The sequence below is a fragment of the Nansenia antarctica genome (assembly GCF_963989245.1).
Source record: "Nansenia antarctica genome assembly, chromosome: 9".
Classification (NCBI taxonomy): Eukaryota; Metazoa; Chordata; class Actinopteri; order Argentiniformes; family Microstomatidae; genus Nansenia; species Nansenia antarctica.
The window spans coordinates 11,487,828-11,617,477 of NC_137679.1; the positions used below are offsets into that span (position 1 = coordinate 11,487,828).

The window sequence follows — 129,650 nt, forward strand, 5'->3', positions numbered from 1 at the left end:
CAACCTTTTTGGACTCACGGCCCACTTTCCCAATCTCTACAGTATTTGCGGCCCACTGCAAAGCGCGCACGAGCGCTCAAAACAATGACGTAATTCCACCAAAAACTAGAGGGAGCGTGGCTAAAAAATAAATAGCGGTTGAACCATTAAAGCCGAGCGGCGATGTTTTATATAGCAGGTGATCAAATACCAAGATCGTAAATGTTGTATGTGTTCAATATTTATGTGTGTGGGCAACTCCCGACTCCCGACTAGGGTTGCCAGATGGGCTCTGGTTTTTTTGGGAGGAATTAGCGGTTTTAGACTGTGGTTAGGGTGGAAAATGTCGATCCCATCTGGCAACCCTGTTCGCGAGTCCGATTGGGATGGAATGGAATGTAGCCAATCAAGAAGCGAGCTGACTTCTTCTTTTCGGATGGAAATATCGGCGCACACCACACACAATACGATCAAGGCTGTTCAATCCAAGATTTTTTATCTTTTTAAAATTAAAACGTTTTTGTAACAAACAAAAAACATTTGTTTGCCCATGATTTGGCGGCCCACTCGCAGTACTCTCGCAGCCCACCAGTGGGCCGCGGCCCATAGGTTGGGAACCGCTGATCTAGCCTATATGTGTACAGTACACATCTTAACTGCTGGGTGCAATACTGTTATGTTGTTGATCATGATGCACAACCAACCAGCCCTCCTCTATCTCAATAGCCCCTGGGGCTGTAGCTAGTAGGACTGAAATAGAGCTACAGTTGTGGTGGACAGCAAACAGGCCAAAGGACCTTGCAGGCTACAGCACCAACATGTTCATGTGATCGCTGGTCATAGACCCATGCCTGAAACATGGTGTATTGATTATACACTGGTTCTCTGGTAATAAGTCCACCCCATGATCATATGCAGCTAACGGCTATTAACACACACACCATGGAGTCATCTAATGGTTTTTCTTGTACTCCATTCACCAATGATCTGGTTAGACCTTGTGATGTAATATAAGGCAACAGAGTAGGCCCGTGGTCACAAAAACTGTATTAAATGTCTTCCTCTTTAGAGGTTTGTTCCAACCAACCATACCAGCCAGGGCTTCCAGTCAGTGTGGTCAAGAAACATTATCTGTTTGTTAGGGTTGGGCAGGTGGAAGGTATTACCGGTAGCATACGATTTTCTGGAAGATTTACCAGTCACTTGTAAATGCTATACAATTCAATAAAAAATACAGACTACATCAAACAAACAAAAATGGCCATGTCTAACAGATTAGACATGGCATCAACCACTTCAAATTCAACCAAAATAAAGAACTTGCTCCGTGTGTTAAATGATGGCACTTATTTTCACTGAACACTGGCATTTCTCAAACATATGCAAAAAGGTCAACACAGTATTCAAATCCAGAGCATTTCACCCAGGATGTGTGCCTTTACTCTCCTCTTAGCATCTCTCTCAAGGTTCTCAGAAATGTCTTTACAATATTCTAAAGAACCAAATTCAACAGATTTGTAGGTCATGTACTCTCAACGATAAACTACAATAAACTGGAGCTTTTTTGGCAAGTGATATGGTCAAGTTGTTTCAATTCTTCACACAATTCTAAAATAATTTCTGTTTGGCCTCAAACCTCATGATCCAGACATGGAGCAATTAAGGCCCAATCTTACTATGCACCTTGGGTAGTAATTCAACATAAAGTGTTGCTTTGAAATTAAGTTCATTGAGGGGTACAATTCTTTGGATGGTCTGATGGCTCTTGTGCATTTCTAATTCTTACAGAAGTTTTTGTTTAGCGTACCAACACTGCTGAAACACACACACACACACACACACACACACACACACACACACACACACAATCGCAAATGAAGGGCTGTAAAAGTTCAGCTGTGTCCACCATTGCTCTAGCGTTACACCGGCAGTGTGCATGGACGAAGCTTTTCCACTCCCTCAGCCATGCATCATGATGGTCTTACATAAAGAGCTCAGTGGAGAGCAGCAGGACTCAACTGTTACAAAACTATGGAAAGTGAACAGGCTTTACCTGAGTCATACTCCCTGGTATCTCTTGTTACATAATATACATTAAAAAAAAACAGTGAAAGGTTATAGATCTACATAATCATGTCACCATTTTAAGGAATTGATTAATGTAGCCTATGGAGAATGAAAACATTCCTGGCAGCGGGACTATTTCCTCCTACTCTACTTTATGTAGATTTAATCCTCCTCGAGTGTTCCTCTACTGACTGACACACACACACACACACACACACACACACACACACACACACACACACGCACACACACACACACACACACACGTGGAGGTGCTGGAACTTTCGTCTCTGTATCTCTTAACAACCTGTTCTCCCACTGGATTACGATGAGAGTCGTGACGCATTTATTGTAGTGAGTGAGACACTTGGGGAGTCGTGACACAAATGTTTACTTGTGTCACCGTTGGCGAGGTAAGGGAGTGTGTTAGTGTGTTAGGTACGGTGGGAGGGAGGGAGGGATGGAGGGATGAACAGGAGAAGTAGGCAACCATTAAACTTCAGAAAGCCACAGATTGTGGCCTGGGATGGTCCAGTGGTCTAGCACCACGGTGCACACTACAGTGCACACATATGCCCATGTCGGCATGGGTTCGAATCCAGCCCATGCCCTGCTGACATTCCCTCTCTCCCTTCTTCTCCTTACTTTCCTGTCTGTCTTCACTGTATCTGTCCAATAGAAAATAGTGAAAAATATGAGTGGGACTGCCCAAAAAATACTTTTTAATAATAAATAATAATAAATAAACAACACTGATTCTCTTTCCACCTTCAAATCCTGCCTGAAAACCCACCTTTTTATTTTTAATGGATGGTTGTTTTGTTTTGTCTTTTGTTTTGTTTGTTTGAATCACTGTTTGAATCTGTTGCTTGTTTTTAAATTATGCTCTGTAAGGTGTCCTTGAGTGCTCTGAAAGGCACCTATAAATAAAATGCATTATTATTATTATTATTATTATTAAAGCCACAGAATCAAACCACAGGTCACGTGACCTTCAGAGGATGTTCCCTCTGGGTATTTGGAATACTCGTCTCATGGGATTCCGTTCAGGTTCAATGCAAAAAAAAAAAAAAAACACTGAATGTTTTCCCTATCCCTACTACTGCCATCCTGGCAGCCCTACTTTCAACTCCCTCGAGAACTGGGAGTCTGTGAATATACAGAATACTGTCATTTAAAATGTTATCTCCTGAGTCACACAGCCTTATTGATACATTCAGTCATCAATGTCCTATCAACATAACAATAGCATTAACACAAGCTGAAACCCTAACAACTTTTTTTGGGGTGACCAAATGTTTTTTTATTGTTTTCTTTATGGAGAGCAGGTTATTCACAAAGTACACAAATATGATATTTGTTAATATTTATAAGCATCCCCCCCCCCCCCCCTATTCTCCCCCCAACCCCCCTCCCGTGGTGACCACCACCCCCACGACTGAAACCCTAACAACTTAATAAGTCAATGTCTTCCTTCATACGACGATAGCACTTTAACTATGTGCAGGTGACCATCACCTATCAAGCCAGGTCATTCCATCCTGGACCAGTATTATTCCTCAGATAATGCATTACTAAAAACCCTGATATTTGAAAGCAACAACCCAGCGTGGTGTCTGCCACCACAGAGAGCAGATTTCCTTTTACACATTCCCTTTAATGTCTGCATCAGAGCCACCCCTTTGAGGATTATCCCTGCTGAACCTGAGGCTGGTCTCTGGTCTCTGTCTGATAAATTAAAGTAATTTCAGGGGCGATAGTTTGATGTGCCGGCCCAGGTGTCTGGCCACCCTCTCTCAGCAAAACACACACCTTTGACGCTAACCCTGTTTGAGTGACACGCAGGGAAGGCTGACTGATTCGATTTAGGACCTCAGTCTACCTGTTGTAGCTGGCATTGCATTTGCATCTAAGGCTCTGCCAAGCAAGGTCTCCCGAGTCACGACTGCCCTTTAGGATTCAGTGTCGCCATTAAAGGAGTTAAAGGAGAATTCTCTCTGGAATAGGCCTTAGGGTTATGGGCGGTAGACATTTCTTCACACCTTTATATCAGTGCCAACATTTAACAGGCTATTACCACGAAAAATATGTTTTAAATAAAGTCACAGGGGGGACTGGCAGAAGCCGTCTTTCCTCCATAGATTCAATCTACATGGAAAAACTTCATTATTTATGTGGCGACTGCTACCCTGTATGACTCATAGCTTAAACAATCATTTAAACTACTTCACATCCAGATCACAGCTTGACAAACTAAACTAAAACAGTTGGATAGCACGATATGATAGCTGAATAAGAAGCATCACACGCGGCATTCGTAATAATATAACTTACATCTAATGTCCTATGTAGCCTTTTTTAGTTAGTTACCGTTATTAGACTATGCTCTAATTCTGCATGCTTAGCCTATATTTTGAGCTCTCTCTTTCGGGGGCCAGCTGTGAGACAAGGCCTTGGTAATGGGGGAGCCACTCTGAGGGCCCACTCGTTTGTTACCGCCAGATTGATGTTGTGGCGAAAACAGTTGAGCCATGGCCAATTCTGCAGTAGGCATTCTGACTGTAGTTTCCAGTCGGGTGTGACTAAACGGACGGTTAAGGACATCTATGGCGTCATGTAAACTGATGACCACATATCCGTTGTCAGCGGAATACCTGTCTGAACCAGACAGCAGCATGATACAGGCTGATATTCCATCCGTGCAGCTGTTAATGGGTGTTTTTTTATTTATTTACTTTTTTATATATATATATATATATATATATGTTACGGTACATGTGGGAATACGGTACATGTGGGAAAAATAGGGTTAGGGTTAGGTGCTAGGGTGCTACGGTTAAGGTTAAGGTTAGGGTTAGGATTAGACATGCCAGCATGTACCAAGTCACCCTAGCACCTAACCCTAACCCTAGTTTTCCCACATGTACCATATTCCCACATGTACCGTAACATATATATGTTTTAGGGCATTTGTGCATCATTGGGATAGAGAGATTGACAGGAAGGATGGTTGAGAGAGGAGGGATGACAAGCAGGCTAGGTCGATGGCTGGATTTTGTTTTAGGGACCAAGTCATTAGTGCTACTAGTCATCTTTTTTTCCTCGTTGTCTAACCTTAGATGGAAGAGGTCAAGTGCAACACCCTAAGAGTTACACTCCTCCTGAAGGTGATATATTCTAGTTCTTTCTCCGACCACATTTTTTTTTTTTTTCAATAACAATGTCATAACATTTCTGCTCAATTATCTATCAAACTGTCAAATGAACCGTTGTTTGTCAATTCACAATGTGTAACAGTGCTAATAATGGAGCAGAAATGTTATGACATTGTTATTGATTTAACAATACACAGAGCACCATGGCCCATGGGATAGCGTATTACCATTATGTCTCGCAACCCTAATGGGCCTAGGCTAATAGAAGTCAGCAACTAGGGAATGTGAGCCTACAGAAAGTATTTTTGTATAACCTCATAATGTTTGATTTCAAATCCAAACTTCTGCAGTGTAGAGCAGAGAGAATAAATAATGCTTCACTGTGATGTCAAGGCTATACAGTAGACCAACATTATTCCTTTTTTTAAATCCAAATGACCTGAAATGTCAAATGACTCTGCACTGTTTAAGTGGAAATTAATTCTCATCTGGGTAATTTCAAATGTCTCGGGGGCGCAGGAGCGAAACAATGTTTCATCTTTTCATCCTTTTGTGCATCTCAGGGCAAGCCGGTTCCCTCACCACCTAAATGACCCCCCTAACCATCGCTTGGTTCCCAGAAAACCAGATTAGATGTGAAAGAGAGAGATGTCCTCGTGCAGGGACAGTGGTCTTCAGTAGCCAGAGATATCAGTGAGCCTGGGGTTCTCTTCTGCTCACTGAGACACAACACCAGGCTCCCCTCACAAAGCCCCACCCCCAGAGAACATTTCCTTTGAAATTCAATATAGTTGTTGTGCCGTCTCAGGGTCCTCAGTTGTACTGTAGCGTAGCCAAGAACGACCATTATAACCATGTTACATCATAATGTGTGTGAACCTGGCACCAGGTGTGTTCTAATCTAAACCATGTATACCAGACATCCTGTTCCCCCAAACACACTCACCCAGCCAACACAGGAAGTTGCACCCAGATGGCATCATGAAAGCAGTAAGTATGCACGCACGCACGCACAGTCTGCTTAAGTAATGTAAATGTAGGTCTGATAATCAGATCAGAGAAGAAGACACAGCACTGAAACCCTTAAACATAGAAATAGATGAGTCATAATCCTATAAAAGGAGCATATTGGTTTTAATGTCATTAAGTTGAGTAATGAGCCATGTGAAGGACTTTCAAAGGGGTATTATTGTTTAAGTGGGGGAAATGATGGATATGGTTTTGTTCTCAGGTGACAATTATGGAGCAGAAGCCCTAGACAGATGTCTGCTAAAAGGGGTTAATGTGTGAACAAGAACAGTGGCTTTATACCTGTGGCTACCAAGATCAAAGAGGGCAACTCCAGAAAGAAACATGTGTGTCAGCTAAACATCTAGCTGCAGTCAATCTTGTCAAGCAAGTCAAGCAAATAAATAACCTCATACAGTCCTATATAACCAACCCCTTCTCCCTGGATGAGGAAGTCCATTGGAAACAAGGAAGCACCACACTGTCTGGCTCCAGGAAAATACAAAATAATTCTCAGAAATGTGCAGGTTAGATCTGGCACGATTTACTCAATTTGTTATCAATACTTCCTTCCTGGTCATTTTTTTCCCGGAACAATTATTTACACGGGGGGTGTTGTTGTTTAAACATTTTTGAATTGACAGATATTCCAGCAGAAAAGTTAAAGAAATAGTGTATCAATTCAGACGCTCATTTTCCAGGATACTTATTGGAAACCTCGAGACAGAGAACATTGTAGCCTATGACATTCATCCTAAGTAGACCGAAAGGCGTAGTTAAGCAAGGCGTCGTTCGTTAGACTAATAATGGTTCTCGAAACTCACCTGTAGGAGAGCTGTGTTCTGGGCGTCAGGTGCACTAAGTCCTTCTCCTCCATCAGATTTTCCGTCGTTTTGAAGGCTCCCCTCCGTACGATCCCGGAATCCTTTCCCACCGAACTATCCGTACGGAAGACCCGAAGGGTTTTTTTGTCCATCGGGAAAACATCCTCCTCTTCGATAATCTCTTCTAACCTCGTGGTGGCCATCTGTTCAGAGCGTGTGTGTTGGCTAGACGCCGCACTTCCATGAAACAAACAAACGATTCCCAAAGTGGCACGGCGGCACACACACTGCCGCTCTCCAGCCTATGGCTGTGTTCGAAATGGCATACTAGCATACTGCATACTAGCATACTCAATTAGTATATACTGCATACTGCTTACTAAATTCATAATAAGTATGCCAATACCAGCCGACCGAACATCTAGTATACATTTCTTGCATACTCCAATTTCACATACTCTACTACAGTGTGAACGCACTGCATACTCAAAATCTACGTCATATCTAGTACGAGTAGTATGCTAGTATGCCATTGCGAACACAGCCTATGGACGCACACAGAGTGAGCGGCGCATCCAATTGGACTCGCTCATTTCAAACATAAAACAATGTTTGTGTTGAAAATATTATGTTTGATGTTATTTAAGAATACTATTAATACACCAAAGTGTTTAAGTAAACAGATGATGGGCTTTTACGTAGGCTACCTACGATAGGCCTAACATGTCTCCTTATGTTCTATTAAGGCAGTAGCCTACAGTAATAGGACCTAGGTCCAAAATTTGAAATTCATCGGAGCATATCAAATTGAGTCTATATTTCTAGCAAAGGAAGTGAGAAATACATTTCTCAAACATCTTCCATCATAAGAATGTGGATAATTAATTGTTATAGTTGTTTTCTTAGACACTTTTACAAACATATGGAAAAGTGTCTAAGAAAATATCTACCAGTAAAAGTATTTTAAGGTGTTTAGAAAAACATCCAAACTTAATAATGTTCAAGTAGGCCCAGGTCAACTAACATAACAACACTTATATTTAAATTTTAGCAATTGGTTTGGCTTCTGTAAGTTTAAGAACCATTGCCCAGTTTCTGGGTCATTCTGTTACCAAAAACCCACATAAGTGTAAGATATTTTCAAACGTCTCTACCTCAGGGAGACCGAAGGTAATAAAAGCTAACAGAAGTAAGAGCTTTAGGTAGATCTACCAAATACTTGACCAAATCAGATTGATACAGATTACTAAAATTCAATTGGCTACATTCACTTATTGTACAGGTTGAAGAGAACCTAAAGGGGTTCTTCGGCTGGCCCTGTGGGAGAACCCTTTAAGGAACCCTTTGAGTTCTATGTAGAACGCTTTTGGGTTGCATGTAGAACCATTTTCTTTGTTTGTTAAACTTTACTATCAAGGGTTTTTGTTTGGCATACGTTTGAAAGTGACCATTTTCTTTGTTTGTTAAACTTTACTATCAAGGGTTTTTGTTTGGCATACGTTTGAAAGTGAAAAATCAAGTGTGGCAAGCATAAAAGTACCGTACACAGGCTAATGCTATAGATTGGGGGAGAAGATACAAGTTACTGCAAGGATTATTTTAAGGATTAGGATTGTCTATATGATCCCTTTGCCCAAAAATGTTCCTCTGAGCAGTGTTGGGCACACTAGTAAACTCTTTCTCCTCACTTTTGTGCTTATGCCACATAACATGTGTGTCATACAATCATTCTAACATTGACAGTAATTTCACTGTTCAGAAGAGAAATCATTGCCTTCATGCTGCATCAGTTTTCAATCAAAGAGGGACCTCTTGTGGTTTGTCTGAGTGTAACACCGTTTCAAACAAGATTTTCCTCAGATGTCAGAGACAATACACCTGTGAAATATTGACTGGCTAAATCAACTAAAGAAAAGCCATGAATTCCCTTGGACAGGAGTAGACATGTTATTCACAGTGGGCAGGTGTGACAGAGTACAGGCTTTTGTTTCAAACCAGCACTAACACAATAAACAACAATAAACAACACAATTTGAAGCAGGTGGTTGGAACAAAAGCCTGCACTCGTCCTCTCTCAATAAGACCAGTCCTGCCAGAGTATTTGCTTCCCAAATATCTTGGATAGGCAGTTTCAGTGACATGATTGGATGCTCTTCAAGTTTGACCTAGCTTTTTTGTGTCATCACAGAAATAGTCAAATCGATAATAAAACTGCATGTACTGTAATTAACATTGCATGTACTGTAATTAACATTGTAATCAATGTAACAACATGTAACAACATGTACTCGGTAAAATGGTTAGGTAATGTTCCTATCACATAAATAACTTTAGTAAAGTGAACTCATATGATTTTAACATAATCTGTAGCCAAAGATTGTTATAGTTGAACAGAGAAATCATCCTGTAACATTTGTTGATATCAGTCATCAATTTCAGTTTGTTGGTGAATAGGTTTGTTATGTACACAATATGCGCAGTTCTAATGTGCTTAACAAATGCAGGGCTTTTGCATGATTAACTATTATTGATGGACGTAGGCCTAATGTAACACTTGTAACACAGATGTGTTTCCTGAAGAAAGTCTGTTTACTGTGATTGGAAAAGGTCATGACCTGCTCTAGAAATCTTAAGGGAGTGTTTAAAAAGGCAATTAGCAATGGTGAGACATTATTTGCCCTATCCAAACAAATCAATATCACACAGTATAGGCCTCCATCTTGACACTGTTCTTTCCAGTTCTCATCAATACAGCAACTCACCTCATGAACCTCACTATTTTTTCCTCACAACATGAGAAATTCCTACATTGCATCATGAATTTACTTTAGTCTCATACATTCACTTCTTTTTTTATTTGCAGAACAATATACGACTGATCTAATCTAGTATTCTTTAATACTCTCCATGACACTCCAGGAACAAAGAGTTCCTCAATCAAAACTTGAAATGGCCAGAGCGGCACCAAAGGAACCAACTGAAATGTTCTCTGCAGAGTGTTCCACTGAGTAACAATAAGAATTTAAATAATTTATCCAATTCAGTGGAGACCCGAGGAACCTCGATAGTTAACCAACTCTGAGAACGAGTTATGTAATTGATGATGTTATTGAATTTCAATAATGAGGTTTGGTAAACCAGGAGTGCAGTAGGCCTTTATACACAAAAGGGGAGTATTGATGAGATCTACTGAACTTTGATGACGTCCAGCCAACCTTTTGATAAAGTATGCAATGATGAGTATTAAACTAACACCTGTGATAAAGTGAAGGGTGCTATGGTAGATGGCATCCAAAGGTTTAGGAGTAGTGGCTGCTGCACTTCAGTAGATGACATCACCATAATTAAGTACTGGGATGAAGGTTAATTGCACAATCCGCTGTCTGCTCAGGGAAAGACAAGATCTATTTTTATAAAGCCCACCTTAAATCTTCGTTTTTTTAACAAGCTCCTCCGTATGTTTTCTGAATGTCTTTGTCAACCCAAATGCCCAGGTATTTATAAGCAGGGACACACTCAATGGGGGCACCACCCAAAGTACATATGCATAAATCAGACATTTTTCTGTGATTTGGTAAATAACAATCGTTTTTCCAGCATTAAGCACCAACCTCAGCCCAACAAATGCTCTCTGCAGGACAGCAAATGCAGACTGTAGCTCAGAAAGAGCCTGGACTATTGTGGGGGCAATAGCATATACAACAGTGTCATCGTCATATAGATGCAGGTTACAATTATTTACACATAATCCAATATTGTTGATGTAAAAAGAATCGGACCAAGAATCGATCCTTGTGGAACACCCTTTGTTATGTCCAAAAAACCTGATTTAACAGCATCAGTTAAGACACACTGCGTTAAATACTTTTCAAACCAGCTACATGAAGCCTGATCTAGGCCTATTTCAGACAACCTCTGAATGAGTAGGTAATGGTATCGAATGCCTTGGAGATCTATAAATAAGGCAGCACAATGTTTTTTCTGATCCAGGCAATTTAACACATCATCTAAGACAAGTTTGGCAGCTGAGACGGTGCTATGACCAGGTTTAAAGCCAGATTGGTGCACATTTAGAATTTAATGGGAAGATAAAAAGGTTCTTAGCTGGGAGTTGACCTGGGACTCTAATACTTTGGAAAGGCCAGATAGCTTGGATATTGGGTGGTGGTTATCTAGGTCGAGATGCTTTATAGTAATAGTGACCAGTGTCAAGAGGCCTTTAGTTATTTGTTATATGTTATTTTTTTAAATGTTTCAAGATATGTGTTCACATAATGTGTTTCATTCAGTAACCTTAGTCATTAATTTCAGTCAAACAAAAATATGTCTGCAAACAAAATAGAATAGGCCATTATGTTTTCTGATTTTCAGGTAGGCTACATTTGAACATTGTCCCTGTACTCAATCTGTAATAATTTTTTGTAACATTAACGCTACTTATTTGAAAATGTGATTGTCATTTCTGTCTGTAAACCATTTTGCGTGTACTTAGTTTAATCTTGTCTAGATCGACAGCTAGTATTCTTTATAACAACAGAACATGGCGCGGTGGATAAAAGGCCGCTTGCCCACGCCTTAATAACCAGCCACGAGCCACCTCCCTGATATCACCAGAGAAATGTGCAGCGGTTCTGTTGTATGAATGTTTCATCCAGAAACAGCACACGTTGCATAGTTGGCCTGTGTCGAGTCGCCCTTTCAACACTGAAATCAATACAGGGCTATTTTAATAGAAGGATGAAAGTGAGCGAAGGGGTCGGGAAGATGGAAGGAAAGGCGCAGGATGGGACCAGGGCAAGTGGAGGCAGCAACAAATTGCTCCGCTCCGTATTTCTTTGCACCGAGTTGCACTGAGTGCCACTTCCCTCCAGATGAGTTTCACCGAGTTTACATCCGGGTTTTTTTCCCTAGGCAATGGAAGGCGCAGTACCCCTGTTCCTTAGGCAAAGTGAAATAAATTCGCCGCACCGTCACAAAATGTAGTCCGCTTTTCGAACACATTTTCTTTTCATCTTGCGATAACCACAGACTCCAATGTGCTTACTTTATCTATACAATAATTACTAATCAGTCAATGACAAGTACAGAGATGACAAATGTCCCCTTTTTAAATAGTTTTCCTACCCCCTTCTTCTCCCTCCTCTCGAGCGCATTGATCGCGGCGGTGCTCAGGCTGTGGTGAATGAGATTGAAGAAGAGTTCTTGTTTTGTATCTCAGTTTCTCTCTTTATTGACAAATTGAATTTAAACAAATGGGAAAATAATACGGAGATCTCCGACTCTTACGGATGAAGGGTATTTTAATATTTACATGATAAAATTGTATCGGGGATTCGGCTGAGAGGTATTGGGTTGTTTGTAAATATTTATTTAATTAATTTCTGAGGAGAGGAGGACTGCTGCTGCTCAAGTGAGTAGAGAGGAGGGTAAGTGCACATTGGGATCTTTTGATTATTATTATAGCTAACTTTCATTTTTATTGTTGCGAAACTTTGATTGTTTCCCCGTGTGTTTAGCTCTTATGCCCATAATTAGTCGTGTGTTATTACGGGTAAAGCGACTTGAGGGGGACATTTTCATAGCTATTTTTTTATTATAGGAGTTGGGTGATATTCTCACTGCTATTGGAGGACAGCGGACGGTGAAAGGGGCCGATTCTAACTTGTAACCAGCAGTGCCTTTCTCAGTGATAAATGTCAAATTACATCTTTGCACAAATTTCCAATCCAGATATGTTGTAGCTCCTATTGATGTGTCATTATATAATTATTTATCTTTACCGCAAGTTACAGTTAGCCGCCGTGAGTTTTCAGTGTGGCTTATGTAGCCACTGTAGTCAAACAGCTAGCTGTCGCTAGTTTAGCCCCCTGTGCTGCTAGCCGGGGCTGCTAGGGGTGCGTTCGTCAATGCGCTCTGGACATCCGATCAGCACTCATGGAATGCCTCTGGTCCAATCAAATTACTCGGTCCCCTTTATGACGTTGAACCCAGTGTGCGCTCCGGCGCTCTGTGAGCGAATTGACAAACTATGTCTCAGCTAAGCGGCTAGTAACGTTATCGCATTAGGTACCATTAGTTATCATTGAAGAGGGATGTCTGAGTGCGAGTTATTTGACTATAAAAGTTAATCAAGTCCTCATCACATAACATGTTCTATCAATTCCCATGAAGTATGTAGTATTGTAGATAAACAAGCTTGGCTCCAGCAGGATGAGACGGGGTTAGACGTGTGGAGGCGAGCGGCTGCATAGCGCAAGACGGCCATTCTTTCTATTAGGACTCAAGCCTGGCCATGAACGTTAGAAAACATTTGTTTGACTAAATTGTTACGAATTGACCTACAAATAAACAGTAGACATTTGTAAACACTCCACCCGAAAAGCCTTTGTGCATTTCAATTAGAAACCCACCATTTTATATGTCTTTATTTCTCTCCATGCAGGGCCCATAAAGTGATGGTGTTTGAAGTTTACCTGCCTAAACTTATTCAGATTCAGTGTCTGTGCGCATTTATAATGTATCCTAATGACAACGTATCAAACACATAAATGTACTTTATGTTACTTTTTTTGTATGCATTATTATCTACAGCTCCTTTTCCCCATTTTGAATATAAAATGATCACAAGTGTCTCAACTATTGCATATGGTCATAGTCAAGGCTGTTGGAGATTGCCATAATAATATTAATACAGCTTACATTTTTCAGACAGAACAATGCATCGTGTAGGCTAGTAGAATGTCATTTTACTGGGAAGGGGATTTCAGGCTTCAGGCGTATGAAAACCATCCATTGTGTGTGGATGCTTATTGCTGGATGTTTATTATAGCAATTAGTTTGATGACATCATGACATACCTACCAACAAGATTCATTGTTTATTTCTTGAAGTTATATACATGACACATCTGGATTTGATACTAGGCCTAAGCCTGTGTCTTAAGATGGACAGTGTATGATGACAGCCTTTTGGGGTTCAGTCTTCGATGTTGTTTTGTTGTAACCTAGGCCCAGGCCTACTAGTTTTGAGAATAGTGATGGCCCTTATCAGAGCACTATGATGAAGACGGATGAAGGGGCGAGCTTATCCAAATCCCTTTTCATGACTGAATTGTGAACTGTGAAAAACAAAAGTGGATTGTTGCTTTGTGTGTGGGTGTAGGCCTATGTGTGTGTCTTCATACAGCAGGCATATTTAAGCTTGATCTTCAGTACTGGCTTTAAGAATAAGCTCGAATCGAGAAAACAATACCGAGAAATTAGTTCTTTCGTTCTTTTTCTTTAGTTTCGGCCAAATGACATTTTGAATGAGAGAAACCCAGTGACTGAGTCTGTTGACATGATGAGAGTTGAAGGGGCTGTCGTTTTGTGTGTGTGTTGCCTCAGCAGGTTAATTAGTAGGAGCTGCATGCTGCTACTCATAGCCATAGGCCCATACCTGCACATATGGTTTGGTCTCTGTTTATCGATGTTTGCCAAGATGATGTTTAGAATACCTCCTATATGAGATTTGATATGAGAAATCATGCCTCCCAATTATAAGCCAAGTAATTGGGTCTTAACCGATGTCACTCTTCTACTGCTGGCCTGTCTCTAAGCCTCAATACTGGTGAATGTCCACTAGAATTTTAATGAAGTGACTCAAGCTTTAAATTACACATTTACACTCTTACTTACTTACTCAGCTCTTCTCTGACTTCTCTGTCAGTAGCGGTAGCGGAATAGCATCAGCCTCTACAGAAAAAAAAGGGTTGAAAGGTACGTGAAAGCTATGTGGTAGTAGTGCTGTTATTATTACTATTTATCATTTTCATTCAGCAGTTATTAAAAGTATACACTGTGTAACATCATGTTAATACAGTGTTGTTACTAGAGTAAATGCAGAGTTACTACACAGGTATAGAGGTAACTTAATGTAGGCTAGAATGTTAGAATGTGATTGTAAAAGTAAAGGTAAAGGTACTAGGTAGGTGGTACAGGTGTTTTATACCGAGGCAGGGTAGGGAAACCCCAAAAAAATCCAGGATTTGTTGGGATTTACCAACTTCTGTTAGGGGAGCAACAATAGTTATATATAGCATACAACTATGTTCGCAAACCAGATTCAGTTGTGAATTGGGCTGAAGGCTACTTTGCCCACCCACGGTTTACTGAACACACCTCACAATCCTACCCCTGTAGTCTTGTCACCTTACATGTGACCTTGGCTGTGTTGCTCAGATGGTTTTCCAACGTCGGAGAAGGTTAGCCGTTCTGAAAGCCCCAATTGTGGTGGCTGTGGTGTAATGGACTGTGTTTTTTTCCCCCCCTGTCTCGCAGGGAGTCGGAGAGAGAGAGAGAGAGTGGGGACCAGTCACACTGCCAGGTGGTGAGTCCTGCTACAGCTCCTGTTGTAATTGTTCTCTTGGCTTGCAGCCTTGGCCCGGAAATCAATCGGACTGGACTGGCTGTAACATCGCCTCGGGCAGACTCGCTGGTTTCCCGGTCCTCGCTGTTTATTAATTGTTGTGCCATGAAACCAGCCAAATGGGTGCTTTTGTTAACTTGGCTTTAGTCAAGTCAGTGGTCTGCTCTCAAATACAATTTCCCAGTTCTTTATTCACTCACTTCCATGCTGAGAGTGAATCCCAATTGAAATTATTGACTTGTTGGACATTGCACACTGATCCATAAACAGCGACAGTTTTGCTGGATTCAATGTGCTGTCCTATGGCATATAGTAGCACCTGGAGCTTTTGACTCATTAAACTTTACGCAGATGCATATCATAACTAGCTATATCATAACTATAGTCACTTAGATCTGTCAGATGCATATCATAACTATATCATAACTATAGTCTCTTTAGATCTGTCAGAAGCATATCATAACTAGCTATATCATAACTATAGTCTCTTTAGATCTGTCAGATGCATATCATAACTATATCATAACTATAGACTCTTAGATCTGTCAGATGCATATCATAACTACAGTCACTTTAGATCTGTCAGGAGGGCTGCCGTCATCTCCAACAATGGGCTTTTTTCTCAAGTTATTTCTTTTGAGTCAAGTTTCAGTTTCAGTAACCTTGTTCTCTGTTGTGTCCAGCGGCTCTTTAATGCTTCAATTGGATGGTATTCAACCTGGAGACGGTGTGAAGGTGGGCTTCATTTTCACATTCAGCCACAATGTTATCATTCACTTCCACAAAGAAGTGAACATTTCTTGTTCCAGGCAATTTGACCTTGCTTTGTGCCAGGACACGCACCATTCATAACCGATGTAAAGCACTGTACGCAACGAATAAGAGTTTATTTTACAGTCCTACAATACCACTCATGAACTATGACAAGCGTCCTTGAGTGTCTAGAAAAGCGCTACATAAGTCTAATGTATTATTATTATTATTATTGTTGTTATTATTATGACTCACCTTACTTGATAACTACTGGTTACTAGTAATTGGTTGAAATGATTAACATCATATAATTAAACTGTGCCTTATCGGTAACAACGGCTAGTTTGTGGTAAATACTACAGTGAATCCCAGAATAATCATAACAATTTAATAATATTGTAATGGCACTGTTACCATGTTGTTTTTTGGTAACTACCAGGAAATTAGGGGGCCGTAAAAAATAAAGCAGTGCCCGAGATCCTCCAAGACTCCCAACATGTACATACAGAATGGGTCAGTGTCAGGTGGGGACAGGCACATTTTTGTAAACCCCCCCCACATATTGACACACTACTATGGACTGTGACAGAGCATAATCAGTGTTGAACCCTTTGTTAGTCTGCAAAGCAGCAGTCATCCGTTTGGTTGCAAGTTCGTGACGTTAGAATTATAAGGTTCTATCTCCATTTGAGTTTTTTACATAATCTGATCCATTAGTTGTTTATTAATGCCTGTGTGGTGTTATTTTTTAAATGTTGACATTTTTTGCTCAATATCTCTGAACTACCCTAATCGGAGATAGAACCTTATAATTCTAAGCTCACGAGTTGTTGGAGCCTTCGGTTCGGAGGCCTTAGAGAGAATCATTGTGTGAAGCTGTTTTGTTTGATGCGTTTCCTCCCTGTGTTGGCAGGCTGGACGTTTCCCTGCACTGACTGGCAGACTGACCGGATCAATGATGGATTTACAAACATTACAGGAGGCCCTGAAGGTGGAAATACAAGTCCATCAGGTAGGGAAAAGAACGTCCCGAGAGGTTTTTTTCGTAAACGAGGGAAACGCTTGAAATTGTTACCGGCTCCTTCCATACTGACCTTCGTCACTTAAAAGAGAGGAAGTAGAGTATCACGCAAATACGAGATTCATCGAAAATGCAGACTAGTGTTCCTTGAGAAAATGACAAAAAATCCCCCCCCCCCGCCGCCTTCTTCAAGAAATGTATTACGCGTCAAAACATTCGATATCCACTTTGATGTTCAATGCACAGAGGCGAGTAAGCATCAGTGAAAGGATGTTTCCTCTGCCTGGCTCAATGTGCTTGATGTGCTCCTCACACAGATCAGCATCTCCTACTGATCTGTCTCTAACGTCCCATAAACACACTCAGCACATTGGCCAGGCCTCTCCCCAGCCACACACACACACACACACACACACACACACACACACACACACACACACACACACACACACACACCAGACCTGGCATCAGCTCATTGATAGGCCAGCCTCGTAATGTCCCCAGACTGAGTCCACTCACTTGGATAGAAAGCGTAGTGTAGCACTGAATCGAATTGAGTGGGTCCACATTTATTTGGAAAAAAAGTATTTTTCCAAGTGGAGAACTGTTGTACGGCTGTGTTATTTCTGTGGTATTATTTGGATCTCATAGCGCTGTGTGTTATTTATGCTTTTCATTGTGTCCTCTGGAGGAGGATTTTAGATTGAGCCAAGGATGTTTAAATACTACTGAATTAAGGAAAAGTCAACTTTTGACAAATGACTTTGGCTACTGCTACAGGAATGGGACAGGTGCATTTACCGCAGTTCCAGTGTTGGCCTGAAGGTGTCACTGTGTCCACAGGCTGCAGAGTCCTGTAGAACGCCAATGAACAGTTGTGTATAATGTTACCAGCATTTCTCCTTTTCTCTTCCTTCTGCAGAAACTGGTCACCCAAATGAAACAGGATCCACAGGTAAAACTGTTTTAAATATTGTTTTAAAACGGCTTTCACCTCAGGGCTTTTCTCTTACTCTCACGTTGTTATTGTGGTCAGTAAAATAGATTTAGAAATGGCCTAAATTGAAATGGCAATTGTTCCTGCTGATTGCCCCCCTGCCCCCCCCCCCACACACACACACACACACATACACCCCCCCCCCCCCCCCCCTCTCTTTTCACACATAGGTTAGTTGACTTTTTAGTTGACTTTTTAGTTGACTGTTTTTATTTCTTTTATCTTCACTGTCTTTGCTGTTCTCATGTATTGTTTTGTGTTGACCCAGAGGTGTATTTCTGTTTATATGTTTGTTTTTATTCTTGCCGGGGGCCTCTTGGCCAGATCATCATTGTAAATGAGAATTTGTTCTCAATTGGTTTGATCTGGTTAAATAAAGGTCAACAACAACAAGAGCCTGACTTGCTTTGCTCTCTTTCGCAGAACGCCGATCTTAAGAAGCAACTCCACGAACTCCAGGCTAAGATCACAGCGCTCAGCGAGAAGCAGGTATTTCAGGATGCATTGCTGACACAAGGGTATTCCAAGCTGCCCTACATACTGTGTCTGAACGCAGATGCACACAAATACTATTTGATACACAGGACATTGAAACAATGTTAATGTGTGTAACTAAACGGTCGTTTTTTTAATGTAACATAGTATATGCACACAATCTAGCTATGTCGATTTCAACAATGGTACTCTTTTTCTTTACACATTTTTAAACAGCAATATGTCATTTCTCAAGTTCATCAGGAAATGAACAGTAGTTGTTGATAGTGGGTTCAGACGCACCTCTTCCACAGAGCTAGAGGGGAGTTCATGGGCATGATAACACACACGCACGCACGCACACACACACACACACACACACACACACACACACACACACACACACACACACACACACACACACACACACACACACACACACACACACACACACAAGCATGCATGCATATGCACACACTTGCTGTTTTTACCAAAGTCTTGTGTGTGATGGATGCTTTGAGGCAGAGATGAAAGATTATTTTGAATGTGAATCAACATGCTCTGTCTCTGTCAACATGTTTCTGTTTTATCTGATATTCACCCAGTATGACCTCACAGACATATTCTGATAGTCACCCAGTATGACCTCACAGACATATTCTGATACTCACCCAGTATGACCTCACAGACATATTCTGATACTCACCCAGTATGACCTCACAGACCCAATCCTATTTCACCTCTACCCCTCCGTTTTGCGTGTTCACATGAAGGGTAGGGGTGTCCCAATTCTTGTTTTCATGTAGGGGTAGGGCCAAGTGGTAGGGCTACATAGCCTTCCAAACGGAGGTTTTTAAGATGCACACTCCGAATGGAGTTACAAACGGAGGGTTATGCGAAATCCCAGAATGCCTTTCGAATCATCGGCAGGAAAGTGGATCGCACTATTATTAACAAAAGAAAGCCACAAATGTAATTATCTTCTTCGATAATAAAGATTAGAAAAATTATGATATGTCATGTCATTTCAATGTATTATAGAGCTAAAATATAACAACAAAAAACAAAACAACAAACAAAAAACCCGGCATTATGCTGTGTCTAGCTGTGTTGTAAGATATTTGTAATGTTTTAAGGCTGATTTGTGCATGACAGTCCTGCATTTTTACATATTTCCATGTTGCATTTCCCCTCTTTGATGGCATATGATGCCTGAAATGTAAGTCCAGCCGCGAAGTTGTTTACTTGTTATCGTTCCACTAATATCAGTGCAGACCGGCATGGTTGCACGGGTTGCTAGCCTACAGAGCACCGCTATTCTGTCATGAAGTGGCCTGATAATGAAGCGTTGTTCTTTTTTATTTGATGACTTGTTTGAATGATTGATAGCATGAAACTCAAGTTGTGAACGAATTGCGAGCGTCGATGTTTTTCTATGATACTACTGATGACGTATCAGGGTCTTGAAGGGTTTTCTCATTTCATAGGGGAAGATTTCAACCACTACTCCTTGTAACTGTTCCGAGGGGCAAGCCGAAAAGCGAGTGGCACTCCAAAATGAGGGGTAGGGGTAAAAAAGGGAAATGGGATTGGGCCTTATTCTGATACTCACCCAGTATGACCTCACAGACGTCGTATTCTCAGGCTTCTACGCTCCATCCAGTCCAGGGATGACTCATCAATGTTGTTTGTGATGATTTTCTCCGCAACGTATCATAGATCAAAAGGTGGCACTTCGTAGTTAGCAACAGGCTAACTGCATGTCCCATGTCCCTTGACCCTTGTTGAGATAGAGGGCCTGTGAATGTGTATGTAATATTAATGTCATATGATGATATGCCTACATTATGTTTGAGTTTCTGGGTTTTATCTGTAAGTTATAACCCACAATGTAGTCTGTTATTTTTCCTAACTTACTTTTGCTTGATTGGTCAACTGTTCCCTTAAAACTACAAGAACTATGAAATGGGGGAAACATTTCTACTTGTTTGCTGTAATTTTTAAAATGCCACTGTAATTGTGTACTGGTCAGTTGTTTTGATATAACCATGTGGCTGGTTGGTTTGTAGGCCTAAATGTTCTTCAATCATTTTGGACAGACCAGAACACACATGTGTGTGAAGTGTTTCGAAAGGATTGTTTTTTTTAGTTTTTTTAGTTTTGGTTCCTGTTGGTTCAGTTAAGAGAGAATTCCCCCCCCCTTCTGCATGTCTACTGGTGACACTGATAGTTCGTTGGGTGAATTGTAGATTATTTGGGAGTTAACAAAAAGATTGCCTGAATTGTCAAGTTTGTGTTTCTGCAACAAATTCATAATCGTGTAAGGGATAAGCCGTGTCTTTTCCCAGCCATATGTTTCTCTGATCTTGACTTCGACCTCCGAGGATTTGCTGAAGTGGTTGTCTGTGTTATTGACCTCAACTCACATTCATTTGTATCCTAGATGCTCTCTAGTCTGCTCTGCTCTCCTCTGGCTCACTGAGAATACTTTACAGACTGTACTGCACTGGGCTGGTTACTAAGCAACAGACACAGATTCTGCTCCAAAAGTGTAGTGTGTGTAATGTGTGTGTGTGTGTGTGTGTGCGTGTGCGTGTGTGTGTGTGTGCGTGTGCATGCCTGCCTCCTGCTCTGGCTGACATTGTTGTGTTGTTACAACAGTGCTTGGTACTGGTGGAGTCTCACTGTTATTCCTTTCTTCTCTCAGAGAGACAGTGAGCCTAGGGCACACACACACCCTCCTGACACACTGGAGGCACTGCGGCGAGTTCATATCAGGGACTCTGATCTCAGTTCGACAAACAAACGCAAGACCTGCCCCACCTGTGACCCGCTAGCTTTCAGAGCCTTCTAGTTTAGGACACCCTGACTAGCATGTAGTCACTCCACTCCTAAGTGGAGCATATTGTCCAAACACACTGTGAGACACTCCTGATCTATTCCCAGTAGAAGGAGATGGAACAGAGGTTTGTGTGAAGACGAAGGGCTGTACCATGTGGTGCGTTTATCCCCTGCTTCCCAGGGCCAGATAAGCCTCCAGCTGAGCCCCCGTCCTGCTTCCCTCAGCTGGGGGAAGTCTGACAAAAGGAGGGAAGAGCAGGCAGGTCGAGTGGTTAGCTCTCAAGCGTTCCACAGGAGCCTGTTTCAATCACATCTGCGAACGTCGCATCTTTGATGGACCCACATATTTATGGCCCACCACCTACCTCCCTCTGGAATGGAAGCTTACGGCCCTCCCTTTTCCAAGATCCTCCTAGAAGAAGCCGCCCTGTTTGCGGATTAAGAGGTAACAGGGCACAACTGTGCATGGATGTTCGACTCGGGGTCTATAGCCTATTTGATTAACAGTATTCAGAGCTGCCCCCCTGCCAGGTCCCATAAAAAGGACAAACACACAGAAAATTGTCTCTCTTTTTTTTCTCCCTCTCCCGCTGTTTAAATAACTCTTGATTAACATGGAAATTGGCTTCTTGGCAAGAGAGCAGCCGGGGCCGATTTCCCCTCCCCTACTACGTCTCTTAGAAAACAAGTCTCTTATGAAACGAGTCTCTTCTAAAAAAAACTGCCAGCAGGCTGAAGCATGAAAAGCAAAGCGGAGGGATTTGCTGTTTGTAGGGAGCTCTGAGACCCCGCATTAAAGAGAGTCACACTTTGTCTTTTTCTCCCCCTCTTCAAGTGAAACGGCTACAAAATGAAAGGCTTTATGCACACTGCAGATAATATGATGAGCAAAGCAAAGAGAAGCAGCTGGAAATACACGTCGTCCCCCCACCCCCGGTCCCCCTCCCCCCTCCAGGGCGGTGTACGGTGTAGTATCCTCGGGCCCGAAGAACACACACTTGGTTTCACACAAGTAAATGCGTGTTCAATGGCCAAACGCTGCTACCATCGGTAAATATTTACAGGAAGAAAGAGTGTAGGCACAGTATGTGTTTAATACTTATCTGATCCTCTGCTCCCCCTCCACTCCCTCCCTCCCTCTCTCTCTCTCTTCTGAGTAATTCCTTGTGTCAGGACGGCGTTCCGTGTCTGAAGTGTTGGAGTTATCCAGTGAAAAAGATTTGGCAGTGTTGTGTGAATGCTAATTTGCTCTTTTGGCTCTCATGAGGACCGCGGATGTTGTCAAGGCGAAAGGTCAGACGGCCCTTCAGATGGAAGCACGCTGAAGTGGAGTTTGATCTTCACGCAGAGGAAACGCCTCATCTTATTGTTCTCAGCGTGGGCATGGAGCCTGGTGGACATTCAGTAGGGTTAGGGTTAAAAGGTTCATACTGCTTGGCAACGATGGTCTACCTCGGTGGTCTACCTCGGTGGTCTACCTCACTGGTCTACCTCACTGGTCTACCTCACTGGTCTACCTCACTGGTCTACCTCACTGGTCTACCTCACTGGACTACCTCACTGGTCTACCTCACTGGTCTACCTCACTGGACTACCTCACTGGTCTACCTCACTGGTCTACCTCACTGGACTACCTCACTGGTCTACCCCACTGGTCTACCTCACTGGTCTACCCCACTGGTCTACCTCACTGGTCTACCTCACTGGTCTACCTCACTGGTCTACCTCACTGGTCTAACTCGGTGGTCTACCTCACTGGTCTAACTCGGTGGTCTACCTCCCTAGTCTAACTCGGTGGTCTACCCCACTGGTCTACCTCACTGGTCTACCTCACTGGTCTACCTCACTGGTCTACCCCACTGGTCTACCTCACTGGTCTACCCCACTGGTCTACCTCACTGGTCTACCCCACTGGTCTACCTCCCTAGTCTAACTCCCTAGTCTACCTCCCTGGTCTACCTCACTGGTCTAACTCGGTGGTCTACCTCTGCCTCAGCAGACACGAGTTGTGAAGAGTTTTGCTGCGTTATCAGTTATTGATCACAAGTTCACCTGGCCTGGACACAAATAGAAGTGCCGATAACGCTTAGTTAGTGCAAATAAGCACACAATAATGGGAAGAGACAAGAATAGATGCGTAAATACATAGGCTACCAGATACAAGTTATTTGTAGATAATGTTGGACATTACTGCACCCTCAGGCTATGCACCGTCACACAATGGCATCAACGTTTGTTTATCCATGCTAATCCTCCTCCTGTTCCTTTTGCTCCAATACTTCAACAACAAGTTATGTTTGGGTCGGCTCAAGTTTCTGAGACAGAATACGGGCCAGGTCGGTTCCGGGGTATTGTGCGTGCGTTACAGTAGGCCAGAATTTTGGTGTGAGGCATGGCCGAAGGTGGGAGTATCCAGAGTGTCTGTTTCTTCGACCAGACAATCATTTGTCCTTTTTCAAATTGAAACTCATAGGCTACTCCTCACATAATCCATTTAGATTTAGCCATTATTGTTCATTAAGACTGAAAAAAATAAATGAATAACTATAATCTATATTGAATTAAATATATCAGCTCACAAATTCACAGTAAGTGAAGACGTTTATGAGCTACTGTTTCACAACACGCCTATCCCTTTTTTTTTTAAGAATTGCTCAACGATGTCCCCAGGTATTTGTTAGAGGTGAAATACCTCAAGTAAAAACGTGTGTGGAAAAGGACACATGACCCTCGGTACCTCCTGTGATGCGGTCACCGAACCATTAACCTTTCAAACACCTACTGTAGTTGACCTACTGTTGCCATAAAACATTTCTCAGGACACTGGGCGGGGGTCATGTCTTAAAGAGTGCCGACCGATACAACTGGGACGTCGTAAATTGAAGTAGAAGCACTAATAACGTCCAGCTTCCCAACATCTGACACATGCTGCCGCGGTAAGGAACCTTGTCATCACGACAGTGATGGACTCATACCATAACTCATAACCCTCTCTCCCTCTTTGCCTTTCTCCCTCCCCTTATCCCCTATTCTCTCTCTCTCCCTTTCCTCTCCTGTCCCTCCCCCTCTTGTTGCCCTTTCTTCTTCTCTTACCTCCCCCTTCTCCTCTCCCCTGGTTCCCCCCCCCCTCTCTACCTCCCTCCCTCCCTCCAGAAAAAGGTGGTGGAGCAGCTGAGGAAGGACCTGCTGGTGAAGCAGGAGCCGGAGCCCAAGCAGCTGCTGCTGCAGCCGGCCGACAAGCACCACATCCTCCAGATCCCCTCGGCCCAGCCGGCCCTGCAGGCCCTGCCCACACACCCCCAGGCCCTGCAGGCCCTCCCCACACACCCCCAGGGCCTTCAGCAGGTACGCCCACACACACACACACACACACACACACACACACACACACACACACACACACACCCCCAGGGCCTTCAGCAGGTACGCCCACATACATACACACACACACACACACACACCCCCAGGGCCTTCGGCAGGTACACACACACACACACACCCCCAGGGCCTTCGGCAGGTACGCCCACACACACACACCCGGGGGCTTCAGCAGGTACGCCCACACACACACACCCTGGGGCTTCAGCAGGTATGCACACACACACACACACACACACACACCCACACACACACAGGGTCATCAGGATGTCACTATTGTCTCACGTCAGATAGCTCGACTCAACCTGAGTCTTGAACTTGAACTTGATTCAACCTGAGAGTCTCCGAGCGCAGTAGGGTGGTTCAATGAACGTGTCGCGACTTTTTCCTCATACAGTATCGTAAGTAAAAAGTACACCTAAAGTGTAAATAAACAGAAAATAAACAACCCTTCAGAAACAACAGAGGAACAGAACAACAGGTCAAAACAAACAAGGCAAGAGTCAGGGAACGCTAAAGAATACAAGTAGGTTTTGAGTTTAGATTTAAAGGACTCGATAGAAGGGGCAAATCTGATGGACATGGGGATGCCGTTCCAGAGGTCAGGGGCTGCGACAGCAAAAGCACGCCCCCCCCCCCCCCCCCCCAGACTTGAGGTTGAATTTACGGGTGGTTTACGGGGTGGTCAACCATTATCAACTGCCACTTTGGTTTAGTCTTACATCAGCTGCCTTCATGCACTCCACTAATTAATTGAAGTTTTTTTTTTGCGTCCTCTCTGTAAACTGCGTCATGACCGGTTATTAGAATCGGCGGCGTACTTAGGGTCCCTGGCAATAGTAGACGATACATAATGCCGCACCCAAAAAAAAAAAAAAAAAGAACCATCACATTATCAGAAGTCCTTTCATTGCTAGTTTTTTTCTTTTTTTTCCGTCTTCCTCACTACGGTTTTAGACGTTACGTTTTTACAGGCTGCAGATGGACACGGACATGGTCGTGGAAACCGGCCATCGCTGCTGCTGTGAGATTTATCTCCTGCTCTTAGCGGAGATGGGAAGTGCTCGGCTGGCAGGTTTCCTGTGGCCGTTTGATAATCATCAGAGCCGGGGTTACGTCCTGCGCTGCGCTTCTCTGGCCCGGTCCTGGATGGACGGCGGGAAACCACTTGGCCAGCAGAACCGCTGACGCGAGCGACCCTGTTCCTCTGACCTACTTGCTGAATGAGGGTGGGGGTGGGGGTGGCGGTGGTGGCGGTGGTGGTGGGGGGGGTTAGTGAGGGAGGCGATCAATGGGGGTGGCAGTACCTCTCTGAGGGCATCCTATACCTGTCTAGGACAGGCAGAGGAAGCTACCTTCTCTTGTGAGAGGTGTGGTGAAGTTTGTGCCCTGGCGGTGAATCGTTAGGCTCATTTAGAGGAACACTTAGAGGTACACACAGTGGTTATGTAGGTAGTATCTTCCCATCTTCTCTCTCGTTCTTTCTTTCGACCGCGTTCACGATGCTCTGACTCACATGTTTTTTTCTTCTATTTAATCGCTTCCGCTTCCTTTTAAATGTGTCAACTCTTCCTCTCTGTTATTTTCCTCTCTTTGACATCCTCTCTCTCCCTCGCTCTCTGTCTCCCTCTCTCTCTGTCTCTCTCTGTCAATTCAATTTCAATTTCAAAGGCCTTTATTGGCATGGGAAACATACATTTACATTGCCAAAGCATGTGAAGTGTGAAGATAAAAAAACTAAAACAAAAAGAATCCTCCTTAAAATATTAATGGTAGCTAGCAAAAAAGCAATAACCAAGAAATGGTTGAATAAGAATCCTCCAACAAAAGGAGAATGGATAACAATAATACAGGGAATGTTTGAGATGGAGAGTCTCACCGTCTCCTTGAGATTATGTGTTGATAAAATGTATAGGTATTTGTCGAAATGGATATTATACAGAGGGGTGGATGCTGCCTCCTCTTCCCCAACTTAGCTCTATATGGGGGGTTTGTGTGTTATCAAACGCAAATGGTCTCTCTGTATGTTTTTTCTTTTTATAATTTATCACAACCTGTTTAATTTTACTTTTTAAAATTCTATTGTCTCAATTATTCCTTCTGTGACTGAGAGATTGGATAAGGGCACACAAAGTTCCTGTACAACCTTACTGATTCCCTCTGAGGACAAGATGGACTGAGAGTGATACTGATATTCCCTGAATCTATTATGACTAATGGACAAAGTAACCTGTGACACAAAGCAAACTATTGAAGACATATGTAAGAATGCGATACCCACAATGACCTGTCTGTTTTTTTGTTCTTTGTTATTCATGTAAAAAAAGAAAAGAAAAATAAAGTATAAAAAAAACAAAAAGAATGTAATGTACATGTACATACTAGAATAAATAAATAGATTATATACTCTGTCTCTCTCTCTCTCCCTCTCTCTCTCTCCCTTTCCTAAATTTCGTTGTTTGGTACCTGTACTATAGCAATGACAATAAAGACCATTCATTTCTCTCTCTGTCTCTCTCTCTATCTGCCTCTCTCTCTCTCCCTCTCTCTCTCTGTCTCTCTCTACCTCTCTCTCTCTCTCTCTCTCCCTCTCTGACAGAAGACGCTGACGGTCACTCCGGTCATCACCACTAAGACTCTACCTCTAGTGCTGAAAGCTGCCACCCTGCCCCCCCTGCCTGCCTCTGTCCTGTCCCAGCGCCCCACCGTCGCCATGGTCACCGCCATCAGCAACACCACCAAGCCCAGCGTGATCTCCGACTCCCAGAATGCACCAATCAACCTGCAGATGGCCACCAAGTTGACCAACTCAGAGCCCGTGCGACTTGTCTCCAAGAACACAGTTGTCGTAAGTGTGATTTTACTACCTGTGGTTCGCTACCAACGTTTTTCTATTCCTTTTTTTTCCTAAGAAGTCAGTTTCTTTCCAACTTTATCACTCTGTCACTCGCAACGTTATCAGTGCAATGCAGGTTACAATGATTTTGTGTTCCTCTGTACGTTATGTTCGGTATGGTAATAGCACGTGGTGAAAGTTGGAACCGTGTTTTCGTAAGAATGTCATGCTGTAAGAAGTGCTTTGGAGTGCGTGGTGGCCACTGGCACTGAGTCCTATTCCTCAGTTAAAACTATCGAAGGATTTTAATTTTTGTTAAGACTTTCAGAATTCGATGTTCTCTGCAGCGCCAGTAGAGAGATATTTGCTGTGGTTTTGTCTCAGGTGCAGGCCACCACTACCACCTCTGCTCAGCCTATCAAAGTTCCTCAGTTTGTCCCTCCTCCTAGACTGACGCCTCGACCCACTTTTCAACCACAGGTGCGTGCGTCCCCGAGTAAGACCTGCCCCCCCCCCCCTCCCCCTTAACCCTGATCCCTCACCGAACAATGTGTGAATGGAATACAAGACCTTGTGACGTAAACTCAAGACGACACTAGAGGGCGACGTTGTACAACGAGGACACGACGTGTACAAGTTCTGTCACCGCCACGCTGCTACCACGGCAAAAATATATGATTTCGTGTTGTGTTGCTTTATTTATCACAACCCTTTCCCTCTTGTTGTCTCTCGCTTTTCCAGTCGATGTGTGTTGATGCTTCTTTCTGTCGGTCGGTGTGGAGACCTTTCCTCGCTGGTGGTGTTTGTGTTTGTGTTTATTTAGCAGGCTTCTTTGTTGTGAATCCTCTGGGTTTTTTCCTGCAGCTTATCAATGTGTTTATGTTTTGGCTGTCTGTGTGGAAACGTGTTTTTTTTTTCTTCTTCTTTTTTAAACCCTCAGTGTTGAAAATGTGATGTAATGTTGCCTAATTACACTTATGCCACTGGGAGCTCAGGCAGGGTCCAACACAGTTTAGTCTCTCACTATGGCATCGTTTAGCAGATGTTCTGTCATCCGGTGCGACTACTATTCCATACAAATGGCTGAACAAAACGAAGAGAAAGGAATATAGTAACTGTTTTTTTGCCAATCACTGACCGAGATTGAAACTTCTGAGGATCTGAACCATGGAGTGAACAACAACCAACATGTCTGTTACCTCACACTTATTCCAATCAGCATAGGAAAATATATTCACGTTAGTCGTTGGCATTGTTTAGTTTAAGCTCTGTGTTTAAAGGAAGCATAGATTAAACATTCTGAGATGATGATATCCCAAAAAAACCATGTAAACAATTGCAAACGAGAGCATTCAGAGTTGCACATACTGTATATTAAAAAAAGACCAAGAAAGAGCTTCACACGTTTCCTCTATGGGGTGGAGGACAACGGTGGGCTGCTGTCATGGAGAAGCATGAGGAGGCTGTAAGCCTAAAACCTGTGACCTTAACGGAGCAGGCCGTAAGTCTGACAGACATCTGCCACTCCTGGCCATCGCCGCAAAATTCAGTTAGGGTTCATTCCAGACAGACAGAAAGCTGGAAATCAGTGAGCCCACTCCCCTAGAATTACCATTGGGCAGTAACAACATGTTTAAATGCAAATCGAGTGTCGGGTAGGACACTAGAAAGCTTTTTTTTTCCTTTCGTACCAAAAACATATATCAAATATTTAATTCCCCAAACGCTACAGATTAAACGTAGGCATGACAACCACTTTTTTCCTAAAGCTGCATGTTACATACTGGACCTTGAATGATGGCTTGCTGGTTTTCCTTTTTTTAGAAATCATTTATTTATACTGCCCACATTTCACCGAGTTTTCCAGGACAGAAGCAGTGTGCTGGCCATGTTCACTCGTGCTTACAACTTACAACGAAAGTGTTTATGTGACGTCTGCGTCCTCCTTCAGTCGTACCCCAGAGCTACCCAGAGGTCTCTAACAGAAGCCTCCAAGGTTACCAGGAGCCACTGCTTTGACAGCTATGAACTCATCGACCCCCCCTCCCACCCCCTCTCTCACCCAGGTCCGGCCGAAGCCCATCCCGACGCCCAACAACACCAACAACGTGCCCATAGCCCCCGCGCCCCCTCCGCCTATGATGGCGGCCCCCCAGCTGCTGCAGCGGCCGGTGATGTTGACCACCAAGCTAAGCGCCTCCTCCCTGCCCTCCAGCGCCGGGCCCATCCACCAGGTCCGCATCATCAACGGCCAGCCCTGCGCCGCCGCCGCCGCCAAGAGCCAGCCCACGGCCGGCCCCGTGACGGGCATCGTCATCACCGCCACCCCGGCCTCCGCGCTGCGCCTGGCCACCCCGGCCGCCACACAGACGCTGCAGATCAGCGGCCTTGCCTCGGACACCAAGGTCAGGACGATGGTGAGTTTTTAGTTTTTTATTATAATTATTATTATTATTATTATTATTTTTAGTTATTTTTTAAAAATGTTAAGGACTTGTGATCAAGATAAACTGGCCTTAGCAATGGGAGGTGAAAGTAGCTGGAAGCTGCCTCATCCCCCTCAAAAGATTGTGGGGGGGAGGGGGCATGGTGGCAGCTTTCAGCACTAGAGGTAGAGTCTTAAGAGAATGTCAAAGAGTGGAAAATAACGGAGAGAAGTTTTTTTTTTCTCCACACTTTCTGTGTTTTGTCTCCTTGATCTTCCTAACGCTGAGTGCTTTGTTGTTCATCCTCTCACTCTCCTCGTCTAGACTGTTAAAGCTCAGGGGGGATCAGAGAAGAAGGTGTTAATCCCCATCTCCGCCACCCCTCCTCTGTCTCCGGCACCCAAGCCCAAGAGAGAAGATAATCCTCAGGTATCCTGGGGGAAACACATGTTTTGTGATTTGGGATGTTACCAACCAGAGATTATTCCGATAAGAATTTTTGTTTTACTGTATAGTGGATTCAGAAAGTCGGGTTATGCTAACTATACAGTAGAAAGCATACGGTGATGCTAACCCTTTTTATTGTTTCCGTTTATGGTCTCCGTTCCAGAAACTTGCCTTCATGGTGTCCCTGGGCCTGGTCACCCATGACCATTTGGAAGGTAAAGGCCTGCCGCCGTTTTCTGCTTGAAGTGAAGTCCAGAAAAGGCGACCTCCTCCTGGCTTTATTTAGCAGGTTATATTGAGATGCCCGTATTGAGATGATATATATATTTTTTTTTTTACAGAAATCCAGAGCAGGAGGCAAGAGCGTAAACGAAGAACAACTGCAAACCCAGTGTACAGCGGAGCGGTGTTTGAGCCCGAGGTATCACTCGCTAGTCTTCAACCTCTTTTTTTATTTTTTATTTAACCTTTATTTAACCAGGCAGGCCAATAACAACTAATTCTTATTTACATTGGAAACAGCCTGGAAAAAGACAAAAGCCTCTTGTTTGGGGGGGGGGGGGGGGGGGGCGGTAGGGGCTGAAAATAAATCAGGTTACATGTTAAAAACAAACAACACACACGACAGACAGCGGCACACATCCAACAAGCATTTCCAGCACAGTTCAAAGATAGAAACATACAGACATCTCCAAACCTCCTCCACTTACAGTCACAGCATCAGTTATAACCTTGGTACACAATGTGCAAAACATGAAGTGTGGCTACTACTACTAAGTTAGTCTTTGGATGACACTTTCAGATTTTTGACACATTTTAACTATACATTACTGTTCACGGACATGAATTAACATGTGGCTGTTTGAAGTATATCATAGCCAACGCTTGGGCCACCATTTTGTAGTGAAATTGTGGACATGCACAATTTGTAGCATAGGGAAAGTGAATGGGGTATACTTTTGCATGCACCTGGACTGCCTGCATATTGACTTGCAGTCAGATCACAGCTAGGTTCGTTCACCCAATGTCTCCGTCCTATTCCACTTTCGCAGAGGAAAAAGAGTGCAGTGACCTACCTGAACACCCCCCTCCACCAGGGGACCAGGAAGAGAGGTCAGTATGAACTCAACACGCTGTCAGCGCTGGATACTTTAAACACCTGCACATACACCTGTTCTAATGTCCAGGGACATTGCACTGTTGCCATACATGTAAAGACTGTTGAGCGGGCCTGTATTATATACCTTTTTTGTGTACTACTCATTGGAAATGGTCCAAAATGCTGTGAAAGTCAGGCACATTCTTTCTTAACTTTTCTACTGACCCCTCTTTGCTTGCTGCCGTAACCTTGTGTGTTGCCGGGACACTAATTCAAAGATATTATAATTCTGCCCTTGGTTTGAAGAGATTATTTCAGCTTCTGCCTTGAAATGCTTTCATGCTTTGGTAAATTCGACACATTGTAAATGGATACAACAGTTCGCCTCAGAATGACTCAGATGTTTGTCAGATGTTTGGTGGTGTCAAGTCCTGTATTTAATCCTGTTAAATACATGGAGAAATCTGCACACTCCAGTCTCAGAAAGATGGGCAGGTTTTGATTCTGTCAACCATCCCAAAGAGCTTTATTGTAGCATGGAATCAGTATCAGAATTAGATTTACATCCAATGTACAAGTACACAAGAGTAAAGCATGTTTGGCTTCCGTTCTTCACCATTGGCATTGCAGCAAGACACAAAATCGCAATAATAGAGTAAAGTAAAATAAGTAAAGTAAGTAATAATAAAGTGATAGTGACGGTAGTCGTACTACAGCGGAACCAGTCATACTACAGTGGAATCAATAGGGCAAAAATGCTGTGCATAGTACAATAAGATGAAAAGCAGTATGATACAGTCAAGTAGTCAGGTAGTGTTCATGTAATCAGGTAGTATGCAGGTAGTCATATCATGTATATTATTTGTGTAGTGTGAGTGTGGTTGGTTTGGGGGACGACGACAGTCTTTAGTTTGCTAGCATGGAGACTTGCTAAGTAATGAGGGAAATATCGATCCTTCTTCTTCTCTTGGTGGTCGGCTTTCTCTCACCCCCTCTGACCTCTGACCTCTCTTGCAGCTGCTTCTTCTTCTCTTGAATCCCGCTCGCATGTAGCTCATGTAGTCTCTTAGTGCACTAACTCCGCTCTCTGTGCTTCTCCTACTCCTCCTCCTCCTCCTCCTCCTCCTCCTCCTCTCCACCCTCAACCTCACCCTTTTCACACGCTAGCCAACGAGGACCCCCTGTCGCAGGTATGTCAGACAGACGGTTTGTTTGGTTGTTTTTTTTCCCCCCTTCTCCATCTTTCTTTTTTGTTTTCTTTTCCCGTCTGTCTCATTTCACCTAGGTCGCCCACCCAAACACAGCAGCCTTCCGGAGCTGGGCAGCCACACCCCGACCTCCCCCTCCAGCTGCCACACTGGCTCCCCGGCCCCTGAGCGACTCAACGCGGGGGGCTTCCCCTTCCCTGTCCATCCCCACACTCTCCCTCTGCCCAGCCCCAGTTCTGGGGATGTAAGTAGTAGTCGGAGAGAGTACAACAGCAGCCTGGAACTTCTCGGGGGGGGGGGGGCTACACCCCCCCCCTACTTTACTGACCCCCCCGCTGCTGAACCCTTTCCTCTTCCCTAGCCTGTTACACCGAGAGTACAGTCCACAGGCTGTAACCCCCCCCCTCCCCCCCCCATCATCACACAACAAACTTCAATGTGGAGTCGAATCGGCACATACATATCCCACAACCACAAGACCTAGACGTGTTCACATGCTTGTTTATTTATTTATTTACTTCCCACTGTACAACCCATCATCCATCCTTTATTTCCATTTTGGTGCAGTCTTACAAAGTGAACAGTGCCCCCCTACCCCTGAACCCTCAGAGTAAATAGGACCAGTTCCTTCCCTTTGACTTGCCAGGAGTAGTAACACACTGCAGTATTACAGCAGTTGCGATATTGAAACTAAACACAGTCCATCCATGATGGCTTTACCCGTTTAATTTGGGTAAAATGTCAAACTTTATATACTTTTAACAGTGTACCAATAATGTGTTACCACTGAAAGAAGAACGTTAGAGGCCATAATACGATTGGATAATCCTCAAATCAGCACGCCTCCTCCCCCCCTGCCCCTCCTCTCCACAACCTGATTGGTCAGGTCTAAGATGGCCATCGAAACTGATTGGTGCAATTCTTCCTGACAGGGAGACATCCATGAGGATTTCTGCACTGTGTGCAGGCGCAGTGGCCAGTTGCTCATGTGTGACACATGTTCGCGTGTCTATCACCTGGACTGCCTGGATCCAGCACTGAAAACCATTCCTAGAGGCATGTGGATCTGTCCCAAATGTCAAGACCAGGTAAACGCAGCACCCGTCCTACTGATCCTCAATCGTGGGGGGGGAGGAGGGGGCACAGCCCAGCGATCCAGCCAGATCAGCATTGGCCGAGACCTGAGAAGTCAGTCACTCATTCTAAAGAGAGAATTGGCCATTACCTATTTAAAATGTACTCTTATGTTGCTATTGAGGATATCCACAAGATTACGTTTGTTTTTCCCCCCCCCTCCCTTGCTCTAGACTTTCATCAATTAGCCCTTATCCCTAAATGCCAACATGAGTATAGGACTGGTTCTTTCCTTTGTAAGCTTCAACATGATTCAGTATTATTTTATGTGCTTCTCTTTCATTCATTATGTAAGTGGAAGATGGCATCTTGATCTTACACTCCCATCTGATTCATTTGTCTGTCTGTCCTGACATCACAATGGTGATGGTGACCACAGGGATGTTCTCTTCGACGTCTAGTTCACATTGTGACATCACTTTTAACTAAAGTGCGATTTTTTTTTCCTCTCCAGATATTGAAAAAAGAAGAAGCCATTCCATGGCCAGGAACCCTGGCTATTGTTCATTCCTACATTGCTTACAAAGAAGGTATGAAGCAGGGTACACCAAAGATCTCTTAGCCTGTGGAAGGGTTGACGCTGCGGTTCTGTCACTAGTACCTCCAACAACACAACAGGCTGTGACAAGACTCACTGTGTTTATGTGCGTATGTGTGTTATTTCTGCTTCTTATTAGCGAAAGAAGAGGAGAAACAAAAGCTAATGAAGTGGAGTGCTGAGCTAAAACTGGAGCGGGAGCAACTGGAACAAAGGGTCAAACAGCTCAGCAACTCCATAACGGTAAGAAGGAACAGCACAACGCCTTCAGAAGAGAGTTGTCATCCCGTTTTAAATGAATAATACATTTTTACCAGATCATTGTGCATTGATGTACTGCTAAAATAGGAAAGGTCATTGTCTAAAGATAGAAGAGCCCTATGGGACCTCACAACACTCTGATTTAGAGATTGTATTGTCATCGTACCAAACTGTTAACATGACAGTTAACCCTGATTCACACAGAGAAGAACCACGATGAGCTGTGCTGTAACTGGGCTGCCGTGGTTACACACCCACCACCGTAGTTGCAACGGTATCGGAAAGTGAAATCAGAGCTAGCTCAGTATGTTGTGGTGGTGTTATCTGTGCTAGTCGCACACATGTAAGCGTATAAGTCCAGTGTTACTGAAATATCCAACCCTGCTCCTTCCTCCCCCACCAATTAGAAATGCGTGGAGACAAAAAACACCATTCTGGCTCGGCAGAAAGAAATGCAAGTGTCATTGGGGAAGGTCAAACACCTGGTTCGCCTCATTCAGGCTTTCAATCAAAGCCAAACCCTGGAGACCGAGAGTACAGCTGCCATCACAGGGGACATTTCTCGGCTCAAGGACGAGCTACTCCCTACCGAAAGAGCTGTGGACAGGGTCAACTCTAAAGCCGCTGAGGAGGTCATCAACACAGAGTCTGCGGACGAGGTCAAGGCTGAGGTCACAGTGCAGACAGACGGCGCCGACGACGTCGAAGGAGAGCTGAAAATAGACGAGGAGAAGGTTGAAGAAGCTGACGTCGTTACCACGGAGACAGTCGCAGCAGGAGTGAGCACCGAGGCGGCTGTTAGCGGCGTAGATGTTAGCGCTGAACTTGTCAAGGAGGTCGGCGCTACGGCTGCAGTGCAGGAAGGCGCCGCGGAACCCGTGGCTGAGGTCAACGCTGAGGCCGTGGCGGAGGAAGAGACTGAAGCCACGGCAGAGGTGAACGCCCAGGGCTCTACCGCGGCCACCACCAACGGCACCACCAACGGCACCTCCGACAGCACGTGCACCGACGTAAGCAAAGACGAGAGCTGTACTAACGACACTAACAACAACAACAACAACAACAACTCTGAGAACAACGACGTGACCGCCGCTTACAGCACAGAGGAGGTGGTAGAAAAGGACCAGGAAGAGAACACAAACAATGACAGCACCACCATCATCAACAACAACAACAACAACAACAGCAAAACCTCAGAACCTTCCCAGCATTCTTTGCCAGCTCTTCTCGACAGTTCGGACAATAAAGAGTAATGCATCTCCATCTCTTGAATTGAGGGCGGGGGGGGGGGGAAAATACTTTTGCTTGCACCTTGGAAAGGTGCCTGAAGTTGCCAATCTATATAAATGTTACTTGTTTGCAACGTGTTGTCAGACTGTGTCAATGGTAGATCTACAGCCCAAGTCAGATTGCTCTTGGATGTTGTAGGCTATTATACCCCAAACATGGGTGAAAGGGTGGCTTATGTAACAGTGTCATGCCAATTAGGGATAGAAAAAGAGTAGTAATAATGGTAAAAGGGAGATATTGATGATATCACACCAGTGTGTGCCTGCAACAGTTGCCCTCAAAAACGCTCATGTGGGCTTCTTAGGTTGTCTTCTGTTCCTGGGGGAGGCAAGTTAGAGATGTCCAAAGACCACGTGCCGAACCCACGACATGTTCCTCCCGCATTCACCAAGAAGGAACATCAAACCAAAACGTTGGCAGAACAGCTGAGGACAGGGCTTGTAGAATTCTAAAGCATCAGTATTTGTGGGAAACTAACATCCGAGCGCTATAGAAAATCAAACGAGAAAACAAGAGAGCCTTCAATTATCCTATACCCTCCTCCCTATTCTCCTTACATACAGTAAATATGACCAATAAACTATGGGCCCATTTACATACCACCTCAGGCAAAAAAAAAAAGAGAAAAGTTGAGTAATGTCGACCTGCTTTGGGAAGCACGTCAAACAGATAGTTTAGCTTACAGAGGAAGACCCAGGTACAGAGGAAGTAATCTCAAGAAAGAGTGGAATTACACCACACAGTAGCTTAAAATGTTTAAACAATTGGTCCAGTGTAGTGATTGAGTTTCATTTGTGAGTCAACTGTGAGCACTAAATGTGAAATTGCAATATTGCAATGTCAAAACACACAAAAATATCTATATCTGATGTGTGTTTCTTTTTTATAGGAAAAGATATTCAGGTCTTCCTTGTCTTCAAAAATAAGTGCATTTCTGTTTCATAAAACAGTTGTTTGTTATTAAATGTGTTAAACTGGCATAGTTTATGCAAGTAATTCTCTTTTTAAGAGGTGACCTTTGCATATGAAACGTACATTTTTAGTTTAATTCTGAACTGCCAAAATGCTATTGTATCCAAATATAGCAGGGACATGTCCACTTACTGTATGGAAAGATCAAGGAAATTATGAAATATGTAATACCATTTTGGAAATTGGAAATCCTCAGTTGATAAGTGCTTATTATTTAACAATAACATCAAAAATGTTTATGGTTTCTGGAAGCTTGAAGGGTTTGTTGTATTATCAGCCCATTCTGGTGGTAAAAAGAAATACCACAGTACCACTGAGATTAAAGCACAAGCTTGCTGCATAACAAATAATAAGTGCTGAAGAGCTTTTTTGTATGTTAAATATAGAACAAAACAGAGTATGCATCACTTTATTGTTATGTAATCTATCCCCAACTTGCCAATATTTTTGTATGACCCAACTTGTCTTTGCTATTGAGGCTAAGGTCTTGTGAAAGCTGTACTTGAGGAAAAAACGCTCAAACCACTCTCTATCCTACCCTTGGAACATGCTGGATGACAGGTCTGTCTAACCCTAACCTAACCCTCACCCTCCCTAACATTCAATAGATGCTTCCTCTGGTATTTATTTTCTAACACTTCATCAACATATCTGGAAAATGTTTTATTGATTTGGTCTTTTGGCTATTGGTAAGTTTGTGGAGTTAGCAGCCAGTTGATAATGAATGAACAAGATTATTTCTACATTTTCTGGGTTTAAACCGTTCACAACACCTGTGATACATCCCATTAGAGGTCTGCCACAGGTCTTTTCAATTTCAATTTCAATGTGTTTTTCATGTTTTCTGTATTTTTATGTTTTACTGTTGCATTAGAGTGTGCACATCTGGCTACATACTGTATACATATCGTGTTTATTTAAATCCATGACCAATCGGCATATCTTTAGAATGTTTGCTATTTTGATGGCATTAGAAGTACTGTACATTCAGTGATGGCCACCTGGGCAGATAACAGGGACTTCAAACTTTTCATAACCTTTCCACTTTTTATTCTTACCTATGTAAGATTTCTTTTTTAAATCAATCAATACTATTTTCTGTCCAAGTGATTTAAATGCTGAACTCTTATTTAGTAGTTAGTGTTAATCCATCTAAATGTGTAAGGGAAATGGACAGTTTGACCAAGAGATGCAAACTAAAACTGGCTGCTGTTATGTCTTGTACGTTCTCATGGCTATTATCTGATCTTTTGTTTCTGACATCCTCATCCAGGAGAAACAGCATTGATTCCAGGGTGTCCCAATTGTTTTTTTGTTTTTTTTAAACTGTCCCTTGAACAGAACAAAGTGTTCGTGTGTCTATTTCACCTTGAGATGTTGATTTGCAAAGCCTGGACATTTGTTACATAGCAAATGGACCGTTCCCTTGTAGGTACCTAGAGTGCCTTTCTTCCAACAGCATATTTTGTCTCTTGACTTGCACTGTGACTTGTATTACCTTAATAACCCTACACAAACACACTGGTCTATCCTGCCCTATCTCCAGTGGTTATACTGAACTGTATGACCACCTTCATAACTCAACAGTCTTTAGCAAATACATGTATCTGATCTATAGAGCACAATTGGGCTTCAAGTTGTCGATGTACGCTTTTGTGTTTCACTTTGTTTAATTTGACTGGATTTTTAAAAAGGAGAAAAAAAAAAAAAAAAAAATCATAAATAGTCTGTCTGTAGCAGCTGCCTTAAATGTATTTGTGTTAATTCAAGTTAATCTGTCTACATTGAGGATCACTTGTAAAACATGGATCATAGATATTCACCACTTAGTAGTTTGTTCAAGTGTCATTGGAATTGGAATGATATTTGTGAGGGATTATTCACAAGATCTTGAATAGTAAATTGATCAGGTGTGACTGCTAGATTTGATGTTTGTTTGCGATGCACTTTTGGTTAAATCCCCACCCAGTATTATTTTATACAGTCCTCCCTCAAAAGATGTGATGTGTATATAATATGAAATAGAATCGGATTATATCTTCTAACCCTGAATTTACATCCCTATTCTTGATATTCTACAGAGGCATTTTATGGTCGTCTAGTCAGCATTTAAACTCAGTTAAGTGGTCATTTAAACTCAGTTAAGTGGTCATTTAAACTCAGTTAAGTGGTCCTTTCTTGTCCTTTGAATTTGTCATCTTCACCTTGCGCACCTTTTTTTGTTGTAATAGTTTTTCATTCTTGTCTGCCTGGGAGTAGGAACAGGTCTGATGAATCAGGTCGTGTTAATTGAGCCATGGCCTGTGTGCATTTGGAATGAGCAAACAGAACTGCACCCTGGTTGGATAGACTTCTGAAACCTCCTTAGCACCATCTGTCCAGTCAGACCAACAGAAAGCATGCCTTCTTATGCAAGTTTTTATACAATATTTATCAAACCTTTTTTCAATATGCATTTACTTTAGATTTCTTTTCTAAAAGTTTTAAATGTGAAGCCACTCTTTTTTTCCTTTTACATTCTGGCAACATGATGCCAAAACTATTGTTTCATTAAATAGACATCTCAATTTGAATACATTTAAGATTTTTGTACAAACACAATTTTATGGCATCTTTGGAACAGTGTGCTATATATTGGAATGATCTGGCAGAGGGTTTTAATGCCATGAACTGTGAAGTGTCTGTGTAATTGAGAAAGGTGTAATGAAAGTCGAGGTGTCCTTTGGCTTATTCTGTTCAAGGACCATCATTTTCATTCAATTTTGCCTTGGCTAATGCACCATGCTGAATGTTATTGTTACTTTGGGACATGCGGTGGGGGTTGTAGGAAGTGGTCTGAAATGGTCTTGTGTCTACAATCGTTGAGTGCTTTGTCCTGTTTTTAAAAAGAATAATACATTCAATTTAAAGTACTCAAGCTCTAAAACCAATACCCAAAGAACATTGCAAATGTGCATTTCTATTTGGAAGCCTTTATGCATTTGATACATATCAGTTGAATATTTTTTGAGGCTACGTTAATTTCTGCTTCAGCGTAGTGTGTACATGTATAGATGTGAAGGAAAGTGTTTGGCAGCTGAGCCACTCTCAGATTGTACGTTATTGGGCTAGAGGGTTGAAAGTGAAAGTATAGTTTCCTTATGCATAAATATGGCATTTCCCGTTCATTCCAGAGTGGATCCTCACAGAAAGACCTCCTAGAGTAGCTCACTTCACTTCTCACCAGTGCATTATATTCTGTCAATGGCTATTCAATATAGTCTGGGTTTTTAGTTCTTCTGATATACCAAGTCATGATTGTGGCCTTCTAGTATTGTTGATACATTTCATCATCCATAAAACTCATAATTCATGTTGTGACTTCCCTGTTGTACATCTAGAGCTTCTTACCTCATCCACTGTAAATTCAATTGGAGGAGTTTCTTCTTAAGAGTGCAAAAAAAATAAAAATAAAAGAATAACAAAAAAAAAAAATCTTCCGTTCCGTGAAAGATGCATTGTAGCGATATGAATAAAGACAAGGTTCACCTGGTGTGCTGAATTATGTGTAAATTGTTAATTACACAATCTGAATATTTGTACAATTGTTTGTATTTTTCATAATAATTTTAAAAGGAGTGTGTTTATTTTTTGGACTTCTCTTCTGTTACAGAGCTCTTTTTTTGTTTGTTCGTTCACCTGACATTGTGAGTGGTCCGGTGGCTTTCTTACCTCTCTCCTGTATTGAGCCTCTTCTGTACTGAATTACTTGTATGCAGTGTTTAGAAAATACTGTAGGGGAACATGGGGAAGAAGTTGATATTAGGAGCATTTGATCAATTTGTATTTATTTATTTTATCATTTTGTTAATAAATTGTTAAAAGCAAATCTGACTTTTTGTTGTCCCAATTTATCTGTGTGTATACTTTTCTGTTCTGCAGCAAGCAACAACTATTCAGAAAACAAGTTGTGGAATTGATTACAGCTATATAGATACTAGTTGTGATGAGGCTATATTAGCACAATGGCCAACTTGTCCAACATCATCTGTCACAGGCTTGGTGATTGTCTTCCATCCTAGACTGGTAAAGCAACATTCTAGAGCCTTTGACATCTGTCAATCAGCCTGCTGAAATGTCATTTTCTTAGATCTTCCAACTTTTTCAAATCGGGTTCTAATTCTATAAGTGAGTTTCTTGGACCCTGGCCATTCGAGGTGGGCTCTCTCAAGCCTACACATTTGCAGGACAGGCAGGACATGTGGTGAGTACTTTTTTTTTTTTTTTTACCTCAGATATTAATATTTCTGTACTACGTCTTTCATCTCTTTTGCACTCAAGTCGCTTTCTTCCGTTTTTCCATGTCATTTCCTGTAATAAAAAAGATGGTGGTCAAAGCCCGAGCGTCTGACTCGTTGCAATAATTTCCTAATATACAAACTTTTGCATCGCCCTGGACTAGTGAAATCACAGAGTGGCCGTGCGTCCGTGGGTAAGGATCACGGAGGCTCGAGCAGGGGTCGGGAGACAACAGGCTTGGCTGCAGACCCCGTGAAGCCCCCTGCACACTCTGGAGAAGGTGAGTGTCTTACTAGCCAATGTGGCCAATGAAAATGGCTTCCGAAAGCGTTAGCTAGGCAAATTGCCAATCTGCCTGCAGACAGTGATCGAGGAAATATTGGGCTGTATGTAGCGCTCGTCACGACAAAAAACTGGTGTCTCTTGAAATAATAGCTGTACTGCTGTGATTCCCCCCTCATTCTTGTGGAGGAACGACAAACTTTGTTGACGCAAGTTTTTTTTTTTTACAAGTATCATTGTAACCCTGCTCTGTTCCGTGTAGTCTTTACAAAGCTCGAGCCCCCAACTGAGCGACAGTCCTGCCGACCAATCAGCACTCTCTCTCTGCTGACGAAGTAGTGGCTTCGAAGCTCATGGTGCGTTCGGCTGCTGTAGGAAAACTCTGGGGATACGAGGTCCTGAGTGGGGCAGTAGCCACGAGAACGACCCTGAAGAGTCAGTCCCCAAGTGGGAAACTCTGACCAGTATGATGGTACCCGAGTTGATAAATTGTGACGTAGCCTTTCACCTCCATGTCCGTAATGGTTAAAATTCAACAGTATTGTTGCTCTACACTACAGTTTCAACATATGTCAGTGTTAACAGTCACATGTATGTTTGTAGTATGTTAACGTTCATTATGTTCTGCAAACAAAATGTAATTGGTTGAAGAGTTATGACTGAATAACTCTTGTATGTAATTGTATGTAAATGTAATTGGTTATTCCGAGTTATGACTGAATAACCAACTGGGAGCTACAAAAAAAGTGCATACAATGAATCATCAACGTTTCTGAAAAGGGGATTATGGCGACATGGTCTGACTGTGGCAGGTGTCCAAGGGCATTCGTTGAACACCCCTGACTGCCAAGGAACAACTCTTTATTTATTGTTATTGGATCTGTGAGTAATAAGGAAATGAACAAGATCAAATCAATCAACCGGAGGTATCAGGAACTTACTTAAAATAATATTATTCCTTGATCATGAAAAGAAAAGTTATACTATAGTGACTTGCACCAGCTGCAGGGGTGAAGGAAGACAAGACGCTGGATATCAGTCTCTTGATTAGTCTACGCTAGTCAGTCTGTAGTTTATATACAATACTGCAGAGCACATGCACCTGCATTTAAATGCTAACCCCTTATCATTTCCTCAACAAGCGTAGGCACAATCATCACAACATAAATAGGCACCAATCATAGTCAGAAACACTAACAATAAGGCTCCATAATCATAACCTAACAAAGCTGGTCCGCATGTCGGCAACACGCGGAGCGGTGAGGACCGCTGGGCAAACAAAGTGAAAATCAAGCTTTTTCTAACGGAAATACAGCAAAAAGACGCAAAAGAATTTCATAATGGCATCTAAAAAGGATATTGCGGAGATACGCGAGAGCTTAGCCGCGATCCATAAGGAACTGGCTACCGTCTCAGCGCAACAAACTGTGATAAGAGAACTTGTGCAGGACATCAAAGCCCTCAAGCTTCAGATGAAAGATACCCCAAACAGTTATAACAACAAGTTATAACATCACCACGGTCACGTCACCAAGGGCCAGTTTCAAAGACAGGGGACGATTCTGTGGTGATTTAGTCCAGGACTGGGCTTAAGCCTTGTCTGTGAAACCGGCCCAACATGTACAGTAGGGGTGCAACGGTTCAGTTGGCCCACGGTTCGGTACGGTTCGGTATTTTGGGTCACGGTTTTCGGTACGGTTCGGTTCAGAAACAAATGCTACTATTTATTTACAAACTGTTACTTTACTTTATTTTGCTTATACATAATATGGAACTTTAACATACACATGTATATGTTATGTATATAATGTATATATAATTGTATATAAACAAAAAACACTTTCAAATGTCCAAAAATAAATAAACACTTTCGAAAGTAAAAGTGCACTTTAGCCTTGACAGCTGGTAGCCCGTATACAAACAGGAGGAAAACAAATTCACACTACAAAAGTAACACTTTCCACATAGCGTTCCAACATGTCATGTGTTGTATTCCAACGAGTTGCGACATCGTGGATTAATTTGTGTTTTGGTAAGTCTAACATATCTTGTTTAATTGTCAGAATATGGTGGGCTGTGGTGCTTTTGTTGAAGAAAGTGACTGCATGTCTGATCTTACCCAGGAGGCGGGACACCGGGGTTATTGCCACTGCCTTCTTGGCGGCGAGATTTACGACGTGCGCAAAGCAGCCGATCTGTGGCCCCAGTCCACCAGCTTCATGGATCGCATTTACGATATTTGCTGCGTTGTCTGTTGTTACGGGAATTGTTATGTTTGGCCTCTCCAACTTCCACTCAGTCACTGCATTTGTTAGTTCCTCTGCCAGGTGCGCGCTGGTATGGCTTTCGTATAGTGGACGAGTTTGCAGTACTGCGCTCTGCATCTCCCAATCCGGTGACATGTAGTGGACCGTGACAGTGAGGTAACTCTCCGTTGCCCGGGAGGTCCAACCCTCCGTAGTCAGTGCAAAGCTCTGTGTTTTTGCCAAATCGTCTTCAATGCCTCTGCGCGTTGTTTGGTAAATACCGGGGATTATTTTGGTGCTGAATGATGTACGGGAGGGGACACTGTAACGGGGCTCGAGAGTTTTTATCAGATTTCGAAAACCCAAATCTCCAACCACCGAAAAGGGCTGCAAATCCTTTGCAATGAACATCCCCACTGCATTGGTTATTTTTTTGTGTTTCTCTGAAGTGGTAGTGTACGTCTGTCCGAACGCATCAGAGAGAGACTGCTGTCTGCTCACTGACGCTACCTGACTGGCTTTCCTGCTCCCAGTCAGTGTTATCGTTGAGTGGTAGCGGCGAATATGCTGGTTCATGTTAGAGGTGCAACCATTTGCATATGGCACACGCTTTAAGCAGAGCTTGCAGACAGTAATATTTCTGTCCACTGTTTCCCCCCCCTTATTGTCGTATTCAACGGGAAAAGCGAATTGACCCCACACCGCAGACTTGTAGGAATCCGGGGCTTCCTCAAACTGTTGCGGCGCTCTCAGAGCTAATTTACGAACGCAGCCAAATCGCAGCATAAACCGAAAACCGTCACGGTTCACTAGTGAATTGAGCCGTGGAACGCAAACCGTACCGTCCGTAAAAAAACCGAGAACCGTTGCACCCCTAATGTACAGCTGCAAGAACGTCATTTGAGCTGTGATTTAAAAGCCTACCGTAATGTTGTCTGTGTGTTGTTATGCCTGAAGAAGGGCTATGACTGAAAGCTCGCAATTAACAACGATTTTTGCACAGATTTGAATGTGCGGATGCTGCTTTTTTGAACTAATTTGATACTCTTCAGCTCCAGCACCTCAGCTAAGTCTGATCACGGATGAGCGGTGGTATTTCCACTATTTTGTCTGTGTGTTATAAAAGAACAAATGATATTTTCAGAAACACCAAAAGTTGTTTGCTGTAAGCAAGCAACTCTATTGTTATCTCACATATATATTATTCTTATTATAGACAAATTTTGCCACGGCTTATGAAATATTCAAGTTTTTGTAGCGAAATCTGGCCCGTAGAATGGTAGAATCTTCAGAACCTAGAGTGTGGCTGTGGGCTTTTTGAAAATGTCCACACATTTTGTAAACTACCGCCACGCCTACAGTTCCACAGCTGCACAACAGCGGAGAGAAACGCGCTACAGAGAGTCGTGAGAACAGCACAGAAGATCACCGGCGCCCCCCTCCCCTCTCTGGAAGAGCTGTACAACACACGCTGTCTCAGGAAGGCCTCCAAGATCTCCAGGGACCCGACCCACCCTGGGCATGTACACTTTATCAGGCTGCCCTCGAATAGGAGGTACAGGACCCCGGCCGCTAAGACAAACAGACTGAAGAACTGCTTCTACCACAGGGCCGTCAAGGCCCTGAACACAGCAAAGGCCTAAGTTCTGGGCCCAGGACAGTCCGGACGGATTGTATGGCAGCTAGTGCTGAGGCACAAACATGTACATTTCAAGCCTGCAAATTGTGACACTTTAAAATAACGTGAAAAAATACTTTTGTGCAATATGACAACCCTAGTTGACTATCTGTGCAGTATAGTACAGTGGATTGTGTACATAGCCTTTATTTATGTAAACCAGCTATTTTTTTTCCCTTTCCTAACACCAGGGGAGCCACCCCTCCTAAATTTCGTTGTTTGGTACCTGTACTGTAGCAATGACAAATAAAGTCCATTCCATTAAGTCCACATACTCATACAGTATCTTACATCAAAATGTTTAGCTCTTCACACTGTGACTCCACATTTGAATATCTAAGCCATAACATGAATAGTTTTTATGTTCTGGCCATTTGTTTGTTGGCTAGCTAACACAGTGGCTTGAGATCTGGTTACCACGGTAACGGTCCAAGATTTAACAATACACAGATATGTTACACTTCAAAATGTTAAACTTTTAACTTAAGCCCAATGCACACGGCGTGCGATTTTGTCGCACGACAACATTCGATTCTCAATTCACACCACCAAAGTGTGTGGGTGTGAATGGAGAATCGAATGTTGTCGTGCGACAATATCGCATCGCAATGCACACGGCGTGTCGATTCTCCAACAACTTGTCCAACAACTTGAAGCCTACAGGAAGACTATACAGCAATATAGGGGTGTAACAGTCTATCAATCTACTTCATACTTGAGTACCCCTAACCAAAACAATTGTATTATCATGTTTGTAGTCAAATGTTGCATTGTGCAGGAGTGCAAACTGGTGATGGCCCAAATTGGCTACACTTGTTTTTTTAACACACACAGCCAATAAAGGTCTGTACATGTTGTATTTATATGCCATAAATACCCTGTAGACTGACTGTGCTCAGCCAACTCTTGAGTGCTCCGGCTATAGGCCTACAGTATAATGCAGAACATAGTATAAATATGGAACACAGGCTTGTTAAATCCAAACTTTAAAATGTATTTATTTATTCAGTACTGAATATCGTTCACATGTGTATTGGCCAACAAAGAATGAGGAATAATCAGCAGGGGCCTCATGCACACAATACTTTAAAGGGATACACACACATATATATATATATATATATATATATATATATATATATATATATATATATGTGTGTGTATCCCTTTAAAGTATTGTGTGTATATATATATATGTGTGTAAGCACGAGAGAGGAGGTGAGGTGAGTAGGGGGATTCCCGCTCTCGTCGAAGCTGGAGAATTTAGCATTTGTCGCTCGCGAGCCGTGACGTTCAAATTCAGTTTTCTCGGGAGCCAATGACAATAAAGAAGAGAGGAGTTCCTTGACTGTCAGGGAACGACCCCTGGACACTTGCCATGATCGGACCCTTCTTGCTTCTGGCGGTCAGAGGCCTAGTTGATACCCTGCTCGTATCACGGTTACATTACTACACACTTCTGGTGTCTGTGTTTGGGAGAGACACAGTGTTCTGTGAAATTGCGTCTTCATACAGACATGATGTCAGAAACACGTCACTCATACTGTCATTGATGCTTTTTTCAATGGAATATTTTTATTTTTTATTTATTTTTTAAATCATACTGTCATTGAGAGTATCATACTTGATATAAATCAGTATTCCATGTTTGTTTGCAGATTTAAAATGTGGATGTGGGACTGACACGTATAGGGGCCCACTCCCCTCCTCCTTTCAGTAATGGCAGAATTGTCTGCCTATCAAACTGAGCCATCCTCAGAAGCTGGGCCAGACAGCAGCACCAGGTAATACACACCAGGTACTGTGACAGCGTTGCTGATTGCGTGAAAGGTTGAGAAGATCGATGTACCGTTGATGATGACGGTACGTGTCTTTCTTTTTCAGCCTTATCAAAGATGAATGTGAGTCTGAGGAACCAAGTAAGAAACTTAAGGTTGATCATGAGCATGGTGCCACTGACATCCACCAAAAACCAGACTTCTGGTGTAAGTATTATCCTTTAACATATTCAGTTCAGAGCAATTCCAAAGCTAAACAGCTAATGTGGATTTCAAATTTAAAACCCAAATTTAACTCTTACCATGTCCACTTTGTTTAAAACAGTCTGTGAAGAGTGCAAGGAGTACTTCCTGGAGAAATGCCCTTCTCACGGCGCTCCAGTCTTTGTGCCAGACACACCCGTGGATTTGGGGGTGCCCAATCGGGCCGCCCTCACTGTGCCCTCGGGAATAGAGATCATCCGGGAGGAGGAGGAGGTTGATGTTCGCTGTGTGGATGCAGGCATCCCTAAGGGGGCGCTATTTGGCCCATATCAGGGGGAGCTGGTAGCCAAGGACAATTCCTCAGGGTTTTTCTCCTGGATGGTGAGTTGAGCCACATGGTGGCCTCATTTGCCCTCTCTCTATGGTACACAGCATGTAAAGGGTTGGACTTTACCCTGAAAGTTAGCAGTTGGTCCTAAACCCAAGTTATGTTGCCCATTTGTTGCTTCATCCTTGGATGTGATTTAAGGCATGATTAAGCGTCAGGGCACATATCTCATTCCTGCGCGCTCATCCATTTTTAAAAAGCATTACACCATTCTGCTACTGCTAGTGTTTTCAACCTTACTCTCGATTTTCTTAGATCGTTGATGAGAACAACAAATACAAATCCATTGATGGCAGTGATGAGACTAAAGCCAACTGGATGAGGTATCATTTATATGTTGATCATATAAGCCTCTCAGTTTTTTAGATTAGAATTGAAAAGGTAAACTAGACAGTGATTTTCATCAGCTGTGATACCTTGACATCGGTGATGAGCATTTTCAAAGACTAGGAGTAATATGAGAGTACAGTATATAGGAGGTGTGTGAAAATCAGAGGTAGCTTAATAACTTTGACTGTATGTGCTTACTGTTCTGCTACAACTTTTAATGTATCAGGACCCTATACTTTCAGGATTGCCAGATAATTATCAACCTTTTGCCACCAGATTCATACGGACCTCTGCAGATGAGAGTGAAAGGAACCTGACTGCCTTCCAGCATGGAGAGAACATATATTTCCGTGTGTGCCGTCAGTTGTCTGCAGGAGAGAAGCTCCGTGTATGGTATAGTGATGACTACATCGGACGGCTGCATAGTGTCTCACAGGACAGCATCGACCGCAACCTGGACACAGGTGAGATGCCCCCATCTCTTTATTCTGTAACGTTTTACTCAAAACCAACCAAGTACAATACTGGTAATGATTTGATCACATATCAATATAGAATGTTTCACTGACAAAAACATGGGTGAATGATGAGTCTTGCCATAGAGATTGTTAGGAGTTTCATGGTGATGCCGATTCATCTTGTGATGGTGCAGCTAAAGTGATGGGTTGTTTCATTAAAGACATCATGATAGGGGTGCCCCGCGGTGGTGTAGCGGTCTACGCACTGGCCACTAGTGCATGCTGCCCACCGGGGCCGGGGTTCGTATCCCGGCTCGCCAGATCCAGATATGGCCGAGGCACACGGGAAGCGGCATATTGGCCGGCCGCTTCCGAGGGCGGTATAGGAGTATTTCTGGACTAGGATCCGTCGCGCAACACCGCCCCCTGGGCGCCGGAATAACGGTACTGGGCTCGAGGAGCCAGTCAGCCTAGTCTGCCTGGCGGCCTCTTCTGGGACTGCCGGCCACGGGGTCGTGCGGCGGATCCTATGCAATAGGCAGGGGATAATTGGATGCTAAGTTGGGTTAAATTGGCTACCAAATTGGGTGAAAAAGGGATAAAATCTGAAAAAAAAAAAAAAAAAAAAGACATCATGATAGGGTGAGTGGAGAGGAGAGTGCTCCTCAGACCGCACTGTTTGGCAAATTGACTGTTTTCACATAATACTGTCAAATCCTTGGAAATTAATCAAAAGAGCACTTACAAGCTCCGGTAACTTTTCAGCCTGCTTCAAATGGAGGTAGACTGATAAGACTGATAATGAATCAAATATGCACTACACGTTCTGGTAACTTTTCAGTTATATGTCTGAATAATTGTCAGCAATTCACACAAGGAGGGACTACATCATTCGTGGGTGTTAATCTGTTTACTGTACACTTGTTAATGTTAATGGACCTATCGCTAAGCCTTTGAAAACTCGGACAAACAAACAACGCTTCACTGACAGTGACTGACTGACCGACCGTGACTGAATGACATTCAATGACTTACAATAACGGGAGTTGGCAAATTTCTGATTTCTGATTTACCACAGCAAGTAATAGACATGTTTTTTTTAAAGATGACAAGAATATTTAGTCTAGAAGCTTTTCACCATAAGATATTAGCAAGTTGTTTGTTTGAGTTTTCTGCCTGTAGTGACTTTTGCTGTGATATGATTGGACAATTTCTATTTTGGGGCGTGGTTTAGCGGTAGGTCCACAGATCTAATATCCAGTGTGTTGTTCTACTTCTGTTGGAGCAGTTATGACCAGCAGTGTTGTTCAACAGAGATGTTATATTCAAGGAACATTGCACAATAATTATTTTTAGTGCCTGAAGTGGACGCAATAATCCATAGCACACAGTACAATATCTCAGATGCTTCCGGTGTGGTCTGCTACCTATTATTTTACTAGGAACTATTGTTGCTTCCTTTTTATTAGACTATAATTTTAAACACCCATTGAATAACTCTCTACTATATAACAGAAAAAGAAATGTGACAAATAGAAACTATTCATACATTAATTAACTAATCATTAGTCCTGAGATGATGACATCACTTCACCATGTGATGGTGCTACCTGTAGTCTTGTTGATCTCAGAACTGCTCTGGGAATTATTTTCCGTACTGTAGATTGTCTGATTCTTGAATAGGTCCTACTATCACATCTCGTCATCGGTATGCATAGTCCCCTCTCATTCTCTCTCAATTCATGGGTTCATAGTGATCAGTAGCCATTATATGTTATTTTTGTTTAGCCCTTTCTGGACAAGTTTACGGTTCAGAATATTGAGAGGTTGGGATAGGAAGGTCATTGAGATTTAAATGACTACTATTTTCACAAAGATCATTTGAAATGGATGCAGACTTTGTTATGGATACTTTCAGGGAAGAGCTACTCATATCCAAACTACCACTTTTTATTCATGTGAACCATTACCACTGGTAAGTCCGGCGGTGGGGGGGTTCCAGCACCAGGGATTTGATTTTAATCTCTAGTTGATTTAATCCTTATTTTGGTTTATCAGACATACTACAGCCTGGAGAAATGTGACCGCTCAGATTCCTAGATGTGCTACAGATGCAGGACTGGCCGTCCGTGAGCTTAAAACAATAGTTTTAACCATATTCTGAAGCTACAGCATATGTCGTTTGTTTAGAAACAATAAACGTAAACACACAATGGAGTGTATTTTGGGTTATTATGGTAAGACATTTGTACTAAGGCCATTTATTTTTCAAGAATCAATGGGTAAATATGACTGAAATTAACATTGAACAGCTGTCAATACTTACAATTTAAAACATTTGGCATTTAGTAGACGCCTCATTCCCAAGCGACTTACAATCAATACATTTGACTAAGTAAGTGAATCATCTATCCACCTGTCATAGCAGGAAAAAGTAATCTATGCTCAGGCCAGGTTAGTGTTGGATTTTTTATCAAGAGGAAAAAGCGTTCCTGAACGTTTACCTGCATTGGTTCTGCAGGTAAGCAAAATAGGTTTTCATCGTCTTCATGTACATGCTGTTAACACTTTTCATTACGTTTCCCCAAAACCTGTGTCAATACTGTTATCACAGTAGTAACATGTTGTAGCATTGTAATTAGGCCTCGATTGCATGGTATATGAAGTTGAGAGGTTTGTGTCATTATAGGAAGGAACAGTTTTTGTTCACTTGTGTAATAATGACACCAACCGCATAACTATCTATGCAAACATGTTGATCTGTTCTTGCTACTCCACAGTTATAGGCAACTTAATGTAAAGATTTTTTATTTATGGAATAGAATATTGCCTTTAAGACTCTCAATGTTCTCACATTCAGTATCATTGAATCAGTCGGTATACGCGGCTAACACTGCACTGTTGTGTTGCAGGCCTGTTGGCTGTTTGGAAGTCAGATGCACTGTCCCACCCTCAGGAGGAGACCAAAGGGCCCGTCCTCAGGTCAGGTCTGCATGGCAGGAGGAGCCTCGGCAAGCACACAAACGAAGAAGGGGACAGCCAACCCCAGACCAAGAAGAAGAAGATTGACCTCATCTTCAAAGACGTCCTGGAAGCATCTCTGGAGGCCTCCAAGAGCCAAGACAACCCCTTGAACAGCACATTCTCCCAGAGGCGGACTAGAGCTCGGCATGTCCCCCGCCTCTACAGCCACCCTACCACGCTAACGTCCCACACTGTGGAGCCATATCTCGCCCAGGAGGAATGCAAAGCGTCGGTCCAGCGTCTCGGTCTTCAGCCAGCGGCAGAGCAGTTAAAGGGTAGCTTCGATCTGAGGTGCATGAAGGTGGAGAACTCAGAGGATGACCCCACCCAGACCAGTGAAGGGCCCTCTACCTCGTTCTGTCCAAACTGTGTCAAGTTTAAGAGGAGGATTCGGGAGCTGGAGGCCGAACTGTCACATCTGAGGGGAGGTGGGCAGGCCTCGGAAGAAATTGCGACACCCCACCCTGAGCAGGCACCAGTTGAAGACTTCCAAGGTATGTCCCAGAGAGAGGCGAGAGCCGTGTGGAAAGGGTCACTGAAATGAAACTGAGAAGCATTTAGCATTTACGCTAACTTCTGTCATGGCATGTTGCCTTTCATGTTGAAAATGTCAATTTCAGTAACAATGTTTTCCCAAGTGCGCAATATTATTATCATTAGAACAACTGGGGGGGAAAAAGCCAGAAAGTTTAGTTTTCTGAAAGAACATTTTTGAAAGAACTGTTATACAATCGTAAATTCAAGTGGCCTTTTGAAGGTAACTGTTTATGTCCAAACATATATTCTGAATAAAGTAGATTCTGACAAGCACAGTGGCCTTTTCTTTGTGTGTCCCGTGGGCCGCGGCACAAACAGCCAACATGTTTTTCACATTACTTGCACTGGTCGTGTTTATCTTTATTTCTTTATGAATTAGACAGACCAAAAACCAAAATCGTCCCATTCTTGATCAGCTGAAAGCGACAACTTGAGTTAGAGCCCCCTCAGTCTGCCCCCCTCTTCCCTCAGTCCACCTATCTTCACAAGGGCGTGAAAACAGGGGGTGGAAATTCAGAGTAATGAATTCCTTAATGAAGCTCCTGGAATTTACTGATGAAGAATGGAAGCAGGACTTGCAATGACACGCTCGCCCTTTACGAAATTAAGCACACAGCCGATGTGAATTGTTTTGAATTCCCTTGGAAGCTGTGCCCAGTACCGTTGCATGCACATTAGAAACTTGGTTATTCTAATTGGGCAAGTAAGCTGAATGAGTGTTTACATGCCTTATATTCATTCATATTGTCCTATCAAACGGTTTGTCAAAGGTATTGTTCAGCTCTCCCTCTAGTTAGCTGAATGGTGAATTCTCTGCTTGCTCCGGCAGTACGGGTGAAATGATGAGACTGACACAATTCGGTTTGGTTTCCTTCTTCCTCTAATAAACAGATTGTAAAACTGAACACAATACATTGATATTAGTACATGTAAATAAACAACAGTGAACAAACTAACAGAAAAGATTTAACAAACTACACAATCATACAGAACTCAACTTACCAACTCCCATCTCTCTATACAACTGATCTCCTTTCTCCCCTGTCTCTCAGATCACACTCATTAAGCCCGCCCCCATTTCTATCTAACCAATCACTCCACTCATGCATACTTTTAACCAATCACAAACAACAAATAAAATAACCCCCAAATGAACCCTCCCATGGATTAGCCAAACACCTCCCACTTGGTCCATTGGTCCTTTATAACTAAATGGACCACAACTTTCCCTCTCTTCAATACAGTCATTTTTACTGCTCCTCCACGGGAAGCAGCACGACCACCCGCCTGACGTCTCGGTCGAGCGTTGGGAAGAGATCGCGGCCTTCGCTCCTTCTTCGTCCTGAAGCCCCCACTCCTAGAGCAGGCTGGCTTAGGCAAGCCCTCACTCTTACGTCCCGAACCAACCCCTTTTCGTCTGGCCTCGCTTCCACCACCCGCCCCAGGCGGAATTGCCCCCTTAGGGCATTTTGGTCAGCCAACCAGACCACGTCTCCCACGGCCACATTTCGGGCTTCTCTGTGCCACTTGGTACGGATGAAAAGCCCGGGCCCAGCTAGTTGACTCCACTGTCGCCAAAACCGTCCCACTTCTTCCTGGACGCCGAGGCTAACTCCGCTTCTTGTCTCCCTCAGGCGAGTAGCCTCCCACTTTGCGTCTTCTGGAGCCCTCCTGCAAAACAACCACTGCCTAACAGCTCGCCGGACCCACCCAACTACCCGAATGAGCCTGCCTATTTCACTGAAGCGTTCTGGCAAAATCAGGTCCATGAGAGCAGCGCCCCAAAGCCTCTCCCTCTCATGCTCGAGGTCCCTGGAACTCCCAACCGGTGTGGATGTCCCCTTTGCATTTGCTTCCTCCTCAATGGCGCATTTCGGGTCCAGCCCCTTCCTCGCCTGAGCGCGTGTTACAGTTGCAGTGAACGCTTTCCGTTGCAGCATGCTCACGCTGTCTCGAGCACTTACAGCCACTCCCCTGGATGTTTCCTCGCTCAGCTGATCAGCCAGCACCAACACCTCTGACTCTGGCTCCACATTGGCCCTCGTTTCTGCAGGCTGGCCCTCTTTGCTCCTCCCACTTTGACCCGACTGGATCCGTGGTTCCGGAGCGAAACCTCCAGCGTTGAGCGTCCTCTCGATTCCCTCCGTGATGCTCCTCAGCTCTCTCCTGTCGCCATGAGACGCTAGAATGTCGTCTACATAGGTGTCCTCCTCAAGCGCTCTCCGCTCTTCTTTTAGGTGGGCGACCTCTGGCAGCCTTGCCGTCTTCCTCATGGCCAGCTGGGCGATGCATCCGGCTGGCTTGTCCCCGATGTTGACGCGGGTAATTGCGTAGGTTTTGATCTTCTTTTCCTCTGCGAGAGTCATCTCTTTCCCGCCCGGCTGACAATTTCCGCAGCGACACCCTCCGCACTTTGGCTCGCACGCGGCGCTGATGCTATCCCAGCTCCACCACTCGAGGACCTCTTTGCTGCTTGCAGCTGTTCTCCCGGTCTTTTCATGACCTTGCGGCTTCTGGTCTCCATCCTCTTCTTTTGCGCTGGGCGTCTTGCAGGGGATCTCCTCAAATCTTACTGCCTCCGTTTTCAGAGAACGTGCAAAGTGCGTCTGGGAGTTGTGTGCGGATCTTTCCCAACTTTCAAACAGGTCTGGGTGCGTTCCTCCCACGGTCTTCCCCAGAGGCCCGTCCCACAGCACTAAGTCTCCCGTCCCTCTTCTCCACCGTGGAGCGAGTCGTCCCTCTCGGTGGCTGATCAAGAGCTCGATTTCCTTAGGTCGGACCAGCTCTTTCTTCTCGACCCCAGGGAAGAACTTACAGAGTCGCTCTGGACTGATGACCTTGTCTGCACGAGCGATTGTGTCGAGCCCGTAGCATACCATCTCGTGGGGACTCCATCTGTTGTTGCTCCACGCCCTGACCTTTAGCAGGTATTTGTTAGTCTTGACCCTGACCTTCATTCCACCGACCCCCTGCACAGTCAGTGTTACTTGCCTCCGCTCCAGTTGGAGCCGATCGGCGGCCCGGTTGGTGATATAATTTGTGTCGGAGGCGAGGTCTATGAGGGTTCCCAGGGCATTTCCTGCTTCTGTTTTGACTATCAATGTCATCATTAGTACTGGATGTTCCTCTGGCCCATTCTCCGCGAAGAGACCCCCGCCTTCTGCGCCTGTGTTCAGCGTCATCGAAGCCTTACTGGTGAATGCGTCCTTCATCCTCCTTTCCTGTTCAGGGTTGAGTCCCAAAGAGTCCAGGACTTCCCGTTGCTTATCAGAGAACCCTGGCCCTGTCTTCTTTCCCTCACTCCACTCGGGACACAGAAGGTAGTGATGACTTGCCCTTCCTTCATTCTGCTTGCACACTCTGCACAGGTACCGGTTACTACACTCCCCGTCGGCGCCGTGCATGCCCAAACATTTCTGACAGGCTTTGCTTTGCCTTGCTATGGCTCGTTTCTCTGCCAGACTGAAACTCTTGAACTTTTGGCAGAAGAATATTTTGCCACCGTGCTGATCGCTTCCACAGATGTCACACTCTTCTCTTCTTTCCGAGTTCCTGCCCGTGACTCTGGTTTCACCTCGATGTTCCTCCTCTTCTTCATCTACCGGTGAGTCTCTCTCCATGGCCCTCGTGAATGCCCTCTTCTCCCATCTGACTGGCCTCTCCGGTGTTCCCCCAGAGGTTTCTGTGGAGCCTCGGATTCGCGCCATCCTTTCGAGGATTACTTCCTGCCTTTTCAGAAACAGAAGAAGAGCATCGAATTGCTTGTCTGGGGTGACTTGGTTTTCGGGTTCGGTTACAAAGGTAAACCAGCCTTCCTGCACGCGATCTGGCAGTTTGCTCTCGATGGCCTTAATTACAAGTGGGTTCTTCATAGCGCCCACTTCTCCTAAGTCAGTCAGGTCCATGAGGGCTCTTTCCACTGCCTGAATAAGGTCGATCGCTTTCCTCGGCTGGTTTCCTTTTACCGCTGGTATTCTTTCCAATTCCTCAATAATTTGCAGCGCGATGGTTGCCTTGTCTCCAAACCGATTCTCCAAGGCTTTGAATACGTCCTCCGCTGAGCGGTAGCTCGAGAGTTTGAGTTCCTCGAAAACCTTTCGGTCTATGCTCTCGAGGAGGTGGAGTTTCTTCACCTCTGGCGACCCCGATGGGTCTCCCTGCTGCTGCAGGCTCTCCCAATCTTTCCGCCAGCGATGAAAATCTCTCATACACCCGCTGAACACGGGCAGCCTTGTTGGAGGGAGTTTGATCTTGGAGATGGCTCCAGTGCGGTTGCCTTCCAGCCCTGCCTCCCGGGCTCGTTCCCATGCTTCCCGCTGAGCCTCCAGTAGTTTGGCGCGCTCTTGAGCGGCTATTTCTGCTGCCTTCAACTCAATCACGGCCGCCCTCTGCCTTGCCTCAGCGATCTCTTCTTCGGCCCCCAACTTCACCTTCGCTGTCTCCTTCTCAAACTCGGCCACGCTATCAGCTGACTTCAGTCTTGCCTCAGCGGCTTTCCTTTCCAGCTTGGCAATCGCTTCTTTATTTTCTCTATTTGTCGCTCGATCTTTGGCCTCTTCTTCGGCGAGAACGTCGGCCCTTTTCCTCTCATCTTCGGCGAGAGCGTCGGCCCTTTCTCTATTCGTCGCTCGATCTTTGGCCTCTTCTTCGGCGAGAACGTCGGCCCTTTTCCTCTCATCTTTGGCGAGAACGTCGGCCCTTTTCCTCTCATCTTCGGCGAGAGCGTCGGCCCTTTCTCTATTCGTCGCTCGATCTTTGGCCTCTTCTTCGGCGAGAACGTCGGCCCTTTTCCTCTCATCTTCGGCGAGAGCATCGGCCCTTTTCCTCTCATCTTCGGCGAGAGCATCGGCCCTTTTCCTCTCATCTTCGGCGAGAACGTCGGCCCTTTTCCTCTCATCTTCGGCGAGAGCGTCGGTGGCCATTTGCTTTGCTGCGGCGGCCTTGTCGGCCATTTTGTCAGTATTCTCCTTCTCAACTCTTCCAAATTCAGTCACAAACGTTTCCCAAAGTTCATCCCTTTTGTCCTCCAGCTCCTCTAGTGACTTTCTCGTGTTGCACGCCTCAACTACAGGGATCCACTCCCCCCAGCTTGATAGCAGACTTCGCGCTTTGATGATGAGGCTCTCTGTGAGTGTGCTTCGTTCTTTACAAACGTCGTGGGTTGCCTCTTCTAGACTGATCCTCTTCGCGCCTTCGTGACTCCTTTCTGCTCGTCTAATTGTGGATGAAAGTTCGACCCCCGCGAACCTTGTCCACATGTTGGCCTTTAAAACGTGACCGACCTGTTCAACCTTCTGAGCTCTCTCCTCAGCGGCCTTGGTGATGTCTTGAAGAAGCTGACTGTTACCCGTCTCAGGTTCCTGACTTGCTTTGGCCTGCAACCCTTCCTCATAATTGTCGTCTGCAGAGTTTAGGTCTTTCGCGTTTGATAGGAGCGCTATCCACTCGCGTTTCATGTCATCTTCGCCCATCAATGCCACTGACCTGATGATGTGGCGGTATCCTCTCTCAAAAGTGACTGCCAACTTTTCCCTTTCGGTCCTTAGTGCTTCCATTCTGCCTGTGACTCAGAAATAACTTGTGTGTACCTGTTTCGTCTTTCTATCTTATATCTTCAGCCCTCTCTGACTCCCTGAGCTGATTTGCGCTGGTCCCTGCACTTCCTTAACTAGTCTTCGGCAGCGGAACCAGGTTCACCGTGGGGTCATCCCAGGGATACTGCTAAAAATAAAATAATAAAGTGGGAGAGGATTTTCCTCCCCCCGACGACTTAATACCCAGGTACACACAAACCTATTTTTAATGCAAACAGTCAATAGAGTCACAGAGAAGAGTGCTGGGTGTGGGTAGCTCTCTGGGTAGCTGCTATTAGCTCGCAATTCCTTTCTTGGTGGGTCTTGTAGGTTAGCCTAGCTGGCTGTGGATTCTTGCAGTTGGGTTAACCAGTTGAAGCTAGCCGTGGATTGTTTCACTCCTTGCCTGCCTAGCTAGCTGTAGCTTTGAGTGCTATAAGCTCTACCGCGTGCCTGTGCGCTATTGCGACAACAGGGCTAACGCTAGCTTAGTTTGCTAATGCTACGCTGGCTAGCAAGTGGCTAGTTAGCTACGGTCGCGGGTGCCACGGCTCCGTTGCCGGCCTAGGTAGCTGTAGCTTTGAGTGCTGTAAGCTCTACCGCGTGCCTGCTGCGCTATTGCAACAACAGGGCTAACGCTAGCTTAGTTTGCTAATGCTACGCTGGCTAGCAAGTGGCTAGTTAGCTACAGTTGCGGGCGCCGCGGCTCCGTCACTAACCTGACCAGGCTTTAGCTTGCTCTTATCTCCGGTGAATGGATCCTTGTCCTCCCGGAGCTTCTGTTGCGTCCAACCGGGCTTGTATTCCTTAGCTAACTGACGGTCCGTCCTCCTGCGGTCGTCAGCGGGTGTTTTACAATTGTTCAGCTCTCCCTCTAGTTAGCTGAATGGTGAATTCTCTGCTTGCTCCGGCAGTACGGGTGAAATGATGAGACTGACACAATTCGGTTTGGTTTCCTTCTTCCTCTAATAAACAGATTGTAAAACTGAACACAATACATTGATATTAGTACATGTAAATAAACAACAGTGAACAAACTAACAGAAAAGATTTAACAAACTACACAATCATACAGAACTCAACTTACCAACTCCCATCTCTCTATACAACTGATCTCCTTTCTCCCCTGTCTCTCAGATCACACTCATTAAGCCCGCCCCCATTTCTATCTAACCAATCACTCCACTCATGCATACTTTTAACCAATCACAAACAACAAATAAAATAACCCCCAAATGAACCCTCCCATGGATTAGCCAAACAGGTATAACCCAGCCCTTCCATTCAGAAATGAATGTCATTCGTATGGTCACACTGTTCTGACTGAAGTGTTTATATGGGGGTGTTTCATTCAGTTTATTCAGACTATTAACATTAGTATTAGGCTGCATGTAAACAGGTCAGGAGTCCCTGTTTTAAAACGTTGGTGTCTTCTTCAATGTGTTCCCTACATGAATACAATATCCTATTGATTGTTAATGGGGATTTGCAGACTAATTAAATTTAAAAAATGTGCACATGTTATGTCTTTGAACCTTGTACAGTACCTCAATTTGAAATTATTACATTAGATCCAGACTTGTACAGTGGTTTATTATAATCTACAACATCCAGCACTGTATTATTATTATTATTATTATTATTATTATTATTATTTTGAAACTGATTTGTCTCTGATATGTCATTGTTCTTTTACTGTTTCCATTTATTTTAAATTATGAAAGCAACAGTTATTTCAGTTGATGCCAATGCTACTTATTTGATAAGAGTGAATAATGTGGATGTTTTATCCTATTTGGGCATAGTGCAGCATTGCAGAGGTTGTTAATATGATATTCATATTCTGTCTCATTCTGTTTATTTGTAGTGACAGAGGCGATGACCCCCATTGCCTTGTTGCTGGAAGAGGAAGATCAGGACGTGGACTCTGCGGATGAGTCCATCACTGCGGACCTCATGGTGGCTGTGGATGAGGCGTCCAAGCTGTCGGCTGGGCCTGGCCGGCGGATACGCCGTTTCAAGCAAGAGTGGCTGAAGAAGTTTTGGTTCTTGCGCTACTCCCCGACCATAAACGAAATGTGGTGTCATGTCTGCCGCCAGTACACCGTCCAGTCCTCCCGCACTTCCGCCTTTATCATTGGCTCCAAGCAGTTCAAAATCCACACCATCAAGCTGCACAGCCAAAGCAACCTGCACAAGAAGTGCCTGCAGCTGTACAAGCTGCGCATGCACCCGGAGAAGACAGAGGAGATGTGTCGTAACATGATGATGCTATTCAACGCAGCGTACCACCTGGCCCTGGAGGGTCGACCCTTCTCAGACCTCCGACCGCTAGCCGAGTTGCTTAAAAAGTGTGAGCTTAAGGTGGTCGATCAGTACATGAATGAGGGCGACTGCCAGATCCTCATCCACCATATCGCTCGGGCACTTAAGGAAGATTTGGCTGAGAGGATACGCCTTTCGCCCTTCCTCAGTGTCATCATGGATGGACAGAACGATGATCTGCTTTCGGACACTGTTGCCGTCTATGTGCAGTTCACCACCTGCGAGGGCCCCCCAGCCACAGAGTTCCTCTCCTTACAAAGGCTGAGTGTCGGCAGTGTGGATGGCTATCTCCAGGCCATGGATAGGGCCTTTGGCGTTCTCGGTCTGAGGCTTCAGGACATGCTGGTAGTCGGTCTGGGGATCGACGGTTCCAATATCTCCTCTGGCTTGAGAGCAAATCTGTACATTGCTGTACGGAAGACGCTCCCCTGGATCCTCTGCTTGCCGGTCATGATCCACCGGCCTCATCTGGAGGTTCTGGATGGAATCAGTGGAAAGGAGCTCTCCTGCCTGGAGGACCTAGAGAACAACCTGAAGCAGCTGCTAAGCTTTTACAGGTACTCCCCTCGCATGATGGCTGAGCTCAGGTCAACAGCCCCCACACTGTCAGAGGAGACGGAGTTCCTTGGAGACATACGAGCCGTCCGCTGGATCATAGGAGAGCCGAATGTCCTTAACGCACTTATCAAAGATTACCTGGAGGTGGTGGCTCACCTCAAGGTCATTAGCAGCCAAACTCAGAGGGCAGACGCAGCAGCCATTGCCTTGAGCCTCCTACAATTCCTCATGGATTACCAGTCAGTGAAGCTGATATATTTTCTTCTGGATGTCATCGCTGTCCTTTCACGCCTGGCCTTCATCTTCCAGGGGGACTACCTGCTGGTGTCTCAGGTAGACGCCAAAATTGAAGAAGCCATCCATGAGATCGGTCAGCTAGTGGACTGCCCAGGGGAGTACCTGCAGGAGTTTGAGGAGAACTTCCGTGAAAGCTTCAACGGTGTCGACTTGAAGAACTTGCGTGTGGCGGAGTCCAAATTTCAATCCATTCGGGAAAAAATCTGCCAGAGGAGCCAGGGAATACTGTGCCAGCGACTCGACATGCATAGCAGCGCTGTGGTCAAAGCGTCCCGGGTTCTTGACATGACCACATGGCCACGCAACAGGGATGACCTGCAGGCCTACGGGGAAGAGGAGATCCTACTTATATTTGAACACCTAAAAGCAATACCCTCAGTTGGTCAGGAGACATTGCGGGACAAATCTGACCCTCGGGGAAGCCTGGTAGTGGAATGGAAGGACCTTAAAGCCGACTACTACAGTATGAACGGCTTCAAGGAGGTGGTCAGTCACATTTGCAGGTACAAGCAGCGCTTCCCTCTACTTAACCGCATCCTCCAAGTTGTTAGGGTCCTGCCCACTTCCACCGCCTGCTGTGACAAGGGCCGAGGATCTCTGCAGAAAGTGCGCAAGAACAACCGCTCGCGGCTCACGCTGGAGCAGATGAATGACCTGCTGACCCTTGGGGTTAACGGTCCACCCATTGCTAACTTCGATGGCAAGCGACCATTGGACAGCTGGTTTGAGGAGAAGTCTGGGAACAGCTATTCACTCTCAGCTGAAATTCTGAACAGGATGTCATCTACTGAACAAAAATCTGTGCTGCACAGCATGGATGTGAACACAGAGTTTTACCCTGATATTTGACCAATGAGAGTCAGGGCATTACTCCACTTTATTCCAAAAAAGCCATCCTGGAGGAATAGGGGTGATCTGGGCTATCATGTGATTGGCCATATAAGTGTACAATGGCCCTGCTGCTAAGATGGCCTGATCAGTGTCATTTAGAGAATGAAAAAACAGCTAGTGGAATTGTTAATTTGTTTCATTTGTTGAACACACGTTCAAGTCAAGCTCAGGAGGCAAGCTGACGGCATGAGAGCAAATCAAGTTGACTTACAATGAAAACAATCAGTTTGTATGAGTGTTTTGTATTTAAAGTATATATATACACAGTATATCACTTATTAAGGCATGCACTGCTGGCTGTTGGTTGTAACAGTATTGTTTTTGTAGGGTTAACAGTTTGGGTGGCTTTCAAAATCAACAGTCATAAATTGATTGGGAATGGCATAGGTTCTTAAGAGGCACATGCAACTCTAAAGTAATAATATTTGATGTTGTGCATTATTGTGATTATTAGTACAGTGTGATGTGTGCTTGGCATCACAAAGTGCCAATAATCACAATAACACACACCCTCGATAGTAACTTATCCACCCGCTGATTTTAAATTCTCATTAACCACTTAATCTAAAATAGAAAAGGCAGAATTTAAGCTTTAGTCTTCATTACTCCATAGAAAGTAACTTCATTCCATTAACGTTACTATATCAGTTTGTAACGGTTTGTGGCTTATATGAAAGTAATTATGTCATTTTATATTAACACATGGCTGAATGTTAAATGCACTTTTAACAAAACAGATTCTTTGGCTAGAGCTATCCATTGAATAATAATTCAATTGAATTGAACAATGTATTGTCCTTTGAAATACGTCTTAGACATCACATGACCTAGACTAAACATTACCGTATAATTTAAAGCACTATTTGCTAATTTGACAGATTGTGCCATAATGCATATTGCAAATTGTGTTGATGAATGGAAGATTCATGAGGTGTTATTGTCACACAAGATACACAAAATACAATTTGTTTAAATTGTATTTTGTACAGATATTTACTGTTAAGGTGATATTTCTATCATGGCTTTTATAGGTTTAAAAGACTTGAGGAATGTATGTTCTAAAATGCCTAAGCTAATGTACATTATTCAGTATAATTGTGGCTTTGCAAGATGAACATTCTTGAAGTTGGCTTTATACAGCTATACAACATACTCATTTAGAACATGGTTGACCTTTTTGCATTTATATAAAGTAACATAATTGACTTTTTTCAAAATGCAGTTTTCTTATGCAAGACAGCTTTGAGATTAGCATTACAATCAACTCAAAACACGTGTGCATATATATATACTGTATATCAGTCATGTGAAAAGATTAGCACACCCCATTAAATATTTAGTTGTTTTTCTTTTAAAGAAATATGGACATCAATATTTGGTCTTCTTTAAAACAATGTCTATTGAAAAGGTGATGTAATTCAACCAAAAACAATGAAAATGTAACTTTGTTATCATTTATTTAACAAAAAATGAACAAAGATGCCAATTCCTACTGAGGACAAAGTTAGGACACCCTATGCCCTAATAGCTGATATTTCCCCCTTTGGCAGAAATAACATCAATTAGACATTTCCTATAACTGTCTACCAGTCTCTGACATCGACTGGGAGAAAGTTTTTCCCACTCCTCCATGCAGAATTCTTTCAGCTGTGTGATGTTTGAGGGGTGTCTTTTATGCACAGCCCGTTTCAAACCACCCCACATATCTCAATAGTATTAAGATCTGGGATTTGACTTGGCCATTCCAGAACTCCATTTCTTTCTTTTTTTTTTGCTGGATTTACTGGAATGTTTTGGGTCATTGTCATGTTGCATGGTCCACATCAACTTCAGCTTCAATTTTGACAGATGATCTCATATTTTCCTCAAGCACCCTCTAATACAATAAAGAATTCATTGTGGATTCCATGATGGTGAGCTGTCCAGGCCCTGCTGCAACAAAGCCCCAAACCATGACATTTCCACCCCCATGCTTCCTCAAATGCTGTCTTTGGTTTGTGCCAAACATTTCTGTTACTGTGCCCAAATAATAATTCAGCTCTGGATTCATCTGTCCGAAGCACATTATTCCAGAAGTCCTGGTGTTTGTCTGGAGTTCTCTGGCAAACCTTAGTCTTGCCCTGATGTTTTTTTTTTTTTTTTTTTTACAGCAAGAGTTTCCTCCTTGCACACCTCCCATGAAAATCTAACTTGTGCAGTCTCTTTCTGATGGTAGATGCATGTATTTTGACATCAACTGTGGCAAGAGCTACCTGTAGGTCCCACGATTACATTTTAGGATTGATGGAGACTTCTGTAAGCATCTTGCGCTCTGCTCTTGGGCTGAATTTGCTAGGACTGCCCTGACCTGGCCATGTTGGCAGTTATTTTAAATGTTCTCCACTTTCCCGGACTGGCTGATTTCTAATTGTTTGGAGATCTTTTTAAATCCTTTAACCTTCTTTCCGAAGACCTCAGAGAGCTCTTTTGGTCTCGCCATGGTGATACCACTCACTTCAACAATCAAAAGCAAACCAAACCAAATGTCTGAGGTTTAAATAAGACAGTGTCTCTTCCAAAATCCTCTCTAACGATGTTCTAATCATTAGCACCTGATGTGGTGCACTTGATTCTAATTTTAGGCATGCATTTTAAGTAGTAATAAATGTAATAACTTTTTCCTCACAATACTTTTTTTTTTACAAATATGTTTTTTTCAGTTTTATTTGTTTAGTTATATTACCTCCATCTCTCAATATTGTTAAAATGAAGATCAAATGTCCATATGTTTAAATATGTAGAAAAACTAAGGTTTTCATGACATTGAGAGGCCCAACTTATAACTATAACACAATGGTGCCCAGTGAACAGCATTTTTTTTGTTTACAATTAAATTAATTCCTTGAAATGCTACAGTTGTTATCATACATGCCAAAGTTTAGGTTTTAGAGGGGTCTGTAATGTGTCGATATACTGTAAGATGCATGGTGATATGGCTTTACTTTAATTTCTTTTTGACAACTCTGAGATAACAAAAAATAAATCATCAGTGGATGCATGCAGTGAAGATCCCAGAAACCACTCAAACTTTGCAACTGTGCTTGAACTGTATCAGTAGCTTATGGTTGATGGGTTCATTTATGACATTGGTTAATGACTGAGCCTGTTTCACGTTTCTCTTTGAACTGCACATTGTGATATTATCCTTGCTTTATGTCGACTATGTAATGTTTTTCAGTGGCCAGGCATTGATACACAAAGTATATCTGCTTTTATGTTTTGAACATACATTTTGATGTGGTTGTTATATTGCATGTTTTGCTTGGTTACAAAGGTGATTTTTCTGGGGGGGGGGGTTTGTTAAATGAATTCAGTCACAAATAGCCGACCACTTTACGGAGGCAGCATTTGAGTCTGACTGTTTTGAACCTCTGCTTTACAGTTTGAGAGATTAGCAAACTATTTGTGTCTGCATGTGTTTGGTATGTCATTGTAATACCAAAATGTCCTATTCATTGTTTTTGTGGTATGTGTTTTGGGTGGCTAGATAAGACTATTACCTCAATGAGGTATGTTATAAAATGAATAAGCTTGATAATTACTTTTTTAAACAGTGTTTACTTAATGTACGGACTCATAACAAAGGACAGCTGTGTATGCCATATTCATTATCTTAGGGCAGAAGTCGCCATATTCATTATCTTAGGGCAGAAGTCGAGACGGAGAGAAAATATACATTTGAATGAGTTCTTCACAGCTGCAGTCAAAACCCCCAAAATAGTTGCCATCCTAATGCAAATCTTTGACTTCTATCAATGACTGTTGTGTTTGCGCCTGTTACAGTATTATACTTGTTTCTACTTGTGTGTACTTTGTGTAAATGCACAGCAAACTTACTCGTTGTTTATTCCCATTACATGAGCCAAAACCAAGCAAAAGAGAAAAATCTTACGATCCTTGTGAATCTGGATTTTGTTAACCAATTTTTGTCTTTGGTCATTTTCCAAACTGAGGTTATTGCACCAAAATTAAAGTTCCAAATCAACATTTACCAGTTCATATCTTGTAATATAGGCCTACATGTTGTAGTTATTTAGTTATTTTTTTTGTAATTGTATGCACAATGATATTTTGTATCCAGCCAAGTGCTAGTCAATCAGTTATGATATTGCTGTATTCTATTATTTTAGCCATTTGTTGTTGTTTTCTTAGGGGGGTGTTCAGGGGCACACTTTAAAATAGCAAAGCCCATAAATATGTTTTTGTTTTAACTTGTGATTTCCTTGACTTGTTAAAATGCCTGCATTGGGGGTATATAAATGGGGATACATTAACAATACAAGCATTTAAATGCATATGATTCACTTCAGTGGTACCTGCCTAGAGGCATTTAACACTGGAAACACAAACCTGTATGTGAACATAAGTATAAGATGTGTGTGTGTGTGTGTGTGTATATATATATATATATATATATATATATATACACACTCAGACACACATACGTGCATATATATTCATATAACATGTATACATGAAAATCTGAAAATGTATAAACCTACTGTAATTTACATAGTAAGAATATCTATATGGAACAAACAATTGTTTAATAAAGTATTTTCCATGGTATTTGTACTTATTATTTGACAAGAAAAACTGTCTTGTACTCACAACCTTAATCAGAACACTGATTTCTAAAAGGGTCTTATCTCTCTAATCAAAAAAACATTCTCTCTCTATCTTATCCCTCTAATTATCCATGTTTGCCAGTCAGAGTGCAGTAAAGTGGTTTTTGTTGAGACCTGTCTATTTACTCCTTGTTTGCAGACCAACTTTTACTGTTCCCTGGGGGAGACGTGGCTTTGAGCCAACTATCTTGTTTTCATGACGTCTATGCTTGTCTCAGAAGTATGCAGATGGCACGCTTTTCCTTTTACTCATTCTATTATATTAGTTAGACAAACCATTTATGTTATGTTATGTTCCTATTTCAGATTTCAATTCAATCCTGTCACAAGCTTAAAATGATATCTATAAATGGCATCACTTACAAATGTTTGCACAAGAGCCCCATAGAAAGGTCATGAACTGGATTTTTAGATATCTGTATACAAAACACAGATGGACACTGACACACAGTACGCCTATTGTCAGCTCCAGCCAGGGCTGCTGAAAAGATGTCTGAATAATCAGTGTGTCATTCCCGGTGACTGGTAGTTCCCCATCCAATCTTACACAGGCAACTCCAACACACCATTGCTATTTAAAAAGAAGAAGAAGAAAAAAAAGGCTGGGAAGATATATATGTTATTGGTCATTTGCTAAGATCACATAAAACATATCTCTTTAACTCTGTCTCTTTAACTAAAGGTCACTTGTACATTTTATATAGACCAGGTGGCTACATTGAGCAAATCCAGTTCAGTTCCATTCAACGAAACAAGGTGCAGTAAACCCTGTTAGTGGGATTCTGTTCTCAGGGGACACGTGAGGAAGTGGCAATAGTGTGGCATAATTAGTACATGTAACTAGATGGAATGGTGTGATTTTAGAGCCCATTAACATCTCAAAATGAAATAAGAATCGAACAAAAATGATCATGTTTTTACATGAGACCAGGGTTTGACCCCAGCTGATAGTTTGACCCCACTGAAAGTAAACTGGGAAGCCTTCTAAATAACTATACACGTCACTCATACAACATAACTGACAAGCTAGAAAGGTTTTTGAAATAATGTGTTTAATATTACAATCAATAATATTTGTCATACTCGTACATTGAATGCTTGAACCAATAGAATTGTTCAATACGTCCAGGGGAGGTGGAGTTTTACGTTAGACAGAGAGCCTTTGTAGACCCACTGGACAAAGAACTGTTCATATTTTATACTGTAGGTCAGTCTGACTGTTGCCTGTCATTGCATGGTGAATTTGGGGGAGGCTTAACCGTAATCAATAGAGTAGGTGTCAGTGCTGTGTCTTAGTTAGAAACCTAATTTCATCTTTGTTTGTTTGGATTGTGTTGCATGCGTGTCTGATGGAGTAACTGGCGTCTTACAACAACGTCTTACTATTTCCTTGGTTTATTCAGTGGTCTGCTGTTTTCTCTTTTCTTAAAGGATACTTCTGTTAGTTGTGTTATATTTAGGGGAAATTACAAGCAAAAATGAAGCACTCTCTTGGACTATGCTTGGTGGTTTGTTTTGGGATACTTGATTTGGGTAAGTACATTTTGGTTACAAAAATGCAGGTCTTACACATGAAGGTCTACTTTTTTTCTGGGGGGGGGGGGTTGTGAAGCATTCATCAGTTAGCTAATTATCTAATAAGTTATTAACGGTTGTAACTCAATTATTAAAATAGAGTGATCATCACTTTTGGTTCAAGGGATAAAAAAAAGGCCAGCTCTAATGCTGTGCACTGAAATAGATGTAGTGCACAAAACACTGATTTAGTGCAGAGCATTAGAGCAAGATAGTTTTGGTCTCTGAGGTGATGATCACACACATTGTATGATTGGGTTATAACTAATTCAAAGATTCTTCAATAGTTAACATTAAACGAACTAATAAAACATGTTTTACAGCACCACAAAAGTATAGTGTGTTACCAATAGTTAAACATGTTGAATTAAACAGTTACGCTGCAGATAGATTATATTACCTAAAAGAATGTTTGGTGATCTGAAACCGACAGATGCCACTGAAACTGTGCAATTCCGAAAATCTCCAAATACCGAAATACTGACATTATTTTTTTCCCCCCCTGTTTAGGTTTCGCACTTAGGTGCTACAAGTGCTCTGATTACACTGGGCGTTGTGAAAATGTTCAAGAATGCACTTTTGAAGACTCTTGTTTATCTCTGAGTGAAAGAGGTGAGTTATCTGATCGATTGACCATTTGTGAAGTTGAAGTCATCTTTTATGCATCTTTTACGCAATCTTCTGGACAGTTCGATTGTATGTCATGTGAATGGGATTATTAATTGCTGTTTTCATCTATATAGGTGGGAAAACAATTCGTCAATGTATTAGATACACCGACTGTGACAATTCTCGACTGACCCAGATGTTCCCTGCGGTCTCTGGGTTCACGTACAGGTGTTGCACCACCAACCTGTGCAACAGTAGCGCCCCCACTGCCATGAGAGGGCCGGTTGTGGCTTTGGTGGGGTCACTGGTGGTCTTTTGGTTGTGCTCACTATGAATGAACTCCATGCAACTGTGATGCATATTGTCCAGGCCTAGGATATGTGATATGAATCCATGTTATTAACAATTTGTCATATCAGTTGAGTTGTGTCATATCACAACTGTGTAAATGAGCTGAAGTCTTACTGTTTTCACAATTTATGGTTTTTGCCCTTCAGTTTTAACTAGCCTATTTTTAACAAACATGAACTAGTAGCCTAGTTTAAATTCTAAATGGTTTATTAAAGCGAGGACCATGGTCTGAACTCTGAACGATATGGAACTTTCTTTCTTGGTTGTAACCATAATTGCCTAGACTCGTTCAAAATGGATGTGAATTATTGTACTCACTTGTAAGACCAAAAAACCTTTTCCGTGATTGTAGTGTTAACCCAAACATTGCAATATTGTAGACACGACTAGGCATAACAGTTCTGTACATTGCTTACCTGTTTATCAGTGAAGGCCACCTGCTACTCTGCTACTATTCACTAGGGGTCTATCCTCTGGTGTTGGAGAGGCTGCCCTCTCCAGCTCATAATACAGTATGCTGCTCTGATTGGCCTAGACTGCAGTGGACAGAAAACCAGAGGAATCTTTTAATATTCAAGAATTTGAGATTTTTGGGTGGGTAAACATTTTTTTTTACATCTTTGCACTCAATCAAATTTCAAGACCCTCCTTTCATGACTTTTCCTATATGTGTGTTCTACCACCCAGTATCCTTACATTCAAAATCACATAAGCTAGTATGAAGCTATTTTGCTTTTGTTTTTCTGTGTAGGAGGCAGGCAAATTTACAAGGCGGCTAGTGGTTGTTGTGTGTAAATAGCAGCTTTCCATTGTAAAGACTGGTCATTTGGCTCTTATAGTAGGTAAAAAAGGCACGGCTGTTCTAGTGCTAATGTACCTTATTCTACTTAACATTGTTCAGATCTAGCATGAGCTTAACTCAAGATTGATCAATTACCATGTCTTTGGGCATAAACAAGGTGAAACACAACATTGTACAAAATAAAGATTTATAGTAGTCAAGATTGATGGCCCAATGAATAAATACAACCAAATAAATAGATACAAATTAACATTGATGTTTTCTGAGTGAAACATCCACAAACACATTGCACAGGAAAATAACAATTGGCCAACTTTATCACTGCACGTACATCTAAAATTGCACACTAAATGTTTTATATGATTTTATAATAGCGTTAATCAGCAATTAATCAATACATATAAATAACTCTTTCAACCATCCAGTGGTGTTGTATCTTATCATTTGCTTTGGAACACAGTGATGTCATAATAAACAGTGACATCATAAACTACTTACATACAAATTGTGCAAGTTGACCATGGTCAAGAGGTAAAAAGAGGAATGACAACACTGGTCAGAAAACAACCGTTTGCATGGAAAAAACTACTACATGGACAGGTCATTTACACTGGCACAGTTTACGTACAGATGAGGGGGGATGGCATCCCCCCTGAAATAAAAAATTGTCAAAATCATCCCCCTTCTAAAACTGCCATCCCCCCTTTCCATCCCTTATGTCATTTTATCAATGAACGTGGTATTACTGCTTTTTCAACATTTAGTTTTGCGCATATTGAGTAAAATACTGTGGGCGAGGGGGCACGCACACATGCAATGACATTTTTACTAAGTCACTGACACTGAAGTCACTGACGCTGTGGGGATGCTAAAATTGTCCCCATATGATAAAATCCACCATCCCCCCTGATTTTCTTTTACAACTTGAGTACTGTTTACGTACCCAACTCAGGTGCCTTATTTTCAACATCAATAAATCACTAAAATACTTCTCTGTCACTCATGTCTCAAAGACATGTCTTTCTCTTACATTTCTCGGCCTATCACTTCTAGCTGCACTGTCTTCTTCTGCCCGTTCTTCTCTTCCGCCTTCTCTCCCTCCTCTTTCCCGGCCGGTGCGTACCATGGCCGGGCGGCTGAGCTCTCACAAGCCCTGCCCCCTCTCCGGAACCCTCCCCTGCCGGCCCTGACCAACCCCCAGCCCTGCAGCTGGCCCTCGGGCACGTCCCCCTCCTGCACCCCCCGGGTCTGGTCCAGCTCTTTGGCGCTGAGGGAAGGCATGCGCACGGGGATAGTGTTCCCAAACTTAGAGTAATCCACCGAGTACCAGTCGTCCTCCTCTGTCATGATGGACACGAAGCGCCGGCCCCAGAGGATCTCCTCGGGTGTGTAGGACGTACGTGCCTGCATGGTGATACCTGTGGTCTCCACGACACCTGGCAACCAACCAACCAACCAACCAACCACACGTTAGTTTGACCAGAATATCACATTCACAGACTAATCACATTCCAGTGAAATCCCATCATTTCATAAATGGGGAAATGAAGTGTACAAAGAAGATACAACTGAGATGATTAAATTAAACCAGTTTTGACGTCTGAAGCAAATTGATTACAAAGTACACCTTTTGTGTGCATATGTGTGTGTGTGTGTGTGTGTGTAAACTTGGTGGTTGTACCTTCCAGAATGACAATGATCTCCAGGTCCTCAGTGGGCAAAGATTGGGCGGAGAGCTCATATAGGGGGCTGCTTCTCTCTATGGTGTGGCTGATGATGAGAGGGGACACCAGGAAGATCCCGTTGCTCCTGAGGGGGTTCTCTACCTGGATGTCCAGCTGGCAGATAGGGACAACCTCACCTTCAGTGGTGACTGTCCTGCGAATCACCTGCCAGCACAGACAGGCGTGTTAGGAGAGCCTCAATGGTTTCTCCCCAATGGTTTCACGTGACCTCTTGTCATCCCCCCACTGGCTTACATAATAATAATAATAATAATAATAATAATAATAATAATAATAATAATACATTAGACTTATATAGCGCTTTTCGAGACACTCCAAGACGCTTTACAAACTGAAAAGATTGAATAGTAATAATAAAAAGACCCAAAAAAATATAGGGGCCTAATTAAGGTAGTGCTGGGGACACATGGGAAGGGGAGGGGGAGAGGGTTAACTGGTGACGGCGAGCTTGAAGAGGTGGATTTTGAGGGCCTGATCGTGATCTGCTACTATCGCCAGAGACTCACAGAAAAGCAACGATTATGTTTCTGAGCAGTTTTTCCACATTGGTCATTGTTCAGTGTGTCTTTTGATTTCGGTTTTGTGAAAAACAGTCAGTTTTGTCTAACAGACCAATAATGGCCACACATGCCTGTATGTATACAGTACGGTTTGAATACAGTTTGAAAGGTACTCAGGGCTTGGTACAGTATATATTCTTGCATCGAAAGATAAACTTAACTTCGCGACAACTAGCCTGCTACTGTAGCCTCTCTGTGTCACCTGGAGAGAACTAGCCTGCTACTGTAGCCTCTCTGTGTCACCGGGAGACAACTAGCCTACTACTGTAGCCTCTCTGTGTCACCCGGAGAGAACTAGCCTGCTACTGTAGCCTCTCTGTGTCACCGGGAGACAACTAGCCTGCTACTGTAGCCTCTCTGTGTCACCTGGAGACAACTAGCCTGCTACTGTAGCCTCTCTGTGTCACCAGGAGACAACTAGCCTGCTACTGTAGCCTCTCTGTGTCACCTGGAGACAACTAGCCTGCTACTGTAGCCTCTCTGTGTCACCTGGAGACAACTAGCCTGCTACTGTAGCCTCTCTGTGTCACCTAGAGACAACTAGCCTGCTACTGTAGCCTCTCTGTGTCCCCTGGAGACAACTAGCCTGCTACTGTAGCCTCTCTGTGTCCCCTGGAGACAACTAGCCTGCTACTGTAGCCTCTCTGTGTCACCTGGGAGACAACTAGCCTGCTACTGTAGCCTCTCTGTGTCACCTGGAGACAACTAGCCTGCTACTGTAGCCTCTCTGTGTCCCCTGGAGACAACCAGCCTGCTACTGTAGCCTCTCTGTGTCACCTGGGAGACAACTAGCCTGCTACTGTAGCCTCTCTGTGTCCCCTGGAGACAACCAGCCTGCTACTGTAGCCTCTCTGTGTCACCTGGAGACAACTAGCCTGCTACTGTAGCCTCTCTGTGTCACCTGGAGACAACTAGCCTGCTACTGTAGCCTCTCTGTGTCACCTGGAGACAACTAGCCTGCTACTGTAGCCTCTCTGTGTCACCTGGAGACAACTAGCCTGCTACTGTAGCCTCTCTGTGTCACCTGGAGACAACTAGCCTGCTACTGTAGCCTCTCTGTGTCCCCTGGAGACAACCAGCCTGCTACTGTAGCCTCTCTGTGTCACCTGGGAGACAACTAGCCTGCTACTGTAGCCTCTCTGTGTCACCTGGGGACAACTAGCCTGCTACTGTAGCCTCTCTGTGTCACCTGGAGACAACTAGCCTGCTACTGTAGCCTCTCTGTGTCACCTGGGGACAACTAGCCTGCTACTGTAGCCTCTCTGTGTCACCTGGAGGAGACAACTAGCCTACTACTGTAGCCTCTCTGTGTCACCTGGAGGAGACAACTAGCCTGCTACTGTAGCCTCTCTGTGTCACCTGGAGACAACTAGCCTGCTACTGTAGCCTCTCTGTGTCACCTGGAGACAACTAGCCTGCTACTGTAGCCTCTCTGTGTCACCTGGAGAGACAACTAGCCTGCTACTGTAGCCTCTCTGTGTCACCTGGAGAGACAACTAGCCTGCTACTGTAGCCTCTCTGTGTCACCTGGAGACAACTAGCCTGCTACTGTAGCCTCTCTGTGTCACATGGGAGACAACTAGCCTGCTACTGTAGCCTCTCTGTGTCACCTGGAGACAACTAGCCTGCTACTGTAGCCTCTCTGTGTCACCTGGAGTTGTACGGTGGCTGAGATGATCATGCTCTTCCTCAGGTCTCCCACGCGGAACATGAAAGTGGGCCGGCCGTTGCGCGGCGCGATCACGGCGTTCCGTGAGAAGATGAGGGTCTCGGCGCGCCTGTTGGCCTGGGCCGTCTTCATGAACACGCAGCCGAGCATCACGGCGTTGACGATCAGGCCGAGGATGTTCTGGACGATCAGCACCACGATGGCCAGGGGGCACTCTTCCGTCACCATTCGCCCCCCGAAACCTATTGTCACCTGGGAAACAGATGTGGTGTTGACCTCAGTTATATCCTAACCAGAGGAATAGCTACCTAACGCTGCATCTCTCTCCATCACTCCTCCAGCAGGGGGGGTGTGTGTGAGCAGCACACCTGCCCCTCCCTCTCGTGCTCTCACAGCTGGGTGAGATTGGGTGATGCTTATTTGATCTGGTGAAGCCAACATTCAAACCAAAACATTGGAAATTACAATGTTCGCTTCAGTGGGCCTTTACGTAAATCAAGCAGCTCCAAAAATGTCAAGACACCTCACTTATAAATGCCTTTATTGAATCAGCATTTTCACAAGGAGTCTTCATAACATATCACACTCGCACGTTTAAGACCTTACCTGCACCTCGATGGAGAACAGGAAGGCAGATGTAAAGGAGTGGATTGCAGTGACACAGGGTACAGGGCCTGGCTCCCCGTTGGGGTCACGAGGCTCCAGGTCGCCGTGGGCGAAGGCCATCAGCCACCACAGCATGGCAAAGACCATCCATGAGCAGAGGAAAGCTGAGGTGAAGATCAGCAAGGAATAGTGCCATTTCAGGTCCACCATGGTAGTGAAAACATCCAGAAGGAATCTGCCCTGAGTGGAGAGAGACACAAGCATCCAATTATGCATCACCACCAGCTGTATAAATATTGTCCTCTCATTTGTCTAGCTGGTGATAAATTGTTTCAATGTGCCCCGTTGAGCAAGCATGGGCAGCTACAGTGCCCTGAATAAATGCTGTCTTCTTTTAGTTCCTATACTCAAAACAGTTTGTGAATTTAAAATCAAACAATTACTATGAGTAGAGATTTATTTGTGTATTTGAGTAGGGAGTAGTGCAATAACGTTGACATATTGTCATTCAGATTCAGATTCAGATTCAGATAACGTTTATTGCCATTATGCATACACATACGTATAGGAATTTGCTTTGGCGTTACAGTAGGTGCGTTTATGCTTTTTTCACATGTATACATGAACAAAAACAAATGCAAAAAACAGGACAACACAGGACAGACAACAGTGCATTGGATTGGTCATTTCAAGAAGTCAGACGCATTACACCACTACACGTTAGCTTGCGCTCATTTAAAGTGAGCCCCATCCCCAAATCAACAGAAAAATTAAAGGAAATGTAGAATAAACCCAAAACATTAGAATTACATTAATAATCCATGTTTTTTTTACTTTGTGTTTGAATTCATTAACATTTAAAAATCATCCAGACACCTACTCCCTTCACAGAGAAGGTTGCCTGAGCGAGTGCTGTCTCACACTTTGGAACACTACTGCCTCTAGTGGCAGCCTGGGTATGTGTCTCGTCTCAGGTCACCAAGTTGGGGAGTGGTTGAGACATAAATCCACAGAAGCATTTAAAAATCAAAATCACATTAAGAAAAAACTGTCAAAACAAAGAGTCCATGTCCAGTCATGCAGTAAGATATTTTCAAAAAAGGTCATTGTATGTAAACAAAAGTGCAGTATCAAAGGCAGTGTTTCCCCTAGGTTTGATGCCTTGGAGCCCCCCCCCTCGGTGAAGATGGTGAAGATGACCATCGGTTCTCAAGGCCACTTATGTAGCCTTGACTACCTGTCCACTTTCTCACCTGGTTCTTGCTGTCTCTCTCTCTGGTGTGCCGACACCATCCTGCTCTCTCTCATTCTCTCCCTCTCTATCCTCCTCTCTCCCTCTTTTGCTGTCAACCAAAAGGCAAACATAACAACCAGAGTATTTATAATCTAATAAGAGGAATGAATTGATCCATATCAATTTACAACATTATTCTAATTGAATATTGGATATTTTATCATGGATCTTTTAGCCTGCTTGTCAGATGTTTGGGGTCTACGTACATCTGTCCATTACTTAAACTATATTGTTGGCCTTTATTTGACTTTTATTGCACTTACAGCAGAGACAAATGGCTTGTTTGAGATTAGCTAGGTCAGAGTGTGTGTGTGTGTGTGTGTGTGTGTGTGTGTGTGTGTGTGTGTGTGTGTGTGTGTGTGGAGGGAGCTGAGCCCCGCCCTACGTGAAACGAGGAGACAGGAGACAAGCGGGCAAGCGTGGAGATGAGAAACAGATTAAACGAAAAGGGTGCACATAAATTAGGCAAACGACACATAATAAACATATTTTGTACAACTGGGAGAAAAATATGATTATTATTATTTAAAAATAAGAAATAAAATAATCATTTTTCTTGGGGGGGCGGGGGGGGGGGCCGTTGGCAGAAAATCAAATAACAGTCTTCTTGATATTCACAAACGTATCCTCACCGTTCTCCTAAACCTGACACTGATGTTGCTTCACCTTGAGCCTTCTATTGTTGTTTTGAGCGTTGCTAAGAACACATTTGAAATAATTGTTATTATTATATACATTATTTTTGCAAGACTCTTTGATGTTCTCCTATTTTGGATGTTAAAAAAGTGTTAATCATTGGAATTAAATTGGCCCAGTGTGAGTAGAGTCTCTATACAGTTGGACATTGATATAGAGTTTATCTGTCACCAAGGAGATTCACTGGCTCATACTCTTTCATAAAAGGGAGAGATTTTTCTCGCTCATTGATCTCCATAGAAAAGTGATCATTCTTCCCAAAATATGCATGAGCTCCCTGCTATTTCTTTTCACCAGCTCTTTCAGTTTGAAATTATGGATCATGGCCAGTTCCATGATGCCTTACGCCAGGGGTCCCCAGTTACTTTTCATAGCGGACCACTTTTAGAATGGACTGGGAAACACCACACCCCCTCCCCCTGTGGATCCGGAGATCCGGAGCTATTCAGAAAACATTCGGAGCTGTTTTAACAGCTGTTAAACACCTACTCTAGAAAATGACACATTACCGTACACATTAATTTAACAGCGAGTCAACTTGTATTATGCTTACCATCACTAAGTTTGCTCGCCAACTAAAGCACTTGATTACCGTTGATATAAACATACTATACTAGTCCAAAAGCACAGTATGGGAGAACTTAATACAGCGTGTATTGTCAGTAAGCACAGTTGAAGCGAGGGAGTGACTGGAAGTGCCACTGATACGCACTGTATCACAAATGTGATATTATTATATCTTTATTTTTATCTATTATTTCTGGTTATTATATCACCATTACCATGTTGCCTAAAAAATTAGCAACGTATATCATATTTTGCATTAATAAAATAAAATAAAAAACATGCAAAACGTTGCTGACCTGCTCCCGAATGTTCTTATGGGCCACATTGCAAGAACCACTCTTGGAGATGAAACGGGCCCGCTGGGACTTGGGCCTGAAGCGGTTGGGCTGGTTGGCATCCTCTGCCAAACGGGTCAGGAGAAACCCATCCGGTAGTAGGCCTTTCCGGGCCAACATAATGGTGCAGTAAACTGATGTGCTGTAATGAATGAGTATGAACAAATACAAATATGTCAATCACTAGATACTATAGACTAATAGATAAATCCTGAGTTGGAGATAAAGTTAGTTCGGCATTGTGACACAGGAGATTCAACATATTCTGAGCTTGCGCTAGCTAGTTTACCATACGGTATGCTGAGGGATTGCTATTTTATTTCACAAATTCAGGCTGATCTTATTTCCACAGAGCATATACAGTGAGGAAGATAAGTAATAAGTATTCAACACATCAACAATTTTTCAATTCAACATATTTAGCCTACATTGCAGCTATTCACATGAAATTTTGACCAGACATTGGTATTATTAACTGAATAAAACTACACAAAAAGAAAGTGGAACACTCTAATCCATAAAAAAAAGTTATGTGCAATGAAGGGGAATGATACAGGAGCTATTCACATGAAATGTAGACCAGATATTGGTATTAACTCAATAAAAGTACACAGCTAAGGAAATTATAACATGCCAATCCATAAGTGGAAAGACACAGGAAAAAAGTATTGAACACAGTAAGAAAGCACTAAACCAGCTCATGCCACTAATGAGTTCTCCTATCTGTGCTAATCCAAATTAGCTGGGTTAGTGCATATTGGTGGGTAAGTACTTCCACTTTTGAAAAAGGGGTTCCCACCTCTGAATAATAATAATAATAATAATAATAATAATAATAATAATAATAATAATAATATCATCAATCATTTGTCACCAACAAACATCTCATGATGTGTAGAGGCATTCGGTTCTTGAAACAGGTCTGGCTTTTAGTATTTCAAAGGTACACTATTATGCTAATGAGCAAAAATGGATCTCATAAATTGGAGGAACGCACACTTCTCTACAACCAGGAGCATAATAATAACCTTCAAAATGTAGGCTAGGTCATTTTTGAAAGAGTGGTCATCTCAAATGAAAGTTTCATTGTTAAATGTAATCATTTAATGACTGAGGAAATGCATTAATGGATACGCATGAACCATACGCATTTAAACTAGCAACAACCCAAAGAGCAGGTTCAGGATTCAGGATGGGCTGTGCTCACATTGACTAATATGTGCAGTGTTGTACAGCTGAAGGAGGTCGGTGAGATAAGCAGGTGCAAGTCCATGTGATGCTTCACAGGTTAAAGATAGAATTTTAATATCTGCTCGTACTTTGATGAGACGCCAGTGTAAGAAAGCGAGTGATGTGATTTTCTTAGTGTTCGTGCAGCTGGATTTTGTACTTATTTGGGGATGTTTCAGAGAGGAATTTAGGCACAGGACACAATGGACTTAAATTTCTGTTGCGGAATAATGCCCTGCAGTGCATACTTTGTTTCTTGTTATAATTGTTTGTTTTTAAGAGAAGATGATTGAATAAAATATTTAAATATTAATGTAACGTAAGTAAGTTTTTTTTAATATGTATTTTTGCTAAAGTAATTGTTATATTAATCGAGCAATACACAATTAATCATTCGAATAATCAATAAATTAGTCGTTAGATTAATCGACTAATAAAGAAAGTCCTTAGGTACTTTCTGTGTAGTTTTATTCAGTTAATACCAATGTCTGGTCAATGTCTGGTCTAAATTGCATGTGAATAGCTGCAATGTAAATATGTTGAATAAAATAATGTGTTGAACACTTATTTTCCTCACTGTATGCTCTGTGGAAATAAGATGGGCCGGCAAGCAAACAAGGCTATATTTTGCCATATTATGAACATTTAGCCAAATATCCCCTCAGGTTTACTGTTATACTGGTATCTACTAGGTTAAACCTTGGCTTATTGATGAACAGCTGCCAACGCGGTGGAAGGAAAGCCTGGTAACCTGGATCTGGCATATAACAATCATCTTATTTCAAATGCATCTCCTGTGAATCGTTGTGCTGTTCTGATTGAGAATGTCACCTCTCTCCTCATACCAGGACAACAACTACAGTACCAATGGCCACTTAATTGCAGACTACAAGAAACAGATTTATATATTATTTTCTCTTTTTGGGGGGGGTGGAGAATACTCGGGCACGTGAGTGACATAGCAAGACCACATTTGTTCGAAAAGGCACCTGCTACATTTCTTGCATGTGTCCTCCAGCCGACCATAGGCTATGCATAGCAGAGGACCTGCATAGAGAATGATGCTATCCGGTTAGCATCCTCTGTCGCACCAGCATCAGTTTGTGCAACAAAAGCCAGTAATAATGCCACGACTGGCAAACTAGCACGTGTAGCATACATTCATGCTAAAAGTCATGCCGTAAGATAAAAAACACCTCTTACCTCGGTGAATCTTTCAGAATGATCTACGACATTGAAATATGTGAGTTGACTGGTGTCAGTATGGTTGCAGACCTTCATTCAGGGCGTGTCTTGTTAGGCGTTCCTTGATATCAGGACACGCCCATGACACCTGTCATTGGTCAGTTCCCGTGCTGCGGGAATTAAGAAAATATACATTACAAAATGTGGATTTATGAATTAAATATATGTTTATTACTATCTCTTCAGAATTATTGACATAGATGACAGCATTTGGTTTTAGATTTGATTTTGATTTGACATAAAGTAGGCCTGTATTGTAAAATCCAAATGTAGGCTACTGGTATAATTTGAATGGAAGATATTTACTTTTCAAAACAATCAAACTGAAACACTGAAAATCAACTAATGTGGCATTTACAGCTACACAACTCAGGAGCGTGTCTGTGGTCCCACAGCCCAATGTTCCCACGTTTCTAAGTAATCTAACTAACAGAGAAAAGTATGTGTGTCTGCCTGTCTGAAGCCTCTTTTCTCCTTATTGGGTTGACCAATCCATCTACCCTAACCCTAACCCCTAACCCTAACCCTAACCCTCAGATTGTGATCAAAGTTTGAGGGGGTCTTCCTAGCTCCATGTTACACCTATCTCTCTTGTGAAAATCTGTAATTGTGCATTTGGTTTTTTAAACAGTCACAATAGCGCCACCTATGAAATATTAGAAATGTGGGACCATTGGGCTGTGGGAACATAGGGATGACCCCCACAACTCCATTGAGCCCAATAACTTGTACCTATTTGTCTTTTAGCCAGGTGCTAAGACAAACTAACTTGTTTACATTTTGTGATGTTTGATGTGTGCGGTGGTGGTCTGCCCGGAGGTGGCAGGAATGGTGGGACAGACAGACAGACAGACAGACAGACAGACAGATAGGAGAGGGAGTGGCCATGTTTACGAGAATGAGGGTGGGGCACTGCAGAGTGAACAGCTCCTCCTACAGGTAGGTGTGAGTACTGTCCAGAGATGGAGACCATGGAGGTGCAGGTGTTGTTGCTGTGTCAGCAGTATGGGAGGGAAAGGGAGAGAATGAGAGTAGGACTGAGGGAGAAAGGAAACCAGGATTTATGATTGAAGGTTTTGCTGCAGGTTCCATCCACAGAGGTAGAGTGTCTATTTTTAGTTTTACTTAATAATAATTTTTATTTTTTTAAAGGCGGGGAGGAGAAATTGATATTTCCTCCCTATCTCTGGTTCACATTCCAGTACAGTAGGTGGCGGTAATGCACCAGTAACGTTGGATGCTAACCGCCATAAAACCCCATAGAAGAAGAAGACCCTCATGTTTGGATGGATGGACATGTTTGCAAGAAGAATATTGACATGTTTGATCTTAACGGGCATCCGTAACGACGAAAAAAGTCAACAATAAAGATGGCCGACTGGAACAGAGGTAGTTCCACGTATTCACTAAAACATTGTAGACAAATGTTCTTGAAGTGTTATATTCTATATTTTACTGGCATTTTCTGATGAATTAGAAAGAGCTGGTCAGTGTATTTGAAACAAGTCACATTTGAAACGTGAACTTAAGAGTTATCCTGTTTTCTCCCTGTTGTTTCCCATCACAGGACATGGAGCAGTGGATGACATGTTGGACGTCGAGAACAAGCGTCTGGCTGACAATCTGGCGACTAAAGTTTCCAGACTGAAATCGGTATGTGCCAAAGTTGACGAATGTATTGATAGTGTCATAGCCATTCGTTTAAGACAAAACCGCTTTAATTCTCAATGTTATGTCATATTTGAACTATGCTTCTAGTTGTTTATGTGCTGTTTCTTTTCACTTCGGAAAGTTAGCATTCGACATCGACAAAGAAGCTGACGATCAGAATTCATATTTGGATGGCATGGTGAGTATTGGGTTGAGATTAGCTCTGATGATAGTAATACTCTTTACTACCGTGCCAATGTTGAGGTAATCTGACAGTGTATGTGTGTCAACAGTCTACAAGAGCCTGTAGTTACTAGTAGGGGTCTCATTGATGTGTTCCGTTTTTGTCAGAAGAGTGCAGTGTAATCATTCCCTTCTCTCCTACCTTTTCTAGGATTCCAATTTTCTAAGTGCTACAGGACTGCTGACTGGCAGTGTAAAGAGGTTCTCCACCATGGTGCGATCTGGCAGAGACAACCGCAAGATACTGTGCTACGTCTCAGTGGGACTGGTGTTGGTTTTCTTCCTGCTTTACTATCTCATCTCCAGGCTCCAGAACTGAAGAGCGTGATACTTGTGGCTACATGGGTGGCTTTACATGTTACACCCCCCCCCCCCTCTCAGTTATATGAGAACTATGCCATTGTACATAGCTTATTAAATTAAGTTAAAGTAATATTTAAATTCCAAAAATAATGCAGGGCTCTAGGCTACTTGTGTTTGATTTAGATTTGTTTATTTGGAAAAGCTTTATTATATGAACACAGCCTTGGAGACAACAATTGACATCAACATCAGTCTCATGCATGTCAACACGATTGTAAGGTGGCACTGCACTGTCAGCTACTGGTCAACGTGGAAGGGTGTACTGGGGAGCTCTGAATTATGGCTCCTGCTTGGCTCTTAAAAAACACTGCCACTTATTAATCCCATAACAAATTATGGGGTACAATTGTAGTGTAATGATGCATAATGGACATAGATATAATGGGCCCTATTATGCACTTCTTAACTTGCCGTCTTAAGTCTTAATTAAGACGCACCGCCAGGTTAAGACCCACCGCCACCCTTATTATGCGCTTCATACGCGCTACTGCTATTATGCCGGTGTCGATAGGCGCCCACACATAAGACGTAATACTCCCATACATATATTACTCATTGCCCCTGCTATTATGCCATCTGACTTTGCTCCTAGCGCTAAGAAGTGGTTTGAAAAGTTCTTAAGTTTAGACTTCATGCACGTTTTGAAACACGAGCCCGCCTCTGCGGTTTGCGCATGCATGTGGGCACACATGAACACGCACGTGGCTCCACGGCAAGACGTCAATTACGGTCACAGTATAAATGCTTTATTTCAGAAGGGAGAGGCAGAGAAGCGCGCTGACCTCCTTCTTATGACTTCCATAATAGCATAGCGCTAATGACTCAACGCAGCCGGTTCTTAAAGGGAATGGCACCTGGCACGCTGATTGGGTTGATTGAGAAGACGCCCAAAACACACCCATGACTAATTTCTTTGCTTAGCGCCGGGTTTTAGGCGCCCACTACCGCACGCATAATAGCAAAGTGGCCTTGACCACGCCTCCACGTCTTAAGTTTAGATCTACCGCCTCGTCTTATTGCTTAAGACTTATGAAGTGCATAATAGGGCCCAATATGTTATATCAGATGGTCCTGGCAGAATGGTATTTGTGGTCATTTGAACAAAGAAGTAATCGTACAGCAAACTTGAATCATGCTTTTTAATAGTATGTGGTTGTCTTTATTTCAATGTAAGAAAACGAAACATTCCCATATACCAATCACCTGTGATCTGATCTTAGTCAAATGTCTAGTGCTGTACAGCATGGGCCTACATAAGTACTATTTCTTTGATAACAGTGTGACTAATAGAAGAGATATTGTGAAGCATGTTCAGGTCATTCCCCATATTTTTTTTTTTTTTTTTTTTTTTTTTTTTAAAGATAATTGTTGTCAACACTTGTCATACTTTGCACACATAGCTGGCACGTGATATGTGTACATCATGTGATAAGTATAATGTTGTCCATCACCGGTCTCAATTCACATAAGACTACTTCCTTTCTCAGATGCCTGAAAGCTCAGGTTTCTCAACATTCCCAGGAGTCAGTGGCGGACTGGCCATCGGGCAAGCCTGGCAAATGCCAGGAGGGCCGCAAGACTCTGGGCCGCTTAGAATGTATTATATACAAAATAAATGAATAACATATTTGTAATTTTGTCTCTGGTGATTTTCATTGAAAATAACTTATTTCAGCAGACCGCGGCCCAAAACTTTTTTTGTCGGCCCGGGCCGTCCGCGCAGGGCTGCGCTCGTAATTTTGCTCTGAGAGTGCCGGAACGCACACTAGGTGCAACGTCATAAAGGGACCAAGTAATTTGATTGGATAAGAGGCATTCCATGAGTGGTGATCAGATTTCCAGAGCGTTTTTTACGAACACAGCCTCGATTATCGCTGTTTTGAAATGATCGCTGGTAGCTTTGTGCCGCTCTTTTCCCATTGACATCATGGTGTCAAGTAATGTATAAATAAATGTGCTGAATTTAGATGCCCTTTTGTGTTTTCATGCAGGGATATTCAAAGTATTTTACTTTCAACCAGGTATCTGATTCTGACCACCTGTAGTCACTTACTTAATGTAGGAACTACGTAATTCTTGTTGCACTGAAGCAGGTGGTTGAATGACAGTGTCTAGCTTTGTCTAAATGTAAGGGGTATCCTATGGTTGTCTAGTGTTGATGTTAGGATTGACTGTGTGTACCCTTGTCTAAATGTAAGAGGTATCCTATGGTTGTCTAGTGGTGATGTTAGGATTGACTGTGTGTACCCTTGTCTAAATGTAAGGGGTATCCTATGGTTGTCTAGTGGTGATGTTAGGATTGACTGTGTGTACACTTGTCTAAATGTAAGGGGTATCCTATGGTTGTCTAGTGGTGATGTTAGGATTGACTGTGTGTACCCTTGTCTAAATGTAAGGGGTATCCTATGGTTGTCTAGTGGTGATGTTAGGATTGACTGTGTGTACCCTTGTCTAAATGTAAGGGGTATCCTATGGTTGTCTAGTGGTGATGTTAGGATTGACTGTGTGTACCCTTGTCTAAATGTAAGGGGTATCCTATGGTTGTCTAGTGGTGATGTTAGGATTGACTGTGAATGAATGAATGGTCTTTATTGTCATTGATATAGTACAGGTACCAAACAACGACATTTGGGAGGGGGGGCTCCCCTGGTGCTAGGAAAAAAAACTAAAAACAAGAAGGGAAAAGAGCTGGTTTACATAAATAAAGGCTATGTACACTATCCACTATACTATACAAATAAAACACTGTGCTGTACTCTATGCTATGCTATACCTATTCTAACATTTCCTATCTCTGAACCTTATGTACCCGAGGGTTGTCATATTGCACATAGTGTTATTGCACATTCATTTAAAGTGTCGCAGTTAGCAGGTTTGAAATGTTCACAGTTGTGTTCCAGTATTGCACTTGATTTCAATCTAGTAGCTGCCATCGTGTACAGTCTAAATGTAAGGGGTATCCTATGGTTGTCTAGTGGTGATGTTAGGATTGACTGTGTACCAGTGGAGGCTCCTCCATAGAGGTGGAGGAGGCCTGGCCTCCCCAATAATTTGAGAGAAAGAGAGAGAGATTTTAAAAAGCAATAATTATATTTATTTATTTAACAAAAAACATGTTATTTTTTTTAAATATTAATATTATTTCCGTTTTGTTCATAAATCTGAATTTTTCCATGGCTAAAACCCAATATTGCAATTGTAAAGCACCTACAGGCCAGAATCCCTATCTGTTTGTATTGAGGGAGGCCAGGCCTCCCCCAGGAAAGTGGTTTCTCATAGAAGTCAATGTAATGCAATTTTTTTCATGGCAATAATTGTTGCTGTAATCGCAGTTGCTTCTATCTATGATATTTAAGATCACTTATCTAGTTACACAATCTTCAGCATAAAAGTTCATAAGATATGAAAAATGCACAAGCAAAAGGAATGGAATCCAAATTATTTTTTATTCACGGTGGACAGCAGCTCCGGCCAAGGCTGTTTGCAGTTGTGAGCGTCCTCTGGAGGAGTCGGGCGCTAGAGACAGGAGAGAGAGTTCATATGAGCTTCACCAGGCCTATAGCTACAGAATAGAATACTTTATTAGTTTAGTAAGTATGTCCTTGGTCTATGTGTTCTATGTGTTGACTTACCTCTGCTGTGTCCATCGTCGTGAAGACGGTTACTGGGGGGACGGAGGCCGTCTGCCTGGAGAGCAGCTCAGCAGCCCAAGGCTCCTCACAGATGTGAGGATCCTCTGGAGGCGGGAACGCTTCTGTTTCTTTGAAGCTCCGCTCTCCTCACAAGGCGTCGTCTCAGCTGTCACTGGGCTGGCCGCTAGAGAGAGGAGAGAGAGTTCATATGAGCTTCACCAGGCCTTAGCTACAGAATAGAATACTTCATTAGTTTGGTTAGTATGTCCTTGGTCTATGTGTTCTACATGTTGACTTACCTCTGCTGTGTCCATCGTCGTGGGCAACCTCGATGCCCTCCTGTCCTGGGGCTGGAGGCTGGATTCCTACCTTGATGTCCTTCTGTCCTTCAGCTGGAGGCTGGACACCATCATTGATGTCCTCCTGTCCTGGGGCTGGAGGCTGGACACGAGCCTGGTTGGTCCTCTTGCACTATATCAGTTGTTACAGAAGAAGAATCAATGACAGAACATATCTCTTAAAACCCCAGTATTCATACAACAACAATGCATAGCTTGTCTGTTGTTTTACGATAAACTGGTAAGACTTTACCTTTACATTACATTTCCTTAATGTGAAATTATGTGGAATGTGGCTCTCTTATAAATTCACTGTATATTTCTGTTTTACCTTGCGCTTCACCATTGAACAGAATTTCCTGAATTTCCCTTTCTTCTTGTCACAGACAAGACTCCTCTTCTCCTCCTCCATAACATGGACTTTTCTTTTGAGGTCTCTCTCTCTCTGTCTGCTTTCCTCCAACTCCCTGTCAAGCACCTGAGCCTTCTCAGCTGCCGCCAGCTTGTCCTCCAGGGCCTCTTTCTGCAGGGCCTTGATGTGGTCCTCTGCCTCCCTGGTGGCGTTGGCGGTCTCCAGGAGGGTCGCCTTGACCCCGGCCAGGCTCCCCTCAGTCTCTCGCTGGGCAGCGAGGGCCTGGCTCCTCTCCTTCTCCAGGTCGGAGTTGTCACAGACGAGGCTCCTCTTCTCCTGCTCCATAACGTGGAGTTTTTGTTGGAGGTCGCTCTCTCTCAGTCTGCCTTCTTTCACCTCCTCCCTGCAAAGGACCAGAGCCTCCTCCGCTGCCTCCTTGTCCTCCAGGGCCTCACTCTGCAGACTCTTGTCCTCTGCAGTGACGGTCTCCAGGAAGGCCTTGTACTCCAACAGGAACCTGCACTTCTCTACAATGGCTACAATATAAAAAACGGAAGGAAGAGAATGTATGCATGAACGTATGTATAAGAATGTATGCATGAACATTCTTATAACATAGTACATTAATAAATCAATTTTAGCAAGAATACTGATCTGTTTCTTGCATTATGTCTAGTAGGCTACTTCCAACACAAAATAGATAAATAAAATAAATTTACAGAATACAGGCGGGCCGTCAAGCCCATAGACTTTTACTTGTCAAGGCACATTTTTAAAGCGCAAATCTGTAATTCAAGACTCTCCGGTAATTTACACACAAGACCCACGTTGATCTCTACTCAGCGCACACACACACACACTCACACACACACACACACACACACCTCTGGGTTGGTCCTCCGGGCTGGCTGCTCTGTGGGCCTGTGGGGCCGCTCCCTGGGCGATGTCGTCATCGTGCAATTCAGTTTCAAGCTGCCAAGCAGACTCGAAATTGAAGTCATCTCCCTGGTTCTTCTTCTTATTTGGCATTTCTATAACTTTCTACAAACAACTGAACAAGGAAGAGAATGTGAAATGACGTATTTTATATGTATATATTATTATTATTCTAGAATGACTTGTCCCCTATGAGTTCATGGATGACTGTGAGGCTGTTTGAACTTCAAAAGTGACTGACGTTGATATTGCGCTGTGACATTTTGATTGAAGCATCACTTGCAGGTGCAGCGTGCCAAAAAGCCATTCTCCTTTTCGTATTTCTACCTTCAGAAAATATGTCTAGGACGTCGGGTTGTAAAGCAAAAGGTTCTTTATATAAGATTCTCTGTTGGCATACACTTTTGATCACTTTCAAACAATAAACGAGTTAGACTTTGACACTCAGCGCGCGCACACACACACACCCGCGCAGCCACATCCAGACCCCCCCCCCACAGGCGCTTACCTTGTGATAGCGTGTTGATCCTGATACTGACATCAAACTGGCTCGATCGTCTTTTATAAACCCACATTTGATTGTGACGTTATTATGTCATCTCGACTGTTGTGATTATGACGTCATCCGTCTGAATTTTGTCTGGTCTCAGGAGCTCCATTTTTTTTACCCCCCCCCCCCAAATAATGAAAAACAATTATAATCAGTGTCGGCTGGTGGTGATACTGAGTGGGGGGGCTAATAAATCCATTAGGTCTAGGGCCTATACCCATCAATAGTTCACACTGCAGCAACAGCAGCATCACATCCGAGATACAGTGCCAACTAAGTTACAGTAATAATGCTCTTTAGAGAAGTAGGCTACCTACAAAAACCTTCTGATGCCAAAAGCGCTCTCTCTTTGTTTCTCTCTCTCACACACACACACACACACACACACACACACACACACACACACACACACACACATACATACTTTTCTCAGTACACATTATCCCATGCCATTTTTAACAAAAACACAATGCAAGAATGATGAAATTATTGGCTACATGATAGAAGAGACGCTCTATCATAGCCTAAGCCCTAAGCCAACAATATCAGAAAAGGTCCACCTAAAAGGAAAACAGAATATTCAGGCACCAGATGACCAATCAAAATATAATGTAATATAATGCAATATAAGGCTCTCAGGCATTCTGTACTTTCAAATATGTATTCTCCTTGAGCAGTCAACATCAACTATCAGCTATTTCGCTAGCGAAAACGAAAGCTAACTTATTTGCGAAACAGCGCCCCCGCCACCACGTCGGCGCAGTGCCGCAATTGCAGTTTTGTCGGAGGCGGCCGCCTCATAATTCTCTATGCAGGAAAAACCCTGCATATGCACTACCAAACGTGGTCCAATTGTAATATCTGCCAACAACTCAATTGTTGCTTGGGCCTACCTTATTTGAAGAGAAGCTCACATCGCCTTTCTAGGACGCAAACCGGTTAATCACCACATGTCTTAGAATTAATGATAATGATTTTATACATATGTGATTGGCCAAATCACTGAAAATGGGTGGGCAGAGGAGGCCTGGCCTCACCATGCATTGAGTCCAGGGCTGAAAGATTGAAATTTTTGTTCGTCCAATCACATGAAGCAATTTTGAGAATTCGCCAGTCACTTCAGTCAAAGAAACACTCGCCATAGAGGCTACGAGTGTCCTATCAACTTGTAGGACAGGACACGACCTTTGCAGGACACGTCTAGAACACCCATGGCTATTATCCCTGAAAATAATAGCTCATTTGGCCAAATACTTTTGCTTAAAATGACCTCGGAAGTCGGCGGGATTCTTGCGCGATTTATACATCGAATAGGTAGACAACATTTAGGATTTATTGAACAGTTTTATTTTTAATGTAGTCGATTTCGTTTTATTACAAGTCAATTTAATATTCTTCCATATGAAATTACTGCATTTTTTAACATTCTTTGTTGCTCTGTGAAGAAATACACTAACTCTAACCAAACAGGTCGCATATATATATATATATATATATATATCAGGCACGTGCCGTGAGCTTTTAGATTGGGTAAGCATGATATAGAAATACACGTAATTACACATACATGCTATCAGTGAACGCAGTTTCAAGGAAATGCAATTTTGATGCCCTAGAACCCGCTAATAAACGGTAGTGTCACTTTGTGATCAGATTACAAAAAACTAAAAAAACAGTTGCCAGTTTCGACTATATCAGGGGTGCTCATTGTTCAATAGTCTGGGAGTCCAGTTTCAACATCGCAAACGCACACATGCACAACACAGACACACACCGTTTCCATCCTCCATAGTAAACTCACAACACACTTTCTTTTCACACTTTGTCACACAGGCACTTGACATCACATCACAAACCCTCCCTCTCTATCTCTCAAACCATATAAACAAGCACAGATCGCCACCAGCCTCGCGAATCATATAAATCAGTGGTCTTCAACCGGGGGTCCGCGACCCCTAGGGGGTCCGCAGAGGTACTGCAGGGGGTCCGCCAAAATAATCAGTGAGAATTAAAAAATATAACAAAAATGATATTGAGTAAAGTACAAGCATTAATAGGCAATAATAAGCTACTATTGACAAAAACTATTGACAAAATAAATGATGCCCATGATTCTAGAGTCTCACATAACGTCAGCTGTAAAAAAAAAAAAAAAAAAAAAAAAAAACACCTGTCTAGCAAGCTAGGTGTTGGCTAAAACGCTGCAGTTCGGTCTTCATTGCGAAATTAACGTTAATTAATAACTAGCATAACGTTACTAATTTAGTTAGTTTGATAATAACAAACCCGCCTCTTTGCTTCTCTATGCGCCGCTATAACGCGCTCCTTTACCATTCCGAGGTCAGATGGCTTTCCCGTGAATCAGTATTGGCGCGCGTCTTTGAATTACGCACAGCTATCCACGAGATTCTGCTACCGCGCGGAGCTGGCTGCGCATTTCAATGCATTTCCGCGGATTCCGCGGTGCCCTCGCCTGACGTGAAATGCGCAATTGTTGATCACTTGGAGGCACTCGAAAGTCAATTTGAGAAGTACTTTTCTGAGACTGAGTCTTGGAGAAAGCACAAGACATGGATACGGTTTCCATGCAAAGACAATGCATCCGACCGTTCCGACGCCTAAACCTGACAGCCGCTGAGGAAGATCAGCTGATCGACCTAACCACAGACAGTACACACAATAATGTGTACGAGTCACAGCCTCTCACCCAGTTCTCGATGAGCCTCTTGCCTTTTGCAACAACTTATCTTTGTGAAAGTGGATTCTCCTCCCTCACCTACCTGAAGAGCAAATACCGTTCCAGACAGCAGTCTGAGGATGACATGATGCTCTGCCTGACAACCTCCATCTCCCCCAGAATAGACAAGCTGTGTACCACCAACCAGGGCCAGTCATCTCACTGAGGTAGGCATACCTGGCTTCCTGAAGCTAAAAGTTTCATTGTTGAAAAATTATAATAATAGAAAATATAAGCCTCATCAATGAATGAATGAATGAATGAATGAATGGTCTTTATTGTCATTGCTACAGTACAGGTACCAAACAACGAAATTTAGGTGGGGTGGCTCCCCTGGTGTTAGGAAAGAAAAAAAAACTTTTAAAAAAATCACAAGAAGGGAAGGAGCTGGTTTACATAAATAAAGGCTATGTGCACTATCCACTATACTATACTGTACAGATAGACGACTAGGGTTGTCATATTGCACAATAGTGTTATTGCACATTTATTTAAAGTGTCGCAGTTTGCAGGCTTGAAATGTACATATTTGTGCCTCAGCACTACACCTGATTTTTTCAGTCCAGCAGCTGCCATCAATCCGTCCAGACTGTCCAGGGCCCAGAACCTAGGTCTTTGCTGTGTTCAGGGCCTGGACGGCCCTGTGGTAGAAGCTGTTCTTCAGTCTGTTTGTCCTTGCGGCCAAGGTCCTGAACCGCCTTTTCGAGGGCAGCCGGGCAAAGTGTTCGTACCCAGGGTGGGTTGGGTCCCTGGAGATCTTGGAGGCCTTCCTGAGACAGCGTGTGTTGTACAGCTCTTCCAGAGAGGGGAGGGGGGCGCCGGTGATCTTCTGTGCTGTTCTCACGACTCTCTGTAGCGCATTTCTCTCCGCGGTTGTGCAGCTGGAGAACCAGTTGCAGATGCCGTAGGTGAGGATGCTCTCCACTGCGCCGCGGTAGAAGGTCACCAGTATCTCCTGCTTGCTGTGTTCCTTCCTGAGGACTCTCAGGATGTATAGCCGCTGTTGTGCCTTCTTGATGGTGGCTTTTGTGTTGTCCTTCCAGGTCAGGTCATCCCGCATGTGCATCCCCAGGAATCGGAGGGTTGAGACTCTCTCCACGCTCTCTCCGTCGATGAGCAGGGGCTGGATCTCGGACTTTTTCCTCCTGAAGTCTACGATGATTTCCTGGGTCTTTGACTTGTTCAGCAGCAGGTTGTTAACCTTGCACAGCTTGCTCAGTTGCTCTACCTCATCCCTGTACGCCGCCTCGTCCCCCCCCCGAGATGCATCCCACCACGGTGGTGTCGTCTGCAAACTTTACGATGGAGTTGCTGGGGTGGACGGGGGTGAAGTCGTAGGTGTAGAGGTTGTAGAGGATGGGGCTTAGCACGCAGCCCTGGGGGGACCCAACAATCAACAACAACAACAACAACAACAATATTAATAACCAATCATAATTATGCATGAACGTTTTATCAATCATAAACACATATAGGCTAATAACCCAGTAGATAAATAGGTTAATACGGTGAAAGAAAAGGTGAATGAAGTAAATATAAAAGTTATTATAGGCTTTAAAATGTGAGACATTTAAAAATATATATTACATGTGGGGGTCCCTGTTCTGTTTGTCTCTCGTCCAAGGGGTCCTTGGGTTGAAAAAGGTTGAAGACCCCTGCACTAGAACATTTGCTTCACTTGGAATCGGAGTTTAGGATAAAAATGTGTTTGCTCTGCGTCGTTTGGAGCGGTGAGAACGCGCATTCGAAGGCACTCCCGGAGCAAACAACCAACGGATGCTCCGCTTGAAAAGGGTGGTTTTCGCTCCGGTTACAAACGACGCATCACTTTGCTTCGCTTCACTTTTGGTGAGAACGCTGCCCAACAACAGCGCATGCATGTTGATCTGGATAAGAGCGGGACGAACAGGCAATTTTCAATTTTTCTGACCAATCAACTACCACGTCTGTTGCTTCGATTGCATATCTTACTTCGTTTACATGAAGGGCTGTGAGAACGCAAATCAGAGAAATTATTTATGCAACAATGTTGCGAACTCATCCACTTGCTCCGGGTCTCGATTCGGACTTTCATGTGAGAACATGACCTTAGTTTGGCTCTATACTCCATTTGTTCTGGATTACAATATATTGGCAGCTTTTATTAACAAAATTATTTTTGTTTGATTTTGTACGGTTTCACCATTCAGAAATGCTAACAATTTTTATACATAGTCCCCCTATTTCAGGGCCAAAAGTGATGGGACAGATTCATATAATGTCCAAATTAAGCAGTCTTCAGCTGTTGTTTGTTTTAATGTCTTTCTGCCTAAAATCTTATAATCTGGAAATGTTCAATTTGATTTAAATCTTTTTGAAATCAAAAGATTGACTTGGCCATTCAAGAACTATCCACTTTATGGCACTGAAAAACTCCCTAGTTACTATGGCAGTATGTTTTGGGTCATTGTCTTACTCTATGACGAAGCACCATCCAATGGCAAGCGTTACAGTAGCCTACACTAGGCCTATGTTTATTATTAACAGAATGTTGGTGTGTGGCCTGGCCAAAGTTGGAAGAAGGGTATGTGTCCCCTTATCTAAATGGACTGACTTGTATAATGATTATTGTCTCGTAAGACTTTTAACTTTTTTTTTCACTGGGCGTTGCTTGTTTTCCCCGCTTCTCAGCCCAAAATCTAGATATACTTACAGTATACAGAGTAGATAGTCGTACAAAGACACTTAGATTTAGATTTAGTAATATAAAAATTAATTAGACCCCTATACTTTCTTTTATTTATTTTTTGGTTTCTTTTTATTTTACTACTCAATCTTTTTAGTTTGTAAAGTGTCTTTGAGTGTCTGGGGCATGGGATAAGTGACAGAAAGACAGAGCATAGAAATAGATGGGTAGAGGGAGGTAGACATGATATCTGTCAACAGTTAATAGTTACCAATAGCTATCGAGTAGAGCGATGTGAGTGGGTATAGAAATAGATTACGCAGAACTGGTTGAACAGAAAAACAGCAACCAAGTAGCCTTGAGCAGAGTGGTATGTTAGAAGAGTGGCGCCAATGAGCTTCAAATAGTTCCACATAGCTTCCTGGTTATACTGTCCTGATTTACTCAATATTTACTTTTTATTGGACTAACAACCAGTTGTCAGGCAACATGCTCTGTTGGTATCATGTAAAGGAACTATGGTGTTTGGGCCAATAGAAAGTTGACCCCTTCATTGGTGCCACTCTTCTTCATAGAACACTCTGACCTAGAGAAAGTACCTGACCTGTGAACAGCTTCCAAATGCAAATGCCACACTTGGAATCAACACAGACCTTTTACCTGCTTAATTGATTAACAAATAATGAAGGAATAGTCCACACTGGCCCATGAAACAGCTTTTGAGTCATTTGTCCAATTACTTTTGGTCCCTTGAAAAAGAGGGAGCTACAGAGCTGTAATTCCTAAACCCTTCCATCAATTTGGATGTGAATACCCTTACCCTAAAGCTGAGAGTCTGCACTTTAAACCCATATTCATTATATAACTGTAACTGGAAGATGTTTTGGTAAACAGCTCAAATAAAAAAAATTCTGTCTGTGTCCAAATATATATGGACCTAACTGTACACATATGTTTAACTCGGTTACACCAGTACATACATTCTGTGCCCCCCACCACCATCCAAGTTGCCCATCCGTATGTTAGACCATAGACCGTTACCGTGGTAACCGGGTGTCAAGCTTGTTAGCTAGCCAACAAACAAACGACAAACGGCCAGAACAGAAAAAAAACTATTAATGTTATGGCTTAGATATTCAGATGTGGAGTGACAGTGTGAAGAGATGAACATGTTGATGTAAGATATCTGTGTATTGTTAAATCTGTAGAAACAGGCAAACATGTTTTGTGTTTTTCACGTTTTCCACGTGGTCTTGTCTTGTCAGAGAAAGGGCTGCCAGTTCCCATGTCTCAGTGGTGCTCTTAGACCTGTCGGACACGTGTATATAGTCCTGGTTGACTTTGCCTACAGCAAGCACACTAATTACTGACTTTTGTAATTAAATCTCACATAAAATTGGAAATGAAGTCTCACATACATTTTTTTAGCACACTTTTATTGAAAAGATGTGGCATGTGTGTGTGTGTCATTCAAACACTTTTAGTTTTTTTCAAACACCATATAAATATGCCAAGTAACCCAAAAATATGTTAACGAATTAAATGTGCTAACCCAAACCCTAAGCCTAAACATTTAAAGAAGGGAACTTTGGACTTCTTCTTCTCCTCTCTCTTTTCTTTTCTTTCTCTAACCCTAACCCAATAAACGTTTTAACCCAAAGCCTAACCCTAACACTAACCCAAAGCCTAACCCTAAACATTTAAGATTTTTGGACTTCTTCTCCTCCTCTCTCTTCTCTTCCCACACGGCGTCCAACTCGTCGCCAACCAACGTCAGGTCGTCCAGCTCCTCCTTCCTCTTTGTTAGAGCCTGGTCCTCTACCTGCTGCAGCTTGGCCTGGTCCTCTACCTGCTGCAGCTTGGTCTGGGAAAGCGAGAGCTGCTGACGAGAGGTGACCAGGTCCGTCTTCAGCGCTTCCACCTCCGCCCTGCTCCTCTCCTCAGCCTCAGCGGTGAGCAGGTTGGCGGCTGTGAGGGAGGCCTTCTCCTTCCCCCACCGGTCTCTGTCCTCCTGGAGCTTCGTGCAGGCCTCATCCCTGCTCTTCTCCAGGTCCAGCAGGGCAGCAGCTCTGGTGAGGACCAGAGCCTCAGCTGCCTCACTCTCCAGGGCCCTGACGTTGGCCTGGCTCCTCTCCTCCTGCTCCATGACGTGGACTTTTTGTTGGAGGTCTCTCTCTCTCAGTCTGCTTTCCTCCGCCTTTTCAGCTGCCGCCAGCTTGTCCTCCAGGGCCTCACTCTGCAGGGCCTTGATCTGGTCCTCTGCCTCCCTGGCGGCTTCGGTGGTCTCCAGGAGGGTCGCCCTGACATCGGTCAGGCTCCCCTCAGTCTCTCGCTGGGCAGCGAAGGCCTGGCTCCTCTCCTTCTCCAGGTCAGAGATGTTGTGGAGGAGGCTGCCCCTCTCTTTCTCCATATCGTGGAGCTTTTGGAGGAGGCCTTCCTCTCTCCGTCGGCCCTCCTCCACCTCCGCCCTGCTCCTCTCCTCAGCCTCAGCGGTGAGCAGGTTGGCGGCTGTGAGGGAGGCCTTCTCCTTCCCCCACCGGTCTCTGTCCTCCTGGAGCTTCGTGCAGGCCTCATCCCTGCTCTTCTCCAGGTCCAGCAGGGCAGCAGCTCTGGTGAGGACCAGAGCCTCAGCTGCCTCACTCTCCAGGGCCCTGACGTTGGCCTGGCTCCTCTCCTCCTGCTCCATGACGTGGACTTTTTGTTGGAGGTCTCTCTCTCTCAGTCTGCTTTCCTCCGCCTTTTCAGCTGCCGCCAGCTTGTCCTCCAGGGCCTCACTCTGCAGGGCCTTGATCTGGTCCTCTGCCTCCCTGGCGGCGTCAGTGGTCTCCAGGAGGGTCGCCCTGACCTCGGTCAGGCTCCCCTCAGTCTCTCGCTGGGCAGCGAAGGCCTGGCTCCTCTCCTTCTCCAGGTCAGAGATGTTGTGGAGGAGGCTGCCCCTCTCTTTCTCCATATCGTGGAGCTTTTGGAGGAGGCCTTCCTCTCTCCGTCGGCCCTCCTCCACCTCCGCCCTGCTCCTCTCCTCAGCCTCAGCGGTGAGCAGGTTGGCGGCTGTGAGGGAGGCCTTCTCCTTCCCCCACCGGTCTCTGTCCTCCTGGAGCTTCGTGCAGGCCTCATCCCTGCTCTTCTCCAGGTCCAGCAGGGCAGCAGCTCTGGTGAGGACCAGAGCCTCAGCTGCCTCACTCTCCAGGGCCCTGACGTTGGCCTGGCTCCTCTCCTCCTGCTCCATGACGTGGACTTTTTGTTGGAGGTCTCTCTCTCTCAGTCTGCTTTCCTCCGCCTTTTCAGCTGCCGCCAGCTTGTCCTCCAGGGCCTCACTCTGCAGGGCCTTGATCTGGTCCTCTGCCTCCCTGGCGGCGTCGGTGGTCTCCAGGAGGGTCACCCTGACCTCGGTCAGGCTCCCCTCAGTCTCTCGCTGGGCATCGAGGGCCTGGCTCCTCTCCTTCTCCAGGTCAGAGATGTTGTGGAGGAGGCTGCCCCTCTCTTTCTCCATATCGTGGAGCTTTTGGAGGAGGCCTTCCTCTCTCCGTCGGCCCTCCTCCACCTCCGCCCTGCTCCTCTCCTCAGCCTCAGCGGTGAGCAGGTTGGCGGCTGTGAGGGAGGCCTTCTCCTTCCCCCACCGGTCTCTGTCCTCCTGGAGCTTCGTGCAGGCCTCATCCCTGCTCTTCTCCAGGTCCAGCAGGGCAGCAGCTCTGGTGAGGACCAGAGCCTCAGCTGCCTCACTCTCCAGGGCCCTGACGTTGGCCTGGCTCCTCTCCTCCTGCTCCATGACGTGGACTTTTTGTTGGAGGTCTCTCTCTCTCAGTCTGCTTTCCTCCGCCTTTTCAGCTGCCGCCAGCTTGTCCTCCAGGGCCTCACTCTGCAGGGCCTTGATCTGGTCCTCTGCCTCCCTGGCGGCGTCGGTGGTCTCCAGGAGGGTCACCCTGACCTCGGTCAGGCTCCCCTCAGTCTCTCGCTGGGCATCGAGGGCCTGGCTCCTCTCCTTCTCCAGGTCAGAGATGTTGTGGAGGAGGCTGCCCCTCTCTTTCTCCATATCGTGGAGCTTTTGGAGGAGGCCTTCCTCTCTCCGTCGGCCCTCCTCCACCTCCGCCCTGCTCCTCTCCTCAGCCTCAGCGGTGAGCAGGTTGGCGGCTGTGAGGGAGGCCTTCTCCTTCCCCCACCGGTCTCTGTCCTCCTGGAGCTTCGTGCAGGCCTCATCCCTGCTCTTCTCCAGGTCCAGCAGGGCAGCAGCTCTGGTGAGGACCAGAGCCTCAGCTGCCTCACTCTCCAGGGCCCTGACGTTGGCCTGGCTCCTCTCCTCCTGCTCCATGACGTGGACTTTTTGTTGGAGGTCTCTCTCTCTCAGTCTGCTTTCCTCCGCCTTTTCAGCTGCCGCCAGCTTGGCCTCCAACCGGGCCTTCCACTTCTCCTTCATCCCCACCTGCACACGCTCACACATCGGGTCCGTACGAGACTTCTCCTTCTCGGGGGCTGCTCTCTCGGCCTGGGGGGCTGCTCTCTGGACCTGGGGGGCTGCTCTCTGGACCTGGGGGGCTGCTCTCTGGACCTGGGGGGCTGCTCTCTCGGCCTGGCTCGCTGCTCTCTGGGGTGCCTGTATCTGCCTAGCAGCCTCCCGAAGGCGCGCTTTCTGCTCATGCTTCCTTCTTGTCGTTCTTGAGCTATTGTTATACATGGCTAAAATATGAAAAACAAGGAAGAGAATGTGAAATTACGTATTTTAGATTTATATATTATTATTATATAATTACTTAAATTACTTCATTACTTCATTTCTCAAAACCAACAAACTAAACTGTCAACTTCTATGACGTCTTGCCGCAAGGCCTTCTGGGACCTGCAGTTCTACCTATTCCTAGTCAATACAACAGAAATGTACTTCTTTAAGTTATGTAACATATTAATCAATCTCTTTTAATTTTCAATCATGTAACATATTAATCAATAATGTAACCTATAAAGTTAATCATGTAACCTACAAAGTTAATCATGTGACCTATAAAGTTACAACAATCCTATTAATACAATCCATTTACACCTAATATTAGTTTCAGCTGTATTAAGTTTATTGTTAAGTGTAGTATGTATATTGTGGTATGCAGATCTGCCTTCCCTTATTCTGTTATCCATTTTGGCCTTGTTATGGTTGTGATGTTTTCAATGTTTTCAATTGGCAATTATGTCTAGTACTTCCAACACAAAATAGATAAATAAAAGAAATTTACAGAATACAGGCGGGCCAAGGGAGGGTCAAGCCCATAGACGTTTACTTGTCAAGGCACATTTTTAAAGCGCAAATCTGTAATTCAAGACTCTCCGGTAATTTACACACAAGACCCACGTTGATCTCTACTCAGCGCGCGCACACACACACACACACACACACACACACACACACACACACACACACACACACACACACACACACACACACACCTCTGGGTTGTTCCTCCGGGCTGGCTGCTCTGTGGGCCTGTGGGGCCGCTCCCTGGGCCTTGTTGTTGGCCCCGCGGGCGTCCAGAGATTTGGTTAAGGCGATGTAGTCATCGTGAAACTCCTTTTCAAGCTGCCAAGCAGACTGGAAATTGAAGTCATCTCCCTGGTTCTTCTTCTTATTTGGCATTTCTATAACTTTCTACAAACAACTGAACAAGGAAGAGAATGTGAAATGACGTATTTTATATGTACATATATATTATTATTCTAGAATGACTTGTCCCCTATGTTCATGGATGACTGTGAGGCTGTTGAACTTCAAAAGTGACTGACGTTGATATTGCGTGACATTGTGATTGAAGCATCAGTTGCAGGTGCAACGTGCCAAAAAGCCATTATCCTTTTCGTATTTCTACCTTCAAAAAATATGTCTAGGACGTCGGGTTGTAAAGCAAAAGCTTCTTTATATAAGAATCTCTGTTGGCATACACTTTTGATCACTTTCAAACAATAAACGAGTTAGACTTTGACACTCAGCGCGCGCACACACGCACACACACCCGCGCACACCCACACACACATCCAGACCCACACACACACAATGCTCCATCTCCAAAGGCGCTTACCTTGTGATAGCGTGTTGATCCTTGTGATTACTGACATCAAACTGGCTCGATTTGAGGTCGATCGCATTTTAGAAGCCCACATTTTGATTGTGACGTTTTTATGCCATCTCGACTGTTGTGATTATGACGTCATCAATCAGAGTTTTGTCTGCAGCCCAGCCTGGTCTCAGGAGCTCCCAAAAATGTTTACCCCCCCAAAATAATGAAAAACAATTATAATAATACAAATAATAATAATATTAAAAAGCCCCCATATCTATTAATCTCTCATTCCGATCATTAAAGCATTAATAAAGCTGTTAACGTTAATGATGGCAGCTTCCACCTAGTTGCACTCGGAGAGAATCAATATTGGACGGAGACGATGAACTGTTTTGCTCTCATGGTTTTATTTCCCACCTCACCACTGGTATAATATAAGATATTATCTTTTCGCTCAGCCGAGCTAAGTAGGAATAGACATCAACTCGGACAAGTGCATCAAAACATTAACATATATATAGCTCTTTACAATGGCCTCTCATTCACCCATTCACACACCAACAGCGGCAAGCTACCATGCAAGGCGCCAGCCCGCTCATTGGGAGCAATTTGGGGTTCAGTGTCTTGCCCAGACACTTGGGAGAAATCAACATTCTAGTTACTTGGCAGTATGTTGCCTTGACAGATCTCATCAAGAGATGTTTGACACATATTTTCACTTATGCCCATGTGAGAATACATCATAGTGGATTTTATACTTCATCAGACACAATATCAGTCAAAGAAGGCAGACTGAGGTTGGTCGTGCAATGGGACTTCTTAGAAAAGGGGTCTTGGCTGTAATTCTTTTAATAACCACAGGGTAGCAGTATAGGATAAATGAATGCCAGTGCAACACAAGTTCTCAATAACATTTAAGCTCTGAGTATACTCAGACATACTTACATATTTGACAATTGACCAACAAATACTCAATAATGCATGCAAAGTGTTCATGTACAGTAAGATAATACATACACTAATAAAACACAATTAAATTCCAAAGGAATACTATGTAGCTTAATGTCAGAAGAATCAAAGTGAGGATGAGAACATGTTCATGTAAATTGAGGGACAGAACAGACTGTGTTTGTGTGTGTCTGCTATCATCCATCTAGGTCAGGGGGGTCAAATTCAAACTTACTGAGGGCCAGGCTGAGGTTCGTGAATAAAATCTGGGACCAGACATTTAGTACAATGATATTGAAGAAATAGAAAGTAGGCTAGTAACTGTATTAAATAAAACAAATATTGCATGGATGCACAGATATTATCAAATAACCATAAAATATTAAGCCTTTTCCATGTTTGTGGGTAATTCTTACCGGCAAAACTGATTAATAAAGCAAAATAGTATTTGTCAAGTGCTGAACAATGTTTTTGTATAAAATGATAACTGCACAATTGCATTTGCATCACAGTAGCCTACTTTTGTCTGTAACAAAATAACAAATACCGTCTTTGTTACCAGCATTGATTAATAAAGCAATATAAAATAGCATTTATGAAATGCTGAACAATTTTTTGTATACAAATATCCGAAATATAGCAAACAATGATTTTCTATAAAATGATAACGGCACAGTTAAACAAAACACATTTGGATCGCAGTACTTCTGTCTTTAACAAAACAACAAATAAGGTCAAAATAGTAAATAATGAGACACTGAAGCATTTTCTCTTAGGGGGTGTTCTCACTAGAAATCATATAAACCATATAAGTCCAGTCTACGAAATCCCTTTATGTCGCTGACAATAATGTCTGTAATGTTTAGACCACCTACTGCCACCCGGTGGTAGACTCGATACACTGTCAAGAGTCAAGACCCGGTCATGCGCAGTCGGGAGTCAGTCAATGGATATGCTGTAATGCGTGCACATCGAATAACTAAAGAGTCCAATTGATATCCAGTGTGTGTCTCATCATTTATACATTATATTCTTGCTACACGTCAGAATATCACAATGGCGACGAGGATTCAAAGTGGAAACGCCACCAGTGTCGATTTTTGAAGGAGGAAGAAGAAGAATCCGTCCGGAAAAGTCGAAGTGAGTAGTTAGCTAGCAAGAAGCTAAGCTAAGCTACCCAGGCTAACGCTAGTATCATGCAGTCGGCATTTTCGGGCCACATGGCCATACAGCCATTCGACACAGAAACCGATCCCAGTTCGCTTGGAACGCGATGGAACAAATGGATCAACCGATTTGAAAATTACACCGTAGCCACAAACATTACTCAAGAAATAAGGAAAAGGGCACTGCTGCTTCACTTAGCTGGAGAGAGAGAGTCCATGATATCTACGACACGCTGGCTGACGACAGTGATGACTATGAAAACACAAAGACGAAGCTCCACGGATATTTCTCACCGAAAAAGAACACACACTACCTTGTGTACAAGTTCAGACAAGCCATACAGCTTCCCGGTGAGTCTTTAGACACATTTCATACCAGACTGAGGATGCTAGCTAAAGATTGTGAATTTGCAGATGCAGACAGAGAAATAGTCGCGCAAATAATACAGAGCTGTACCTCATCACGGCTGCGCAGGAGAGCGCTCAGAGAGCCAAACATGACTTTGACTAATATGTTAGACCTAGGGAGAATGTTAGAGATCTCTGAACAACAGGCAGAAAGCATAGAAGAGAAGGCTGTCACCGCAATCAATGCACTGCATCTCAAGGGCGCCAAACAGCAACATGCAGCATACAGGCACAAAGAGAAGAGCTTGCAATGTAGAAACTGTGGAGGAAATTATCCACACGAGGGTGACTGTCCAGCCAGAGGGAAGGACTGCAGGGCCTGTGGAAAGCCTAACCACTATGCCAAACACTGCCGTGGTCAGAAATTTGCACATCAAAGCCAAGAGGAAGACACAGCTCACTACAAGCAGCGGAGCACTAAGAAAGTGAACCAGGTGACAGCATGCTCCGAGACCAAATCAAGAGACTCATCAAGTGGAGACGAAAGGTATGTGTATGTAATCAACAGCACAAGTATACAGCAACCCCAGACCAACATCAAGCTGAATGGTGTCAGTGTTAAAATACTGATTGATTCAGGAGCAGCTGTCAACATAATTAATGAAGATGTGTTAAACACACTTGACCCAAAGCCTATGCTCAGCACAGCCATGATCAAAATATTTCCATATGGGTCCAACAACGCTCTACCTATCATTGGTAAATTTGCATGCAAAGTACAGGCTACTAACAAGCGGACAGAGAGTGTGTTCTACGTTCTCAGAGGCGACGCCGGACAATCTCTGCTCAGCTACGCAACTGCCAGTGAACTAGGGCTGATCCAGATCATCAATATGGTGAACACGCCGCCAGTGATGCCACCCAGTGGGCGTACTGTCGCAGATGAGCTCGTGCAGAGCTACCCAGAGCTTTTCACCGGAATCGGAAAGCTGAAAGACTTCCAGGTGAAACTGCATATAGACCCCGACATCCAACCGACGTGCCAGCCGCACAGACGGGTCCCTTTCCATGTCCGTCAGAAGGTCGAGGCGGAGCTTCAGAAGCTGGAGAACGACGGTATCATTGAAACTATATCTGGACCAACACCCTGGGTTTCCCCGATCGTCACACCACCGAAGCCAAAAGACCCTGATAAAGTCCGAATCTGCGTTGATATGCGTCAGGCGAACACAGCAATTCAGCGAGAACGACATATCACCCCAACAATGGACGATGTAATACACGAGCTGAACGGTGCCAAGGTATTCTCGAAGTTGGACCTCACAGCAGGCTACCACCAGCTCGAGCTGCATCCAGAGAGTCGTTACATCACAACGTTCACAACACACCTCGGGCTAAGAAGATACAAACGCCTGAACTTCGGTATATCATCCGCCGCTGAAGTGTTCCAGAACGCCATCTGCCAGACGCTGCAAGGTATACCGGGCGTGAAGAACCTCAGCGATGACATCATCATCTATGGCGTCTCTCAGGAAGCACACGACGACACTCTGAGAGCAGTGTTTAAAAGACTGAAAGACAGTGGTTTGACACTCAATCGCAACAAATGCGAATTCAACAAGCAGCGCCTTGAATTCTTTGGGTTCATTTTTTCTGCCGACGGGATTTCTGCAGATCCAAAGAAGGTGTCAGCCATTCACGACGCCAGCGACCCCAAAGATCCAGGTGAGATCAGAAGTCTTCTGGGCATGGCCAACTACTGCGCCAGGTTCATAAAGGACTACTCAACCATCACTGCACCGCTCCGTGGGCTCACGAAGAAGGACGCTCCGTGGCAGTGGGGCAGTGATCAAGCTACGGCACTCCAGACGCTCAAGGACAGCCTGACGAGCGACACAACAATGTCATATTTCGATCCCAGGAAGGAGACGGAGCTCATTGTTGATGGAAGTCCGGTGGGGCTAGGCGCCATCCTCTGTCAGAAAGGAGGAGGGGGAGAGAAGCGCATCATAGCCTACGCCAGCCGCGCACTCAGTGATGTAGAAACGAGATACTCGCAAACAGAACGTGAGGCCCTAGCCATCATCTGGAGCTGCGAACATTTTCACCTGTATCTGTATGGACATCCATTCACCATGGTAACCGACCACAAACCATTGGAGATGATATGGAATAACCCGAGATCAAAACAACCTGCACGGATCGAGAGATGGGGCCTCAGACTACAGCCGTACAACTTCAGAGTGGAATATAGAAAAGGAGCTGACAATCCAGCTGACTACATGTCTAGACACCCTCTCCCGGTACAGTCGTCACAGAACACAAGAGCATCCAAGGTTGCAGAGGAGTACGTTAACTTCGTAGCACTTCAAGCAACACCCAAGGCGATGACACTACAAGAGATACAGCGAGAGACATTGAAAGACACACTCCTGCAACAGGTCAGTGCACACATCAGAAATGACTCATGGCGTTTAATCACAGACCGCTCACCAGGTGCTGCTGCACTGAAACCATACAAGCTCGTCAGTGATGAACTCACAGTGTCCACAGGTAACGACATCATACTGCGAGGCACCAGGATTGTCATACCTGCAGCTCTACAGCAGAGGGCGCTGCAGATTGCTCATGAAAGCCACCAGGGCGTAGCTAAGACAAAGGCCCTACTCAGAGAAAAGGTATGGTTCCCTACCATAGACCAACAGGTAGAGACCATCACCAAGACCTGCCTCCCATGTCAAGTGAACACTCCAGTTACCCGGACCGAACCACTCAAAATGTCTGAGCTGCCAGACGCACCATGGCACAGTGTTAGTGCTGACTTTTATGGCCCACTCCCATCGGGAGAATATCTGTTAGTTATAGTCGATGACTACACACGATACCCAATTGTTGAGCCAATTCGATCTACCTCAGCAAACACAGTCATACCAGTCATGGACAAAGTCTTCTCCATGTTTGGAATCCCAAGAATTGTTAAGACTGACAACGGACCTCCTTTCAACAGCAACCAGTTCGCTGAGTTTGCCAACTACCTAGGGTTCAAGCACAGGAAGATAACACCTCTATGGCCACAAGCTAATGCCACAGCTGAGAGATTCATGCGCACCGTCGGGAAAGTACTCAGAATCGCCCAGATGCAGAGGATGCCATGGAAACAACAGCTGCACGTCTTCCTGCGTGAGTACAGGTCCACTCCCCACAGCACGACGAACACGTCACCTGCCGAGTTACTATTCCAACGGAAGATGACCACCAAGCTACCCTCAGCAGACACAATCACCATCCCTGCTGACGAAGAGATACGCAGAATCGACAGAGAGGCCAAGGCAAAGATGAAAGCTCTCTCAGATGCTCGACGACACGCTACGCCTTCTGACATCAAGCCAGGAGACACCGTCCTGTGTCGTCAACCAAAACAGAACAAGCTTACTACGCCTTACAACGCAGAGCCGCTCACAGTAATCGATGTCAAAGGTTCCATGATAACAGCTGGAAGAAGTGGTTACACCACCACTAGGAACAGTTCATTCTTTAAGAAGATTGTCCGAGACAACCCAGACACTCTAATGGACTTAAGTTCAGAGGTCAGTGAGGAAGTAGGCCCAGCTACGCCTCCACCCGCACCTCCGCCGAGGTATCCAGTTAGGGAGAACAGACAACCTCCCGCATACCTGCGTGACTTCGATTAAAGAGCAGGAGTACCAAAGGACTGTTAACATGTTCTTCCGAGTTAACAATGTTCCAAGTTAATGGACTGTTTGAATGTTATGCACTTTATCATTTATTAAAAAAAAAGGAGTGATGTAATGTTTAGACCACCTACTGCCACCCGGTGGTAGACTCGATACACTGTCAAGAGTCAAGACCCGGTCATGCGCAGTCGGGAGTCAGTCAATGGATATGCTGTAATGCGTGCACATCGAATAACTAAAGAGTCCAATTGATATCCAGTGTGTGTCTCATCATTTATACATTATATTCTTGCTACACGTCAGAATATCACAATGTCCATATTCACAAAATCAAGCAAGTTATCCTTATTGATTATTATTATTATTTAGATCGTTTGAGCTAGCTGGCATAAGCTATTCTGCCGGGCGAGAGAAAGTAAGGTGAAACTTAAGGTGAAATGTTAAGTGAACTTGAAAGTGATAAGAGCCAATCAGTAGCTCTTATCGGAATGAAAGAACTACTCTGATTGGCTGTAAGCATGCTTCCCCTGGCCACATTAAACAGCGGGCTGAGGCATCGGAAAAAATAAAAAATAAATTTTCACGCATTCGAATGTACGCGAGGGAAAGCAGAGAGAGGAGTGCTTATATGCAACGCAATGCAGAGTAGGAAGTGCTTACTCCTACAGGTGGCACTAAAAATGCAACGTCAAAATGAATGACTCCTGCTGCCCTGGGACCTAAAATACGACTCTTTTAATGAAAACAAACAAACGGTTTACATGCACTTTTATTTTAATATTTTCACCCTTTTTTATTTTTTTGTTGGGTAAGCACTGTTTACCTCTGCTTATATGGACGGCACGTCCCTGATATATATATATATATATATATATATATATATATATATATATATAATTATTCAGAGCAAGAGGAAAACAATTGGCCTCCTCAATTCTGGAAGTCACCAGCCTCCACTGCTGTGTACAGTCTAAATGTAAGGGGTATGGTTTGTGGATGGTGGGGGGGAGAGGATGACCCGGGGGTGCACAGGGGGGGATATCCCTTATTTTCCCTTATTTTTTGGAAAATATCCCTTATTTTCAAATCCCAATGTTGACAGGTATGCTACTTAGTAGTCTGCTAATTACATGAAGGTAAGACACATTTATTACACTGTGGCTGTGCAGTGCTCTTTTTCTGCTTTGGTGAAGCTAAATGTAATATGCACTGTGGCTGGTGTATTGTTTAGGCTCATAGGCCTACATGTGATGGTTCATGTAACTGTAGCTTTTTTTTGCTAACGTTATTGTATTCCGTGTCAGAGCAGCTTCATTTAGCTACACCGAGTCTATATTAACGTAAGCTATTAGGCTTAACTGGGCCTCAAGGTCCTTTTGGCTAAGATAGACGCCACAGTTCAGGTTAAGTCAGTCACTGTGGATTGTTGTCGGCACTCTGAATTCTTCAGCGATTGTAGTGTGTGTCAGTTGCGTGTGTTATGTGTTCCAAATGTCTACATTGGATTCTAGTCAGTCTGGTTATCTCCAGCTTTATATGTTAACAATCCGTGTTGCGTGTTGGGTTTGGAAATAGGGCTGTTGTGTCGCAAATGCCAGGGCTGTTTTTTGATCCCAGTCCGCCCCTGCCAGGAGTCAACTAATTGATGGTTTACTTGAAACAGTTGACAGACACATTTAATTGTGTTGTATTAAATAACATTTTGTTGACATTTTGTGACAATTTGACAAATGAATACTGAAGTATTTTGTAACTATCTCTAGGCCCACTCACAATAAATAACCCAGGTATTACCCAGGTTCTTGATTAGTGGGGGTTTTCTATCTACCTAGTACCTACACACCAAAGGTTTGACCCAGGTTGGTACCATTCACATAGGCTGCGCTCGTAAATATATATATGTGTGAGGCATGTGTACTGAAGTAACTAACCTTCTGTGACCACTCGCTAATATAGTTGAAAATCTATTTTGGAAAATAAATCTTCTAACCTGCACAGTTTCCTTAAGTATACGTTTAATGGTACAATTGTCGTGTCAGTTTTGTAGTGCTGAATGTTTGGCTGTGGAAAACTAGACTCCGACATCGAGCAGATCAGATGCGTGGGCGGGTCTATTTGGGTCCTGACCAGTGTTGCCACAGTTACTTTGAAAAAGTATTCTGATTACTGATTACTGATTACTCCTTTAAAAAGTAATCTAGTTACTTTACTGATTACTTGATTTTAAAAGTAACTAAGTTAGATTACTAGTTACTTTTTTAGTTACTATTGGCAGCTGCCTAGGCACCCGCCCCCCCCCGCAACATAAAAATGAAAACTGGTTTTGCCAAAACTCACTTTATTTTAACAGTAACTTAAATTACATAATTAAACTTTAAACAATAACTTAAAACAACAAAATAAAGAGTCTTTCTTTGCCTCACCCAACATAAATACTTGTTTTTAAACAATAAAATAAATATAATCTTTATTTAACAGTAACTAGCAAGGAGTGGTTTCACAAAACCTAAAACCTACCCTGACCATTCAGATATGATCCTAATATAATCCTAATCCTAAACTGGGTGAGTCTGAGTTTATCAATGATCAACATTTATGTTCTTGTCATCCTTTGCTGACAAAACTCAAAATAATCCTTATATTTCTAGCTATTTAACGCATATCTCTGTTCTCGCTCCATTGTGTAGGCTACGCTTCTGTTTACACTGTGCAATCAGCGTGGTGATACACGTGAGCGATTCTGCTGCAATCTCGCGATAGTCGAGAGCCGTTTTTTGCGGGCATGGCCTTCCATAGTAACCTCGTGTTGAAAACGTGAGCACTGACGTCACTCCCCAAGACGCGAGAAATTTTTGTTTACTATCGAACATTACAAAGAAATACTGCATTTAGCCTAAGTTATGAGGTAGTAACGCAATAGTAAAGCACAGCCACTTGAATAAGTAACTTTAATCCGATTACTGATTTGGAAATAGTATCGCGTTAGAATAGTCGTTACTGGGGAAAGTATTCAGATTAAAGTAACGCGTTACTTAGTAACACGTTACCGGCATCACTGGTTCTGACAGGTTGGACTCGTTCACCGTTTATATGACATTATAAGTGTCATGTACTTATACTACCACCTTGTGGGGCATCCGGGTACTGCCTAGTATATATGTATGACGTGTTATGTGTTCCGGTTGTTGACTAATAAAGTCACCACCACTACAGTAACACGGTCTCCATCTCCTGCTTGCTCTACTGTATAGAAAGTATATTTAGTTATATCAACATACCTAGTTAGGATATAACAAGTGGCGACGAGGATCGGCGAGACTTACGTGTGTTTTCGTCGGTTTTGTAGTAGAGTTAGGAGACGTTACGACGGAGCCAGGCTACCAAGGTATGCTAACAACATTAGCATTGCTAGCACCGGCAGTGAAAGTGACGCATGTCTGACGGCGAACAGCGGCAGCCAGCTGAACCAGCCCAGCCTATCCCAGCTGTTATTATGGCGGGGATATTGGGAAGCATCGGCCCCTTTGAGGAAGGTACGGAGCAGTGGAACTCCTACACTGAACGTTTTGAGTACTTTGCAGCAGCAAATGGTATTGAAGGGGTGAAGTTGGTGCCGACGTTTTTGAGTGTCATGGGACCTAAAGCATATAATTTGCTCTGTGCACTAGTCCAGCCGGACAAACCTGGGACTAAAAACTATGCTGCTATTGTGAAAACCCTGTCAGAGCACTTTTCACCAAAGCCCCTGGTGATTGCGGAGCGGTTTCGCTTCCATAAAAGGAACCAAGAGGAGGGGGAGTCAGTAGTGACATTTGTGGCTGCCCTTAGAAGGCTGACAGAGCATTGTGAATTTGGCAATGTACTGAACGACACCATACGGGACAGGCTCGTGTGCGGCCTCAGGAGTGAGGCTGCCCAGAAACGCCTCTTAACTGAAAGTGCACTTACCCGGGAAAGAGCTATTGAAGTGAGTGTGTCCATGGAATTTACGCTGTCCATGGAAGGACGCTCATCAGCTCAGTGAGAGCGGTAAGCTGCACAGAGTCTCCGCAGAGGACAGAGGTACCCAGAGCAAATGTTACAGATGCGACAAGAGTGGACATTTGGCTGCTGAGTGTTGGAGTAAGGATGTGGACTGCAGGAAGTGTGGAAAAAAAGGTCACATTGAACGGGCATGCAAAAGTAAGGGACTGATAAAAAATCCTAGTCTGGACAACAATAAGTCAAAATACAGATTCCAAAAGAGACAGCCTGTGCATAGTGTACAACCTAGCCAAGCTACGGCTAATCTCAGCAGCTCATCAGACGAGGAACCTGTGTATGTCCTGTCAGTAGTGGGAGGTGCAGGGGGTTATTTCGAAACTCCACTGCTGGAGGGGAAACCAGTGCGTATGGAAATAGACACTGGGGCAGCAGTCTCTCTTATATCGTATGCTGTCTACAAAGAAACCCTGCCGCATCTGCCACTACAACCAACGAAACTCAAACTGAGAACCTACACCGGCGAGTCAGTGCCAACCAAGGGGGTCATCCATGTCACAGTCCAGGTGAATGGGCAAACCGCACACCTACCACTGTACGTCGTGGGGGGCGGCTTGTCATCTCTGCTAGGCCGTTCGTGGCTGGCGGAACTCCGACTGGACTGGCCCAAGGTTCACATGCTGAACAAAGGGGAATCCCCTCTGACTGCTATCCTGAACAAACATGCGGAGGTGTTCAAAGAGGAACTTGGAAAAATGAAGGACATCATAGTCAGTCTGAACATCAAGCCAGACAGCAGACCCAAGTTCCTGAAAGCGAGACAAGTCCCATACGCCATAAAGCCAAAAGTGGAAGCTGAGCTGGAATCATTGGTCAAGAGTGGGGTGCTGGAGCCCATCAGTCGAAGTGAGTGGGCCACTCCCATCGTACCAGTCATTAAAAAAGATACTTCGGTGAGAATCTGCGGAGATTTTAAAGTCACCCTGAACCCTGTGCTAGAGGCTGAACACTATCCACTCCCTCGCATAGAGGACCTGTTCACAGGCTTGGCTGGAGGACAAAGATTCAGCAAAATCGACCTCAACCAAGCCTACTTACAGATGCAGGTCGACGAGAAATCTAGAGACCTGCTCACCATAGTCACTCACAAGGGCCTGTACCGATACTGCAGACTACCTTTCGGGATTACGTCTGCACCGGCTCTCTTCCAGCGTGCGATGGAGCAGATACTGAGCGGCTTAGACGGGGTCCAATGTTATTTGGATGACATACTCATCACTGGAAGGACAGAACAGGAACATCTGGGGAACCTGGAGGCCACTCTGCAGCGACTGGAAGAATATGGATTAAAAGTTCGCAAGTCAAAGTGTGAGTTTTTCCAGTCTTCCGCCGAGTATCTGGTTCACGTGATTGACGCGGAGGGCTTGCACAAGGCTCCATCCAAAACCAAGGCCATCGTGGAAGCACCAGCACCTCAAAATGTGAGTCAACTCCGCTCTTATCTGTGGCTCCTCAATTACTACGGGAAGTTTATCCAGAACCTGTCTTCTCTACTGCGACCCCTACATCAGCTGCTGTGCCACGGGCAAGCCTGGGTATGGACTCAACAATGTGAGGCTGCGTTTGAGATAACGAAACGGGCGCTGCTGGAATCTGACGCCCTGACACATTTTGACCCCGCACTGCCCCTACAACTGGCGTGTGATGCCTCCCCATATGGGGTGGGAGCAGTTGTTTCACACATCATGCCCAGCGGGGAGGAACGGCCAATTGCATTCGCCTCCCGTACACTCAGCAAGGCTGAGAGCGGCCATGCACAAATAGAACGTGAAGCACTGGGGATTGTGTTTGGAGTAAAAAAAATTCATCACTATCTCTTTGGGAGAAAGTTTGTTCTCCTGACAGACCATCAGCCCCTCACAACAATCTTCGGGCCCCACACCGGCATTCCATCCCTGGCGGCGGGAAGGATGCAAAGATGGGCCTTGTTGTTGTCTGCTCATGACTACGACATCAAATACTGCAAGTCGGAGCTGCACGCCAATGCGGATGGCCTCTCGAGACTACCCCTGCCTGTGGTCCGTGCCGAGCCGACACGGACCGGCATTTTCTACTTCAGTCAAGTTGAGGAAGCGCCCATCACAGCAGCTCAAGTGAAGAGACACACCCGGAATGACCCTGTATTGTCAACGCTGATGGATGTACTGATCACCGGTAGGAGGGGAGACCTTCCCGAGCTCAAGCCCTACCTCACAAGAAGGAGTGAACTGTCTGTGCAGGCAGGATGTCTCCTCTGGGGACGCCGGGTGATTATTCCGCCTGTGTTACGGAAAAGGCTACTACTGCAGCTACATGAAGAACATAGTGGGATCGTCCGCATGAAGGAGCTTGCGAGAAGCTACTTTTGGTGGCCTGGACTGGATGGTCAGATCGAGGAGACTGTGAAAACATGTACGTCATGCCAGCAGGTGCGCTGCATGCCGCAGCCAGCTCCCCTCCATCCGTGGGATTGGCCGGAGGCACCATGGCAGCGAGTTCATGTGGACTTCGCTGGCCCGATGGAGGAGAGGATGTTCCTGGTGGTGGTTGATGCCCACAGTAAGTGGCCGGAAGTGGCGATAATGAGATCGACCACAGCAGAGAAAACCATCGAGAAACTAGGAGAGATGTTCAGTCGATTCGGGTTTCCAGAACAGCTGGTGAGCGATAACGGGCCCCAATTCGTCTCACAAGAGTTTGAGAGATTCCTGGAGGCAAATGGAGTACAACACATCCGCTCTGCCCCCTATCACCCATCCACAAATGGATTAGCAGAGAGATTTGTTCAGAGCATGAAAAACGGCCTGAAGGCCTCACAGGGACAAGGATCTCTCCACCAGCGGCTCAATAGGTTTCTGCTGTCATACAGAAATATACCGCACTCAACCACTCAAGTCGCGCCGGCAGCACTTCTCATGAAGAGACAACTCCGCACCAATCTCGACCTTCTGAAACCCCCAAAGACCAAAGAGACTGTGCACCTGAAACAACAGGCTCAGGTCAAGAGACGTGAGCAGAGAGCAAAAGAAAGGACCTTCCGCCCCGGTGACCGTGTACTGGCACGTAACTATAACAACCGAGCTAAGTGGACGCCTGCTACAGTCCTGGAACAGACCGGGCCGGTGTCTTATACAGTGCGGACCAAGGATGACCTAGTCTGGAGGAGACACACCGACCAGCTTCTCACGGGGTCTGCAACACCTGGGGAAAACACACCAGTGGTTGCTGCTGAGCCAAGCAACCGGGGCAGCCCAATCCAGAGCACACTCATCCAGGATACACCAGGTACAGTGGAGCCTGTTGACTCTGGATCCACTTTCACCGCTGTATCGGAGACAGAACTGTCGCCGTGTTCCACACCGAAACCTGTTCCGGATACAGACAGTGTAGTTCTGCCGGATGGCCGTACTACTCATCGCCAGTCACAGAGAGAGCGGCGACCGCCGAAACGCCTGGATCTGTAGTAGGGATGTGACAGACCCTCAAGAATGGGGCATAATAATCCCCTGGGTCATGTCAGGGTTTGAGTAGTCCGTAACTCATTCCCTTAGAATAAGATGAATGGTTTATAACAAGTTAACAAAGTGATCTTGTTGTTGTGATTGGAGTTCTGAGCGATTGTTAATTTCAAGGGCTATACCTATTTTCATCCGTGACAACTACATGTTGAATTGTCTGTTGCCAGGGGTGTAGGGGTTCGAGGGTTTGTTAGTGAGCCTACTTGTTCATTAAGTGGGGAGGAGTTGTCATGTACTTATACTACCACCTTGTGGGGCATCCGGGTACTGCCTAGTATATATGTATGACGTGTTATGTGTTCCGGTTCTTGACTAATAAAGTCACCACCACTACAGTAACACGGTCTCCATCTCCTGCTTGCTCTACTGTATAGAAAGTATATTTAGTTATATCAACATACCTAGTTAGGATATAACAACAATAAGTCATAACGTTCATACGAAACTCACAGTGTTTAAGCGTCAATAGCTGAATAAGCAGACATTGTCGTACCTTAACAACATGCAGTTGATAATGAGAGCTGTGCATTTCATTTCACTCAGGGCTTTTCATCAATTTGATCGTGATTACAATGATTTAACTGGTATTTGTTTGATTTAAAAGCTGAGATGAAGCATATTAGGATAACTTACAACTGATAAATTACCATTTCTAGCCTACTTTAAGATAGATGGTATGTAAGCTGACTGAACTTTGAGAGCTTGCCAGCAGACAGTCCATAGACCGTTATGTCTCCAAGCTTAAATGCAACTATTAAACTCCTTGTCCTTGAAAGATGCTGTATGACCCTTAGCTCTCTACCTTTTTGCCCTTGCCATGTCCGTAACCACACATGCCAGCCAGGTGTGACCAACTCTGACTGAATCAAGCGTGCTAGTCCTGGGCTCAATCAAAAGCTTACTCTCCAGGAAAGGAGTTGACCATCCCTGATATAAAGCTATTTTTCTAATCACATATTCTCCACTTCAGAGAGAGAGAGAGAGAAAGAGAGAGAGAGTGCACATATATACATACACACTGACCTCTGTCCTGTGCCTGTCTGTGTGTGTGTGTGTGTGTGTGTGTGTGTGTGTGTGTGTGTGTGTGTGTGTGTGTTATTACTGCTATTTAAACATTTAGTTTTGCGCATATTGAGTAAAATACTGTGGCCGAGGAGGGGGCATGCACACATGCAATGACATTTTGACCAAGTCACTGACACTGAAGTCCACTGGTGGTCTAGTGGATAGTGAGTTGGACTTGTGATCGGAAGGTTGTGAGTTCAAATCCCGCCTGAAGCCACACCACTACTAGTGTGCCCTTGGGTAAGGCACTTAGCCCTCAGTTACTCCAGGGGGAATGTCCCTGTAATTCGTAATTGTAAGTCGCTTTGGATAAAAGCGTCTGCTAAATGGCAAAAATTAAAAATTAAATTAAATTGAAGTCACTGACGCTGTGGGGATGCTAAAGTTGTCCCCATATGATAAAATCCACCATCCCCCCTGATTTTCTTTTACAACTTGAGTACTGCATACAAGGGTAGGTAGAAGGCTAGATGACCATAGGTAGACCATATTGTGGATATGGTACTATTTATTAGTAGTAATATGAATAATAATACAATAGTTATCTTCTCTTTTTAGTAGTAGTAGTAGTAGTAGTAGTAGTAGTAGTAGTAGTAGTAGTAGTAGTAGTAGTAGTAGTAGTAGTAGTAGTAGTAGTAGTAGTAGTAGTAGTAGTAGTAGTAGTAGTAGTAGTAGTAGTATTGTTATTATTATTATTATTATTATTATTATTATTATTATTATTACTAGTTCAAGGATTTAAGCAGAGGAATATGTTTGAAGTTTGACAAAGAGTAGAGATCATGAGTGAGAGACAGAGACGGTGATGAGATTGAACCAGTAACGGTAGCAACGGTACTGTTCAAGTGTGTAGTTGTGCACCATGTCCGTATACTGGAAAATGTGGTATGCTAATGACCAGCAGAGGTCAGTAGTGTCCAAGTTAAGACAGACTGTGGACATATCTTGACTTTGTTATGTGAATGAATGAATGAATGAATGGTCTTTATTGTCATTGATATAGTACAGATACCAAACAACGAAATTTGGGAGGGGGGGGGCTCCCCTGGTGCTAGGAAAGAAAAAAAAACTAAAAAAAACTAGAAGGGAAAGGAGCTGGTTTACATAAATAAAGGCTATGTACACTATCCACTATACTATACTGTACAAATAAAACACTGTGCTGTACTCTATGCTATGCTATACCTATTCTAACATTTCCTATTTTCTGAAACCTTGTGTACCCTAGGGTTGTCATATTGCACATAGTGTTATTGCACATTCATTTAAAGTGTCGCAGTTTGCAGGCTTGAAATGTACACATTTGTGCCTCAGCACTACACCTGATTTTCAATCCAGCAGCTGCCATCAATCCGTCCAGACTGTCCAGGGCCCAGAACCTAGGTCTTTGCTGTGTTCAGGGCCTGGATGGCCCTGGGGTAGAAGCTGAGCTTCAGTCTGTTTGTCCTTGCGAACATGGTCCTGTACCGCCTGTTCGAGGGCAGCCGAGCAAAGTGTTCGTACCCAGGGTGGGATGGGTCTCTGGAGATCTTGGAGGCCTTCCTGAGGCAGCGTGTGTTGTACAGCTCTTCCAGAGAGGGGAGGGGGGCGCCGGTGATCTTCTGGGCCGTTCTCACGACTCTCTGTAGCGCATTCCTCTCTGCGGCTGTGCAGCTGGAGAACCAGTTGCAGATGCAGTAGGTGAGGATGCTCTCCACTGCGCAGCGGTAGAAGGCCACCAGCATCTCCTGTCTGATGTGGTCTTTCCTGAGGACTCTCAGGAAGAAGAGCCGCTATTGTGCCTTCTTGATGATGGTTGCTGTGTTGTTCTTCCAGGACAGGTCATCCTGTATGTGCACCCCCAGGAATCGGAGGGTTGAGACTCTCTCCACGCTCCCTCCGTCGATGAGCAGGGGCTGGACCTCAGATTTTTTCCTCCTGAAGTCCACGATGATTTCCTGGGTCTTTGACTGGTTCAGCAGTGTGTCAGTAAGTGTATCAAGCACAAAGAATGCTACCAAAGCATAGATTCTACATTATCGTCAGGCTACATATACCACAGGTCTTTCCCAGAGATCTCCCCCACTGTCATCAATACCTCACTGATGTCTTCCAGGAACCAATGGCAGCAAGCTACCATGCAAGTGCGCCGGCACACTCATTGGGAGCAATTTGGGGTTCAGTGTCTTGCCCAAGGACACCTCAACAAGTGGCCAGCCGGGGATCAAACCGCCAAACTACCAACCTTACAATCATTAGATGCCATGTCTTAGGCTTTTGAATTGTATGTGCTGTACAGTAAGAGCTGATTATGTCTGTGTACCTGCATATTTGATTTTGTGTTTGTTTATACTGTATATATCGTGTTTTATAATGTGTTACATGCTATGTATTTTATACAGCTGCAAAGAAAATTGACCAAGACTGGTAGAATAATGTTTTCTGAATCTGAATCTAGCATTTCCCCTGAGGAAGATACTTAATTTCCATGAAAAAAAAACACTAGATACAGTCCTGCGATTTATCTCTATATTTAGATATTCACTCTATCGTACAGTAGCTACAGTATAGTATTCAATCATGACACCGGAAATATAGGCTAGTCATACTTTTGTGACAAAGGCACTCTTTTTTTATTAACGAAAACATTAAGCTGAGAGAGAGAGAGAGAGAGAGAGAGAGAGAGAGAGAGAGAGAGAGAGAGAGAGACAAGCCTCTGAAGGTGAATAGCAGAGAGAAACTTTTGTCAGTCCCCCTGTATAGTAGTGAAAGGGTACATTGGGAGTGGGGTCTCCAGTACAGAGGGTAGGATGGGTTTTTCATTGAGCCAAACAAACACACACACACACACACACACACACACACACACAGGCACTGACACAAGCCTTGCTTCTGACTTAAGGGAGAGCAGTACTGTGAAGGAGTGGGATATCTACACAGCACCGGCTAATCAGGACCAGGTGTGGGCCTTCTTGGGGTGGGGGGGGTCATAGGGGGGTCATAGGCTACTATAGGATTGTGCTCTATCCTCCAGTACAGAGGCTAATCAGTCACTACTCGTGTGGCTGAATCAAGCCCTTGTTGCAGCTCGGCGCTGAGCTTAGTGTAGCTCTCCAGGACCTCCGACAGGGTCTTAATGAGGCCTGACAGGGCCTCCAGGACCTTCGACAGCTTCGCCAGCGTAGCCTTTCGTGTGGCTGAATCAAGCCCTTGTTGCAGCTCGGCTCTGAGCTTAGTGTAGCTCTCCTGGACCTCCGACAGGGCCTTGTTGATCATCTGAGGGATAGGATAGCACACATAAAACATAATGTACACTTTTAAAGATCACACTCACCTGAGAGACAGGATACAGCACATAATATAATAAGACATGACACTTACACTTTTAAGGACAGTTCCCCCCCCCCCTGAGAATGTAACCTAACCAGAAACACCTCCTGTTCCTATATGGGTATAGCTTGTATAGTTAGTACACTATACACAGTACTAAAATATATGTTTATCAAGTTTCTTGAAGCACATTTTGAAAGTTAACTGTTAAATATGTGGTCATGTTAAGGAGTGATGTTGGCAAAGAAAGCAGTGGTCATTCCATACTGGATTAAATGTCTGGATACCTTCTTTGACATTTTCTGGTACGTCATGGGGCTGTCGTATATTTTTCCAACCAGGTCTTCGACCTCTCTGCCAATGTCATTTATCCTTGATCTAGAGCAAACACACAGTCCTACTCCGTCAGTCTGCGACATTAGCGGACACTCTTTATGTAAGCCTATGACTTTCAACCTATGGTGAACAATTATAGAGTTGAGATAAGTGTCTTCAGTTTTTAGACTGACGTCCATGTAGCCGCACAGCGCACACCCATATCCTAAACGTTATAGAAGGGAAGAGTAGGCAAACACATGTATTTTCTGTTTTCTACCTACTCTACCTTATCTGTTGGTCTGGAGTCTCATCCATGCTCATTAATGAGGATGTCTCACTCATTGATGAGTCAGTGCCTAGCCCCTCACCTGGATCCACCTGGGAACAGAGGATAGAGGATAGAAACCACACATGCAGTGAAGCACTCAGGTCAGGTCCAACAGAAAAGATGATGTTCACTACACACATGAATATGCTGGAAAATGTGATGAATGTTTAGAGGGGTGTACAGGCTACCAGTAGCCTACCTGAGGAGGTTCGAGTCTGGGTTTAGGAGTTGACTGTGAGGTGGAGGGAAGTTTGTCAAATGAAAAATCATCCATTTGAAGATGGGACAGGTCGCTCTCTGTACCTATTAGAAAAATAAATGGTCATGTAGGTTCCCCCTATGCATTAGCCATGCATTGAACTGAGAACTCATAGTTCAGGTCTGGTGATCGTCAGGGCGGCGGTGTTTCATTACTTTCGGTAGTGAGAGGGGGAAATGTGTCTGGCTAGCTACTAGCTACTAAGCTAAAGTCGACTTTCACAACGCAAAAAGACGAAGCACAGCCTGTCCTCATACATCAGACAAGCTTACACATGAACATTTATTCGTTCATATGTTCGTTTGGTACTGACAGCTCGATAGCTCTACCTCTAGCTAGCCTTCGACAGATTGCGAGCCACAGCTCATTTGAAAGAAACAATACCTCGTCGCTCGTCAATGGTATGAGGTTTATAGAAAAACTTCTGAGTATAATGTCATTAAAACATACTTACGCTTCTGCGAAATAAACTGACGGTTTATATAACCTTTTATACAACTTCTAGCGACTCTTGTTTTTTGATGGGACGAAGGCTTTCCACAACGAAGGCTACGTTCGTAAATTCGCTCTGAGAGCGCCGGAGCGCACACTGGGTTCAACGTCACAAAGGGACCAAGTAATTTGATTGGACAAGAAGCTCTCCATGAATGCTGATCAGATTTCCAGAGCGTATTTACGAACGCACCCGAATGCTTTTTAATTTCCCCGGGAAATCTCTCACGCGGTGCCTAATCATTCATATCGATCATTCATAGATTATTGCTTTAGCCCCAGCCTGGTATAGACTAGACTGAGTGTATTGTCATGTCATATCATGCTAGTAAATAAAAAAAAATTGTGGACGGGAGTAATTCATTAGTTAGCTCCAGTCTCCAGAGTGTATTTATTTGGATTGAATGACTGATTCAACTGAATGTCAAGCACCATTTTGTCTTGACTGTCTCAGTCAATTTAAATCATAGTTTATTTACCAGTGGCGGCTGGCCGATAGAGGGCGCTGGGGCGCCGCCCCCACCTTCACTTCCTAGTTGCGATTTGTAAAAGTAAAAAAAAAAAAAAGAAACATTGTTTATTCACAAAATGCGGCTGATATTCTGTCGGCGCCTATCAGCATTCATTAAAAATCCTCCAATACAATAAACATTTTATCTGTGTGTGTGTAAAATTCACTGTTAAAATACATAGGGGGAGGAGTCGGGGCGCCGGCCGAATACTTTTCGCTTACACGTGAGCTGTAGCAGTGCTCCAATTGGCTGTCTCCTATGTCTCGGCCGGGGCGCAAAAATTGCGCCCTGAATATCCGGTTGTATAGCAGAAAATGCATATGCTGAGGACTTCCGACTTCCGGGGCAGCATGGGTTGAACGCACGCACGACTACTCTCCTAAAAATTAAGTTTTTTACAATGTAAGGAGGATTTATTTCTGTAAACAAATTGAACAAATGGATTAGAAGGAGGCATCTTTTGTTCCTAACTTGAGGATATTGCAACTGGACCTATTACCGAAGTCAAACTTATCTCGTTTGTGGTCGCCATCTCCGCACCGGCTGTTTGTTGATTGTTTGATATAGGTTACTCAAGTTGTATGGCCAATGCTGCTGGCAGCAGAGAGTTAAGAAATCTAAGAAGCGATCTAAAACAAAAAGTTACGGTGATGGACCGCGGAGAACTTGCATCAATTATGAGAGAAGTCATACGTGAAGAGCTTGACTCCGCATTTGATCTGAAACTCAAACCAATTAAAGAATGTCTGGATTCACTCCGCAAGGATATGATTTCCAATACGACCAAGGTAAAGGACCTGGAAACAGCCGCTAACGAGACGGAACGCCGTCTAACTGATATCGAACAAAAACGTTCTCAATCACAGTCGGATAATATGTCACTGAAAGAGAAAATTGAACAGATTGAAGCACGTAGCCGCAGTTTTAATATTCGAGTGTTGGGACTGCCTGAAGACAGTGAGAAAGGCAATCCCACTGCTTTTATGAATTCCCTGTTATGCGACGTGTTTGGTGCCGACAAGCTGGGACCTCAACCCCGCGGGAGGCTAACGTGAGGTATGGGCTGTTATTTCCACGCAAGCTGATTGTCGCATTTGCTAACAACACTGCCTCCTTCACGGACCACAGAGAGGCCATGGCACACTACATCCAGGTAATTAAACCAACTCTATAATCCTGACTACATCAATGGCTAACATCAATACCTGAACAACAGCCCACTATATGGGCAATGTGACAGTAGACAATGTAATGAATCCTGGATTGATGGAGATGCCTATAGGCTACGTGACATTTAATTGGAGTCCCTGACTATGACGAATATATGATATGTATGTATATATGAATAACAATTGATATGGATCAATTTATACCTCTTATTAGATTATAAATACTCTGGTTGTTATGTTTGCCTTTTGGTTGACAGCAAAAGGGAGAGAGGAGGATAGGGAGGGAGAGAAGGAGAGAGAGCAGGAAGGTGTCGGCACACCAGAGAGAGAGAGAGAGCAAGAACCAGGTGAGAAAGTGGACAGGTAGTCAAGACCACATAAGTAAGTAGCCTTGAGAACCGATGGTTCTCGAGCCTAATGGCCCATAGGGAAGGAGCCTATCTCCTGTTTCCGTAGCGTGAGGCGGCTTAATGTACAAGTTAGTACACCCCCTGGACATGACGCTGGTATGTCGCAGGGTCTTGGGGGGGGGGGGGGGGGTCCATGCCACGGTCCATGCCACCCCCCCAAGGCAGCAAACCTAGGGGAAACACTGTTATTCTCATGCTAAAATCGACTGTAAATCCAGATTTTAAAGTTGATATTCTTCCCTGTGAAGCATGCCCCCATAACCTGTGCCCCACCCAAAATGTTTAGCACCAGCCGCCACTGGTATTTACTGACATGGTGGGATTAGGACGGGAGGTAGACCATAATCAGAGACCATAGCCTAATCCTTCAAACCTGCCTCTGCTCTCCAGAGCTCTGCCAGTGGAGCCTACGTCAGTACCGTGGACAGCGGTCACTTGTGCGTGTGCTGCTGTCCACGAAGATCAAATCAATTTATGCGTAAAATGTTTCTCTAAGATTGTTTTTATGATCTGTGCTTGGTAACAAACAGTTCAACATATTATCTAAGCTTTATTCAAATATGTTTATGAAATGGCACCATCCAATCGAGGATTCTACCGATTCACCCACCTTTCATCTGACATCTGAATAACTTGAACCGCAAGGTCAACTGCAGTCTTCTTTTAAAATTACTTTTTATTTTATTTATTTGAATCAAAATGTGTGTTCAGTTGCAACTGATAAATTACCATTTCTAGCCTACTTTAAGATAGACTGAATTGTGAATTGTCTGTCATCCTAAAACACTTACATATTGGAATGACTTATAGCCTATGCCAATTGGTTGACGTTAGAAATCAATTCATTAACCTTTTCATTAATCTCACTAACTCTGTGAATGTAGGTCTGCAACGCTGACTCATTTCAAATGTTGGATTAAGAGAGGCCAACTCTGGAATCAAACAGCGGGCATTGGCTACTGCAGAGTCATTTCCTCATGATATAACCTACAGCAGTTCCAAAGCAGTGGATGTCTATACAATGGGAACCATGGAGAAGTTTAACTACACAGATAAATCAGGAAAATTCTTCGAATATGTGGTCGAAGATAAGCTTTATGTGCAATACAAGCCACCCTCAAGGGACATTGTCCAACTACCCAAGACGATGATTTACCTGGGAATGGCTGTGGTGGTGGTGGTGGTTGCAGTTGCTTATGCTATTGTGGGCCACCTTATCAAGGACCTCGCCCTTGACATCGTAGGTAATTAACTTGTACAATAGCAGATGGTTTCAATTTCAAAAAGATACACAGGAAGGAGTCTCTCTCTCTCAGGAAAGAGTGCATTTGTTGGATAGAGGATTTCAATTGTTACTGTATATATGTTGATATATGTGTGGCCCATAACCTAATCGTTAGTTAGGTCATTTGTTCATTGATAAAAACAGAAATGCATTTTGATAAACTGATAGAACCCATGAGGGAGCCAGTGTGGACTACAGAAGCATAGACATTCATCTTTACACTCTTATCTCACCATCCACCTGTACCTCTCCACAGAGGCCTTGCTGGGCCCCGTCGAAGAGACCGTCCAGAAGGATGGTGACCTAAAGGGAGCCAGCCTGCTGGACACGCCCGCTGCCGTCCCCCACACCCACCCAAACGCCTTTCACGTCTGGGACCAGGACGATATCATGATACCCCTGAGCACTGACTACAGCCCCCAGGCCAGCCCTATGGCCGCTGTCATCCCTTACATCCCTTACTTCTTTCCTACTACCATCGCTGTCAACAGTCCGTCATACAATCAGCCCAGCCCCAGAGAGACCGAGGCTTGGGTCCATTTGGACACGTACGCACACACACATGGACACACGCACACACACACAAACACAACACACATAAACACGACGCACACATACACAACACACATATTATGCACAGTTGGTGCTGTAGTTATTTAGTTATGTTCATGACTTGTTTTACCTAAACACATTCCATAGTAGCATTACTGAGGAGAAAAGCACAGCCTACTCTCTTTCTGAGATTCATCTTATAGAAAGCCCTGGGGAAATAATTGTGTATTCACCAGGTGAAACTAAAGTAAAACATGACAGACAACCCCTTTTTGACACTTTTTGTAATTCACACCAATAGAAAGGGTCACAGATATCGGTCAAGCCTGACAATCGTGGACTGTCTTTGGTTGGAGAAAGACATTTACCTTAGTGAATCTAGTAATCAGTAATCTACTCAATTTATCAATTTAGCCATCAAAACAATCACAAACATGGATTGACTAGATTGACATGGATTGAAAAAGGCGGACCATAAACAGGAAGTAGATTTACACTGCTCAGCTTGCCCATCAAAGAAACCACAAGCAATCAGAGAAGAAGAGATCAAGCAATTGACTGACCCAAGAGGATGTTCCTGAACAGGGAGTTGGCAGGGGGCTTATACGGCCATGTTTCATCCTTCTTTCAAGCTTGACAGGCGGCTAAGACTGATTGGCAGTTGTTATTTTAGCATGGTGGTGCAGAGTCACGAAGGAGAATATCAATGGCCTTCACCTGTGAACTTCCTATTGGATTTGTACCAAGTCATCATCATCATCATCATCATCATCATCATCCTCACTCTGACACCAGCCCAGTGATGTCCTTGAGTAAGAGTCACTGAACAGCCAATGAGCACAGAGACAGTCATATATTTGTATCTTTGACCACAATGATAGTAGAATATATTTTGTGGAGATGAGCATTTAATCAAAGGGTTAAATGCTGAGGGTATAGTATGTTGTATTGTGCTTGTACCAAAAGCCTGCTGGAGCATTACCACAAATTGAGTTTGGGATTGAATGTACAGGAGAAGGTAATAAGTGCATGTGTGTTTCAATATACACTTATGTGAATATGGTGTGAGATTAAAAAAAGAAACAATCCTATCTGCTCTATTGTGTTTGCTAATTCAGGCCTCCCCTGATATACAGATGCTGTAACTTCACACCAGCTGACAGGGCACATTCCACCCTGTGGGTGTAACATTAAGATAGATGGTATGTAAGCTGACTGAACTTTGAGAGCTTGCCAGCAGACAGTCCATAGACCGTTATGTCTCCAAGCTTAAATGCAACTATTAAACTCCTTGTCCTTGAAAGATGCTGTATGACCCTTAGCTCTCTACCTTTTTGCCCTTGCCATGTCCGTAACCACACATGCCAGCCAGGTGTGACCAACTCTGACTGAATCAAGCGTGCTAGTCCTGGGCTCAATCAAAAGCTTACTCTCCAGGAAAGGAGTTGACCATCCCTGATATAAAGCTATTTTTCTAATCACATATTCTCCACTTCAGAGAGAGAGAGAAAGAGAGAGAGAGAGAGAGTGCACATAGATACATACACACTGACCCCTGTCCTGTGTCTGTGTGTGTGTGTGTGTGTGTGTGTGTGTGTGTGTGTGTGTGTGTATGTGTGTGTGCGTGCGTGCGTGTGTGTGTGGGTGTTCCTCAGAGCGGCCCATGGGATGATCTCCATGCTGAAAATGCTAAAACTGCCATCCCCCTTTCCATCTCTTAATGAACGTGGTATTACTGCTATTTAAACATTTAGTTTTGCGCATATTGAGTAAAATACTGTGGGCGAGGGGGCACGCACACATGCAATGACATTTTTACCACATTTAAGTCACTGACACTGAAGTCACTGACGCTGTGGGGATGCTAAAGTTGTCCCCATATGATAAAATCCACCATCCCCCCTGATTTTCTTTTACAACTTGAGTACTGCATACAAGGGTAGGTAGAAGGCTAGATGACCATAGGTAGACCATATTGTGGATATGGTACTATTTATTAGTAGTAATATGAATAATAATAAAATAGTTATCTTCTCTTTTTAGTAGTAGTATTGTTATTGTTATTATTATTATTATTATTATTATTACTAGTTCAAGGATTTAAGCAGAGGAGTATGTTTGAAGTTTGACAAAGAGTAGAGATCATGAGTGAGAGACAGAGACGGTGATGAGATTGAACCAGTAACGGTAGCAACGGTACTGTTCAAGTGTGTAGTTGTGCACCATGTCCGTATACTGGAAAATGTGGTATGCTAATGAGCAGCAGAGGTCAGTAGTGTCCAAGTACAAAAGGCACCATCAAGAGGGCACAACAGCGGCTATACACCCTGAGATGCCTCAGGAAAGAACACAACAAGCAGGAGATACTGGTGGCCTTCTACCACGGCGCAGTGGAGAGCATCCTCACCTACGGCATCTGCAACTGGTTCTACAGCTGCACAACAGCGGAGAGAAATGCGCTACAGAGAGTCGTGAGAACAGCACAGAAGATCACCGGCGCCCCCCTCCCCTCTCTGGAAGAGCTGTACAACACACGCTGTCTCAGGAAGGCCTCCAAGATCTCCAGGGACCCGACCCACCCTGGGCACGTACACTTTATCAGGCTGCCCTCGAAAAGGAGGTACAGGACCCCGGCCGCTAAGACAAACAGACTGAAGAACTGCTTCTACCACAGGGCCGTCAAGGCCCTGAACACAGCAAAGACCTAAGTTCTGGGCCCAGGACAGTCTGGACGGATTGTATGGCAGCTAGTGCTGAGGCACAAACATGTACATTTCAAGCCTGCAAACTGTGACACTTTAAATAACGTGAAAAAATACTATTGTGCAATATGACAACCCTAGTTGACTATCTGTGCAGTATAGTACAGTGGATTGTGTACATAGCCTTTATTTATGTAAACCAGCTCCTTACCTTCTTGTGATTTTATTCTTTTTCTAAAAGTTTTTTTTTTTTTTCCTTTCCTAACACAAGGGGAGCCACCCCTCCTAAATTTCGTTGTTTGGTACCTGTACTGTAGCAATGACAATAAAGTCCATTCATTCATTCATTCATTCATTCAAGTAAAGACAGACTGTGGACATATCTTGACTTTGTTATGTGTCAGTAAGTGTATCAAGCACAAAGAATGCTACCAAAGCATAGATTCTACATTATCGTCAGGCTACATATACCACAGGTCTTTCCCAGAGATCTCCCCCACTGTCATCAATACCTCACTGATGTCTTCCAGGAACCAATGGCAGCAAGCTACCATGCAAGTGCGCCGGCACACTCATTGGGAGCAATTTGGGGTTCAGTGTCTTGCCCAAGGACACCTCAACAAGTGGGCAGCCGGGGATCAAACCGCCAAACTACCAACCTTACAATCATTAGATGCCATGTCTTAGGCTTTTGAATTGTATGTGCTGTACAGTAAGAGCTGATTATGTCTGTGTACCTGCATATTTGATTTTGTGTTTGTTTATACTGTATATATCGTGTTTTATAATGTGTTACATGCTATGTCTTTTATACAGCTGCAAAGAAAATTGACCAAGACTGGTAGAATAATGTTTTCTGAATCTGAATCTAGCATTTCCCCCGAGGAAGATACTTAATTTCCATGAAAACAAAAAACACTAGATACAGTCCTGCGATTTATCTCTATATTTAGATATTCACTCTATCGTACAGTAGCTACAGTATAGTATTCAATCATGACACCGGAAATATAGGCTAGTCATACTTTTGTGACAAAGGCACTCTTTTTTTATTAACGAAAACATTAAGCTGAGAGAGAGAGAGAGACAAGCCTCTGAAGGTGAATAGCAGAGATAAACTTTCGTCAGTCCCCCTGTGCCTGTATAGTAGTGAAAGGGTACATTGGGAGTGGGGTCTCCAGTACAGAGGGTAGGATGGGTTTTTCATTGAGCCAAACAAACACACACACACACACACACACACACACACACACACACACACACAGGCACTGACACAAGCCTTGCTCCTGACTTAAGGGAGAGCAGTACTGTGAAGGAGTGGGATATCTACACAGCACCGGCTAATCAGGACCAGGTGTGGGCCTTCTTGGGGTGGGGGGGGGGTCATAGGGGGGTCATAGGCTACTATAGGATTGTGCTCTATCCTCCAGTACAGAGGCTAATCAGTCACTACTCATGTGGCTGAATCAAGCACTTGTTGCAGCTTGGCGCTGAGCTTAGTGTAGCTCTCCAGGACCTCCGACAGGGTCTTAATGAGGCCTGACAGGGCCTCCAGGACCTTCGACAGCCCCGCCAGCGTAGCCTTTCGTGTGGCTGAATCAAGCCCTTGTTGCAGCTCGGCTCTGAGCTTAGTGTAGCTCTCCTGGACCTCCGGCAGGGCCTTGTTGAGGACTGACAGGGCCTCCAGGACCTCCGCCTTTCGTGTGGCTAAATCAAGCCCTTGTTGCAGCACGGCGCTGAGCTTAGTCAAGCTCTCCAGGACCTTCAACAGCTCCGCCAGCGTAGCCCCCATGGCGTGACTGTTGCCCTCGTAGGTGCTGTACATGTGGTCCTTCATCTGCTGGAGAATCTCACACACCTCCTGAGAGACAGGAGAGCACAGCACATGATGAAACATGATATTTTTTTCAACTAAGTTTGAACATTTATTTACATCTTTCGGGAATAAAAGTCTGAACATTTTGATTGGTTGCACTGACTTGTTCCCACTTTCACCAGCTACTGTCACATTATACACTTTTAAGGATGAAGTGAGATCCCCAGGGACAGGATAGCACACATAAGACATACACACCTTTTCTTTTTTTTCTGAGTGGGGCAGTCCCACCCATATTTTTAATTTCATTGGATAGAGACAGTGAAGTAAGGGGAAGAGGGCATGTCAGCAGGGCATGGGCCAGATTCTAACCCATACCGACATGGGCATATGTGTGCACTGTAGACCGTGGTGCTAGACCACTGGACCACCCCAGGCCACTAATATAGACTTTTAAGGATTTCACTCATCTGAGGGATAGGATAGCACACATAAAACATAATGTACACTTTTAAAGATCACACTCACCTGAGAGACAGGATACAGCACATAATATAATAAGACATGACACTTACACTTTTAAGGACAGTTCCCCCCCCCCCCCCCCCCTGAGAATGTAACCTAACCAGAAACACCTCCTGTTCCTATATGGGTATAGCTTGTATAGTTAGTACACTATACACAGTACTAAAATATATGTTTATCAAGTTTCTTGAAGCACATTTTGAAAGTTAACTGTTAAATATGTGGTCATGTTAAGGAGTGATGTTGGCAAAGAAAGCAGTGGTCATTCCATACTGGATTAAATGTCTGGATACCTTCTTTGACATTTTCTGGTACGTCATGGGGCTGTCGTATGGTTTTCCAACCAGGTCTTCGACCTTTCTGCCAATGTCCTTTATCCTTGATCTAGAGCAAACACACAGTCCTACTCCGTCAGTCTGCGACATTAGCGGACACTCTTTATGTAAGCCTATGACTTTCAACCTATGGTGAACAATTATAGAGTTGAGATAAGTGTCTTCAGTTTTTAGACTGACGTCCATGTAGCCGCACAGCGCACACCCATATCCTAAACGTTATATAGAAGGGAAGAGTAGGCAAACACATGTATTTTCTGTTTTCTACCTACTCTACCTTATCTGTTGGTCTGGAGTCTCATCCATGCTCATTAATGAGGATGTCTCACTCATTGATGAGTCAGTGCCTAGCCCCTCACCTGGATCCACCTGGGAACAGAGGATAGAGGATAGAAACCACACATGCAGTGAAGCACTCAGGTCAGGTCCAACAGAAAAGATGATGTTCACTACACACATGAATATGCTGGAAAATGTGATGAATGTTTAGAGGGGTGTACAGGCTACCAGTAGCCTACCTGAGGAGGTTCGAGTCTGGGTTTAGGAGTTGACTGTGAGGTGGAGGGAAGTTTGTCAAATGAAAAATCATCCATTTGAAGATGGGACAGGTCGCTCTCTGTACCTATTAGAAAAATAAATGGTCATGTAGATTCCCCCTATGCATTAGCCATGCATTGAACTCACAGTTCAGGTCTGGTGATCGTCAGGGCGGCGGTGTTTCATTACTTTCGGTAGTGAGAGGGGGAAATGTGTCTGGCTAGCTACTAGCTACTAAGCTAAAGTCGACTTTCACAACGCAAAAAAGACGAAGCACAGCCTGTCCTCATACATCAGACAAGCTTACACATGAACATTTATTCATTCATATGTTCGTTTGGTACTGACAGCTCGATAGCTCTACCTCTAGCTAGCCTTCGACAGATTGCGAGCCACAGCTCATGAAAGAAACAATACCTCGTCGCTCGTCAATGCTATGAGGTTTATAGAAAAACTTCTGAGTATAATGTCATTAAAACATACTTACGCTTCTGCGAAATAAACTGACGGTTTATATAACCTTTTATACAACTTCTAGCTCCGGTACTCTTGTTTTTTTTATGGGACGAAGGCTTTCCACAACGAAGGCTGCGTTCGTAAATTCGCTCTGAGAGCGCCGGAGCGCACACTGGGTTCAACGTCACAAAGGGACCAAGTAATTTGATTGGACAAGAAGCTCTCCATGAATGCTGATCAGATTTCCAGAGCGTTTTTACGAACGCACCCGAATGCTTTTTCATTTCCCCGGGAAATCTCTCACGCGGTGCCTAATCATTCATATCGATCATTCATAGATTATTGCTTTAGCCCCAGCCTGGTATAGACTAGACTGAGTGTATTGTCATGTCATATCATGCTAGTAAAGACTTTTTTTTTTTGTGTGTGTGTGTGTGGACGGGAGCAATTAATTAGTTAGATCCAGAGT

The 129,650-nt window shown here is 43.9% G+C and overlaps 4 protein-coding genes across 4 annotated transcripts; 3 read left to right on the forward strand and 1 right to left on the reverse strand.

Annotated features, from left to right (window-relative positions):
* Positions 1-17,135: 17,135 nt before the first annotated feature.
* On the forward strand, positions 17,136-36,105 carry phf21ab (PHD finger protein 21Ab; the record flags this gene model as incomplete). The annotated part of the gene is made up of 16 exons (XM_080539473.1): positions 17,136-17,204; positions 18,136-18,168; positions 18,634-18,699; positions 24,679-24,870; positions 27,503-27,751; positions 28,124-28,219; positions 29,806-30,144; positions 30,490-30,594; positions 30,776-30,827; positions 30,954-31,033; positions 31,665-31,725; positions 32,997-33,163; positions 33,852-34,007; positions 34,508-34,583; positions 34,731-34,834; positions 35,260-36,105. Exons 1-16 carry the CDS (start codon positions 17,148-17,150, stop codon positions 36,103-36,105), a joined length of 2,679 nt encoding a protein of 892 aa, XP_080395599.1. The 5' UTR covers positions 17,136-17,147.
* An 11,212-nt stretch (positions 36,106-47,317) lies between these two features.
* On the forward strand, positions 47,318-61,919 carry prdm11 (PR domain containing 11; the record flags this gene model as incomplete). The annotated part of the gene is made up of 7 exons (XM_080539474.1): positions 47,318-47,382; positions 47,483-47,583; positions 47,702-47,961; positions 48,224-48,291; positions 48,575-48,762; positions 51,669-52,274; positions 59,758-61,919. 7 exons carry the CDS (start codon positions 47,318-47,320, stop codon positions 61,917-61,919), a joined length of 3,450 nt encoding a protein of 1,149 aa, XP_080395600.1.
* Positions 61,920-70,991: 9,072 nt separating this feature from the next.
* kcnj11l (potassium inwardly rectifying channel subfamily J member 11, like) lies at positions 70,992-77,557 on the reverse strand (the record flags this gene model as incomplete). Its single annotated transcript, XM_080539475.1, has 5 exons — positions 70,992-71,401; positions 71,647-71,854; positions 73,922-74,191; positions 74,546-74,785; positions 77,399-77,557. The coding sequence occupies 5 exons, from the start codon at positions 77,555-77,557 to the stop codon at positions 70,992-70,994; spliced, it is 1,287 nt and encodes a 428-aa protein (XP_080395601.1).
* A 3,712-nt stretch (positions 77,558-81,269) lies between these two features.
* Positions 81,270-83,502, forward strand: bet1l (Bet1 golgi vesicular membrane trafficking protein-like). Its single transcript, XM_080538811.1, has 4 exons — positions 81,270-81,301; positions 81,480-81,565; positions 81,705-81,761; positions 81,957-83,502. The coding sequence occupies exons 1-4, from the start codon at positions 81,283-81,285 to the stop codon at positions 82,122-82,124; spliced, it is 330 nt and encodes a 109-aa protein (XP_080394937.1). The 5' UTR covers positions 81,270-81,282; the 3' UTR covers positions 82,125-83,502.
* The last annotated feature ends 46,148 nt before the right edge of the window (positions 83,503-129,650 follow it).

Bases quoted from the DNA above. Each gene is read 5' to 3' on its own strand.
- bet1l (XM_080538811.1), top strand. The intron at 81,566-81,704 runs GTATGTGCCAAA...CACTTCGGAAAG, and splicing joins AAGTTTCCAGACTGAAATCG to TTAGCATTCGACATCGACAA. The intron at 81,762-81,956 runs GTGAGTATTGGG...TACCTTTTCTAG, and splicing joins ATTCATATTTGGATGGCATG to GATTCCAATTTTCTAAGTGC.